At 39.7% G+C, this 144179-nt stretch overlaps 1 protein-coding gene across 2 annotated transcripts; it reads right to left on the bottom strand.

Moving 5' to 3' along the window:
- Nucleotides 1-33092: 33092 nt before the first annotated feature.
- TLE4 (TLE family member 4, transcriptional corepressor) lies at nt 33093-133146 on the bottom strand. Of its 2 annotated transcripts, none has more exons than XM_048930955.1 (20): nt 132976-133146; nt 132669-132766; nt 132035-132098; nt 130641-130685; nt 102572-102634; nt 90926-91000; nt 77286-77490; nt 76861-76877; nt 46726-46845; nt 46132-46185; nt 45287-45439; nt 43932-44064; nt 43432-43625; nt 43187-43263; nt 39734-39983; nt 38410-38657; nt 37231-37378; nt 36498-36648; nt 36088-36164; nt 33093-34492 (listed from the first exon to the last, which is right to left on the bottom strand). In XM_048930955.1, the coding sequence occupies exons 1-20, from the start codon at nt 133018-133020 to the stop codon at nt 34385-34387; spliced, it is 2325 nt and encodes a 774-aa protein (XP_048786912.1). In that variant the 5' UTR covers nt 133021-133146; the 3' UTR covers nt 33093-34384. The 2 variants fall into 2 exon arrangements, with proteins under 2 accessions (XP_048786912.1, XP_048786913.1); XM_048930956.1 differs by having other exon boundaries at nt 77286-77487.
- Nucleotides 133147-144179: the final 11033 nt, after the last annotated feature.

Raw genomic sequence — 144179 nt, 5'->3', positions numbered from 1 at the left:
GGCTGGGTGGAAGGGGGGAAGCAGTGGATGTGTATCTTGACTTTAGCAAGGCATTTGACACTGTCACCTGTAACGTCTTTATTATGAAACTTATGTAGCATAGATTTCCTAGAAGATGTCCAGTTGAGGGCCACAAAGATGATAAAGGTCCTGGAGCATCTCCCTTATGGGGAAACACTGAGTAATCTGGGTCTATTCAGCCGATGGAAGAGAAGACTGAGGGAGAATCTGATTAATGTTCATAAATACCAAAAGGGAGGTGGTAGGCAAATGCATGAGGCCAGGCTCTTAGTGCTGTGTAGTGATAGAACAAAGAATATTGGCCTAAAAGTTGAATTTAGGAAATTCCATAAGAACGTGTGGAAAAATTTCCTTACAGTAAGAGTGATGGAGCAGTGGAACAGGTTGCCCAGAGAGGTTGTGGAGTCTCCTTCTCTGGAGATATTCAGGACTTTTTTAGACTTCTACCTGTGCAACCTATTGTAGAGTACCTGATTTAGCAGAGGGATTGGACTCAATGAATTCTTGAGGTCTCTTCTAATTTTGTGAGTTTGTGGCAGTCCAGCTAAGACTGGTGATGTGCTCCATGACCTTCAAACTGGTATGGGGCCTGATGTTATTGTATTATAAGACAAAGGTTGTCTTCTTCCAACCTTGCGGTTCTGTGATTCTGTGTGATTCTGTGATTCTTTTCTGGTCTAATTCTGGAAATTTGAGGCTTCAGCTCAGTCAGCATAGCAGTGCAGGGCTCAGAGTTGAAGATTTGTCCAGATTCCAGAAAATCCATCTGATCACACTTTTCCCATCCCAAAAGACAATGCACATCACTTTATCTTCTGAGGGCTGCATCTTGAACTTTTTCTTTGATAAAGAATTCACATGTTGCCATTTCATGGAATGTTGTTTTGATTCTGGCTTATAGTGGTGGCATGAAAACTCACTACTGGTAAATATGTGATCCAGGAAACTAATACCTTCGGCTCTGTGTCGGTTCAATAGGTCCTGACAAACTTACATACAGTAAGCTTTCTGTTCCCGTCTGAACATTTTTGGGACACATCTAGCACAAACTTTGCAATATTCCAACTTTGTCAATGTCATTTCCAAAGTGCTGAGGCTGATATTCAGCTTCATATACGAGTTCATGCTATAATTCACCAATTTGCGCAGATGAGCTGATCTAGACAATCTTCATTTCATGGTGTGACAGCTGTGCACGGCCATATGGAACATGGCTTGTCTTTCACTTTCCCGTTGCCACCACTGAAATGCACTACCCATCACCTCACTGAATTCACATCCACTTTTGGATCTCCATAAATGTTTCAGCTTATGTAAATCAATGTCAGTGAGTACCATTTTTTCCACATGGGGGAATTCAGGGACACACCTTCATTTCATATGCACTTCTATGTCAGATGCCAATTTGTCAGGCTGCCTCTCTGCTGCCATCTGTCACACAATAATACAATGTAATGCCAGACCACCAACATCCACCTCTGACACTGTGGACCAACATGATAAAAATAGAAGAAATTATTCTTGAAGGAACCCTCATAATTTATCACTTACTACCTCTAAGACCCCTCCGAGTGGTGCATTCATGTATCCTATTTGTTTAGTTCTCCATTTTTATTTGACTAATGAAGAAAAATTGTCTTACGCACTCATAGTCAAGTGGTTGTCACATCCCACCTATTAAGGGAGGGAGAGGTGATCAAATACACAAATCTTCCCACAAAGATAAAGATGAAAATGACACTTGTGGTCCAAAAACAATCATCAATTTTAATGAGAATCTCTGTGCTACTATAATCTTAGAAGTATTGGTACCCTTACAATTTTATCTATCTAAGCTATGCTTAGATAGCTTAGATGAGCTATGAAACTTCATAAGAAGATGAAATAAGCCTTGCTTTGCTTTACAAAGTTATGAGAGGAAAAAAAAAAAAAAAGAAGAAGAAGAAAAGGAGATCAGACAAGAAATGAACACACAGAGCAAGACATCTGTGAGTTCCAATGTTGACCACCCCGTGGCACTGAGGGGGATCCTTAGTCTATGAGAGCGTTTATCCAGAAGTTCCAAAGTCCCTAAGGTATCAAGTCCCCCAGAACTTCTCTCAGGAATCTTTTTATGCCTGCTAGATTTGGGGAGTTCATCAGCATCCAGTAAGTTCATTGTCAATGCTTGCCATCAGCAACTTCATAGTCAATAATCTCGTAGTCAGAACACCACAGTAAACAACTTTGCTCCCATAGGAGTTTTGAACAGAGCAAAACGCTGTCCTATCTCCACAGAGCTGCCTCCTCCGACCATGTCTTCAGCCTTTATTTTGTTGTCATAGCGATAGTCTTATTTTGCAAGTGTTTGAGACAGTTCCAGGCATACCACAGAAGAAGTGCTTTTCCTTGGTCTACTACACTGATCCTCTAATTCTCTGAAGATTAATAGGAGTCCACTGTCTTTTACAAATGTTTAGATGATCCTTCTTTTGAAAAAAAAAATATATATATACATACATCAACAACAACAACATTATATAGGACATTGTATGACAATTTCCATCTTGGGAAAAGATTAAACCAGCTATCTGGACCTTTTAGAACAATGATACTACAGAAAAAAGATGAAGAAGGACTGATATATATCCACACATACGCAGAGTTACTTTGTCATTCAAAAGTGCTTTAAAGCACCATAAATTATTCAGTGATTATTTTTAGCGTCTGTTTAATTTAACAAAATAAGAAGAGACAAATTGCATTATTAGATCTTTTAATATCTGGGTATTATGATTTTTTTCACAAGTACATATACATATATATAGACATTGTGCATACATATGTTAAATGTAACTTTTGTCAAAAATAATTCAGCCTTTTATGTTTGTACAATCAAGGAATATACAGATGATATAGTGTATCCAAGAGTTTGGCTTATGTAGTTGTTATCCGAGAACAGAAAATAGGGACACTCACCCTATCCTGGACTCACATGGGAAACTCCAGTGGAGTGGATCTCCAGAAGAGATCTTTCCCCACTGGTAGTCAGCTCTTAAATGGATCTAGGAGAGGACAATTTGTCCAAACTGTCAGTATCAAAGAGATGTTACTGAAATACAGAAATATTACATCTGCTGCCTTCCTTTCATGTACCGCGCAGGTTATTTTATCATATAAGGAGATCAGATTACAAAGGCAGGATTTTCCCTTGATGAATCTCCTTTAACTATGCTCGATAATGGCTTTGTTTTCTAAGTGCCTTTCAACAGCACACAGGACAACATTCCACATAATTTTTTTCAGGGACTGAGGTTAGACAAATAGGTCTAATGGATAAAATGTTGGATATTTTCCAGTTGGCAGGGAACTGCCCAGACAGATTCAGTATCTTAAAGTATCAGGACATTTGTGCATCATATCAAAAAGTTATGTATACCAAACTTGCTTGTAACTTGCTTCTATCTAAGCTGGCTGCAGTAGCTGGCATAGTGGGAAACAGAGAAAGTTGGACCAGTTTCAGCCAACTGATTGTGAGAAATAGATCTCATCTCCTTTATGCTTCTCCTTTCACATTAAGCTCTGCTGACAGATCCCAGTAATTTGTGCTGTTGGGATAATGGCCCTCGCATTTTTTAAACCATGAAGAAATGAGTGCTCAAGGATGAAGTCTTGCATTTCCTTGTGTAATACTCCCAATTCCATAAATGAGGGTCAGAGCCCAGAGCCAAGAGTTCATCGAACAAAAATTTCATTATGCAGGGATTTCTCCCCTAGGCACTTACCACTTAGTTATTACCCCCTTCTGTCAAACAGATGAAAGGTTTGACCTACTTCTTTTCTAAACACTTTCAGAACAACAAAAAAAGGTTCCAGAGAAAGAAAAATATATTTTCAGAATATGGAAGATGTGTCCTGCTTGGTTATCTCACTTTCTCACCAGGTGTTTTTCTGACTGCAAAGAAGTACAAATAATTTGCAGTCACAGTACACAGGTAGACACAAAGCCCTAAACAGAACAATAAACAAGCTCACATCAAGGAAGAAAAACATGAAAATTACTGGGTTTATGGCTTATTACAGGCTTTTGGATTATTTCACACACAAGAGCAGCTAAGCAGGCCTGTGATTTCCCACTGACATCATACCATCCTTTCCCATGAGCAGAACAGGAAAGAAGAAGAAAGACAGCAATGGCAGATCTGACATTTAACATGCAAGATGTGAGAAAGAAAATCCATTTCTCCACAAATCAAAGAAAATGTTTGTACCAATTTTTGGGTCATGAAGCTTCTGAGTTATGCCCAGTCTCATTCAAAGTCCATTACTTCTTTCACATCAACACCACATTTTGATTCACCACTGCTGTCATAGAGAATATGTCATTCATGCACCTTCCCTTTACAGTCAGCTATATAAAGTATCATGTAAAACGTGTTCTGCAAATAGATATTACATCCTATTTCTAACAGCAATGCCGGGCTGGGTCACTTATGTTAACAAAACAAACAAAAATCCATCAACCCTGTGGTGGTAGATTTGGAAAAAAACACTTTGAAGAGATAAAGAAAAATGTGCTGCTGGGGGTGGTGAATACAAAAAGGTTGCTCTTCTGTAGCTTCAAGTTCTCCTGCTTTTTGAAGTGGGAATGGTCTCTCACATTCCTCCACCCCCTGGACATCTACTCACTGATTCTGTCACAAAATTTCTGAGGAGATATTTGTCTGCAGTAGTGCAAATTACAAGTTCACAGCGGTCTGAAAGGTAAGAGTACATCCCCGCAAATGCAACTGCAAAGTGAGGATCCATCCCCACTGCCTGTTTACTCCCTGGTGGCAGTACCTCACTGTGTGATCTGCCTCTAGAAAGCAACACTGCTCTCTTTGTTGCAGAAATGGTAGAGTGAAACCAGCCAAATATATAGCACAGGAACGATGGCTGATCCACATGCATCTGAGATGTCTCTCTTGCTGTATGTGTCAACATCTCACATATGCTTCATGTAAATATAAATGCTTAGTATTTGAGTTCAGCCAAAACATTTCACAAAATCTGCCTAAGCAGTAACTTCAGTAAACCAGATACTAAAAGTTCTATTCATGCTAAGACAGCAAGTTTACTACAATAATGGAAGTCCTTTCCAGTGGTTAATAGTATACACACAAAAATTTTCCTTATTTGGAAAGGATGTTCTGCACATCAGCTAACAGTTTGGTTTCTTATACAGCCTTGATGCAGTTCTGCCACAGATTAACTCATATTTTTTCTTATAGAAATAAAAAGCTGTATTTTTTAAAGCTCTCATGCCTAATTCTATCATTAACAAAATGCAAGTTGTTCATAACATTTTCTCAGAGGGATGTTTTGAGACAATCTTTGGGATTTTTTTAGAAGTTTAATTATCCTACAGATCAGTAGGGAAAGAGGGAGAAGAGTGTATTGATAGGTCATACCTTTATTTTATTTCTTTTTCTTTACAGCTACTAAAGAACATAAGACCTGCCAGAAACCTATTTTGAACAAAAGAATGAAAGATGAGTCAGAGGCCTTAACTTGAACTACTTCGACAGTTTTGATGTCACCTTGACCTAAAACACTGCCATAATTTTCAAGTCATTCCTCCTCTGATGCTATAGAATTGTGAATGTTTTCCTTTGGATTAGAACACATGTATGTTTCATGCCATTGTGCTGTTTCTAAGTACTAGGTTTAAAGAGCAACTTGCCCACATCATTAGGAAAACTAAGTTTTTAAGTTTTTCTAAACTATCTTTGTGGCACAAGATTTTTTTATTATTATTTTTATTTTTGCTTTGCTTAATGAGGATCTTACTTGTATAGACAATTGAGTGATTTCACTAAAGGAAAGCATAGCTAAAATGAAAAAGACAGCAATGCTCAGACTTGTTCTGAAATCTTTGTAAGGCAGTTGCACCGACATAAAATTGCCCAAGCAGGGATTTCTTTTACCAAAAAAAAAAAAAAAAAAAAAAAAAAAAAAAAAAAAAAAAAAAATAAAGCCTTACATAATATAATTTTCAGTAATACTACTTTTCAGTTTATAAAATAAAATAATGAAGAAATACAAAATTTAACAAAAAATTCTCCTGAAATTCATAAAACATGGATGGATGAGTTATTTCTTTAACATTTTCTCAGGTTACTCTTACTTCTCAGAAGTAGTGGAAAATATTTCCATTTGTAGTAACAATATCAAAACACATTTTTCAAGCTTTGTCACTCTGTTCTTGTCCCTCTCTGGTCAGTTTCTTTTTCATTTCTGAAAATCAGTGTATCTTCTGCTTTCACCTTGAATTTGCACTGTATTCTTACAATGCATTTTGGGGACAAAACTCTAAGACTAATATAACCAGAATATCTGGATGTTGTCTCCTAGTTATTCATAATTACCAAGTTCAACATTTCTACATGTTTTGATGTATTTCATGAAGATGGATCCTCAACGCTACAGTTTAAATGATAGCATTTCTATATCAATCACTTTCCTCAGTTGCTTTATCTCTTTCAGCAGTTTCACTGAGTACCTCCATTTTCTGATATTCCCCTGAACTAGTTTCAGCTATTGGATTGTAGATCATTAAGTTTGACAAAACCAAATGTATGGATTAATACATATAATAATGTCATGCACCTGTCACTCCATTCTTTAAGCTTATATATATGTTTTTTAAAGAAAAGGTAATATGCTGCCATAACATCTACTATTAAGTCACAGAATTCTTCAAGTTTGAAACTTGTTCAGTCTGTGAAAACAGATTCCACTTAGACAGGTAACCTAAAAATAACATTTGTCCCAATCCAAAACTGTGAATAACCACTTTCGTCACACAGAAAAATCATCACTGGTTATTCATTCAAGGGATTCAGAAAACTTAATTCCCAAAGGTGAGAAGTAATGGGAGATTTCCAGCAGGTTATGGTGAAGAAACAACTATAGTAAATGCCATGTCGTGCTTCTGTATGAGTGCTACCAGCACAGTTCAGAAGAGCAGGAATTCTTGTTGTATTTATTAATGATTAAATAAGAATTGCAGTGAGGAACTGTGGATCTTTTTTTACACTGAACATCACTGAGAAGAGATTTTTACATGCTCCAGAGGAGAAATCTTGTTTAAAATCATTTAATGAAGTTTGTTCACTAAAATGCTACACTTATTTGGGATTACATGAAACTCCATATTCTAATTTTATTATGGTCTTAGATCCAAAGCTGTAGCTTAAGTGTTCATTTCTCATACTTTTTACTCATCAGCATGTATTTGAAAGACGTGATAAATAAAATGGCAAGGGTGACAAAGTCTTAACTGCACTGCTACTAAAACACTGTTCTCCAATCCAGGGTTTACTGTCTGTGGCAATTAGTGTTTAACCAACAAGGTAGCAATTTCATATTTGTTAGGGTTTTTGTATTTCTTTGTTTCCGTGTTCTTTTTTTTTTTTATCCGGGTACACTGGATATAAATTAACAGTAATAGTAACTGTAAGAATACTGCAGAATTTATCAGAGAATAATTCAGCTAAGTGGTTATCTGCATGCGAACATTCCTCTTATAAGTATTTTTTGAGAAATTTGTAAGCTGCTTACAAGAATTTTGTTGCAAAAGGAACTCAGCATACCAGAATTTAGTCAAATTTTACATTGACTTTGCTACTGATAATACTTTTTCTCCTATTACAAGTAAAGAAACAGTGCAAAAATAGTCTGTATGTGCAGACTATACAGGCATAGTCTGGTATCACACACAGGTATCACACACAGAGGTCTCAGGATTGTTTATACACCGTTCTTTAATATATATTTGCTTCCTAAAAAGAAATATCTCTTTTGAGAATGTCTATTAATAACAGTGAGATTTCTTTCATAGTATTGTTACCAAGAAAGGTGGACTTCATATTTGTTTCCCCAGAAATATAGTTTTATTTTTATTTTTGAGAAGAAATTTTATACCTTAATGTTTATTATTATTGTTATTATTATTAATTTAAAACACAAATACGGTCCTTTCCCTGAGTAGCACTAGCATTTACAATCGAACTACAGAAGCCAATATTTTTCTGGATGTATGCATTTTTTTATTGTTTTACAGAGATTAATTGAAAGATTGCAAATAAAATAACTTTATCATAAAGATGTAAGGATGTCAGTGGATAGGTGTAGTGGAAGTGCTAAGTCATGGCTTGAAGCAGTGACCGAGCACCTGGTAGGAAGGTAGGGCCTACCCAGGGGAGCTCAGGTACAAGCAGCACACCTGAAGGACAGCCATTTAGCAAGTGGATGAAGTTCTGTGCATTTGGGGAGATGTAGAAACAACAGTGGAATAAGTACCCAGCAGAAAAAAAAGCAGCAGAACATGCTGTGTTCTCATTGGTGGGCAGTTGTCTTGCTATTGGCTATGTGTCTTCAGAGGCAGCTGCTATGGACACACCAGACCTCTCTCACCCATTTCCCAGCAGCCCTGGCAACTGCCTTCACCCACTGACACCAAAATTGCCCTTCCTTTCTCTCTTCTCCACAATCCCATGTGCTGGTCAGATAAAGCTTGAGAAAGAAGGGTGAGCACCAAGGAATATATGGCACATCGTGCTTATAGTTTGCCATTGATGCTACAAGATACATAACAGCAGTGCCCTCAGCCCATCCTAAGTACTCACTGTCCCTGCATTTCAAGAGACCAGGGAAGGGGCTGTGCCACATATCCCTCCAGTTGCATCTCTTTTGGGACAGCCTATAAGCATTTGTCCACAAGAATTTCAGTACAAATACTGTCTTATTGGTAATATACATATTCTTGTGGCTCATATAGCACTGATAGCCTGATACAGAATGTTTTTCATCGATGTAAACAATGTTTAAAATTGGGATTATAAAATATATAAAATCAAGATGTTTAAAATTAGGATTATTAACTCCTTGAAAAATTACTCGTTACCTTGGAGCACTATACTTACTACATTCAAACTAAAGAAAACAACCACAATAGTTGGAATTTATCTTCTATTTCAGGATCACCTTTATTTTACAACTAGCTTTGTATAATGCCAGTCTTATTTTTTGAAAATGATAAGACAATACATGGCAACAAACACTGCAAGCTCTCAACAGTTTTGCTAAAATGGAATGTTCACAATGATAAAAGTCATAGCATAAGAGACTACCCTGACTTAACCTAAGTGTTTTGAACAAGAGTAAATGCTTAAGGCTTAACTAGTTACAAAAAAAAAAAAAAAAAAAAGCATTAGAAAAGATTATTCATTAAATAAATATACATGTGTGTATCATGAACAAGATTCAAGAAATGCAACAGCACATGTTTAAATACAAGCACCAACTGCAAAGTGTCTTAGATGCATACTTATGTGCTATGCCGAAGAGATTTTGCAAGTGAAGACATTTGCCTGCTTCACTGACTCACATCTAGTTATAACTAAAAAAAAAAAATCACACAAAAAAAAAAGCCAACCAAGAATATCTAACTAATGTTTTACACTGAGATACTTTTCTCTCTGCCACCATCCCTTTACAATGGTACAATGGTGGAAATGAATAATTATGAAGAAAACACCCTTGACACTAGATAAAATATTTTACCCGTGCATCTTTTAAACATATCATGTCTTGCTGTTTGAGAAACAAGCAAATGAGGACTGTAACAACTACACCAAAGAGCTCTGCAATGACTAACAAAGCTAAAAGGATTAACATATACTATTTCTTTCATGAGGGAAACAATAGAATTCTGGAAGATCACACAGATAAAACACTTGCAAAAAAAAAAAAATCTGCTTGTTTTTTGTTCTTTTTAAATAAGTAGAGGTTTCTGTTAGTACTATTTGTAGTTTTGAAGCACATGGCTGCTGGCAACCACTGAAGAATGACATCATTTTTGACCCTAGCAATAAGAGTGATAAATATAAGAGGATTATAAACCATTTTCCATATGCTTTAATGCTACTTCCTAGCTTGTCAGAAATGATTGCCTTAGAAGCAAAGTAGTAAATATGTAAAAGTCTTCCTTGTTCGCAGATTTAGCTTGTTAACTGTGAAGGCAACATTAGCATAAGTATCTTCTAAATAGTGCCATTACTGCTTCGTTTCTGCTCATGAGGCCAGACCAGAGATAGCTGTGCTTATCACCACCTACCCTCAGGAAAGACCTTACTGTGCCCTTTGGACACCACCTCTCTTCTCTTGCCTGGCTTACTCTCACAGCCTCTTTGTTACTACAGGCCAACAGTCCCACCCCAGCATGCCCAAATTCCCATTGCTCCGATGCACTTGACACCTGATGTTATTTATTGAACACTGCTGCCTCTTCTTTCAGGTCCATGTTCTGGCTGCTGCTGGAAGCACAAAACTAGTTTGCCAACACAATGCACTTCAGCTCTGTGGGTAACAAGCATCAGGGAACAGCTGTGAACATCTATTTCTGCATAAAATCTTCAAGGGCATGGCTATTGGGTTCTTAATCCTCTCTCCAGAATGCCAAGATTTTCTTCCCCTTCCTATGGGCTGCAAATGGCAGGAACATCGGAAGACAGCTGTTGCCTGTTGTATTTTTATTTACTAATTTACAGCATTAAGGTCAACCCATGAACTGGTGTGCCAAACTATTAGATGCTTAAAAACACTAAGATAAAATGAATTTTTAAAAAGCCAACAATATTTTTTAATTTATTTTAAAAGATTTCTCACTTCTTTTTTTTGTAGACTGTTGGAATTAAAACCAAACAAGCTCACAGTACGTACATTAAGACACATTTTTTCCCAAGGAAAAGGAAAGTAATGCTAATATATTATTGCATTCTTCTGTAAATCTATTCATTTTTATATTTATTTTATTTCATGTCTAATCAAACAAGCTGGTGTCTGGGATTACATGGCATAGAGGACTTTAAGTATGCAGCATGTTGAGTTAGTAGTAGAAGGAAGTCTGTAGTTAGAAAGGAAGACAATAGAAACAAACCTCTTGAATCAAACCTACTGTATTTGCCAACTGTACGTTTTCCAGACGTACGGCTGCCCTGCATGTCAGACAACACTGAAACTAGGATATCTGTTTCACGCTGCAGTTCTGGAGTCCTGGAAGCATTTACTTTCTCAAGGAACGCTTATGCAGTTGAAGCTTAAAGAGACTCTTAAAATATTGGCACCACTCACATGACAATAACAGCAGGATCAAATCTCCTATCAGAGCAAATGTAAGCAACATACTCGAGCATGTGCTCAGCACACATACAGTGCCACTAAATTCAACAGTAACACAAGATGCATAAAGCACCTTTGCAGAAGGGGAATTGAGTGGGGCAGACTCAACAAACTAAAAATGTCTGTTCTATGTCTGTCCTTAGTTAAGGGTAATGTGCATTAGTAAGGCTATACAAGGCTATATTCTTACAAAATAAAGACAACAATTTAGGTACCTGCACTCTCTCTCCAGCAGAAGCAGAGAACCAGTAACTAACATTTGTCTTTTTATAGAGTCAGTACAAAATGGCGAAACTCAGTAGTGAATGGATGGATCTTCCTTAAAGATTAATTTTGACAGGAAATATACTGCTCTATTGAATTTCAGGTGAAAGTGACTTGAAATAATCTATCTCACATTTTGTGTTTGAAACTGATACATTATTGCAATTTTTCACATAATTATTTTAAATAACTGATGATTGTTTACCTGCATCAGCTTGCCCTTTGATGTTTGTCATGTTATTTCTCTTTTAGAGAGCACTTACAGCTGCATTGTAGGATTGTTTTATCATCAGCAAACTGACATATCGTTATTACTTACTCAGAACTCCAGTCTTAATTTCAACATATTAACAGGAAAAAAATCACATAAAATTTAATAACACCAAGATGAATGCTTTCAGTTCTTCTCAACCTTCTGGCAAAAAAGGCTTATAGGATGCCTATATCCATACACACACAGATCAGGGAAAGTCATCAAAGAATTCTGACTCAAACAATTAACAGTATATACCTATGCTTATTGAGGGGAAGAAAAATCTCACACTGATATAGCACCATCACCATGCTACTAATTATACCTGTATAAACAAAACTAGATGTTCAGATATCAAGATATTGTGAATGCAATCATTCTATCTTTTCACTTTTTCAACCAAAGGAGTACTAGAACGTCTCAATGATCATCTAAGCATCAGACATTGGATAAAATCTCAGTTCACATTAAGAGAAACATAAATTTCAAAACAAATTTTTATATGGGCCAAGAATGCTCTAAACTAAATGAAGTAAAATCTCCAACCCTCTGACATCAAAATGCAGAAACCAGAAGTACAATGAAGAGAAGTCATCATCAATTACTCAACAGTTATCACATGGTACTCCGCGACCTCACTTCCCATTTCTTGAATTTTTTGAGAATCTTGATGAAATACTTTAATCTAAAACACTCTTCAAGTCTTAAAATATTTTTGTTCTTTTTTTGAAAAGATAAGAGAAATTGTGGAAACGATAAAAGAAATAATACTGCTTTCTTCAATTTGCCTTTTCTCAGAAGAGGGATGACTAAGTTATAGTGAAGACTGAAGACCTGCGGTGGATAGAAAGGCTACTGTTCTCAGCTTCTCCTGGCTGTTTCTTATGTCCTGAAAGTCACTATCCCTTCAAATTTTCCACCCCCACATATGATTTCCAAAATTAGTAAGATTAGCACCTGTATGGGAACTACTGAATCATGGCCTGAACCTCTGATTGATCACCTGAGGTGAGCACTGAGTCAGCCCTGGGAGCACAATAGGTGAAGGCAATTCACCTATGTGTGAACAGAAGGGATGGAGCCTGGCTCCACCTCTCCTAGACCCCATTTAAGGGCTGACTGCCACTGAAGAAGGAGCCCTCTCAGGAGATCACTCCTCTTGGAGACTTTTTCAGTGAGCCCAGGACATATGTAAGCTTTCCATTAATTTCTAATTATTCCTCTCCAGCGCGATAATCTTTCCAGTCTAACTTCTCTGTATACTTACTGATTATATATCTGTATACTCATTGATTATACAGCTCCTACAGAGCTAATTCTTCTGCTGTTTCAGCCAACCCAGTTCATTTGAGCCAAATCAGTTAACCAGATGTTTATACAAGCAGATTTTCCAGCAGTACAGGACATGAGAACATCCCGGAGGTGGACAGAGACACACAGCTGCACACAAGGAAGGAAACACCTATGTTGCTCCCCCTCACAATCATTCATAAAGCTCCCCTCTTTGTCTTCTTTCACCCTTTTCCTGCTCTACGTAGAGCCTCTTGGACAGATACAAGATACTTCATTTAGAATAATCATAACTTTAAATGACAAAAAGAATAAAATATTAAAGAAAACTAAAAATACACTTTGAAGAATCTGAAAAAATATTTGAAATGAAAATAATTTCTATTAATACCTGACGAATTAATAATGAGTTAAATACATATGCATATGTGGTTCTTTAGATAATTGACTCATTAGCTTTGACTTCATACTTTGGACTGGAACAGATCTGTCTTTGGGTCTGCTTGTGATGTGCACACACAAGCTCACATACCTGAGTAGATCTTTGCAATGGTCAGCATTTCTGATTTGAAGGAAGTGCAACTGTGCAAAGAGGAATCAAGAAGATGAGTAGAAATAAGGGATATGTATGGGCTGCATCATGAAAAGATCGAATGACTTCATAAAGCACAAAAGAGGTGCAAATGTATCACACATGTTTGGAGGAAATAAAATAAAAGTTATCCTCTTAAAGCTAAGAGATGAAGTACATGTAAGTGCATAAGTGCTAACAGTAAAGAAACAAAAAAATTGTAAATGGGAATAAGCTAAAAACATGACCAACTGTCAGAAAAAATCAAAACAAAACAAAATCGCAACAGCAAAGAATGCACTGAGACAAGACAGAAAAATCTGATGCAGCTAGTCTGAACTAAAAACTAAACTGAAAACGTGTAACAGCAATGCCTTGTCAACACTAAAGAGATGAGATGGAGGGCACAGCTCTGGAAAAATGGAACAAATGAAAGAGAGAGGTAGAGAGAGAAAAAAAAAGATAGGGAGGAGAGAAAGAAAGAGAAAAAAATAAAGGAAGAAAGGGAGAGCAAGAAAAAGGAAGAAAGGAAGAAAGGAAAGAAGGAAATAAGGAAAGAAAGAAAGGAGTAATTTATCCTCCATACTTCCTAGAAATCTATAACTTAGTTCAATTAGTGATTTCAAAGGCTGGCATTGTGAAGAATGCACATGAGAGATTTGCAGGAAGAGCCAATGCTAAATTTTTACACATAGGGTGCAGACACATCAAGGAGTATTTATGGAGGCCTCCTGCACATTGCTTTTGGTTTTCATTGTTTTTCTGAATATAATCATGCAGTCTTCTGCTGTTTTTAAATATCCACTCTGTACGAAATTACATTTTTAGATGGTAAAACAGAAAGCTAGTAAGACTGAAAAGGCAATATTACTGTCTTGAAAGAGGGGTTGGCACTTTCAGCAACAAAAATAAAATTCTAGGATTTCCAACATTTTTGATTGTCTGGAAAATAACTTCTTATGGCTTTAAAATGGAAAATTATATGTACAGTTTTGGGATATAAAATATTCTGGCTACATTTTCAAAAAATGACAAATATGGAACTCTGCTGAAATCTCATATGTCCCAGACAAAAGCATACTATATCTAAAAAAATCTATATGTAAATGTAAGAAAAAATTCAAGATTTCATAAATGCAAAAAAATACATGTAGGGCTCTTTCAATTGTTTCATGGCAGACAAACCATTGGAAAATAAATTATGACAGATAGCTGAAAATGTACTGTTTGAGAATTTCTGTACAAAGAGTTGCACTGTGTTCATGTTGCCCACAAGAGAACTCTGGACCCATTAGCCATTTTTGACTGCTTATTCCAGCAGAAGATACAATACTCCCTATTTCTCACTACTGCATACTGATAAGGTGCTACTGCTGTTTCTGTACAAGGACCACACTTGATCCAAGATCAGCTATAAAAAAATAGGCTTGATAGTAGGTCTTTTGGTCATCTGGCTGAAACAGGCAAGATAACAGACACTCAAAAAGAATTCTCAGGGAAAAGTAACCACTGCTAGGGAGTCAATGTCAACAACTGATATTTTGAACCAAGTCACTGAGCAGACGTGCATTACAATGAGGATGCTTTTCTCTAACGTGTAGGAAATCCATGCCCTTGGACAATGTAAGTGGACCAGGAGAAAAAAAAAAAAAAATGGGATAGAAAAATGGTGGTATTTTCCTTCATTTTTTACATGAGAAATTGATAGTGGGACTATTCCTTCTTTTCCATGAAATACATCTTGCAGTCATTGGGACATACATCTGTTCAACTGTTTTGCCAAAAGGTGTTACACGAGTAATCTGTCTGTTACAGTAACGGCAAGAACAAACACCACTTCCTAAGAATGGCACTGCTGGGCTTTGTCATTCTTCAGAAATGCTAGCCTCCTTCAGACATGATCTTCGTTTGGAGAAAACACTAGAAGCTTGTCTATCTTTGGAAAAACTCTCAAGTAGTTACAGCAAGACAGGTCCTTTTCTCGGAAGACATTCATTTATGGAATGAAATGCCCATTTGCCATACTTTTTCTTGTGGAAATATTACTATTTTGACAAAGTAGAGATACTGAGCTTTGGTTTATTTGCATTAGAAGCAAGTCAAATATGAAGTACTCATGAGGAGTGTGTGGGGGAAGTGATTATAAATACCTATCTCTAACACTAACGAGTATTCAAAAATATGATGCAAATTTTATGTTAATATGTACACACAGAAATCATATTATTGTTGTACAGAGATAAAAATGTGAAGACATTCCTACACCTCCCTGCTTCCCACCCATCCTAATAATTAGCTACAGCTCAACTTTGGCAAATTACACTTTCTTTTCTCTACAGTGTAAATCTATACTTAAATAGGATGGAAAGTTTTATATGGATGTGTTCCACAGTACTCATGCTTGTGTAACACTCTATTTTCCTGTATATATTTATCGCATTATTTATGTATCTAAATATTTAAAAGTCTCCCCTCCCCTGCCCTCCTCTCTTTTTCCCATGAAGATCCACTCCACATCCTTTTCATTCAGAAATACAGCATTATACATGGCAACTAGAGAGGTACAATCAGTGTTAGCCAATTCTTGGTCTGGCAGGCAAGAGTAACATCTGCTTTGTACTCATATTTTTCATTCTTGTTTTAACAGTCATAAACACTTTCCTCAAACTGAAAAAGAACAGAACTGGAATTCAGATAAAATAAGGATTCTGAATTCTGAAAACTACACTTGTGTTTGTTCACCAACTTAAAATAAAATTGATCTTATTCCCAGAATGTCACATTTTGGTAGTACTGCTCATCCCTTTGATTTTCACTTCTGTTATCCCAGGAATACCATTAACAATAAACATTTAAGACTAGGTAGTTAGTCAGTCCAGCCATCTATACAAGCACTTTAAAGAGCAGCTGAAAACCATTAAGTCTTCATGCTAAGAGAGTTAATGATAATAACCTTGGGAGTAGAGAACTTCGAATGGACTAACCAAATCCTGAGTAGAACCTCTTAATACTCACACTGGAATATACAAAAGTATACCACCAAAAATTACAAAAGTAAAGTAAAATCTCTCTTTTCTATTTCAGAAGATCTGCATATCTCAAATTCTTTTGCTTTGAGAAAACGATTACATAAATATTTACATAGGAAATACAGGCATGCAGTACCTAACAAGGAATAAATACAATAGTCAGAGAAATAGGTACAAGTTCTCTCTTTTTATCTTTCTACATTAGCACAGTTATATCTAGAAGAAAAGGATCAAAACATATACTTGAGTAATTTCCTGAAGTTAAGCCTCTGCTGCTGAGGGGGAAGGGAAGGGAATCAAAACATTTTTTTCGTACGTAGGGAGATTTTTTTCTCTCCTTTGTCCAAGATAACATGAAAGTCCTGCTACTCAACAGTTCTTATTAATATCGGACTTCTGCTTTATGAACAGTTATAACTTCAGACTCACCTGAACATAAAATACTACCACATTTACAGGACTTATATATCTACAGCACAATTTTTTTCTCTGAAATATTTTACTCAATGCTTTATTTTGCAGAAGATGAAGTAGAAAAATTGAATCACTTAGCCAGGATAAACTCCTAGAAAATCCAAACATGTTCTATGCACATAAAATACGCTCACACATAAACACAGACACAGATAAATACATACTTTCAGCCAACAATATTATAAGTCCATGGTCTCCTAAAAATTTTAGCAATCAAAATAAGGATGAGTTAAAAAGGAACACTAATAATATTTGCTAAGCAAAACTGATGTAACTAGGACTGCAGTCAACAAAGAACTGTGTCCTGCAAAGGATCCTTTAAGCAACTGGAATATTCAGGTTGCAGTTATTCTGAAAACCCGTTTAAATGAGTGTCATAAACTTTCTTTCACTATCTCCTTCATACCTTTCCAACTTACCTATTGTAATAAAAGCTAACCTAAGTTTCAAGCTTCAAATACAAGTTCTTCCAAGCTAGTGCTTAAAAACTTCAACCACTGTCAGCGTTCCTTTCTCTGACTAATTTACATAAAGAGTTTAATTATCAGGATTTAAATTAAATATATATATATATAAATATATATATATATATTAAATATAAATATATATATATTTATATATATATATTTATATATATATATATCAGGCAATGAGAAGTATTCTCTGTTTATCATATACCTAAAAGAAAAGGTGGAGATGGAAGCTTCCACAGTTTGAAAAGAATGAAAGAATTTAAAGTGATGGAGAGGACAAAAACCAGTTAGTTTCATAAGCATGATCTATGATTTGCATGGTATAGTGATTTCACTATAATAAAGCTGCTCTTTTGTATAGACAGTTGAATGAACCAGGATTTTGTGATAGAAATAAATCATATCAGGAAGCTGATATCTTTGTAAAAACAAACAAACAAACAAACAAAAACAAAAACCACAATAGTAACAACAGCAGCTGAAGGGAAAAAAAAGAAAAAAACAACCAGCCATCACAATACTGGAGAGAGAAAAAAAGAAAAAAAGAAAAAAAAAAAAAAAAACAAGTTCTCCTAAAATAGAAATCTACAAATATCAAATAAAAATCAGTCAGCCAGTCAGAACAGGCTGGGTAAATCCCTTCTAAATTGCAATTAAAAGTTCAACAGTACAATACGGCATGCAGCTCTGAAAACATATTAAAATAAGCATACTCTATAAAGAAATCTGTTGTCCAGAGTAAAACCAGCATATAAGACATACTGGAGGTTTCTCCAGCCCAGGTTTTCCAGATCTCTGTGGTTGAAGAGGTTTAAAATAGTCAGATGAAGACACTTATGCTTTCACTTTCATCCTGATGCTGGAAAAGGAGAGAACGATAGTCTCAAAGCACAATTCAGTACTCTAGCTGCCAAATTTTCCATTGTAAGCTGATGGCCAGGTGTCTTCAAAAGTATTTCTTCAAATTGCTGTCTTTTAATTATATCTTGTAGAGATTAATACTTATATATCTTAAGTGATTAATACCTATTATAAAACTAATAAGAACCCAAGCACAGATAAAGGACTGTTTTATTTATTTCATCTGCAGAGTATAACAAGTACATATTTTTACACAATGTGAACAGCATAAAATAGTGCAGGACCTACAATAAGCCTACAGTGAGGACTCCCATCATCTCATACTTGAAAAAATGCAGCTTTCACACTTTGAAATGTTGCTAATGTAATCTATGCAATTGAGGAAAAAGGAAAAGGAAAAAAAGGAAAAGGAAAAAAAGGAAAAGGAAAAGGAAAAGGAAAAGGAAAAGGAAAAGGAAAAGGAAAAGGAAAAGGAAAAGGAAAAGGAAAAGGAAAAGGAAAAGGAAAAGGAAAAGGAAAAGGAAAAGGAAAAGGAAAAGGAAAAGGAAAAGGAAAAGGAAAAGGAAAAGGAAAAGATCACTGAAAGGATTCAGTGATTGCTATTAATTGGTTTTCTACAAACCAGGATATATTTCCAGAGGCAAGTGTTAGCTGTTCTTGTGGTAACAGACTGTCTTTTGTGCAAGCTTTTCCTGAGCTGCCAAAAGCACTCGCCCCTTGGCAGGCAGCCAGCACTGATTTTAGACCCATAACAGGAGCTATTCTCTAACGTGGTTGCTTTCACTGAGAGGAGCTTTCTCAGCATTGTACTGGTGGTTACTGCAACAGTCAGCATATTCTTGGAAACATGCTTTAGCTCTAAATTAGGAATGAGATGCTGTAACACATTGCTCTAAATTTTGCACACCTGTCAGCAGTAGCTTTTGAAGCCTTGAAAGTGCTGCAAGATGATCCTCATTCTCCGTTGCCTTCCTGCAATTCAAGGTCTCCTTGAAAGTGGCAGCAAACGGCGTCTGAGCCAGGTACCCACTCACCCAGCCCATCTTCTTTACAGGTGAAACTTCTCCTGATCCCTCATTTCACATCTCCTAATAGTCTCTCCCAGCCAGCACAGGTTTTGAGAATCAGAACACAGACTGGTGTTTCACCTACCATGAATTAGTATGTAATAGATGTAAGATTTTTTTTTAAGCACAGAAAAAAAAAAAAGTGAGGTGGTGGTAGGCTGAGCAGAGCAATGGAGATTCTTTCCTCGGTGGTTAAGAATAAGTTGAGATAGGAAATATCTTTTACTCTTGTTTATAGCTCTATCAATAAGCAGAAGACATCTACAACATGTGATCCATCTGGCAAGCATCTTACGTACTCAAAAGTCTTCTGATTTTGAAGTCAGGTTATCAGGATTCATGTGTAACTTCTAAAGCATATCTCTGTATTCTGGGAGGATTGGTCAGCATTTCTTCATGACGCACAACACCATCTTATCAGACATCAATCAGACAGGCAATCACTCAATAAGTCCCCGTCATTCCTGTACAAGAAAAGGACAAGAAATTTCACAAAACATCCTTTTGTTAATAATTGCAGCTGCAGTTAAATTCCACTCTTTCGAGTTCCAGCCACTTGTACCACAACAGTGGGTTTGCATGTCTCAGCACCCGATCTGTTGTTTCCACGAACTACTCAATTTGACCTAAAAGCATTTCAGGTTCAGTTCCTTGGTGAGCATACACAGCAAAACGCCATATCGTAATCATTAAGTAGATGACTGAATGCTGAGAAAACCTCAAACTCCCTTCTTCAAGACCTTTGGCAGGAATTTTCAGGGAACAAGATCTGATAAGTGGCATTTATCTGTTCTCTTTCCGGTGAAGAAGAAAACGATTCTGTGAAATCTGTTAGAGGAGAGCTATTCATGTTCTTTTTGTTCCTCTGTTCCAATCGCCACAAAAAAATACATTACAATACCCTATTAACAAGGACTGTTTACAGTGATGCAAGAGGAGCTGTCTGCTGACCCAAAGAGGCCTTCAGCTACTTAGGACTGTCTGCAGTATTTATTTAAAGAAACGAATATTGAAGAAAGAAAGTCATTCGTTTTAATCTGACTGTTTTCTTTGGACACTAGAAAAAGAAAAGCAGATAAACAGAATAATCCTATTCCAGTTTTATTTGGTTTAAATGATGAGTTCCTTCTTTGACAGTGAACATGCTTTTGTATTCTGTATTTCAAGTACTTCATGGCAAATGAAGTACTTAGATGGAACTATCTTGAAGATTGCTGCTCTCCGTTATTATAATAACAATTATTTTTAATATTTTGAATCCATCTGTGTTCTTGATTGCAATTAAACATTCACCTGTTTTCCAGAGAGTGCAAACCTAGAAGAAAAATTGCATACACATTTGTATCTCTGCACAGTTAGCTACACATTTATTTAAAATTCATATTGTGCCTTTGAACACTCCTTTCAGTAACGCATTGCTTCTGAAGGAAATAGTTATTCATCACCAGTCCCCTTCACCATGTGTAATTCACATTTGACTTGCTTCTACTGCAAATAAACCAAACTCAGTGTCAGTTTCTTACCATTTTCCAAGTCCTGTGAAGAAAAAAACAGTTTTTGGTTTTGCTTTTGGCTTTTGTTGTAGTTTGTTTGGTTTTAGATGTTTTTTTCTTGTTTGTTTGTTTGTTTTGTTTTGTTTTGTTCTTTCTTTTCCTTTTTTCTTTTAACTATTTATATTAGAATTCAAAGAAAACATTTTTCAAAAGCATTTTCTTACCCTAGGTATGAGCTATATAGAGCCATAGGAGCAAAGCTATTTAAAAGTGCAGCTACAGAGGAAAACTGTACACCCTAATATTGTCTCTAAACCCAAGTCTTTCTCCCTAAGCAGAAATGCCTGAAAGTAAAAAGCAATTTACGTGAGCAAGACTGGAAGAAAATCAAAGGCTATTCCTTTAAGAAAAATATCTCTCTATCATTCTGAATTGTTGGATTACAGCTCTGCTACTTTTGTGCTTCAGTTGAGCAAGTTACAGATATTAAACAGAATGGCACATCACAATAGGACATGAAATGAATTATAGCATAATGAGTGAACACATCTACTGTATTATTATACATAGTCACCTTTTATGTATTATGTAAAAGAACCCAACTTGAGAGATCCAACTAATTTTTCATTTCAAAAGAATTTTGTAGAGAACAGTTATGGTGTCAATTACTTCAGTATCAAATACCAGATTTTTTTTAAAGCTGAAAGGTGCGGGAGAGGCAAATGGAGGTAAGTACATCACCAATCACTTGGACAGCACTGATCTCAACACATCGCTGTGAAAACAGCAACAACAAATTTCAACCCTGTTTTGTTATCCAGCAGCATAGCTGCTCAGCTCAGGGTAAATGGCAATGTTGCCCTGGCTCTCTGAAGAGGCTGCACGGAGGTCTTAGCTGTGCCTTGGGAGAGGTGCACAGCTGCACTCTCCATCCTATTTTATAGGGAGCTGCCTACACTGATGAGGGGTTTTTATTCAGTAAAACTGATGTCCTGTGGAAAATAAGGCAGAACAAAGCGGAACAAAGCACCCTTCTCCAGGAGGAAATACCAGCACCTGCAGAAATGAGGCTGCTTGAAGCAAGAGGGGAGGCAGATCAGAACTGATTACATCTTTAAAAAGAGATGAGAGTGTGTCAAGATTCTGTAACTTCTGCTCAAACAAAATGGAGCACAAGACTCTTCAGCCGTCGGGAGCATATTCAAGCTAAGGCCTTGATCCAAAGGTGATCCTACTGAAGCCTATGTCCATCAGAACTTATGGATGCTCGAATAGAAAATGTTTTACCTTAGTTTCTAGGATTATAATGGCTAGTATGGCCTTGTGACATTTAGTCACGAAAAGAAGATCTCAGCTATAAGAACACCATCAGAAAAACAGGCTGTGGAAACTGCACAACATACATATATATAGTGTCTCCAGATGAAAACCACAGCTTTTTTTGTTTTAGGTTTATTCATGTCATTAGTTCGTAGTTCATGTACATGTAGCAGAAGGCATTTACCTACTGGAGAGGTAAAATATTTAAATAGATTAGCAATCTCTATACAGTTGATAGTGGTTTAACAAATGCAACCAAAAAAAAAAAAAAAACCAAAAAAAAAAAAACCAAACAAAAAAAAATACAACCTAGAGTAATAACTTCATAATATTTTATGTATTGAAAAACAAATTCATTTTTAAGAAAAAAAAATTTAAGAAAAAAATTTTAAATATTCTTATATTTTACCTTGGTAAAGAGATTTACTGCAAACATGAACTTACCTACTCACCATGCATAACCTGTAAAAGAGGATAAATTTGAAACTATTCTATGGAATCAATCACAGATTTTCCTATGGTTACCAAAAGGCTATTTAGAACTTTTTAATCACAGGGGATCTTATTTCTAGCAAATCTTTGAGTTCCCTTTGGCTTTTACAAAATATTAATCCTGTTTGTCTCAAATCCTCACATAAACAATGTTTACATAACATATGTCTTTACCAGTTTTAAAGGAAGTAGCTCTTGGAATAAAAAGGTAAACAAGGATACCAGTGTAAATCAGTGGAGGCATCTTCTTACCCCTGGGGCTCATAGAATCATAAAATGGCTTAGGTTGGAGGAGACAAAGATAGGGTTAGGGTGGGGAGACCTTACTGCTCTCTTCAAATACCTGAAAGGGGCTCAGAGTGAGAGCGGGGTGGGTCTCTTCTCACTGGTGAGGGGAAATGGCCTCAAGTTGCACCAGGGTAAGTAAGATTAGATATCAGGAAGAATTTATTTACATAAATGGTGGTTAAGCACTGGAATAGGCTCCCCAGGGAGGTGGTTGAGTCACCATTCCTGGATGTGTTTAAAAACCGTTTGGATGTGGTGTTCGGGGACATGACTGTTAGATTCAGGCTAGTATGGTTAGGTTGCAATTGGACTTAATGATCTTTAAGGTCTTTTCCAGCCTGAGCAATTCCATGATTCTATGACCTTAAAGATCATCCAGTTCCAACTCCCCTGCCACGAACAGGATTGCCAGCCACCAGATCAGGCTACCCACAATCCCATACTGCCTGGTCTAGAGTGCCTCCAGAGATGGACATTCACAATCCCTTTGGGTAACCTGTTCCAGTGCTACCTTCTCAATAAAATTTTCTTCTATGCATCTAACCTAAATCTTCCCTCTTTTAGTTTAAAGACATTCCCTCTTAGCCTTATCACTATCAGACCATGTAAAAAATTGTTCCACCTCGTGCTTGTGAGCTCCCTTCAAATACTACAAGGCTGCAGTGAAGTTTCCCAGGAACTATCTCTCCTTCAAGCTAAACAAGGTTCAGCCATTTCCTTCCTCAGAAAATGCTGTTTTTACCTTAACTTGTGAAACAGAAAGTATACAAGACTCCAAATATCATACAGAAAACAGACTTCCATGACTGACAATGCTTGCTATTATAAATGATGAGCAAGGATGCACTTAAAGGAAAAAAAGAGACATGGTTATTACACACTTCCTCCTCTGCCATCTGTTCACATAACAATCACTAGAGAAGGCTTTCAACTACCATACAATCTTTTGTTGACATTCACCTGTCTGGAGCCTAGGTTCAGAAAAAGAGAAATATGATTCCAGTTGTGATGATGTATTTATTAGAACACTGTTTAGGGACTGAGAGTAAGCTTAATAGTTTAAGTTTCTTAAAGGTCTGCCTGGGAAACTGCTACAAGTTTCCCTGTTACATTAAGTCCTCCTGAGCCACTGCTACATCTGAGAGTAACACCACAGTGCAAGGCAAATGCCAACTGACAGACATTATGATATCTCTCAGAGAGGTACCTCATTTTATACATGATCCTGCATAATGAGACACAATGTGCAAGCATTCTGGATTCTGGAATATCTATAGATGTGTCAGGTTTTCACATTAGCCTGTCTTTCTGGTCTCAAATTTCTTGAAGCAGTTATGTTAAAAATATGTTTCTGTTCTTTATGTAATCATCCATTGAAATAATGTTATATGGTTTATAAGTGAATACCTGAGTTAAAGATAATAGTCGCTCTTCCCACTTCTAATCCATAGATATCAAAGTGTCTTATAAAGAAGCATATTTATCAACTATATTTTAATAAAGAGTAAGAGCTAAGTTAAAGTAGCTTTGCAGAAAATTTATGTAACTTTCAATGAAGAACATTATCAGAGTATCTGATTGGGAGTCACTGTGGAATAACTGATCCATTATGGCCATTACTGAAAAAAAGAAACATGATTTACATCAGATCTCATGCTCCTGCCATAGCCTTGGCTGTAGGTCTACAAACTGTAACAACAGTTTGAAAGCAACAACAAACATGCTTTTAGGATCTCCTAGCTTATAGGTCAGTAAAGAACTAGTAGGAGTTAATGTTTCATCTCCTAATTCTTTAATATAGAAACAAATAAACCTGTAAACAAATGAAAGTTGAATATATCAAGCAGTAAAGCAGATTAAAAAGTAGTTCACGGGAAACTTTAGGCTCATAGTTCAACCTAGACCTCTAGAACCAACTATCAGAACACCACATTTGTTTCTGTTCTCATAGGGCATGAAGACCTCGACAAAAGACACTGTGCACACAGAGCAGAAGACAGTCCTCAAAGCCAAAGAAGTTGCAGCCCAGGAAACAAGATAGGAAAAAGATGGACTCAGGCACATGGCTGTGCATCTGATGGTTGAGGTCAGTGTCCTGCCCTGTTGACAATGCCACTGCTCAAGCATTTGCACTCAGTATATTAGAGCATGAGGCTGAATCTGGGGCTTCCATCTCATGCTGGTCTGCAGCAAACTTATTTCCTCACAGAAGAACACTGTCAGATGCCCAAATAAAAAATTCCCTTATTGAAAGACTTGCATTATAACTGAGAGAAAAGGGCATATCTGAGGTAGCACTGCCCAAGGCAAAAGCCCTTACAAGAACTCAGAATATTCTCATCTTACAACCTATCCAGGGCATAAGAGCTTGAGATGCTTTCAGATAAGGACAGGTTCCTTTGTCTTTTATAGTGTTACTACAGACACGGGAATTTCCCTGGTGCTGAATTCTCATGAGAAGTATTCAGGGTGAAGGTGATGCAGTATCTCCCTCTGCACTCCTATCTGTAACACCACGCTGGGACTACCAGGTGGAAAACACTGACAAGGCGCTCCTTACATATTTGGTATTTCTGTGCCACCAGTGAGGGTCAATCTTTCAATGAGATCAGCAAGAGAAACCACAGTGCTCCACAATCATTCTGTGTCCCTCCTTCTAAAGAAATCTTTCTGGCAGCATGTGAACAACGGGGCTCAGAAGCACAACAACCAAGGGGGATTATCAAAACCTGCTCACGTGAGCAACTGTATCATGGGGCACATCCCCAGCAGCAACACGAAGTAGCCTCCTGTATTTTCAGCAGGCTTCATATGGCATTACTTACTCTTTAGCACATACACTTTCTCTGCTAAGTAGCTGCTTTCTGTCAACACCGCTATGGCTGGAGTTCAGCAGTAAATAAAGCTTTCCCTGCCCTGTTCCTGCGGCTTGTCAAGTACACCGGACAAAGGTGCCACATAAATGTCACCAGTTATTTTAGGTGATTCCCTAAGGTGGAAAGCTGCTATAAAAGATGTCAAGAATAAGTGATATCTCAGAACTCACAGCAGAGACATTATCCTTTTTAGTCTCCTCTCAGAAGCCATTGCATCAGATAGATGAAAAGTTTCACAGAGGTGGCCGAGCACAAGTGTGTATTCTCCTACAGCATTCTTAACATGCTGGAGAGCAGAGAGTTCTTCTTTTATTTTTTGAATATTTGTTTGAGCATGCCAGCTGCAATCACCCTCATGACTGTTTTCTGCATTAGAAAATTCAGCCATCTACTTTTTTTTGGGGGGTATTCCCTTACCTATCTGTTGTATGTAACCACTAAAACAGTTGGGAACCCAACTTCAGCTGGGTTCAGCTGTCTTCAACCAGACCTTTTTTTTTTTCCATAACCTGAAAGTGGTGCAAGACCACACATAAACTGTGCTCACATTTTCCTACCTTGCACTTTGGTGTATTAGATTCTGAAAAGCTATGCAGGATGATGGATAGTGATTTCTCTGGTGGACTGCTGTTCAGCTTCTGAAAAAAGTGTTTGAAAATTGAAAAAAAAAATGGAATAAGAGAAGTTAGATTATATGAAACAACACTCTAGGTGATCTATCAAAACAGTTACCTCACATTTTTCCAGCTGCAGCACTGTCCAGCCAAAGTATATAAATACTTCTGGCAAGATACCAGAAATTTTTGCTAAGCATTAAGAAAGGCCTGATCTTGAAGACAAGATTGATACAATTCAGCTTGGTTGGGATAGCTGATTGTGTTTTATGTGGAATAATTTGGCTTCTAATACTATTTTCCCCAACTTTTCCTGATGTGTAAGTGAAAGAAGTGAAGGGATATTCAGCAACCCTCATTCCCAGGCCACATCTCTCCCAGAAGCAGACAGAAAGCAGCTAGTACAACTGATGACCCCCAGCTCTAATCAGCCTTCTGTGCAGCAAAAAATATCTCTCTCTCCTTGCAGTTACTCCGAGCAGCTTGCAGCTCTCAGTTTGTGCAGATGCAGTCCAGGAGACTCTGCTGATCCCACGTGCCCCAAACATGACCACTGACAGATTGGAGAAGCATGTGCTGAGCTGCCAAACTCAAAAAAATCCAAACACTTCAGCATATAGCAGAAACAGATCTCTTGTCTGAGCTGATGGAGTAGAAACCCAGCAAGTTTAAGTAGGCTGTGGCACATTGCATTAGAGCTTGAATAATGTGCAGTTTTCCTTTTAACTATTGTTTTTAGATAAGCAGTGTCATAATAAATAGACCTAGCAAGAAGCACTCATTTTTCAGCAGCAGTGAAGCACTCCAAATGAGTGTTTTCTGTTTGACAGCCCTTCTCTCCCACTCACTTCACCCACCTTCCTTCGTTCCCTCCCTCACACCAAACTTTTTTCAAAATAAACATCATTTAATTCCATTACCTTTATGTATTCAGGTCAAACGCACAGGAAGGAGTGCCAGACATCCACTGCCCTCCAGCTGTGGGCACTCCTCCTTAAATGCCTTGCATGCTACTTTGAAAGCAGTCTGATTTTCTCTGCCTCTGGATCAGAAACTGCAGGACCTCCAACGTTCACAGGAGCCTCTTCAATTCCAGGCTGTGCTGTTTTCTGCACTTGCTTTTTGTGCTGGTGTTATCCTTCAGATTTAATGCCTTTTCATTCTTGATGAATAAACATCTGAAGTATTTTCAGATGACATTACTACCTGCTCTCAGCTTGCCAGCTCACTAGATTAAAAGAACATAAACTCTCCTTGCATGACAGTCCCTATTCCCTTGATTTTCCAGTTTGCCTGGTAGGCCCTTCTCTCAATCAGGCTCATTTTCAATTAAGTTTTTAAACACAGGTGACCAGACTTGCACTCACTATTCCAAAGTCTCACCAGTGCCTTGTACAGTGGCAGCAAGACTTCCCTCTCCCTGCTGCAAATATCTCTCCCAATGCACCTTAGATTACATTTGCCATTCCAGTGGCATGCCCAGTCCAGCAGGACTCACTGCTCCTTCTCCTCCTCCTCCCCCTCCCATTTCTAGCAGATGAGCACCTGAGAAACTCAGTAAAGCAAAGGGTTGGCAAGACAGATGACCACTCCTGCTGCATCTCTTTTTTTAAGGCTGCTCAGAGGAAGAAAGAGGCCTAAATGAATCTGTAGCAGCTGTGACAGCCAGCCAAATCCTGTGAATATGTCCCACTTCCATTTGCTGAGCAGTCCCCAAGATCCAGACCAAGCCACAAACAAGAGCATCTCTTCAACTTTGGGATATTTCTCAGTTGGGAAGGAAGTGAGAAAACAGCAGCAAAGTCACACACACGCAGACACATTAGATACGACACAGAGACATTATTTTGAGTGCTATAGGTCTAAACCAACTAAGCTGATTTCCAAAGGACATGGGTATTTTTTAAATCAGGCAAAATGTGTATGAGGAAATGAGAAGATAAACATAAAATTTTGCTTTGCAAAAATATATTTTTGTTGAAATATTATCATCACTGTAAACACTTAGGAGGTTCTGCTGTAAAATAAGCAGAATTTTCTGCTGTAAAATAAGCAGAATTTTCTGTGTTCCAAAGAGAAAGCCCAGTACCCACCTTCGTTCTTTCAAACTCATTACTTTCTGTAAGAAAACCATGCCATCTTTCTATTTTAAATTGACTGTAAATTGGGCTTCACACCTGACACCTCAAAGCTGGGCTAAAACGTATGGAAATCTATTAACTTCATACCATGTATTTTAGAATTTTCTTTTCCTGCTCCGTAAGCAGCTTCCAGCGACTGGGCAGAAGACTGACAGTCTATAAAGTAACAGAGCAACTGCCTTGTTTGCACACTTGCTGTGCTCGATAAGGCCTTGAAACGCCCGATTCCCCAGAGGTCATCCTTGTTCTTTTCTCAGCAGAAAATGTCTCCTTATATTTCAATTCAGCTGTGACATATCTTTGTAAATAAAGGATACCTGGTATTTAGGTAGCGATTTCTGTGCAGAAGAATGTAGCAATGCTTTCTTCAGGGCTCACGTAAGTCATCTCACAAGCTGCCAAGAGGCAACACAGAGGTGGGGCTCCTCCCAACGCTTCCAGTTGTGGCCCCAGAGTCTGACCCCTCAGAAAGTACCACTTGCAACATCAAGCCAACACTAAGTGACAGTAAAAAACCCAAGCCAGAATTGCTGAAACCCATGATTTCCTTAAGATCTACCAGACAGATGTTCAAATGCATTCAAACATATCATAAATAATACAGGTTTCTGTTGCTCAGGAAATGAGGTAACATCTATCAGGTCACACTGCCTATCTTTATGTCAATAGCACTGTCTCAAGCCTGGTTTGTAAATGCCCTATTGTCTCTTTTCATTTATACCATTGCCGTGGATCGTGCCACAGCACATTTGTTATAAAATTCTTCAAGAACAATGATAACAAAACCAAGGCAACTACTCTCCTAAGCACTTTTTAAAAAGAGATTTCATTGAGAGGTAAAGATTGAGTTCTTCCACCCCTTTCTTTATCTGAATATGAAGATGTTATACAGATGCTTGCCTTGATATGATATTGAAAGACAATTTGAGTCCACATAATTACTGTAGAACAGTGTGTGTGTATACACACACATATAATTTTTAAATATTTGTACTTACTGATTCTACCTTTCAGATGCATTTTAGCATTCTAGGGTAATCAGCTAAGTCCTAGCCATGGATGCAAAAGTAACTACTAGACAATTCCTCACTTCATGTGTTTATTATGCATACAGTACCATAGGCTAATTCTCCCAAAACAAACAAACAAATGTATTTCTGCAACAACGTTTTAGAGCACGTCCATGTGACTCAAAGCAACCCCCAGAACTCCTTTGCACTTGATGGCAGGTTTATGGACATGTTGTATATGTCAGCCTACACCATTTTTAATAATAAAAAAAAGACACTATAATACTGTTTCCTTGTAACTGAGACAGAAAATCATTTGCTAAGAGTAAGAACATTTATTGGTTTTGACATAAAAATTCCATGCTGTGAGGTGGAAACGCTGTACTCCAAATACCGGAAGAAACGTAAAATCTCGAGGGCTATGTTCAGTAACTCTTGGTTTAAAACCAGACGCGACAGGTGCATTATTTAAGAGCTTGTCAGAGATGATCTTGTACAGCACACTACTCCAGGACTCACCTCCTCTTATCCCTGGGAAGAAGACTCTCATATAAATACATAGCTGCATGTCAAGCCCACAATGCCCAAACTATCTCACCACCACTGTGTGTGGTCACTGCAAAACACTAATAATAGAAAAAGTCTTCATTACTGAATGCAACTACTTCTCCCACAGAACCCATGTAACAGCAGGTCTTTGGCTGAGCCTCTTCTGCACACATTTGCTCTGAAAAATTCAAAAATCTTTCCTAGCAGCCATGTTTGATGTTCTTAAACATTACACCAAAACACTGCTGTACTCAGCATCATTTTGATGCCAAAAAGACATAGCAGACGCAATATAAATGTGAAATGGTTGCAGAGCAAGCTACTGCTCTGAATTTCCTGATTTCTGCACATGCAAAAATCTTTCATTCAACAGCAATTTGCTCTTCATTCTTTCAGAGCATAAATCCTCGAGTGGAAGTTAGCCATGTCAGGATTGCAGTGGGGGTGATCACAAATATGCTAGAACAGAAGAGACTCAAACGTCCTAATTGTTAAAAACAAAACAAAACACTACAAACCACTAGTAACAAAAAAAACAAAAGAACATACCAACAAAATAGTCTGATCAGGTTCTGTAACAATGAGCCAGAATTTCATCTGCATAAATTATGGGAGTACTGCTACACTTAGCACCCATTCATTTGCAAAAAGGATCTGACCTAGGTTTCAGAAGAGGATACTCCAGATACACATAGAACTGCAAAGCTGCATTCCTGTTTCCACTAACCTTTCAGGAATAAGAAACTTGAATGTCTGTAACTTGAATATGGAGAATGCAGGCCACATGTTTGTAGTACAAAAGCCATCCGTGACAAAACATTCCCGCACAAAATGACAGCCTGCAGCAGCAAGAGGAACTTAAGAATGAAAAAGGAAAGTGACCTAATGTGTGCTTAACTGAAAAACAGAAAGTACTACCTTGCACTTACACTGAACCCTGAAAGGGAGAAAAATCAGGATGATTACTTGCTTAACTGTGGTAATCCTGGATTAAAGCACTTAATTCCTACGCTGTTTACAAGCTGTTAATAAAAATATTAATAAGCAGATATATGGCAGGCTGCTTTAAAACTATATTAGTTCACTTTCAAAACTAGCTCTGGTACAAATTCAAGATATGCGGTGTTTTATTCTTTTTAAATGCAGGCTTTAAGAGTTTAAGGTAATTTCTTATGCTTGAAGAACACAACATTTTCTACAAATATTAGGTAGGTGCTTTTCCTTTTGCTAGTAAATGGAGTATAACCCTAGCCTTTAAAATATGTGAATGGTAAAATAAAAGTTGTCTCCTACATAACAACAGGCAAATTCCATCTCTTCAGACAAGAGTAATGACTAACAGAAAGCATCTGTACAGAATTCATCTTCACAAAGCATTAGCATACTAAGTAGCAGAGAATCTCCATTTGGGTGAAAACTTACAACATTTTGGGGGATATCTGGAAAACTCCTCTTCCCTGTTTACTGTAAGGAATCTGAGAGCTCTGAGGAACAAGTAACAGCATTTCCTTCCACTCTTCTCCACTGACACAGATCCCAGTCACTCACAGTGCAGATAAATGACCTGATCAGCTTAAGGTTTGTTTTAGAATTTCAGAGAAACGAAAACTGGAATTTATGAAACAGCAGATAGCATGGACTGGACCTCACAGCACGATAGCATTACACCTCCAGGAGTTTGTAACATGCACATCAGTTTTAAATACAAGCTACGGGAGAAATATTTAATTCCAATATCCACTTTCCATTTCCTTTTCTCCCACTGCGACTAGCACAACTTCCTCCCTACTGAATTGTGTACAACATTTCTTCTACTTCACTTTATTTTTCTTACCCTAATATTTCCCATTGTTCACGTTAACCTGCAGCCTAACTCTGTTGAGTTCTTAACAAAAAACCTATTGTACTCAAGAGACGTCTTTGCATGGGTAGGAGGATGTTTCATCCCTTAATGACAAAATCCAGGTGTCGTATTCCAGTACATCATCCCTCACCCATATTCTGCTGAACTCCGCAAACTTCAGCAGGCCCGGCAGCTGGAGTTGTTCTGAATTTCTTTCTCATGGAGGTATGGAATAACATAAAGCTTTGTATCAGATGAGAAACTAAACAAATGGGAAGTGGCAAATTCCTAGGTGACATGGCTGAAGTCTTGGGGCCTTCAAGAGTTGATACCTCCCAATGCTGAGAGCCACAGTAGTCAGTAAACTGAGAAATTACATATTGACTAATTTTGTTGACTGGGAAAAACGTGGTGAAACAGGACATTGTCCATGAGTGACAGCATGTATCTGCACTGGCACGCCCTCTGAACATCAGTTCACCTTACAGGTAGCATTCTGCATACTTAAGTGAGATTACTGTACACAAAAGAACACGGGAGGGAAGAAAGACTTAGAAAAATACATATTAGAAGTTACTTATGTTTAATGCTTAAAAGTCTGAATGCACAAACAATAATCTACCATTATAGAAGTACTGGTGGTCAATACAATGCATTAGAACTATGTACAATGACACAGTTTAGTATCAAAATCTTTCTACAATGTAGAATATTACGAAACTGTTAATGACATCAAACACTAAGCACTTAAGACACCATTTTTTGCTACCACATTTGGAACTTCAATGAACAGTCCATTTTAACTTGCAGCATCAATCCATTTCTAGTACGAAATTAAGTAATTTTCTACTTATACAATAAGATTTATCTACACGGGTCTTTTGATTTTGATCCATAGCAGCAAAGGCACTGTACATCAGCAGATCCACAGACTTAAAAGATTTCTTTTAAAGCATTCAAAAAAAAAAAAAAAAAAAAAAAAGTCACAGATCATAGTTTAACAGCAACAACAACAACAAAAAAAGATAACATGTCTCTGGCACAATGGCTCAGTCTACGTCCATTTTAGGGACATCCAATTGAGACTTGGATTGAACTGCTGGCAAACAAAACAAGTCCTTTTCCCAAGTGAGAATCCATTCCTTTTTATATGTCGGAATGAGTGCTCTTGTAAATCCTACCTTAGAGGTCATTGCTTTTGTAGTTTGTATATTGGTAGGCATCCATTTTTATTTCAGTGCAGTTTCCAAAGAACATATCAAATATTTTTCATAATCTCTTGTAATTGAAAAATTGCCCAAAGACACATATCCCCATTTTCAAGGAAACGTTGCAAAAGTTTCCAGAAGTTACAAAGGTGATTCTTTGAGGCAACTTATTGTACTCTCTACAATATAACAAAGAGAGGTGTTTATATTAAAAAACCTAGCTTGACACCAAAATGCTTTATGTTCATCAACAAAAAAGCATTGAGAACAAATCTGTACACAGGATGCTATATTAACATTGCAAATATATAAATTAGCACATTCTTACTTAAAGTGAATTTATTTTAGATGTGAACTGAATTTGCCATTCATCACAGGCATGTAGATTACTGGCTACAGTTTGCAATTTCCTAAGTTTCCAAGACTGTCTAAAATAGTTAAGTTACAGCATCTTCCCACCAAATAATTATACTGTAATAACACTTAGAGGTCTTATCCAAGAACAGGACTAAAAAATATAACAAAGTTTTTTTTGTTGGTTTTGTTTCTTTTTTTTTTTTTTTTTTTTTTTTTTTTTTAAATAGAAACTACAAGCCTATTTAGTGTAGCTTTCACTATCTCCTGAACATCCTTCTCCAAAATCCCCAATTTATCCACTAGCAAAAAAGCAAAGTATTCAATGCACCTTTTAAACTAAAGCCGGGCCAGACAGCTTTATTTAGTCAGTTCATTGTTAGAAAGCCTTCTTTACACAAAATAAATACATTACAGCTATCATACATAATTAAAGAGTCAGGTTCACTGTTAAGTATGCTTATTCAATCTTCTCCCAAATAGCTATCTGACAGTTTGGTATCACAAGTTCTTAATGAGCATTCACAAATCAATAGCAATTTAAGAAGGTCAAAATAAATTCCACAACTGCGATGAGCATTTAAGTTCTTAGTTTAGAAAAGGAAAAAAAGAAAAAAAAAAAAAAAAAAAAAAAAGAAATACAGCAAAGTGCTAGGAGAAGGAGTTCTGCCTGCGTTTAGATTTGTCTCTAATAAATAACTTCATAGACTGTAGCTTTCTTGTCCCCAGAGCCAGTGACAATGTACTTGTCATCCACAGAGATATCACAGCTAAGCACGGATGAGGATTCTTTGGACTACAAGAAAAAGAGAAAAAGAAAAAAGAAGAATTACATCTTTTCAGTCCTTCAAACCAAAAGAGCCTGAAAATTAATCAGAAGAGTTTATAGTCAGGGAATACACAGAAAGCTCACTTAAATACCAGCACTACAGGTTTGAATCTGAAGTGAAAAGGTGACAGCTTTTGCTACAAGACTTTCTACAAATTTGTTTCATCTAAAGCTCTATGGCAACACAAAAGGGCAGCAAAAAAGGAAGGGAATGTTTTATTTAATAGACCTAGAGATAACATATCAATCCATCAAAAACAAGCAGTCCCTTCTATACGCTCTACAAGCTATGAGCATTTATTAATAGTTTATACATTAATCTTTGGATAAAAATAAATTGAAAGAAATCTTATTCTTCCTTTTCTCATTTTAATTTTTATGGAGAAACACCACAAAACAATCCAACAGAAGTAATTATATCTCATCTCAGTATTTGCCCAACAGTGAAAAAAAGAACACCAAAACAACTGCACAAATAAACTTACATTATCAGCAAAGATGCAAATATAGAAAAGACACAGTAGTGTAATAGGAAGTAAATGGAAGATAGGATACAACAGGGTGCAATAGCTTTGTGCCTTTCCCAGCTATTCTGCCTTTTTTCAGATGATGTCTATGTACTGCCATATTTTACGTGCTGTGTTAGTGCATTTAGTGTTTCCTGTATATATATGCCAACATTTTCTTTTCTGCCTCTCTCTGCAAGAGCTATATATTACCCAAATACACTATATTTTTGCAAAGAAACATTACTGCACTACAGAAGTTTCTTTCTCTACCCCTCATTAAGAAAGCTGCAATGGGATAACAGTTTCAAGCAAGTTCCTTGAAAAGACTTTTCTGTGGGAAGTCATTCCACCACTGAATACTCTCCACTACTAAAACTCAGAGCTTAGACTTCCCAAGTCTAATGCCAAGACAAAATGTACTGCTGTTCTGGAAGACAGAATCATTACAGGTATCAGTACAGGTGAGATCTGATCATTTAAGTAGGAACACCAGCTAGCTTAATTTAAAAAGTCCCAGCATAGAAATACCAGTAAGCGAAAGTACATGACAAAAATCCTGCTTTCTCTTAATGGCACTGAAGTGCTATTAAAACCAGGCACAGAAGGATTAAAAACTGCTGAAAAGCTACAGTTTTTAATTCCATCCAACAGGATCCCTCCATAATGATGTAGTCTTCAGTTCACCAGTGTGCCTGTCCAATCCACTGAACTTATGCACCTCATCTAAGAAAAACACATGTTGAGTACGACTTTCACTAGTTCAGCTACAAACAGGACCTTCAGTGAATGCTGATCTAACATGACTTGGGTTATGCACAAGAAGGTTAAAAAGAAAGACAGTAAAAACAACTTCAGAATAAATGGTTACTTTATTGTAAGAGATAAATTACTAAAATGTTAGAAAGGACAGAAGTATGTCTCTTTAATTACCGAATATAGCAATTAGCCAGGAACTTCCATTTAAAAACTCCTTAAGCTAATGACAGACTGTGAGATGTGCATCTCTACTGCACTATAACGTAATGTGGAAAATAGCTTTTAGTAGATTATTACCTGGAATATACTGGCTCCATAAGGTGTTCTCCAGGCATTAAGAAGATTATCTTTTCCAGTGCTTACAAACCATTTGCCTGCAACAGATTGTTTAAATGTTATTGTTGCTTTTTCCTTTCAAAAAATGCACCCCAAGCAACAGATCAGTCATAAGAACAACACATTCACACGTTAATGAAAAACATATCAAAAGAATAGTCACATTTTAAACCAGTAACACTAAGAGGTTTGGTGACAACACAGGGAGTTTCTACAGAAAAAAGGAATGAATTTTTGAGTAGTTTTAATGCTTAACTTCAAAATCCAACTCTTAAATTTTCTCTAAATCTCTAATTTCATCTACAGGCATTGTTGAAAGAATTTTACAGGAAGGAAGGAAAGAAAATACTGGCATGGAAGTATTTCCTTACCACAGTGAGCAAATTTGAGTGACAACACACAGCTCTCATGAAGATGTAGCTGATACTTGTCCGGTTTAGTAACATGCAGCACTTCGACATTACTGTTCTCCATTCCTACTGCCAACCATTCACCAGTTGGACAATAGCCCAGCGAGAAGATCTGGAATTAGCACAGCACATGCTTCAGTCAGTCAGGAAGGAGCTCCAGATATTCTAAACTGACTTCTTGCTACACTGTTAACACTATGCAAAAACAGATCATAGTCTGCTACAGTGTTAAAAAACACGAAAATCCAATTACTATAGTAATCAAGATAAATTAGTTCATGTAAACAAAGCTCAATTAAAACTGTAATAGCAAAGCACTGAATCAAGCTATAAAAGTTAATGTCCTAGCTTATCTGACAGCATTTAAAAATATTTTTGTAAAATATTTTTGAACAAGGACCTACAGGAATGGGAACAGATTGCACTCAGGAACACTTTAATCTGGCAATTATTTTATAAAAAGGATTCTCCACTGCTTTCGTAGGAGAAGTACTAATCTGTCAAAGAGAAATAATCCAGAAAGATGCTTAGCCAGCACACAGAAAAAAAAAAAAAAGAGCATGACGCTAGATTATTTGGAGTGGTTTTGAGTCTGTTTTTTTCATTATTATTGTTATTATTATTTTATAGAAGCGTTTCTTTTAGAAAACAATGACACATTTTTCTGAATATGCTGAATCTCCAAAGATTGCACCTGTGATGTGAAATCATGTTGCTGTAGCTGTCTCCCTTCTCTCAGGTCCCAGGATCTGACTGTGTTGTCCAAGCCTCCTGTCCAAAGCTTGGTTCCATCATTAGAAATGTCAATGCAGCTGGCTCCATCTGTGTGACCCTGAAATTGTCTGAAAATATAAAAAGATTCACACATTCTCATACCAGAAATAATCAGTTCTGATTATTTACTCAGAATAATTCCTTTTTCTTTTGGTCTCTGAAACTCTATCTTTACAGGAAGGAAAAAGGTAAATTGCCATGGAAATCTGAAGGAAAAAGTTAAATTGCCATGGAAATCTAAGATTAATCTCAACTCTGGGATGGCCATATGAGCTTTGTGATGAATTGACAACGCAATTAATCACACCATACAGCCAAGTGTTAATTCGATTTTCAGAAGCATTCTTAATGAATTAGGTATTCTGAGGGCCTTTGCTGCTATTTAATACCTATGTTTTGACTGGAAATACCACATGCTCCTGAAAGAATGTTGCATGACTGTCAAAATTTGTTTGCATTAAGGAGAATCTGAAGGACAATGATAATTTTTCTTCTTTTAAGGGCAGTCCAAATGGAAGCATCAGAGGGTAAAAGCCTGTCTTTGTGTGCAATATTTAAACAGTATACCTTATAGCAACATGTACACAGTGCAGAGTACAAAGGTCTGTACGAGTGGCTCCTAACTATCTTAATGGTCATTATCACTGAACATCAACCCCAACTCCTAAGAAGCCCAGGTGTGCAATGAAGTGATTTACACACATTTGTATCTGAGACATATTTGCAGACAAATCTGCTGGAACACTGATTAAAGATATTGGAGTGTGAGCACAGTGTATTGCACGGAAACAAAGAAATCCATCTGTTCAAAAAACCTACAGCAATTTCAACACCAAGTGATCTTTAGCAATTACCAGTTAGGAAGCAGTTTGGCAGGCTTGAAATTATGAAACTCTCAAAACCCACAAACAATTAAATAGATTTCTGTCAAAGTACTAGTCATTGCCTAGCACAAAGTACATAGTTATTGCCTAGCAATGAAATAGCAGGAGCAACTATGCTGACACCACAAAGAAATGAGTGCATTTATGCAGAAGAGCATGTAAGGCTATGTTTAATTAATTCTTCACAACCCGGTGATCTGGTTCTGTCGACCTACCTCACCAAAGTCTGGTTATGCAGATCCCACACTGCAATATTCCCATCACTACAGCAAGAGAAGCAGACCTTGGAATCGGGGCTGATCGCTAGGGCATAGCAAGCTGGAGCAGAAGATGTCAGCTCCGCTTTAATGCGTGGAGTTGGAGCTGCCAGGTCCCAAATGGATAACGTGCTGGCTTCTCCACCAACAATCAGGGTGCGGCCGTCAGGGAGCAATCTGCAGGAACGGATGTAGTTATCTCTGTTCTGTGGAGACAGAAACCATCGAGAGATTACTCATGAGGAAAGGAAAACAGCATTAACATGAGAGCAGAAATCCATAAAAGTATTGTATTCCCTCCTGGTTTTAATGAGCCATTTATACTTATGACAATGATAAAGTATATTAATGCCAGAAAATTACATGACATTAGGGAAGTACTTAAACTTGATCTACAAAATTCAGTAGCGAGAGATATTTAATCTTAATTAGCATCAAAATGCAAAGACCTGAACCCAACTCCAAACAATTCAAGACAGCTGTATTCAACAGCTTGTGCAGAAAGTTACATTTTCATATGCAGTTTATTTCAGCACATTAACCCCTCGGCATGGAAGAGTACCAAATTCCCTGCACATCCCCCTGCTCTGCTCCAGTGAGACTTGCTGCCACCATCTAGGAGATGTCAGAGAAAAATATTTGGGCAATTTTCTTCATTTGTGTAGTGATTTGTGTAGCAATTCATTATATGTCTACACGTGCTGCACTGTTCTCATTTTATTTCCTTTGTAACAAGAAGCAACATCTTACCAAAAACTGGTAATGACATGAGAAATACTGCTAACAATGGTTTGTCTTGTTAGCACATTCAAATAATTTGTGAATAACACTCTGGGATATTTTTAATTGTCACATTAAGACAAGGCAATGCATTCACACACATGCACAAACATAAAATACGTGACTATCTTCAAATATTCTCTGAGAATACAGCTGCAAGACAGCAATTTTTAGCATGATGGGATATCAAGCTTTAACACTGCCAACAAATGTCAAAGTTTAGAAACAATATCTGCTGTACTGTCTTTGATCTTTCCCTCTTCCAATACAATTTTAGGATATTAAAGATGTTTTGATTCACTGGGGGGAAAACAACACGAGTATTACAAGGAACATACTTCAAACTGCATTCTAAAAGAAATAAGATTACAAATAAAGTATCAAGCTTTGATACCAATGACAGAACACAAATAGCCACTGTTTTTTGTACCTTAACAGTATCATTTCAATCTTAACACAACCTGCTGTCGTCTTCTACCATCGTAAGCTACCATTTACTTACCAGGCAGTCGAGCTGAGAGACAGGGCTCTTGTTGCCAGGGTGGCTGATATCCCAGACTTTGACACACCCCTTGCCACCCGTGTACACATGTCTCGTGGGGTTGCTGATGGTAACTGCACACACAACTTCCCCATGGTTCAGAGTGTTGATTTGACGGGCATGGCGAGGGATTCCTGGACCGATGAGGGCATCGGGAGGGAAAGGAACAGGCTGCATCTGGCCATCTGCACTTACATGAAATGAGTATGCCCTACAAAGGAAAAAACATAGGGAAAGAGAACAAACAATACAAAGTTTTTCTTCAAGCCTATTTCAGAAAACAGAATTTTGTATGTGTTTCCACTACGGGCATTCAGATTGTCACTTAGCTCCTTTCAAAGCTTTTTTTCTATAATATAAGAAAGAAATTATTTAGACATCTGTAACCAGGATTTCAAGTGAGATACATAACACAGCAATGCATGGGGAGACCACTGCCTGCACAGAAGGGAAGGACAGGTCAGGGTCCACTGAAAGACAGAAATAGATAGCCAGTTGCAGTAGACCTCTGGGGGCAGCTGAGTGCCAGATAACATTTGGTTGCTCTAACATGTGGACTTCAGCTGGATCACTACCTAGTTGCTTCAGACACACTGCAGGTTCCACACAGTGTTACCGAAGCAGTGAAACCACCACTAGGAAGGGATTAAGCCCCCAGGTAGGCTTGCTGACATCTGACACGACAGACCAGCAAAAATGTATTGGAATTTCCTTTCTTTCTTTTTCCTTTTTTTTTTTTTTTTTTTTGTGTGTGTGTGTGTGTGTGTGTGTGTGTGAAGCTGACACAACAACTACAAATCCCAATTTCTCTTGCCAGAATTAGGACTCTCACTGAGAAAGAATGTGTTGTGTGACTGCCAGTTATGCCACCTGTGAATAACCTATCAACAGCTTCATCTCAAAATATTTCCCAAGGAGAACAGTTACGTTGTGAAACTGTCTTGTTCTTCAATGCTTCTTGACACATCATATCTATTACAAGACTATAAACATTACAAGAGGGTTCACCTACATGCACTAAAGGTAACCTTAACAGAAAGCTTTAATTTCTTTAGACTTAAAACATCACAGAAGTATTGATAAAAACAAACAAAAAACAAAACAAAACAAAAAAGTCACTTTATGATACTACCTAGAAAGCTCATTTCTTTAATTGTTGCTTGACAGTCACTGAAGAAGGCAGGCTTCACAATTCAACTACTGAGTTTGTTATTTAAGATTCATAGTATATTAACATCAGAACAGTAATTTTCATCAAGATAAAATGCAACTGCATTTTCGCCTTCCTGCCCTATTCCCAAAGCTTTACCAACTCTTCTCATCCTGCTCTCCATTTCTTGTTCTGGCAGGCCTGAGTGACACATCATATCATCATTCCCCATTTTTTGACATTAAACACATTCAGGAAAGGTAGGACAGATTTCTGTGGCTGTCAGAAGCAGCAAACTGCCAATATGAGTAGAATCTTGGTTTCAATTATCACTACAGAAATCTGAAATAACTTTCTCATTATTTCCTTAATTCCTGTTCACTGCAGTAAAGTACTGAAAAAAAAAGAAGCTAAATTTCTAACAAAACAAGTGGAACTTCATTATCATCTTCTCTGATTTTTGTATAAAGTTTCAGTCATTCTGCACAGAGCCATGCTCGAGACTTTCTATATTATTCAGAGAGATTCGACTAGGCTTATTAAGCATACAGAGAACAAATTTGAACAATTACAGAAATAAAGCTTAATTCTGGAGAAATTAATAATTACATTATTCTCATCCCATCCATTATTCCCATCAGCATGTGTGGTTAAACTGTTGCTTTTTAATTGCTCTTAAACACTGAGAAATTCACACAATGTATTACTTAAGTAACTTAAAAATATCTGACACTACAAATAACAATAAACACTTAGTAATTATTTCTTCTTTTCAAATTACCCATTTTTTCTATCTTCTCTGTGAAATATGTCTGAACTGGAAAGACAATTATTTGTAGGTAGATCCCTGACACACCACACTTAAGGGATCTGTTTCAACTAACTGCTCCATTTCAGCTAACATTCAACAGCATAGATTTTCAGAGCTTTTGTCTTAAAGGAAAAAAAAGTGTAAATTACAAAACAACAGTCCTGATAGCTGTGAAAAATACTCTACTTAAAAATTAAGATAATCATGCTAAAGGAATCACAGATTTCAAATTCAGATTCCAAGGCTGACAAATATTTAAATGCAATTGTGAATTAAAAGAGTCATCAGTACATCAGTGACCACTCAAAAAAAACCTTCCAGATGCAACAAAAGTTGAACTCACTTGACTTCAGATTCCCTCATCACCACATGTTAAATGTGAGCAGAAGGTCTGCACAATTAAAGTTTCTCAGACCAGACAAGCATAGCTTAACATAGCTGGTTACCCTTCCTGGAGCCAGCTTCATGATGGATGAACTTGAAGAGTGCAAACACCTGAACGTTACGTCTAGAAATTTCTAAATTTCCACTGCATGTGTAAGAAGAAAATCTCCATCCTGCAGAAATTCTTAATGTAAACAGCTGATCTGGAATCTGTTGCACATCAATTTTCAAACTCAAGTTTCAAACTTCAAATTTTAAAAAAATCTATCAGGGCAGAATAACTGGCAGAATCAACTGAGGTGAACTACTGTATGCAGTCTAAGAGAGTTTGACAAGGTGTATGAATTTAGTGGTAAGTTTGTACAAAAGGGGTGTCACACAGGAAGTGGAACTGGGGACCCTCACATAAAACTCAGATCAATATTGTTTGCATCAATGCTTTATTTTTCTCCTCTCTAACTCAAGAGGGATGTGAGCACAGAGCTCTTCATATCTATGTAATTCTTTTTCTGAGACTCACAACAAGTGATGCGTGGTAGAGCAGGTCACCTTTTGCGGTCAGTTCCATCAAGGATGAATTTGAACATTATGATACAATAATTCTTTCCAGTATTTTCAATCAAAGGAAACATTTCAGTGTTCCTTTCTCTGCACACTGCTGCCTGTAACAGCTGGTAAGTTTGCAAGTAATTGCAAGGCTTTTGTGAACAAAGAAATCATTTTTTAAACTGAAAAGCAGAGTACAGTGGAGAAGGAAAGCCAAGATCCCACTCCAATTTGTATTTCTATGTAAGACCAACTAGTCAGATTCAGCATATAACACCCTGAAGCTCAGATCCTTTCTCTGTCCCCTTTTCTTTACTCTACCCAATACTTGCCAGTTGCTATTAATCCTCAAAACAAATTTGCAAATACCACTTCAAGATTAAATAGTTTCTCCTTCCTTTGCCAAACATCTATATTTATTCTAATTCACAATAATTTTCAATAGCTAAGGGCAATTCCAATCAACAAGGGAACACAACTTTAACAGATGAATAATTTGTAAAGTTGAATATTTGATACTCACGGTTTTCCTCCAGGGATGCCCGTGAGATTGGGAGGGATGCCTGGGACTCGCATGTGATGATGTGGATCAAAACCAACCTACAGTTTTCCCCAGGCAAAACAAAAAGGTATATTAAAGATGGAGACAGGCAAAAGAAGACAGTTTAATTCTCTTTCTCCATAGCAAACTTCCTGAATTACAAAGGCTAGATTTACCCCAGAATTCTTACATTCAAAATGAATTACTTAACAGCAGCAAACACTTACCACTGGAGATCTCCCATAAGCTGCAGCTGCTGCAGCCGCTGCAGCTGCTGCACTCATCTGAGGGGAAATGTTGTGTAGACCAGCATAGGCAGCTCCAGGACTGGTCAGTTCTCCATTCATACCAGCATGTGGCACAATACCAAATGGAGTTGGATAGGGACACGGCACTGCCATAGGTGTCCTTAAACCTGAAGCTATTGAAGCAAAAAAGGGAGAAGTCACTCAGCCATGCCAGACCCATCAGAAGAAATATGAGTTTCTCAAACAGTACAGTACATATACTGATATAACACAGCATATTTGTATGTATATAAATATGCATCTACATATCTATATCTCTCTATACATACATATATATATATGCTGTTTAAAGTGCTGAAGACCCAACTCGGCATCCAGTTTAAGTAGCAGTAAATTCTGATGCCAATGTACACTGGAAGGAAGCAGGTTTTGGGATGAATGGAAGCATCTTCACAACGCTGAGGCAGATCAACGCTCACCTAGTGGGTCCACACCTGGAGGTTTGCCTGGCACGGGCCTCAGTCCGGGAGTGGAGTTGCTGCCTGGAGTTGGTGCATCAGTCCGTGGAGTTGGGGTATTTGATTTAGATACAGGAGTAGTAGATTTCTCATTCTAATCATCAGAAAGAAGAAGGGAAAACAGTGCATTAGTTGTTTTACTTTTCTGACTAGTTGCTGTAAAGCAAGTGGAAGACACAAGTGCACATCTAATCAGTGAAATCTAGCTTTTGGGTTTGGGTTTCAAAAGTCACTGGCAATGAAAACTAAAGAGACACTGAAGAAGACAGAATGGTTTAGGAATTAACTACAGCTTTCACAGCTTTCATTGCCCAAGGCATCTATGTGATACTGAATGAGGTCAGTGACTGAAGATCACTGTGGCTTGGCAATTATATTGGCAGCACATGTTAAATCCGTCCAGTGGTCAAAGACCTGCTCATACTACAAGCTTATTTGAGGAACCACTGCCTTATAGATAAGAAGAGCAGAAAAAAAGCACAACTGACCAACAGCTCACACACAAACATGGTACTGGTAACATAAGGTAGAGACAGTGATGGGCATTAAGTCAGGGACTGTGCACTGCTGCTCCTGTGACAAGCTTGTTTATCAGACAGATTGCTGACTCTTGGGCCTGAACCTGTCATTCCATCACCTTTCCTGAGCACTACATTCACTTTAAACTTTCTTTTATTTATTTTATTTCTTTAAGTAATCACATACCCTGACCTGTGAAGAACACAGAAGGGAGTTACTATGCAGCTCAGAAATGTGATTAATTTTGGCCACAAACAGGAAAGGAAAGCATACCCCCGACTTGCTGGCAACTCTTTTTTTGCCTTGTGATTTACGATATAAGTCAAGGAAAGCTCTTGTAAATGACAGATTACTTTTTAGATAGAAAATAAAAATTATTGTTGTTGTATATGGCCTGGTAATTCAAACAAAGCTAACAACCAAATCACGTCCAAGCAAAACTGAATTTGCTATAAACCACAGGCACAGGCAAACAGATCAAGGAACCCCTGTGTACTCTTATTTATTCTAAGAATGACAGTTTTTCATATTGGGGAGGAGAAAAACATCTCTCAACACAGCGCATCTATCATCTACCCACACCACCAATGAAAACCTTTTCCTATCCCTCCAAAAGGCTGTGGACTTCTTCCCTTCTGTTTTATAAAAATTACTTAAAAAACAAAAACAAATTTTAAACTAATGCTTCATAATGCTTTACTGATAGTTGTACAAATTCAAATGGTATCCAGCTAGAAGTCTGGTAAGCAACTATTTCTGTGTATTAACTCAGGTCAGGTGAATTCAGATGCACTTACAAGGCTAAGTTCTTTGGATTTAGAGGAAGGAGTACTGCTGGAGGATGCAATAGACGCTGGACTAATTGGCGCATCTTTCTTCAGCAGTCGAGTCTTGTCCAAGCCATTCTCCCTTGGAGAGTGTGCTGGGCTCCCCCGTGGAGAGGAAGGATCCTAAACATCAGCAATGCGGATTACTATAAAAAGTTCATACTAGCCAACAGTGCTCGTCCTGAGCAACTCGCACTTTGGAGTGAAGCTCTTCCATAAAATGTGACATGTTCGTTTAGCCCTTCAGCAATTTATTGATTTTAAAATTTTATCAACTATGTATAACAGATTTTTAATTTTATTTTTAAGAAAGTCTTAAAAATTGACATTATTGAACATCAAAAATGATGTTTGAAGTCTGTGGATACTGAAATAGGAAATTAAGTCTCATTCTTTAAGTGTCGAGCTAGAAAGGTTTGAGGCATGTGGCAGACCTGATAAATTCACAAAAGAAGTGAAGACCAGAGTGAAAGAAAACACCATTTATGAGCTGAACTGGGCTGGATTCAGAGCACACTTTTGGGACGTACAAGTAACAAAAAATGTCTTTTGTACAAATAAGTGTTACAGATCTGTTTTTTATCCTAAAGAGAGACATGATTGGACTCCCTCAACCTGGCTCTCTTATGAAGGCAAAGACTGTAATCTTATTCATACCCAAAATACATAGATAGTATTGAAGACACCACCATCTAACCCCCACTACTGTAAGGTAAAAAAAAAAAAACACCAAAAAAAACCCGCCTAAACAATCAAACAAATGAAAAAAAAAAAACACCAAAAAACAAAAAAACAAGCAAAAACATTCTGTGTACCTCATTGGAAACATCAACTACCAAGTTGTCATCACTCTTTTCACCATCACTGTCCTGCAATAAGACACAGTGTGTAAAAAAATACATATTTAATACCCTGAGTTTCCTAAGTAAAAAGTAAGTGAAAGAAATGGAAAGCTGTTCACAACTACGTAATATAGCCTGTTTTTAAACCAAGATTTATCCAGGAATAAAACTGCATTATTTAGGTCACCTACAGTGCTTCTCCTTAAAAGATTTCTAGCTGCAGTTAAGTTTTCAGATCAGTGGATAAAACAGAGAATGAAAATCCTCATCCAAAGTTGCACTGCACCAAGAAGTGGAGACAAGCTAGACCGCAAATTTATCAAGTCCCAGCCTAATTAATGCTCTATCCTCATGCACTGCCTTCCACATGTTCTTTATTTATGTCATCAAAAACGCTATCAATCCTACACATACAAGCCTTCCAACCACTGTAAATGGTAGGTACAGACAGTAAGAACATAGTAAAATCCTGAACATCAATTTTAAAATTAGTTATGCAGTAGGAAATGGGTGAAATTATAAAGGAACATTTAAGTTTAACAGTACAGAATGTAATTTTTTACTCACATAACGAGCTGCTATTTCCTTCTCTTCTGTTTTCTGTTTTTTACTCTCTGAAGAATAATCTGTCGAATTTCTGTGCTTTTCTGCTGTTCTGAAACTGGCTGAGGGAGATACAGAAGAGCTCTGCTTTTTGAAAAGAGATGAAGAAAACACATCAGATGCTCCTTCCAAACAGGACTTTTTCTGTCAAATTACCTCAACACAACTTAACCCAGCAAGATGATTTAGAGCTGTTCTTAAGGACAGCACTTTGGGTTTTAATCAGCAATAGCAACCCAGCAAGTTTCTTGTGTTAGAAGTGCCCAGTGCACTGCAAGAGACACAAATAAAAGAGATCAGTTTACTTGGAGGAGTTGATATCTGCAGTATTAGTAAGATGACTGTAGAGCTACTTTGGACCATTTTGTGAATACTTTCTGGCTTGTTTCCTGTATAAATATGCATGGTTAAATCAATACTGACCTCCCAGAAGAAGTGTGTATGTATATGCCTGCAGAAATCACAACAAGAACAAAGACGGTTCAAGCTAAGACAGAATCACAGAATCACAGAATCACAGAATGGCCAGGGTTGAAAGTTACCTCAAGGATCATGAATCTTCAACTCCTCTGCCACACACAATGCCACCAACCTCCCCAGCTAGATCAGGCTGCCCATGGCCCCATCCAATCTGGCCTTTAACAACCTCTCCGGGCAGCCTGTTCCAGCACCTCACCATTCTCTCTCTAAAGAATTTCTCTGTACTCATTTTAGTCCAACAGCTTTTGCAGTTTCCAGTTGTGCCTGCAGGACAGGAATACAGTGCAGTGGCTCAGGGAAGTCTTTTGCTATTCTGTGGACATCACTTATTAATGATGGTTACAGAGCACATTTATGGGATGGGAAAGAATGGAAGGTAATTTGCACTTTGGGCGCTGTCATTCAGCAACTCTGCTTTACTTCTTTAAACAATCAAGATGACATTTATCAATTCCTATGATATTTCCAGAGCTTGGTGGAGCCTGTATGTTCATACACAAACAAGGAAGTAATGAAAGATGCAAAATTTCTTCTGGGATTGATTTTAGCAGCAGCAGCAGCTTTTGGCCTTAACTCAAGAAAGCATTTAACCAGACACTAAGCTTTATCTCACAATGAAGTCAATGGTTGAATGTACATAACTAAGGATGTGTTCTGGTATTTTGCAGAATTGGAACTGACAGGTATGAAGATGAAAATAATCCTCAGTTTAAACCCTGCTGGCTGTCTGCATCTCTCTATTCTCCTTACGTAAGATGTTGAGGGGAACAACTAAAGAAGTCCTTACTGCTGGATTTTAGACCCTCTTGCACATGCAGAAAACACTGGCATTGAGATTTTCTTCCATGTCTTATAATAATTTGTTGTTCTTCAATACAGCTGTATAGTACAGCACTCTGGTTTGAGGGTTAACTGCATGCCTCCGTAAGTATATTTTATCACAATCACCAGGAACACAAACCCCAGAAGTCAGCATTTATGCTCTGCAACTCCTGTTCCATTGCTGTTACTGAATGTCTTATTTCCTCAACATGCTATACCACAAACTTCTGGCAATAATTAAGAACACTTAACCACAAGTTAAGATGCAGTCATTGCTCAAGTCACATAACAGAACGTTTCTCCTTGCCTGGACACCCAGCTGCCACTTCTTTAAAATTTCCAGTTCTTGTCAACAGTAGCTCAGATTAATGAGTGGTAGAACTTGAAAAAAAATCTTCAGCTTTCTTAACTGGTGACTGTTATTTATTCTTCTGAGTAAAAGCATAAGCTTATTCCTTACCTGAGTAGAAACAACAAATTTTAGTGAAAAGCCAGTGCTGAGCACTGCCTGTGTCTTTCTCATTTCCCTCCCTCTTTCTCCTTTTGGCAGCATACATGGATTTCCTACCCTGAGAAAAGAATATCTTAAAACATGTTCAATGGTTTAGCTTTAAAGTAGATCATTAATCAACTGTTACACTGTAAATGACAAATTAAAAATGCTATTGCTTGCTCTGAAGAGAAAATGCATGTTAAGGCATTTGGAGACAGTAGTGACAATAAGCACAGAATCCTTAAAAATAGAGGCTAAGTATAAACACAGTATTAAATGAACTGATAGCTTGAAAAATGTATTTGTTTACTGCAATGATATAGCACAGTCTTTTGCAAAAGATTTTAATAGCAGACTCCTATTACATTTATATTAATTTATAATTTGGGAGGCGGTAGCTTGTAATGTGAATTCAATTCATTATTTCTCAACTTCACCCTACAGAAAGCAAATTACTTTAAAACGAAGAAAAATAATCACCAGTAAACTACAAATTAGACTGATGTCTGAAGAATTAAAGTAAATTACTGCACTTATTTAAATAGAAATACTTATTTTCATGAATTTGAAACTATATAGTTTCATTTTTCACAATCTAGTTAGCTATGTGCTACAGATACCATTTTAATCTTTGATTTCACTGCTTAATAAAGTAATAAATTAAAGCTTCCTACTAGAATGATAAAGTAGTTAATTATCTCTAGCACATAAAGGATGAGTACCACATTGGGCACTGGAGCAATGCACACTGCTTAATGGCTTTACTGCTTCAAAGATGGATCAGACTTGATTCTGATATGAAAATATGGCATCCCACCTGGCATTTGTAGAAAAAATGTTGACAACTAACCTAATGATAGCTGATGGGGAGAGTGAGCAAATCAGTGGAGTGAAAGGAAGCATTAGAATCTCAATTGCCAAACTGAAATTTGGCCAGTGAATTTGGACTAACATTATTTTATCTAAAAAGCCAATTACTACTCAACAAATTAAACATTCTTGCTTTTCAGGTTACTAGTAGATCTGTAAGGATCTACCTATATATGGGGTGTAACAAGTCTTCATGGCTTCCACTGACATCAAATTCTTACATATTAACTCTGTACCCACACACATTCTAGTTTCCATGTCTGCAAATCGATGTATTCCAATTCTTCATATTTGCAAGCTGTGAGGCAACAACCACTGAAGTGAACCACTTAGCTCACCAGATTCTGCACTGTTTCTCAATTAAAACATCAGTGCTGTCCTAATATTGCCTTTAAGAAATGGGAGGAGAATGGCTACTGGGACAAATTAAAAGATTCAGCATTATGCTTTGGCAGGCAGCAACTTAATGGGCCAGAGTCCTCATTCTAGTGACTATGGAAATTTATAGAGAAATAAGTCTTTCACACTGCTGTTCTCTTCAACAAAAAACATTAATCTACTAGAAAGAGTAGCATTTTCCTACTAACCAACACAGAGTTTGCTCACATATAATAATTAGATCAGACATAGGAAACAATATTATTTGGGGAAAGTGGGTTACATTCAGTTTCCATTTTAGCAGAATGTACCAGTTTTTCATTTTCTGCTTAGGTAGGACATTTTTATTCATGTTAAATACATCACAAAACGCTGACAAAAAACATTTGAACAGATACGTTTATAAAAAGGCTGAGCATACTGCCTTCTTCACATAATTGGCTTAAGAAGTGAAATAGTTTGTTTCTAGTGCTGGATCCACAGTATTTGTTGCACTAGACCGTAAAACACGGCACGGTATACCTTACTGTGTATTCTGGGCAGTACTGAGCACAGTGTTAAACAAAAAGATTGCCTACCACGAAGGCCATTTGGAGTTTCACAACTCCAAATGGAGAAAAGCAGTGCATCTTCTCTATAACACTCACAGGGTACTTCCCCTGGTGGAATATCAATGCCACACAGGAACAAATTAAATGATCATAAAGAGGGCAATATAAACCTCTTACTGAGCCATAAAATTATCACTGGTAACAAGGCAAACATCAGCATCCTCACTTTCTACTTGGTGTAATTAATACTTGAGACTGCCTGGAAAAAGAGAAAGCTGAGGTACTGAAGTCACCATTTTAACTCCAGCTTCCACTGAAGTTACTTACATTAACAAAGATGACTCATGCTGTAATGGCAGGGAAAAAAAGAAAAAAAAAAAAAATCAACATGGTCAGATTGTGCAGTCTTCCAACTGCTCTCAAATCCTGTAAACCCCAGCTATTCATACACTCGCTTCTGCAGATGAAGACCTGGCCTGAGCAGACTGAATTATAACTGAATAGAATCAGTGTTAAAAGTAATGACTAGAGATGACAAGATGAAAAGCCCTCCCCCACAATAAAAGCTGGTAACTCTTTAAAATATTCATGAATATGACCATTCCCCAGTGTACCCTTACTGCTAAAATGATCTATTTGGAGTGTAATAATTAAAACAATCGTTGCCAACAAAGTGGGATTATGATATAATTGACCATCCTGAAGTATTAAGCAAACTTCAGTAAAAGCCAAGGATGCTCAACCCTAAGGTCAATTACAGTATAATTACCTGAATGACATTATTGATGTTATAAAGTCTGCTGGAAGTATAAAAGAAACTATAAAAATGGATACAATATGTATTACAGTCCAGTGATGACCGGACAGCAATGCTGCTTGGTTGGACAGTTGGTGCCAACATTACACATGGACATACAACTGCCAGAGATCTGACAAAGGCATTGTCTTGTCCTGGGTGGGCACTGGCTTCTGCCCTTTCCCTCCAGCTTTCCCAGCACCCCGGGCTGCTGCAGGGAGACCACCCTGCTTGTTGCTCTCAGAATTAACTGGCAAACTGCTTGGCCTTTGGGTTTGTCTCATCCGCCCATCTGAAGCTGCTGGTAACTGTCCTGCCTCTGCTGCCTCTTAAAACAGAAAGCTTCAGAACATCTGTTCTCTGAAGAGAACTTCCTTTTTTTAGTTTTAAATTCAGTCTTCCATGCATTTCATCAAGTTTCCCCTAAATCTAGTGCTGATGGAGCGAGTGAATTCAGCCCTGCTTTAGGCATGCCTTGCCATTTTGTAAGCTTCAAATACATCCTCTCTCACCCTCCTCCTTCTCAGGCTGAAGGTCCTGCCTTCTTGGCCTTCCTCCTTTGAGCCACTCCATTCAGTTAGTTGTTCAGCTGCCATTTCAGTGCTGCCTCCACTAGGTCACTACTGAGACATGGAAGCAGGACCACACGCAGTGCCCCAGCACAGAGCCAGACGTGCAGCTATCACACACTATCCCTTTGGCTACAGCCTGCACCAGATCAAGCCACAGCAAGAATGGCGACCATGTGGACGTCATGGAAGAAAACCTCACTGGCCACTGAGTTTCCTGTAAAGTTCTGCCCCTCCTAGTTCTGAAGATGAGCGGAAGTAAAAGCCTTCAGGGAACCCTCCTCGCCTCTTATGTGAAATGGTAAAGCAGGCTGCCCAGCAGTCTGCCAAGGCCACCACCACACAGCCAGGAAAAAGAAAACAACCAAAAATGCAAGTAAACAGCTCCCACATAGTAGGCTTTCTGCATGGCTTCAACTATAAGGGAATACCCATCTGTTTAAAAAATGCATTTGTTTACATACTTCCGTATGCACATATTTTTTATTAAACTAAAGGAGGTGGTGTGAAAATGCTGTAAGCTGCTCTGTAGGTACCATATGGTGTGTTTCTACAGGGCTGCATTCCTGAGGTCACCCATACCTCCACATTTACTACACATTTCTGTTCTTATTATTACCACTACTGCATTCCAGTATCCATGCCAGCCCAAATTAATTTCCACTATTTGCTTTAATTTACTGATGTTCTTCCTTTGCTGCCCTTATTCAGTCAGCTGAACACTGATACAGCCCAGAATGAGCTCATCAAATGAGGATACTGGTAGCCAATTATTGTTCCCACAGATATCAGTGGCAGCAAACCTTTAAAATGTTTTTACTGCTCATTTCCCACTTGTTTCTCTATATAGCCAACATGAAACCCAACACCCAGTCTGCCGCATCAAGATCAAACTGACTTTCTTGTCTCATTCCCTGCCTTCTCTCTGCATTTGCATTTACAGATATTGGATAAAGTCTCAGTACTTGTTGGTGAAGAATCCTACTAACTAGCTCAGAAAGGCAGAACAAAGCTACTTTTAATATCACATGACTCTGCCTGAGCTAAGTGAACTGAACTTAGTAATCATGGGTACAATAATTATTTTTAATACAAACTATGATTGAAATGCAAACTTTGAAGTTTCATATTGCATTTTTATCCACTAATTAATGTCATTAATTGCAAAATTAAAGAAGTTAATTAGTGAATAAGAGTGTCAAAAAAACTCCTTCAAAGTCTAGATGTGCAACGCTGCTTCATGAGCAATGAATCGGCCATAAAGAAGCCCAGAGTAAAAAGACATATAGGCTGAGCAGTTTGTCTCCAAAAGGCAAGTGTTCTCAAAAGTTTCACATGAATCAAAATACAGCTATGTGTATACATTATGTATATGCGCTTGTAATTTCTTTTAAAATATCCACATGGGTGGATATTTTACATGGGTGATGTGGTTGCCCTGGTGGCACCAATGTGGTATTTCATCTATCAAAATCACTGAAGTCCAGATAAAACGAGTGTTACAAAGAACAATAAGCCAGTACCATTTGCATGTTAATTCCAGTCATGCATTTTAACATGATACACTTATCAACTTACTATAAGCTGCACAGTCCACACAGCAGAAGCTGGAGATACCTAGCAATTTTGACATATAATCCTACCAGCATGTGCTGCTGTTTCTTTGGTCCCTCCTGGTGTCCAGGTGCACAGTGGTGGCAAGAGAAGGAGGTGTTTAAAGCAACAGAAAGGCCAGCCTTTCACAGACAGATTTTTGCAATAAATCCTTTAAAATACAGCTTCTTCAGTAATCACTGGCTGAGGGCGTAACACGTGTAAGGCCTAATCACTGCTGACACTATGAGGGTCAACGCATAGCAAGAAGAACCAATGTGGCTTAAGTACAAGCAGTGAAACAGCAGAAGAGCATAGCTATGAGGCAGAAAAGGAAACATAGATTTAGCTTGAAGTGTATCTTAGCACAAGCATGTGAAGGTAGTGAAATCAAGGAGTGCAGCAAGAATAACAAGCATCCTTTGGTAAGCAGGACAGTTTGAACTAACGTCCTGGTTTAAGCAGGGAACAAAAGTAAAAGTAACAGATGGGTAGCAAAAGGAGTTAAACACTTCTGCTATGTTTGCAGAAGCTTCAAAGTTCACAGATTACATTTACCATCAAGCCAGCTCTTGTCCTCATCTGCCAACTCGTAAATATTGAATTTAATTGATGATATAAACAACACAGGCATTGTCAAACATCCTCCCCCTTAATCCGCAAAGCAATTCACCACTTCCCACTCACTGTCCCTCACTTCAGCCTCCTTCCCTTTGAACAGATCCCAAAGACCACAATCTTCAGCACACAGAAAAGCAGGTGAGTAGGCCAGAGTGAAAAGATACACAAGACGTTAAAACAGAGTTACAGCTGGAAGAGGGAATACAGAAGGTGGGAGCCCCAGGGCACATACAGGCTGCAAAGGAGTTCTGTACCTAATCACGTCAGAACAGGTAAATGCTCCTGAACAACCAATGCACACAAGTGCAAAAATGATACCAGACAGGGTAAATTCCGCTGCTAGCATTTTGGAAAATAAATGCCAAAATCTGAGACAAGTCTTCTTATTAGTCATCACATAATACAAAATCTTAAATATTATTTCAACCAAAATCAGACACTGAAACAGAGGTGTCAAAGGCCAGTGAGTTAGAGATTGAGAAGGATTGTGGGTAAATACAGTCAGCTTTGGAAATCATAGGAAGAGAGCTGTGCCAAGGAAACACAGAACTACAGCTCCGCTCTCCTCAAATATTTATTAGGGGTTCCAATTACTGATCTCTCATGCTATTTCCTTCAACGGAGACCTGAAACAGTTTGAGGAGCTGTAGCAAAACAGAAGCAGAAAAAGAGAGGAGAGTACTGGGAGTTAACTAGTGAGAATGAGCAGGGGAGAGCATGCAATCTCAGGATAAGAGAAAAAGCTCAACCAGCCAGAGCATTCAATGCAGCAATTTAATTGTGGGCTCACCACCATGAAAGAGAGACAGATAACCACCAGCCTGCATTACAGGCTTTGATTCAGCGGCATGCCACAACACGAGGAAAAGCAGTGGCACTCCCTGAGCTTTCTTCAAAAGCTAGTGATGGATGCACAAAGAAAATTCCCGACATCCAGTATATCTCGAGAATATTAACACTAATTATATTTCCACAGCAGCTGAATTTGAACTGAGCACACAAGGTAATTTGGTTAGTTTCAGAACAGTAAGAAAACGCTAAAGAGGGAATGTTTTATGATACCCATTAAAGGCCTGTGTCAGTATGTTTTATAATTCGTTAAAAAATATAGGTAAGAATCAAGAAATTCCCCTGAAGAACAGTCAGCTATTGCTTTGAGCCCTTTCTCAGACTGAGCACCACAGTAAAACTGTTATCCTTTCACTTTGCACAGTGATTAAAATGGACTGTGCGGCACTGAGCCAAGCTGAACATGAACACTTCCCTGCAGTGGCTGAAGCCACAGGGGCTATAAAAAATATCATCAGTACTAGCAACCAAGGTTAGGAGGTAAAAATACACACACCTACCCCCCCCCCCCCCCCCCCTTAATTTTCCATGGTAAAGTAATAACGATAAGGTTTTAAGCTTCACCTTCTCTGGGGATAGCTAAGTGGATTCACTTTCCATGTGACGGGTCCTAACTACTTTCTCCTGGGATTTACATTCTCTATCTAACTCTTCACTTTGACCAAAAGGATATAACCTGGCACTAATTAGCCCTTTTTGTTAGTGAAAATCCACAGAGATCATGTCTGAAGTCAGCCTCATGGGACATTCCATTTAGTTGCTTTCAGCTGCCGTCCAGATCAGGTACTTTGCCCCAGTTCCTCACATTCTTAGTTTTGGTTCCATTTAATACAGGTTATATCCCTGGCAAAGGCATCCGTTTGAGTTTTCACATTTCTGGTTTTTTTCCACTGTATCTGTATGTGTGAATTTATTCTTTTCATTCTGCCTGTTTGTCTCAGAAGTATTTTAAAGATGCTTTGCTGCATATGTGACCTAGGAGACAATATGGAAAAGCAAATGGTGGTTTTTATGCAATGCTTCAGTGATACCACTAGTGATCTTTCTCCACACTTTCTTATTTCCTTCATTTCTTCCCCTGATTTTCAGTCCTCCCAAAAAGCTCCCTAAATGGCAACAGAAATATTACTTCTACTCCAACACTGCTTTGATCAGCAGAAAAACGTTCATGTTTATCTCAGGTACTAACTCAGAGGCTGCCAATTTGCTCATTTCTTCTTGTGCTGGATCTTGTGCTATGTCTGAAAATCCTAAATATGCTTCAGCCTTTTCTAGTACTCTGTATGATTAAGGAAGCCAGACCTACTGCTAAGTACCCAATGAAAACAATATTCATGATTCAACCAGACTTTTAATTGTGCAGGTGGATAAAACATGGCTGGGTGCTATTAAATATTTGAAAATTCCAGTTCATGCTGATTCTGAAGCAAAACATTTTCTCAACGATCTATAAAAATATCTTCCAGAATGACATCTTTGAACACTACTGTTCGCCTCTCTGCCCAAATAACATCCAAGCCCATTATTTTTGCCTCACTTCATCCACACTTACTTACTTGTGTTCCCAAGACTCTTGTTCAGGAAATTATCCCATTTCCTATTCAGGAAAGCACTCGAGCAGATGCCAGATTTGAGGCACACACTTTGATCTCAGAAAAGTCACAAGATAAAGAAATCAGAAGAACGTATTTATGTGCTGAACTCTGGATGCCTACTGCATGCTACCTTGAATCAGGACCTCAGCTGGTTGCAAAAATAACTGTCCCCAAACTCATTTTTCAAATCAAGGATTTTGGTAAATGGAATGGATAGAGCAAGGCACGCTTCCTGCAGTCAGCCTCAAAGCAGTTACATCGGTATATAATAACACATTATATGCACAGCACCTACTTAGAAGACAGAAAATAAAACACACTGTTCTTCTGCCAGATTTTTAGATGCATTACAATTTCAGAACATCGTAGAGTTCTGCCAAGACAAGCAGTAGCTTATATTTTTCTGGGCATTTCATTATTTATATTAGACAGGTCACGCTGTTAATTTTTTAAACGTTAAAAGCACAATCAAATACAAACGCCAGGCTAGCTGGAAATGGTTTGATGTCAGCAACGAGCAGCCAATACATTTTTAATTCAGGCTAGAGGATAAAAAAAGAAAAAATCTCTCTCCAGTACACCCCCATACACTCTGCCAAGAAGTTAAGTGTGATAACTGGCATGCACACACATGATCTTCTGTTCAATTCAAGTGAGTTATCTTAGAAAATTTGTGAAGACTGTTCTCCCTCATTTAAATACCTCATAGTACAATCCACCTTCCCCTTTGCTTTGGTTAAGGGAAGACTACAGTAATCCCCCTCAAATAGCATTCTGGCAAACACTCCTAAATTATGTAATTCACTAGGTTCAACTCTACTGTTACAATCATTTTCAAGGAAGATAAGTATAATATATTATCATTATAGCTATACAACCTTGAGCTGAATTTTTCTTGGCTGAATTCCTAACATTTTAATGCCGAAACTGATCTGTTTTTAAAACATCACATGAAAGGTTTTTTTAAATACCATACATGCTCAAGCTCTTTATTTTAAAAGGTTTAGAAACGAGCTAGCAGAAACAAGGAAAAAAAAAGTTTTGTGTTTTCTAATCTAGTATTAAATACATTTTAAAGAACAACAGACATGTTTCGAAACAAACTATTGCAGTGTACAAATTACCCAGAAGGGATGGAGACAACAATACCTACAGTGTGGGTTCTGATCTGCGAAGAAGTTGGCGTTTCATCAAGGTTGTCTAGGAAACCATTTTTTAAATTTACTTAGAATACAAAACGAAAGATGTTTATTTCCGTTTGGGATGCCTCTGGAGAAGCTGGCAAATAACAAGTTTATTAAAATGACAAGTTCAAGGTACTTTCCTTGTTGACTGTAAATAACCACCCCGTGAGCCAATTAAGAACAGAGATCAAAGGCCAAAGGAGTGCTATAAAGCCAGAAATGACAGAGTTAAAAGAAAGCCTCCTCAAGTTACTGCAGCATGGGAAATTCCTGTACCCAACATCCACTCCTGTAATGCCTTTTTATTCTGGCTTTGGACCAGGCTAAAAACTAACACCCACGCGTTACTGGACACCTACACAAGTGGCTTGCTTCTATTCACAGCCAGGAACTGTTTTAGTTGTAAAAAGTGATCCTGATAGGACCCGAAGCAGCTAGACAGTGAGGAGGCAAGAAGTGTTGGAGAGGTATATAAGAATGCCTGGCTCCAACATGTAAAATAGGTTTCTCAGTTGGGAAATTTTATTAGATCCTACACTGCAGTAGCTTGTCAGTGAATCCGTCCTCCTTAGTAGGTGCCAAGACTGTGACTTTACAAGTCAGAAGACATCATACTACTAACCTGACCCCTACTGCATAACTTGACTATTACTATGATTTCTGCACATAACAGCTTCAACTTTGGTATCAAAACAGGGCATGACTGAGTGGGGTCCTTTCACCAGGTACACAGAGCGCTGCCATCAATTCTCTTGCTAGTATTTAAGAAGCTGAACTGCAAGTCATGTCACAGTTCACCAATCAATACCTGGGCTGCTTGAGCAAGAGTACACTCTGCTCCTCTGCAATACCACCTTCCTCAACCTCAGTTAAGTCCTGCTCAAAGAAAATCTCAAATCTTTAAACAAAGCTTCAGTACTACTTCTTGAAATTAGAGGATAAATATGAATATATCAAGTCCATTTTCCTTGATTCCACTATCTGTCCTTGCCCCGTACATCAGCAGGTGGAGGGGAGGGAGGCACTTTTAGCATTTGTTGTGACTGGTAAGATCATCAGACTGAATACTGCGTGTAGACTTCAGTTTTGACAGTAAATGTAAATTTCCATTTAAAGACACCTAGAGCACCAGATGGAGCTCTTACAGTGAGAAAATGTAACAAGCTCTTTCACAGCAGGCGCAATTGTATTCCGAGCTCCAGCCTGCAGATGGAAATACTTCTTCTCTGACTACATGAATTCCCACAGGGAGCTTTCACTACCAACGAAAATCACATTCACCTGTGGGGCTGCTCCCTCTGCAACTGCACCAGAGGAAATGAGGGAGAATCCTGAAGCTGTGCAGCATCCTATGTTGGCAGCAGCACGCCATGCCAACCCTGATGCACAGCTGGGGAATCTTGCCCTGCACACACTAAGCAGCACAGCCCAGTGAACACAGCACGAGGCTGGAAGAACAGGGAAGAACAGCAGGCACAGGGGTGAGCTGCTTGAGTCATGCTGGCAGCGATGCACTACCAAGTCGGGTCAGTGCAAGCCATGGGTCTCAGTGCTAGTGCACCTCACACCACAGTCTATACATGCTGCGCCTCAGTAATGTGATTGCAGTGTTGCAACTCTCCCAACATTGAACTAGGTTTCTGCCCATCCTGCTACATCTACAGCCCCAAGCAGTCCTGAAGGATCTGTACAATGCAAAAAACCTCAAGGAAGGATGAGTTAAGCCAAAGCTTCTGAAAAAAGCTTTCTGAAAAAAATGGACAGAGCCTAGATCGTCAACAAAAATGGGAACAAGCTCCAAAGGACTGAACTGGCAAACTAAGCCACAAGAGCTATGACCAGAAGGAAGCATGCATATTTTTGCCCACAATGGCACTCAATGCAAAGATGATTTTAAACAGAAAAATTATATAAAAATGGATCACACGGTAATGCTGATGCCTGAGCAAGAAACTAAAACTGGGGAAGATAGAAAGCTGTGCTTTACATTTGAGAAATCTAGGCTCAGTACTCCGTTCTTTTATCTGATTGGTTGAAGTCAATTACGCTTTTTCATGCCTCAGTTCATTATCTGTAAGATAGAAATTATTTGTGAAATCTACAGAGCCTTTCCTTCCCTTATAGAGATTGTTGAGAGCAATGGTGTGTTGAAGATTTGGAGGTTCTCCAGTATTAACAGGGATGGGTTCATTAATATCTCACACTGAAATGGACAAATGAGGGAGGGGACAAAAAAAATCACTTTTCTTTGTATCAATACCAACATTACTACAGCAATCGAAATACTTTAACAGCTTGTCTATATCAAACTCCAGCAACTAGCTGGTCTACAATAATTTTAGCCCATCTTAGTTTATATAAATCTGTATCGTGAAGACACAGGAAACTGAAAAGAGGAAACATTTCTGTATTGTACATAAAGCTAACCATCTAAACTACAAACAAAAATCTGATATGTAAATAAATAAATAACCCCACAATTTCAGGAAGAATATACTGCTGTTTACTGTTGGTTTGTTTTATTTTTTTGTGTGTACATGTTTTTAAATTACCCATGGTTAATAAAATTAACCAGTAAATCTGCTATCTGCAGACTTGTCTTTGAAATTATTTTCCTCAAATTAAACTTATGCATTTGAAAGGTGAATAAAGTCAAACCTGCAGCTGCTTACAAAACTCAGATCTATACTTTAGAACACATAAGGCCACCCACCTCCAAGACAGCTAAATGTCAGATAAACCTCTAATTTCACAGAGCCATTCTCATCATCATTCCTTCCTATACCCTACCAAATACAGTCTTTCATTGCTTTGTGCTATGCTGTGTCTGCACTTACAGCGCAAACAGTGCGCATTTATCTGATTAAAATCTAATGTACATGATATGCAAAATAGGTGCAGTCCAGTGGCTCACGGCAAACTGCCAGTGAAGACCTTCTGTGCTGAAGGTTGTGCATAGCCAACATACGGCACTGTATCTCTGTCAATCTTCTACAACCATCTCTCTGTTTTACAGTTTTGTCCTGTTTTCATCTAGGACAAGTCGATTTTTAGTTCATAGTGTCTGGTATGATGCTATATCTTTGCTTTAGGAGAAAATCCAGTTGATAACACATCAGTGTTTTAGTTGTTGCTGAGCAATGCTGTATGGAGCCAAAGACATTTCAGCTTTATGTACGGTCCTGCCAGCAAGGGTGTTTGGGGAGCCCCCTGGTTCAGAACTAGGTCAGCTGACACAAACCGGTCAAAGACATATTCCACACCGTATGCACACATACATGAAGAAAACTTCAAACTGTGGGAAGTTGGCTGCGGCTGGGGGCAGCCTGGGGACAGGCTAGCTATTGGTCTGTGTATGGTGAGCCATTGGCTGAGCTGGCTGCTGAGTTAAACCACAACATTATTTAATGGTCTTTTCCACCTCCGCTTATTTCTATCTGGACACCTTAGCACTTCACTTTCTTACCATTTGATGCCAGTTTATATAAAACAAATCTTGCAGCATAATGCACAATCACTTTGTGAACTGGATAAGTTCTAATTCAATCTCAATTTAGGCAATATGCCACTTCTCTCCCTTCTTGCTCCTCTAATCACTATTAATAACTATTGTTACTCCAACCCAAATTCCTTCCAGAAGCACTTTCCTGCTCCCAGGTCTCAGCTTCCAAAAACTTTTGCTGCCTTCTCCTGTTAAAGAACAGCTTGGGGCCATTCTTAGGGGGCCGTTCTTACAAGTCCATAAGCAAAGAAGATTAGCCTGAACAGCTAACTTTCTTTGATAAAGTAGAGAGAAAAATGCATTCCACATGAAATCAGAAAACTATCCAAAGTTTCTTTAAAAACCATCCAGGCAATGCCACTGAACACTCATGAGTTATTTTTCTGAGTTTCTGCATAATTTAGATGATTCAAAACTGGATTTTCCAAATGCTGTGCAGAGATGATTATGGGACATACTTGTTTTGACTGGGCTTTAAATCTCTACTTCTCAGAGATTTCTCATTTTTCCTTTTTTCAGGGTTGAAATTTGCTATGAGAATTTCTTCAGCCCCCTGCAGAATTCTTAAAGAGTATTCCCTAAAGAGAGAGACAAAAAGAATTGGGGATTCATCATGCACAAGCTGATATTTACAGTAACACCACTCCCAGTACATGTCTGCTTGAAATAGCTTGATATTTCTTCACTTTCTTTTAATATTTGTAGGATTAATAACAAATTCAGGCCCTGATCCGATAATATTTAACATCTGGGCAAAATGTTCCTTGCTGACGTCCACAGGGCCCTAGTTTGGCACAACAAACACACTGCATGTTACAGAAAACTCAGCAATGGCAGCACTAAAAGGCAATTTCTTCTTATCCCTTTTTGCGCTTCTCTTCTTTTGTTAATGTGAAGAGACTAGGAACAATATGGCAACCAGAACAAAGGAGAATCAAGAAAACACTCATGGATGATTGCTCAAAGTCTGTCCATAAACACCGCGATTACCTTGCTACTATAGCATTTGGTTTTAGGACAACTTGAAGCTCCATGAAAACAGGGAACAAAAGATATTTGCATATGACAACTTCAGTGCCCCGAGCCCTCTGGGTGCTTCAGATACCACCAGGCACACAGGCCGCGGCAGAGGCAAGGAATGCTTCAGAAAACTGCATTGTCTCCTTTCACCGTAGTGGCATCTTCACCCCTGTGAACTCTTTTTCCACTTTCTAGTTGACCTGCACAACGCCCGAAGTTTGATTGGTAGAAGAAAGCTGTAGCTGCAGTAACAAATATGAAGCATCTCTCTTGCTAAGTGCTAACACCTTCCAGACCATACACCAACCTCCTCCATGACCAGACAGACACAGTAACCGTATTTCACAACATATTAAATGCATTAAGGGTCCCACACAAACAATGCTGAGGCACAGAACTCAGAGCCAAGATGGCTAGAACAAGCTTGAACATCTTCCAGGACCAGAGCTGCCTTTTTAGCAAAGATATCCTAAAGTAATTCTATTCTTCTCTCTCTATTCTTTGCCATCTCTCATGACAGCCTTGAAAAGAAAGACAGCTGGCAAAAAAGCAGCAGTGACAAAACTGTGAGTCAGACAGAGGTAGAAAGGTTAGACTCTGGGAGCCAGAAAGCACAAGGATAGGCCTCTCAGACACCTATTTTTAAATGCTTCCTTTCTCTCTCCTTCCTCTCTTCTTGAAAGACTAAATGCAAAATGAAATCATCTTACAGAAGGACAGCCGCTTCCCCCCTGTGCTCAGTCATTCCAGTCACACTGTGTTGTCCAGTAACCTGCATTGATAATTCCTCATGAATAAAATGCCAACATTATCATCCTCAGCTATGTTGTTGACATGCTTTTGCTATTTCACTAAAAATACCATTAATTTTCTGGCTTCACAACAGCTGAGCTACTCCCCATTTGAATATACAAAAGAGTATTTTGTTTAAACCAAATTAAAAGCGTTCCAGTAAATGACTTCAATTTTGCTGGCTATACTACTTCAGTGTATACCGTTCTATTTAATCCTCTCTTTTCCCAACTCTACCCCCTTCTACCTCCCCCTCCTTTTCTCTTTTTTTTTTTTTCTTCCTTCCTTTTTCATACTTAATCCTTTCATGCTAGAAGCTGGATTTGCCCAGCAAGACATCCACATTCAGAAAGAGCTTCAAAAATGTGGTTCCAAAGAGTTAAGGCAATGGTGAAATTGCCTCTGCTCTGTTTTTATTCACCTGTGTTTGCCAAAACATATTTAGCAGTTAGGAAAGGAAGAAAAAGGGGAGGGGGAGCACACAAACTGAGAACATACCTTCAATTTCCCATCCTGTTAAGTGTCGACATTCCCCATCTAAGTAAAAAAAAAAAACAAAAAAAAAACAAAAAAACAAAAAACAAAACAAAAAACAAAAAACCACTACCATTGCCAACCCCTCCTGGCATCTCAACACTTTATTTGTTCCCATTTGTATCTAATGCTTTTGTCAACAGTTCAACAAAAGTCAAAGCAAACAAACCCACTACAAACACTGGGGGTAACAGCAACAAGCATGAATCCTTCACAATTATCCACCCCAGCTGCTCAGTGCCCGTCCAGGCTGCTTTCATTTACAACAGTGTCAACAAAAGGCTGAAACCCAATAACTGGGCGGGTCAATACTACCACTGTAAACCCTCCAGAGAAGGAAATGCTGTTCTCTTGCTTTACTGCTTCAGCAAACATGCAGAATAATTCAGTTAGATAGACAAGTGCTTGCCTAATCACTTGTTGTTTGAATTATTCAAGGCTTTCCCCGTTAACTACTAAATGATGGCTCTTCAAATATTTCCCAGAAACTACCAGATGTCCAACAGGAGAAAAGGAAACATTAGGCAAATTCGGACATAACAGAGGAAAATGGAAACCTATCGAAAAGTGTAATGTTCAGAGGGTTAATGCCTTCCTACTCATTTTTTAGGTTGTTACTATACAGAAAGCAAAGAAGTTTAAAAAATAAAAGTATGAGGCACACATTCATCTATTAGTTGCTTGATTTTTATACAGCATAATCAGGGCTGCTGCCTAGAGAACATGTAAGTTGCAGATACAAATAAGCACAGCAGTCAGCAAGGTGGACGCAGGCGTCATGCGTTTATTCCCACATCTCTCTTTTTACACTACTCATTTCATCTCTTAACTAATCATCCACTTTAGTATTTTCTTCTCTTCAGCTCTAAGATGAATGCTCATGTGCTTTACTTCAGAGGTTTCACGGGGTTCATGTTTACACTTCCAGAGAGCAACTAAACACAATGCATTGTAATACTAGTTTAAGTGTTAAGTACAACATTCCATTTACTTCTCTTCGGGGTAGGAAACAGCCACATTTAGAATTTCCATTTCCTTGGTTTGTAGGATTTAGTCATAACCACACAATTGCTAACATACTATTTATAAGCTTTAAGAAAACAGATAAATTAGTTAACAAGTGGTACTTGTGTAAATTTTAGAAATTATTCACGAAAAAGCCTGGATATGGACAACTGGTTCATCTAAGACCAGTTTACATATACATCACAGTGCAGAGTTGGACAGATATACATTTTGAACCAGAACATAGTATCAAATACACTTATAAATATTTTATTTTTGACATCTACCATTGCAGTTGTGCATGCTGAATAGCATTCCAAAGAGAATCCCTGGCAGTTTTAAGATTTAGCAAAACAGTAAAAGAAATTCTGTCTGGATGTCAAATTAAAGCACATAGTCTTGTTTTTTGTAATTAAGATCTGTAACATATTTTGTTTGTAAAACAGTTTTAGAGTGACTGCACTGTAACAATCTCTGGAGTCCTGTGTCGCCAACACAGAAACCTCTTCTCAAACAAAAGAATTTTCTTCCCGTTCCTGTCCAAAATAATTGTGAAACACTTGCCTACTAAGCAGATGTGGCTATGTCACTTTGTGATCAGCGGTGATGTTTGAAGGCATTTCAGCCCCACACTGCTTGGTGGGCAGCTTCAGTTACATTTACTAATATAAATCCAGCCATTGCTTTACTATAAATCAAGCTAGCGCTATTTGCAACACTGACATTGCTTATCACTATTTCTAAGAGCAGTACCTTCATTGCTTCAGTCGATTAATTATGTCTAAGAAATGGTTTAGGGTTCATGGGGACCAAAGGCACAACAGGGAGGTACCGGCATATAGAAAACACTTGGTATCAAAAGGATTACATCTTGCACAGACGAACCGGAGAAAAAACTACGGTCTGGCGCTAGATACTCTAAGATCAGGGGTGAGAGATAGTATCACACAGTAACTTCTCCCTTTCCATACCCAGAGAAGGAAGAGCCCCAAAATGGCATATCCAACCTCTGCCATCGCTGGAGACAATGCAGTTAACAGAAAACTTTCATGTGGCACACAAGAGTCCTACAGAAGGCCTGCTAAATACTTAATTGCTTTCAAATACCCGGCGGTGCGACATAAAGCTTCCCAGCTACCTAGGTGGCGACTATACAGTGCTTTTTACAAAGGCACCAAATGGACCCTGGACAGGCTGTCTTTATACTGAAAGCAAGCTGCCTTTCCTGCTCTGACGCCAATTACTGACAGAGCATACTGACAGAGCACTGGAAAGACACTTTACTTCAAGGGAATAGCAGAAAATGGGTTTCTCTCACCCCACAAGGCTTACTGCTAACTGATTTTAAAGGGCTTATTTCTAAATTATTCATTCAACATTATTCAGAATTCCTCTCATATTTTGCAGTATGGAACAACAGAGCTCACTACAAAATAGTATCTGCAGGTCGTTGAAATAAACTCCTCGAAGCAGGGAAGAAAAAACATTTGTTTCCTACGGAGTCAAAGTAAATCGTAGGTCTGTATTTTTAAAAGAAGTCCGGAAATAGAGGTGTGACAGACGTAGAGCATAATATAAATTCAGCAAACAAAAAGGAGAGACAAGACACTTGAAAACACAGTTGTAACTACTTCAAGCCAATTAGAAGGATTTGCTAGTATGCCCACGACTGCAAAATCATGTGGTAAAGGTTCATGTTAACTAGCTCTCAGCACTGGCTTTTTAACACAATGCAAGCAATGACTTATATACATGGTCTGTCCACTTGTTATTGAAATACAGTGAGCAAAGGACTCAGAAAAAAGTTGCAACGGCTGCCAAGCCAGCTGTGTGGCCAGAGCCAAGCTCACAGCACACATCCCGCACACAGCCCAGCCTCTGGGGCTGCCCGGCTGGTAGGTACCTCCTGGCTGCATACAGCTGTGCCACACCATTAGCAGGACAACCTCAGCAAAATCATGACTGCTCATTACTTTGGCCTAACAAGGATCATACAGCACAGAAAATGCTTTGTGCCCTCACAAAAACTAGCTTGAAATATGCCAGTTTTGCTGCACAGAAAAGCTGCAGCAGATCACTTATCCTGAGAGCAAAAGAAGGAACAAACCGTGTTGATATCCTTCCCTTCTCCCGCCCCTCCGACCCACTCACTCATAAGCACGCATTAGGGAAACTCCCACAGCTGCATTTGCTGCCTCTCGAGAGGCAGAAAAACAGTGGTACAGCTGTGCCTGCTCATATTCGTATGCAAACAAGCAGCGTCCGGCCGGCTGCAGTACCTCACTTAAAAGCACCTCGGTACTCTTTGATAAGCTTGCAGCTTAGAAAGGAGTGATTCAGAGCAATCTGCCGTCCCCGTAATGCAATTAGCAGATTAGAGCAGCATTTCACTCTCAGTGCTTCATTAAAATCCTGGCTGCATCCAGCATTAGCTGCCGATACGACATACGCAGTGTTCCCCCTACAGTCTTCCCGGAGACTCAATGTTGGACATGTGGGGAGAGAAGCTGCCAGCCCAGCCTGCAGCCTACCGAGCCGGGACGAGGGACACCCACTACTTTGCACAGCTGGGAACGAGCTCCGTGCCTCGGAATGGTGCTGCAGGACCAAGTTGCACAGAGGCGAGCAGGCTGCCCGTTGGAGGGTGTACCTCCATGCCGCAGAGCAGCCAGCCCTGTGTCTCTTTCCTTGCTGCCATCCCATGAGAGACATAAGGGTGAACTCCAGTAAATTGCAGTGTGGACAGAAGCAATCACTTCAGTCTTTCACATGGCAGGCCAATGAACCCATGGCCACCCAGACTGGCTTGATGTTTTTCTGCTCATTTCCCTAAGTGCCACGAGCAGAGATGGCAGCAGGGTGGCCCTAGCAGCCTGGGCACAGGTACTGGCCAGCACAGCCCCACCAGCACCCACAGAAGGGCAAATTGAAAAAAAAAAAAAAGAAAAAAAAAAAGAAAAAAAAAGAAAAAACCAAAAACCACAACAAAAAAACCCGATTAATTCACAGATGTTCATGCATTTCACACACAGGGTGCCCTGTGGTCCGTTGCCAGGGCAACGTGAGACCACCGGTGCGAGCTTTATTGGCTTTATGAAGTACGTCTCGGGGGCTATCGTCCGAGAAACACAGCATGGTAATTGCCAGGCTTTTCAGAAGCCTCGTTTTGTGTTTATCCACATTTAACCCTCTGAGTGTGATTAAGAGCATTGCTATGCATGCCTTGTGCACAGAGGAATGGGAAAGGAGGGATTGATCTCTGTTTCCAGCCTGAAAACCCCAGAAAGCGTGTCCCTGTGCTCACTCCTGACTACACTGCCTTGGGGGCTTCACCTGCAGGCTGCAGAGAGGCTGCCCCGTATCAGTGTGGGCAGAGCCTGGCATGGGGAGGTGCCAGCATGAGCATGGCACCAATATGATAGGTTACCAGCTTTGGGCACAATGTGTTTTACCATCAACTTTGACAGGGGTAAAAAAAAAAAAAGAAAAAAAAGCAGCACTGACTTCCTACACACGTTATAAGGCATCCGGAAACCTCATTTTGGACTCTGCCTCTTATGACCTCACCAAGATGAAGCTGCCACTGCAGCCATTCTAAAGGAAGGCAGTACATCCTATGTCTCAATGACATGTGGAACTGCAGTGCTGGAGTGAGCTGGAGCTTGCCCACGAAGGATGGGGTCACCATCACAAATGTCACAACTCTTGTGGCACCAGCATCATCGTTGTCAGCAGCAGCACACATCAAGCATTAATCTGGCCGGAATGGAGAGCAAAAAGGCGAGGGCAGCAGAGGGAATCAATAGAAGAAACGGCTTACATTCAGATTCGCAGGAGAAAGAGCACCCAGAGACAATCATTTCCTGGGAAAAGCTAAAGCCTAATGAGAATTTACTCTGCCGCCTTTATTCACACAACCAGCCCTTTTGTGGCAAGGGCTTCCTGAGTGACAGGAACCCAGGGCCCCTTAATAGGATTTCCATATTATTTCCAACACCTGCCTAGAAGTTATTTGTTTACATTGAAGGAGGCAAGATTCTCAAATCAGACATCTGCTTCTAGTTCAGGCATATCTTAGGAAACCATCTAGAAAGAAGCTTTGTTGCTATGGAAACATTTTTATTTTCTTCCCTTAGTTGGCTGAAAAACATTAGCATTTCCAATTTTTTGTTCTTCAAAAGGCCAAATGTCGTTCACGCAAAAACACAGAACTTTTCAAATTGTTACGCAGAATGGGTTAATCGAGCTTCAGATAATTAATTATTCAACGCAATTAGAAGTGTACTGGAGAGAGGCGAGAGGCATGGTGCAACTTTCCTACAAATTCTCCTCAATGGCTGGTTCTCACCGGCCAGCATAATTGATTCTTTCCTCAAAAACTTATCTGAACCTAGGCAATGTGTGATGCACTCAACAATCGTTAACAACTTAGGAATCAGTCAGATCACTCATTTCCTCCAACTTCTAACAAAATCAGCCTAAGAAACTGGAAACATTCTGACTGGGAATGTACTTATTTCCCAGTGCAAGGGAAGAGACAGTAAGAACAATGAAATGCAAACATTAACTAACTATTAGCAGTCAATGACTTTAGCCAAAGGACAGAAAGTTTCAGTGCCTTTCACTCATGTCGCTGATTCTACGAAGTAATCAGTTCTTCTCCTCTCCCTCTAATACATTTGGAGTGCCCAATGGATCCACTGATTTGCATTAAAATAAGAGATGTTTCAAACTGCTTCAGCTATAAAGGTCTTAACAACTCAAAATACGAATTGCTAGATACAGAGAAAAAGAACTGATCACATTGCCAACACAGATCTATAAAGCAGAAAAGCAGCGATCTAGTTTGTTTCCACTTAGGTAGTGTTCATCAACTTTTATCAATTTTCTCCCACCACTTTGAGTAATACCTGTTTAACCTGATCTACAGATGCATGCTTTACTCCAGACACATTCTCCCTTTATAAACTGGTGTAAGCCACAAATACCAGCATACAGGGTATGATTTTAATTGCACACTTAAATTATAATGAGAACGTTAAAATACATATATATAATAAATAAATACACTCCTTCCCTTTAGTTCCTTCCAACTATTACATTGTAAAAGACTTTATGCTGGAGAAGACCTTTCCACCCACCTCTCCGCTCCAGCAAACTTCCTCTTCACACTCTACAATATGAAGTCATAATCCTGTATTATCAACATCATAGTCTGTTGCCATGGAAATAATTAGACATGACTGCTCAGGTTAGAAATTACAGCCCATGTAAGAGTTTGCCCCCTAGGTGAAGAAAGCATCTGGAGAGAGAACATTTGAGTTACCCTAAATCACCAAGTGGCGAAATAAAGTTTAATAGTGAGAAGCACTGTAGGAGTTCATCCAAATGTTGGCACACTGCTGAATAACAGTCACCCTGCTGTAACAGGCACAAGGATGCAGTGAAAGCGGCCAGAGTACATTTATATACAGAAGACATTAAAAAGCCATTGGGTAGAGGAGGAGAAACCATCAGACAAGGCAGAAGCAACTAATTCTTTGATAACAGAGTACATGCTGTTACTTTCATAGGAAGTAAATTAAAATTCCCAAATGACCCCATTACAAAGGCAAATGATGTGACACTGAATGACAGAAAGGTAACTTTAAAAAAAGAGAGATACACCTGATGTTCAGTTTTGTGTTTTAGAAATCCATTAAAACCAAAGACTTGAATGAAGGCTAGCCACGAAAAGGTTATTACAATTAAAAAAAAAGTAATGCCAAAAACATCAGCTCCGTAAGATAGACCAAGACAACAAACAGGACTCTGCTAATTAATATTTGTTCTGCTTCAGCAGACAGTTACTGGACGAGACTGCAACAAACAAGATGTCTCACCCAATCACATCATTAATCCATTCACGTTCACCACCTGAGGACCAGCTATGCCCCACAGATATTTATTCATCTGTTCTACAAACAAACAATTACAACACATTTTCTGGAATTAGGGCACCTGTTACATTCAGCACAGCTTACATGCCTAGAGGCAGATATCAATTAATACTGAACAAATCAAGTCAACAGAAGTTATTCATTACATTTTGATAATGCTACCCTCAAAACACCCATGAAGATCAAAAAGCACAACTATCGTGGAACAAAGTTTAGTTAAAATGTGTTCAGTTCCAAATTACCACTTCATCCTTATAGAAAGCAAAATATACGCAACGCCTTTTTTCTGTACAGAGAAAGGCACACACAGAAGCTGTGACATGAATACAAAAAATGTTTTGATTTTTACAAGCCTATGAAGTGCTTTTCAGCTGAGTGGTATTAAAGAGGCAAAATAAAATGATCGGGAAATAAATTCTGTAACTTTCTTTAGACATGCAACAGATAAGTATGTTTCTTTGGCTCGTTGAATACAAACTGAATGTAACGACATTTGGCAAGAGACTCACATCACTGGAGGAAATCTCACTTAAATTTGACAATTAAGCTGAAGTCTACTACAGTACCACACATCAGTTTGTGGTGTTCCTCTACCAGGGAAAGAATAAAGTCTGAGCAACTCAGTCACACTTGGAAATATCCAGACTGCTGATTTTATTTATTTATTTATTTAAACTACTTTCATCTTTATAGAAGCATTACATTCATACAGCTTTTTTTTTTTTTTTTTCTTCCTTAAATATCACATAACAGCTGCAAGAGCAAGCAGCTTACTCTTACTTACATACTACATGAACAGAGGTCTAAACACTTAATAGTGGCTAACAGCTCAAGAAGCTAAATTGAGACAGGCTCAGGTTTTAGCAAGCACTGGAGCACCTGCCACAAGAAATGTAAATGGAATGTGAGACTCACACCAGTCCCCTTTCTCTGAATTTGCTGCATGTATAATTATTAGCTTTCCCAAAGATTAAGGCAAAAGTAATCTTACTGCTAAAACCACTTGAATATGCCCTGACAGCCTACTTCTTATTCACTAACATGTTGGACAGAAATTCATCTCAAATCTGCATTTGATTTGTTAATTCAGGAACTAAAATAATCCTTTCATGTAAACCTTTATTTCCAGAGGGATCTCAAACAGGCTGTTTTATTCCTGCCACAAGACTTCAGCTTTTAATTATGGACTCTTATGCTGCTTAAACAGTAAAATCTGACACAGAAATGAAAAGTTTTCACAATATTTGCATATTTTACTACAGGTATGGTTTCAGTCCCAAATAACTTACAATTCAAATGAAAAAAACAACAACACAAAAAAAAACCCTAAATCCACAAGTAGATAATGTATTCATGTGTATAAAGATGGATTAATAACAGATATGGAAAAAGCTGCAAGAGCTAAATCCTGTACACAAGATTCAGAAGGCTTTAAGGTTCTTGAATAACTTGGTAAGAGATACTGGGGACAGTGATGGATCCCCATCAGCCAGCATCTAGGGCTGCTTTACTCCAGGTGCCTCATACGGACCCACAGGAGGAGTCTGCCAGTACTTGGTAACTGTTTGCCAGGTGACACCTTCACACACAAACTGCTTCCTAAGGTACTTCAGAGAGTCACTTCTACAGAAGAGACTTTTTGAAGAACGAGAGAAACTTTTGTCAAATTTGCCCCCAGAGAAGGTAGGTGAGGAGCGAGGCCAGGAGGAATGACCTGCCTCATGCATCAGCAGTCCTTACAGGAGGCAGAAAAGCCCCTTATGGGAGCAATTAGAAAGTAAGAGCACACAATATCTTTCACTTATTTATTAGTTTAAAAAAAAAAAAAGAAAAAAAAGCCAAATACATTTAGTACCTTACAAATGTGACATATCAATACTTCTCAGAAAAGGCATACAGCTAACTGCTGAGCAGTTTGTTTGTCCTTGTACCTGAACGCATTATATTCCCTCAGAGCCATTAGGCCAGCTCTGCACTCTCAGCACAGCCTCTGTGCTTGCTGCCCTTCCCTCACCTGCCTGCATGGAGAGCAGACCCATGACCTACTTTACTGCATCTATCGTTCTTCCACACTTCAAACTTCGTGAGGGATTCAAGGGAACTAAAACCAACATGAAATCAAATAGCTCCCAAAGCCACCCTCCTCCACAAAGCTTGCTGTGTAGATGATGATCTATTATTTAGGAATAGCTTCTGGACAATCTCATATTATCCAGAAGGTCCCTACGTGGTTTCAGCAGAAAACTGCTCACTCCAGGGAGATGATAGGAATGATGTAAGCCTGGGCTGTATTATCAGGCAGAAAACATCGTGTTTAGAAGACTGATACAAAGTGGAATGGAATTGTGCCTGAAAAGAAACAGCCTTCTTATGCCAGCATGCCTTACTCCCCAGTTCCAGCCACAATGTCTTGGTCTCAGTGCTTACCAATGATAGGAACAACTCACTTGCCACAGTTCCAAAGATCTGTAAGACCTCGTACACAAATGGCATCATCAGCCCAGTCCTATCCTTCCTGTTCCGCTCATTGAAAGAGATAGATCTCACACACTAAGTACCTCTGTGCAAAGGAAGTCTGGATTTCCCAGCACAGCATATACACTAGGCAGTGCCAAGGAGAGCATCTCAGTGAGTGTAACTGGAGAAAACAAGTTTCCTGATCAGAACTGCCCAACTAATCAAAGGCACTGGAAGCAGCAGCAAGAAACGGAGGGGGGGAATGCTACACCTACACCATGCTCCTCCGTACCAACGGGTAGGGTACCGTCATTATGTGAAGTGTACACTAAAGCGTAAATTTACACTTTATGAGCTATTCTAAAATCTGCCCTGCTTAATAATCTGTATCAGCAAGAAAACATTTAAAGTGTCTCTCACAATTAAATCCAGGCACAACCTTGTATAAATCAAAATTTTGCTACCATATCAAAACGTTACACTGGGGCTGTATAATGTTGCCCATATCCTCATTACATGCTACACTAATTACTACCAGCAGATTCAGAATTTTCTGCACATTAGAGGCTTTTAGAGGAGCTATAAAAAATTTCAGGCACCATTAATTTAAATTTGTATTGAAATTTCCTTTTGACAGATGGCCAAAAATTACTTATTATTTAGAGTACCAGAGCTGCCTGTTTGCACATTAGAAGAGGAAAGGGAAAAATTAAAAGCAAGAAAGAAATTTATGTCACGTTCATTACCTGTTAAATGTTAAGGAGTATTATCCTGTATGAATAAATTATTTCATACAAGCACACAGACTCCAGCTGCTGGCAACTGGCACATTCTGGCTGACAAAAAACATCTCAAGTCACATAGCAGATGATCATAAAAAGCCTCTCTTAACCAGGAGCCACTTAAGGGAGGACAGATCGATAGAACAAGCAACTAACTGCCACTCTGGGCATCACTGAAAACATTTAAGGAAATTAGCAAACTATTTCACCTTGCAGAGCTGGAAGCAAGCCCTGACACACAAGGCAACTCACAACCTGAACACAGTATGAGACAAACATTTACTTGTCGTTTCGAAATAAATTAGTACAAAGTGGTGACACCCTCTTCTCAGTCTCAGAAGCTGTATGGATAACAGTGTGTTTGAATTATTCTAAGTAACTTCAGAACAACCAAAATTGGCCTTTTCACATAAACACCACCACAATATTCATACCAGTATAAAAACTCCACATCCCACAGATATTAAAGGAACAGGACTAATACATTTAATATAATCATATATTTAAATAATATACTTAGTTATATTTGATACACTAGTAGTTCTATTCATTCACCCTCCTGAGTGAAAGGTCTGTGATTTCAAGTATCCAGGTAAGCAAATCTACTTTAAGAAATAAAGTGTTTTTTATATTCACAAGTTTAGATTTCTGCCTTACCTGTACTTTTTTGTCTACGTGCAGGGACAAAAGGAAAAAGAAAATCTACTAAAATTATTTGCTCAGCGAGAACAAGGGATGTTCTGCCAAAATCATCATTAATCTGTGCCTGCTTTCACTGCACAAAGCAATAATTCCAGTTTCTAGCTCTCATGACAAAGAAGACGAAGTGAAATCCGACATGTTGTTTTCCTATGTTTGCAGATAGACAGCTTCAATGCCTTTGCTGCTCACAGTAAAAACTGACAGTTCCTGTCAGCTCCCAGTTCTTATGCAGAACCATGTGGCTAACAGTAAAACTGACAACAATCGGCTCCATTTCATTCTGTGGGGACGCAGCAAAGTTGCCAGTGGCAGAATTAGATATGTGGGGATGTGCGCAGGGCATGTGCCCACCCACAGGTGCTGTAAAAACAAGGGTATGTCTCCATGCACAGCAACCCCCAGGGGACAGGACTCTGGCAGCAAATCCTAGCACTGTGCTTCTCCTGATTCTGTCCTCAGCTCATGATTAATACAGAATCACACAATATCCTCAGTTGGAAAGGTCCCACAAGGATTACTAAGTCCTACTTCTGGCACTCCACAGGACCTCCCAAAAATCAAACCATAGTTCTGGGAGCACTGTGCAAACACTCCTTGAACTCTGGCAGCTTGAGGCCATGCCCACTGCACTGAGCAGGCTGTTCCATGCACACTGCCCTCTGGTGCACAACCCATCCCCAACCCCTAGCTGCCCTCCCCTCACACAGCTCCATGCCGTTCCCTCGGCCCTGCCGCTGTCACACAGAGCAGAGCTCAGCGCTGCCCCTCCGCTCCCTGTGAGGAGCTGCAGCCGCCATCAGGCCTCCCCTCAGCCTGCCCTGCTATGGGCTGAATGCACCCAGGGCCCTCGGCTGATCCTCACACACCTTTTCTCCAGACCCTGCATTATCTTTGTAGCACTCCTTTAATGCTCTCTAATTGTTTTATGTTCTTCTTACATCGTGAAGCCCGGTGCTGCACCCAGTGCTGTAGGTGAGGCTGCACAGCACAGAGCAGAGCAGACAGCCCCTCCCCTCGCCCGCTGGCAGTGCAGGGCCTGCTGCACCCCAGGTACGGTTGCCCTTTGGGCTGCCAAGGCACACTGCCGGCTCATGTTCCTCTTGCTGTCAACCACAGTCCCCAAGCCCCTTTCTGCAGGGATGCTTTCCAGTCTGTCATCCTGCACTCTCTACAGATATCCAAGGCCGCACCATTCCAAGTGCAAAATTCAGCACCTGCTCTTGTCAAACTTCATGGGATTAGCAACTGCCCAGTCCCCTAATTTGTCAGCATCCCCCCAAGGAGCCCTTTCTACTCTCAAGGGAGTCAACAACTACTCCTATTTTAACATCGGCTACAAATTGGCTCAGTATGCATCCAAATCACTTACAAAACATGGAAGAGAACTGTCTCTGTAACGGAGCCCTAAGGGACATCCTGCTGACCATTCCTGGTAGTCTCATCAAAATACACCTAACACCTGTGCTGTGAACACTTCTTCTGCTGTTTGGACAATCCTAAGAATAAATCACATATTTCTAAGAAAAACACCGCTGAAAACTTGATGAATCAGTTGCAAGGGCTCACTAAGGTGGGTGTACATCTTGCCCTTTGTAATACAAGCACCTCTTCCATTTCGTACTCACAACCATCTAAAAATGCTTAATCTTATGCTCCTTAAGATTGTGAAAGCTGCTCAAGCTCTAAGCTGTAACTGCATCCAGCTTCCCAGGTCTGTGCAGGTAAGTGTGCAACTGGCAACAACTGCTTCTGCTGTAAGCTAGTAAATGGCCAGGAGCAGACAGGAGACTAGATGGATCCAGGAGAGGGCAGAGCCCTGATATACCTCCCCACTCATGGCATTTAAACTCCAGGAGCCTCTCTGAGACTCTGATGACAATGAAGCATGGACAGGAATCCAGGCACATATGTTGAATCACTGCAGTACACACTGCTGAATGCTCAAAATTACATGAGCTTCAAGATATGTGTTACATCTGCTTATAAACACTACCATTCACAGGATAGTACATGTATGTGTGCTACAGAGTCATTCACAACCTGAAAACTGACTTCTGGAAGGGGAAAATAGGAATCTTATGTGCCTGCAGAACAGGAAATGGTAGGCTCTTTCTCTCCAGTCAGCAAACTGCTGCTGAAACAACAGCAATATGAGACCCCCACGTTTTCTTTGCAAGTGACTCAGCCTTTCTATCCATAACTGTCTTGAGATGGCATCACGTAGATCTATCAGAATTTTGGTTTTACAGCTGCCAGGGACTTCTGACTGTTTCCATTTCATAAGCTTATACAGAGACTCATGGTTGCCCTCTTTACCATATCCAGAAACAGCCTTAATGCTGAGAAGCCAGTCAAAGAAGCAGGAGTGCTGTTGCCAGCCTCACTGCATACACGACCTGCAATTCTAGCTCTACCATCTAATGGGTGATAGACAGCCTATCCAGGACTCCGTTAATGAGCATGAGAGTCATGGCCCAGTTTCGCCTGGTGACCACCACTATAGGCCATGTGTGCACTGGGCAGCTCTTTTGAACCACTCCTCCCACCTACAAAATGGAGTCCTACCTTGATGGAGTCTCTGTCTGCATGTGGAGAAGCCATCATGTGCACGGAGGACAGAAGACAGCAGCAGGAGATGAGGAGGAGAAGAGGAAAAAGAAAAATACCAGTTAGTTTACATAAAATTACACATTTATCATACTCGGAAAAAAAGAATTCTAATATCTGTTAAATAATAAATTGCACAGATGTTAGCTTTTTGCAGTTAATTATTAATATTTCACAGCCAAATTTATGAAACTGGAACTCCACCATTTGAACACACCTTCTAGCTACCAGTAGGCAATAAATACTAAAGCAATTAGCAAGTAATTCTTGCAAATGTTTTTAATTGTTTTTTTTTTTTTTCCCTAGAATAGAAGCAGGAGAATTAGAAGAAAAAGAAGAAAACAGAAATGAATGAAGCCGTCCACTCATCTGGCAGCACTCACCTCTTTGGTGATCATTATCATGGTGCTTTTTTTCATCCTTGATTGGGAGGTGTGACTGCCCTCCCAGAGCACTAGACAGTGCCAGAAGGCCAGCACTGCTGCCAATGGGCGGGATGGCTGGAGGCTGCAAGCCCGAAGGGTGCGGAGTCAGAGGTACAGGGAGACCATGTCCATGTGACAAATGCTGGGCCTGGAGTTGTTGCTGCTGTGAAAAATGAAACACAGATATTGAATTTGTTCAGGGAGCATAGGGCTGTTTGCCTGATCCCGTACATCAAACACAACCAGTCAGATCAGCCAATACAACTGACTGACTCAGGTATCAACACTCAACAACACCCTGGCATTTTATAAATGTCTGTATGTTTGGATGCAACACAGTCTGTAAACTTCGGGCTGAAATAACAAAAATGAAAAAAAAAAAAAAGGAATTTTCCAGCTTTAGTAAAAATGGTGTTTTATTCCTCTGACAGAGCTATTATATTTTATTCTTGCTAGCAGAAACACACCATGTACATGTCTAATCAAAGCATATGTAACTATAACAGCAGTTATATAATGCAAAAAAAAAAAAAAGCTGAAAATTGAGAAAATTAGCGTTAAACAGTTCTCCCAGCGCTACTGCACAGCATGCAGTGAGAGTTAATTTGAAAGAGAAAACCTGAATTAACAATCCAGAAAAGGAAACTGGTTGCAGCCACCGTTTTAAGCCCTTTAAGTGTCCTCAGCGGTACTTGAGCAAATTACTAAAGAAAATCTAATGTAGCAAGGCTTGGGTCCTCCTGTAGGCTTGTTCAATAATGCTGAAATAATTGGGCACTCTGTGCACGTTTAGTGATGCTCGAATGGAAAGCTAGAGGCCTGCCCTTGTACTGTTCTCTAGCTGCTGACTCTGTGTTGTGACAGGTTTATTTGAGTGGGACTGTGATGCATGCACCAGTAACTGCGCTGACAAGAGTTTAAAGTCATTTTTACCAGTACACTGGCAACACATAGAGAAAGCCCTTGAGAGGGGCGAATTGGGAGTGCTTGACCTCAACCAGGGCTGCAGCAAGCTCTGTGCTATACTAACCACTGTGGGTAGATAGTTTGTTGCTACTGAACGGGAAGGCCAGAAAAAAAGTTAGCTTAAATGCCTCTCAAGAAAGATATCTAGGTTCAAGGTTTACCCACCGATTGTCCAACTAATTCCAGCTCATTTAGTAACTAGATTAGCTCTGAAATTTTCTTTTAGCTTTCCAGCAGTCACTTCTTATAGCTCATAGTAAATCAAATCAGAAACCCTCTAAGATCGTTCTCTTCCCTGCACGTCTTCAAAAAGGACTTAGGAAGATGAAGAAATAAAAACTTGTTTTGCATAAAAACATTCCGTCTGCAATTTCTTACTACACAGCTAAGCTCATACTTCTGTTTTTCATCTGAATATGAATTCATTTCCCACCTCACATTCTAGCTCTCTAATCAATCAAGAGATAATGTGCAGCCCACCTGATTGTTCCCTCCCCTCTTTAGCATGAATCTTTACATATGGGTGAGCTGAAAGTGAAAGAAAGCGAGTCACACGCAACATGTCACCTAACTCATGCAGTATACTGCATAGGTACATCCCTCAACACCTTCTTGTGAAGGTACGGATCCTTGTCTTACTTTTATAAATACAGCCCCGGCTCTGGAACCTGAAAGGCGATGGCAAATACATGACACCTGATTTAGAGCAGTGCCAGGAACAGAAGATGAATGACCCAAAAAGAAGTGTGGAAAAAAAACCACAGAGAAACACAAAAAGTAAGAAAAAAAAAAAAAAAAAAAAAAAAAAAAAAAAAAAAAAAAGATTCTTCCAGGAGAAAAAAAAGATCAGACCTCTCACTGCCTGCAATCCTATGTCATTCAAGTAAGTATCCATTCTCATAGATGTATCAAACACATTTTGTTTCTCCGGTGCTCTGATGCAAGGATGCTTCATTGCTCAGAATTTAAAATCAACTATAACAAAATGAAACAAGAGCAAACTGTGTGTTGTTTAGCTTCAGGGTTTGACTGGGGCTTCCTTACAGCAAGGGAACAAGCTGGCAAATTGGATTTGTGGTGGACTGGAGGGATGTCAGAGAAAGAAAGAAAAAAAAGAAGATAAGCAGAGAAACAAAAGGAGTGGACAAAATAACCTGTGATACAGAATATCAGCTTTCATTTTAAATGCAGAATTTCCCAGTCCTTTTAAAAACATACTATAAACCAGTGCAAGAAGATGTCTGCCTTAATCTGCCAGGGGCTTGAAGCAATGAAAAGTGCCTAAGAATATCAGCAGTGATAGAGCTTCTGGCCTCGTTAACTATTTCAAAGTTGATCAAAAAATTCAAGGAAAATTGAACTCACTGCACATTTCTGTACAATCTACAGAGAACCAACTCAATTTGCATTATATGACCTCCTCCACGGATATGGGATGATTTCCAAAGAGCTTGAAGTGAACTGCAATGCAAATGTAATCTTTTGCTGTTCTTTGTTGGGAGTTTCTCTACATAACTCAGCAACAAAGTAGAAGAGATTCTGCATCTTCAATGTGCCAAACATTCTTAACATCTCCCAGACATTATAAGTGCACTGAGAGTAGTATGTGTAACTGCACATCAGTGCAGTGGCTTGACACTGCCCAGAACTGCATAGTTGACCAGGAACTGATGATTTCTCCACAGCTTGACTTGCAGAGATCTTTGAAACTAACTGAAGAGAGTGGGGAGGAAAGAAGAAAGCAAGCAAATAAAAACAACTGAAAAACAATGTTGCACTGACAAGGAAGACTCTAGTTTAAAAAAAAAAAAGAAAAAAAAAAAGTGAAAATGCTGGGTGTATTTATCAGAATACAATGCGAGGACAAAGTTGGCAGTAAACATGTCAAATAAAAAAAAAAGGAAAAAAAACCAACCATAAATGATAATCTAATTAAGCTCCGTTTTCCAATAAGCGTACTCAGGAAGGCAAAGACAGAAAATGGTAGAACCTTCTCAGCTGCCATTTCCAGACCTTTGACATCTATTACTATGTTCAAAAGCCCACAGCATTCACAGTTTAGTTTTGCTTTTTCACTCCCCATCAGTGTCACCAGTGAACATTAACTTCCAGGATGGCCTGTCTATAGCTGCTTGGTTACAGAGAAAGCTACAGAAACACAGGCAATTCCTTATCCACTGGGCATCACATTAGCACCACAACACGATAAGAAAAAGACATGGGCTGCTCTCTCTCCCTCAAAAAGCCAAAGATACAAAGGAGAAAAACAAGTGACAGATATGCTCCCCACACAGAAACATTCCAACAGAGATAGTTGTTTACATTCATTTCTCCAATACAATGAATTTAGATCACTGCAACACAGAATAATAGAATAACAGAATGGCCTGTGTTGAAAAGGGCCCCAAAGATCATGTAGTTTCAACCCCCCTGCTATGTGCAGGGTCGCCAACCAGCAGACCAGGCTGCCCAGAGCCACGTCCACAGCCTGGCCTTGAATGCCTCCAGGGATGGGGCATCCACAACCTCCTTGGGCAACCTGTTCCAATGCGTCACCACCCTCTGTGTGAAAAACTTCCTCCTAATATCTAACCTAAACCTCCCCTGTCCCAATTTAAGACCATTCCCCCTTTTTCTATCACTATCCGCCCTTGTAAACAGCCACTCCCCCTCCTGTTTACATGTTCAAGTACTGGAAGGCTGCAATGAGGTCTCCCTGCAGCCTTCTCTTCTCCAAGCTAAACAAGCCCAGTTCCCTCAACCTTTCCTCATAGGGGAGTTTCATAAAAATTTAAAATTTAAAAACCTGCAAGGAAAGCCTGAAAATGAGCCAATTGAGCAATCACGTAATTTTTTGATGTTGCTGTAATGCTTTCACTTCCCACTTCTCCATCTCCTCTTTAATTTGCTATTCTTAGTCATGTCATTTGTGAACCCTTACAATGCTGTTAGCTTTCCACAGTCCTAGCATATCTGAATGCACTATGCATGAAATCAAGTATGCATTTTCATAATGGGTGAAAATTTGCAAAGGCAGTACACCAGGCTATATTTTGCTGTAAGTTTTCGAGAACTATTTAAAGAAAACAGCTACTACAAACACCCCATATTCCTTCAGTTACCAAGAAATACACAATGCTGTTAAGGTTTCAAAGTTTTTAAGAACTATCCGAAGAATAAAAATATAAGAGCAAGGGTAAAACCAGTAGTCAGAAAGAAGTCAAAAAAGAAAACTATTTTTGGTAATAAATTTAAGAAGATAGTTTGTTATTAAAATCTGTATTAAAATTTTGAGACTTATTAATATATATCAAATAGAGTATAGTTGTGACTTATCTGTTCTTGTTTTTTAAACTCTGAATATTCTCCTACATAGTCTACAGTAAAAAGGAAAAAAAATAATTCCCAAAGCCATGTCTAAGAAGTGAATAAAAAGGCTTTGCAAAAGATACTTAACTGAGTATCACTGATTTTTACAACTGGAATTATAAATATTGATGCTTTATTTAATTCTTATCCCCATACATCTTAAGAGATCAAATTTAAAGCAAAATATGAAAATAAACGCAATAAGAAATTAGTTTCTAATGCTCTCTTGTTATAGCCAGCACATCAAAAGCTTATTCTCCTGGAAAAGGTTCAAGTTTTTACTGGATACTTTCCAAGAGTCAAGTAATCTACCATCTTCCCCTCACAGACCCTGAAAGCACACAGCCACTATCCAAACAATCTGAACATACACCTCTAACCTGAAGGCATTTCTAAAGTTAACAAATGAATGCCTCAAAAAGATGTGTCTATACACATGCACACACTACCCATACCTGCTGGGGAGGATCACCAAAATATCAGAATAAGATAGCTTTATGAAATTCATCAGGTAAAGTGATTTCTTGTTTAAACAAGAGATTTGTTATTATGACAGCATAAATACAAAATGATAATTGAGATAAAGATTATTGAGATAAAAACAGTGGCTCAAGAATATAAAATATCAGTGTTTCAAAGACCAGTAAGAAATGGAAGCATTTTGGCATGGACAGCTATAGGTTTTATCTTGTTTTTATCTTTCATGCTAGTTCGCACCTCCTGATATTATCTGCACTGTATTTCTTCCCTTTTCTGGCATACCATTCCAATACAGTTTTTTTGTTTTGTTTTGTTTTTTGTTTTTCTTTTTATGTTAAGATACGATATGGCAGAACAGCATAGAGGGAGAGTCATGCAATAGCATGGAATGATCCGGGACATACATGCACACCATAAAGACACTGTGGTACAGAAATAGGACCTTGAGACCAGTCTTGTAATAGAAAAGAGATCATTTTGCAAATAAGTGCATCCAGTGAGAAAGGACAGTATCGGAGATTGGTAGGAAGTCTATATGCCAAATACAACTTCCCTGCAGCAAAATTAAGTGCTTCACAAGGACAATGAAAATATGGGATATAGAAAATCCAAGAAAAAGAATTTAAAAACTACAGAATTGAGGGGAAAAAAAGATAAATTAAAATAACAACAATAAAACAAACAAACAAACTCTAGGCAAATGCCAAAGTTCTTACTCCCTGAGAACCAGTAATTCTAATTAAGGAAAGCAAACTCCACTCAGAAAACTATGAGTAGAAGGGAAAAATCAATAGTCATTAATAATTAGGGAAGCATTTATAGCTCCTACATAAGTAACCAAGAAACTATCAGAATCATATATTTGCAAATTGTCTCAAATATCTTTAAAGTGAAATAAGAAGTCAATTCCAGAACTATACTGTTGGGATGAAAGGTAATACAGGCACAGAACATTTCCACTTCTAATGATATATACAGGAACATCTGCTCCTGTTACACATTTCACCAGGTGTCCTTCTTCAGATTTTTTTTTTCTTCTTTTCACTCAGTGAAACAGCGTAGAGGGCAAAAGTAACAACAACAGGAGATCCACTAAGAAGTCAAAGACCTGTGATTAAAGAGGCTAGCGTTTCAGTAAAGAAAACAACTAACTCACTGCAAAGGGACAGGTGCATTTTTCCCCAGAATCTTAGAGTTCAGTAGTTCACTCTTCTGCCTGCAGGACTCCTCTCTCATTTTCAACAGAGAGAAGGCTCTTCAAAATCACTTTCTATTATCATCTCATATAGGGCAAAAATTCTTGTATAAATCATGCCACTTTAGCAATCTTCTTCCTTTTTTTTTCACCACCCTCTTGCTAGCTTAGGAAAAGAAAATTTACATTAAGAGAAGGCAGAAAGCACCAAGTACAGCTGTGCTCAAGGTCTTATCAGAAGAAATGCTAGTGGCTTCTCATGTGCCACACATAAGACAAGTAAGTCAAATTTCAGGACAGTGAGTAGTGATTAATAGACTCCTTAGTTCTTTCAGTGCTACTCTATGTTTTGTCATGGTCACAACACAGGAGTCCACACTGTGTTGAATTCTAGCAAGCTGCCTGTGTTTGGGATAAACACCTGGGTTGCTGGAATTGATCCATTCCTTCCAACCCATTCTATACTTAGAAGATTGCCATTTCTGCTGAAGCCACACTCCTGTGCAGACCACTGCAATGCCTGCTCTTCCCAGTGGTGAGCAGTCTCTTCCCACAGAACAATGTTAGCTGTTAAGACACAAGGATACCATTCTCTCTCTCTCTCTCTAAGACTTGAATGAGTGTACTAAAGTTATCTCTTTCTAATCTAGTGCCCAGCAGTCAACTAACCAAGACTTAAAGTGATTTCTTTTGCTCTAGTACAACTTACCTGTTACAATAGCTTTGATAAAAGGTCTTGACAAGGATCAAACAATCTACATTTAAGTCACAACTCTGAAACTGTAAAAGGACCACTTGCTCTATTTGCCTCAGCTTCTCCCAGGTATAAAACAGCTGAAGCAGTACTGCCTCATATCAGAAACATTACTAGAGGGGATTGATTCAATGCCTGTGATGCATTCACATATTGAAGAAGTTGTTGTGAAAAGTCCAAACATGATGTGGAGAATTGTTTCACTAACAGAAGTAAAACATTTTGAAATATCAGAAACTTAAAAACCTCCTAAATTCCATCTTTCAAGACTAATTTTACATCTGGAAATGAAGTATTTTAGTCTGCATCCTGATAACTAAAGTTCTTGCTCTAGATAGTATGATTGAAGACATGTAAGAAACTACTCACATCTGGAGGAAAGCAAATGTTTAACTGATCCACTGTCTGGACACCTAATCCTCATTCATTGTGTAGGTAGTATCTGAAAACTTTAGAAGAAGTTTAAATGATAAACACATAGGCCTGCTTGTAGATGACTGCAGAACACCGTGGCTTGAAAACATGACACGGTAACATCAGCCTTCAGGCTACGCAGTACAGTAGGGATGTATGGGCTGCATTTCCACTGAGTATGTAAGCATTGTTAATTTCTCATTTGAGCATTTTTTTGGAAATCCTTGCCTTCACATTATGCACTATGTTCTCACTTTATATACTATTTATCTTCCAAAGCAGAATTATTATGCCACCACTGAAGTATTACATAGTAAACAATGGACCAAAAGTCTGACAGAGTGTGCCAAATTCATATTAGGTTGGAGATGGAGGCAGCTTCCATGCACTGCTGTACAGACCAGTATGGCAACACTGTTTCCTCCTCTTTATTTCCTATCCATGAAGGAAGTAATAAATAAAAAAAAAAATACTGCACATATTCGTGCTGTAAAGTATGAAGAAAATTCTTCATAGGACTCCTCATAGCCATACTGATTAATCTTAATTAAAAAAAAAAAAGATACAGTGGTCAATTAGCATTGGTGCCAGTGTTTGGAAAAACACAAGGCAGAAGTCAGCTGCCCTGCCAGATCAGATACAGTATGTGAGCTGTAGTACTTTTGTCATATGCACTTACTTTAGCATAACAAGAAGGGCCTCTGGCATCAGCATATTGGCAGTGGGATGTAATAAATGGTCTGCACTTCGCCCTGCAACATGTTACTGACTGCTCCTACAGTGATAGACCAATATAAATTCAGTAGCTACAACAGCTTGTGTAAAGAAGAAAACAGTGGCAGCCCATTCCAAATGTAGCAACAGCATTTAAAATCCACCCTTGGAGAGGTTTTTCAATAAATATGAAAGCTGGAACTACATGCATTCTAATTATTTCTCTCAAAATTCCCTAAAAAGACCTTTTGTACTTCATTTTCACCCTTTTAAAATTACGATAATGCTGCATACGGTAGAGATTAATTGAAATCAGTCCTCACCTGCAATACTTTCTCTGAAGATAGCACTTGGTAATGGGTGGAGAAAAAGTAAAAAAACACTACAAAAAAACCACCTCTTCCCTCCTGATCCTCAAAAAAAGCAGCACCTTTGACCTAGCTGTACTTCAAACAAATCATTCAAAACAAAAAATATTCACCTAAAAGCATTCTACATCTACAATTTCCTCTTCTACAGTTCTATTTCAGAGATTAGGCAGTGCCAAAAAAATTACACACCACACTTCACACGTTCTTAGTTTACAAAAAGCAAACAAGAGTCATTAAATAGGGAGGAATGAATTTCAGTATTCCTTTAGATAGGCAAATGAAGCACATATCCATTAAGTCAATCTTGTCTGCCACCTTCCCACTATAACAATCTGTGTACAATATGCAGCAGGTGGCCACTTTGTTTTACAGTATGTAAGCTTCAACCACTGCTTAATGCCAGCACAGCCCTTGAACAAACAATACAGAAAGGACCTGAAGAACCTTAGAGGGGTGACTTGTGCCAGTGCTACAACACGTACATTTCCCCACCCTTTGCCAAGCAGGAACAATTCTACCGTACAAACTGGACCATTAAACATTTTTAGTTTACAGGAGAAAAGCTTCTGCTGTACCACCCTGTGGTAAAAAGTCTGCCTGCAACTGGGCATTGTGTAGGAGAGCATCCCTGCTCCTGTTAAGCTTCAAGGCAAGGCATTGGCCCTCCTCCATCATCTCACAGTTAGCAATGTCAGCCTAGGCTTGCTCCCCTCAATCAAAAGAACCCCAGAAGTCCCTCTGCTCTCTACTTCACTGCACAAGCACATGCGAAAGGCAGAAATAACCTACCATACAGGAGTTGAAAATGCTTCTGCAATGCTACAAGCACCTTGATACCTAACAGCAGACCTCTGTACCACTGGTGCCCTGGGAGCAACAGCACGCAATCACACTAGGTTTGTATTACAACTTGTATGCACTTATCTGCACCACAACACTTTCAAAACTTTGCATGCCTGGAGAATAGCATACGGTGTATTTAAACAGATATTGTTCTCCACATCTGCAGAAACACAATTTGCTCAAAAAAAACCCAAAAAAACCTACAAACAACCAAACAAATTACACACCTTCTGAGATGGGGCAAACTAGCACTTCAACTTCAAACACAAGACAGAGCTTTTGATTGGTGGGGTATTAAAAAAGGAGCTTGATAGCTTCACAGTTATATGCCACAATATAGAAGCATCCTTTCTTCCAAGAACTGCCATTTGCTTACATTTAAAATAGATAGTAAAAGTGACATAATAAAACAAAATGCTTAAGAATTAAACCAAAGCCTTTTTCTTCCCCTTTTTCTCAGATGTATAGAATGGTAAAGACAAAATCATTTAAATCATTTCCTTAGTAATACAAGTAATATTTAAATAGATTTAATAGTGCTGCTCCAAACCAATGAATTATGAGTTTAAAACCTATTAAAATGTAATGTTTTTTTCCTGAGCTGAGGGGAGAGAGATTTAAATCCACTGAATTTTAATATTTCAGCTTGAGCTGCAGGAGGTAGAGAAAGTCCAAATGAACTATTCCATCAGCACCATTCAAGCATGAACATTTTAATCAGTTTTACTTCCTTGGAGTTCTCTAACACAGTTTACGCTGTCATTCTGAAAGCACTTAACACAGAGAGTGTGAAAAACCACCAAGGCTTGTTATTGCCTTTACAATTGATGGCAAATAATTTCGCAGACTTCCTATCATTAAAATGTCACTACTAAAAATTGAGGTTCAGCATTTCTTGTGCTAAACTGCATTTTCTTTGAACACCATCACATACCTGTTCTTAAGTTTTTGGTGCATTTCATTTATCTCTCCTGTGATAAACATACACATAAGCAGCCTCCATTTCTTTCTTAGTACCCAAACACAGTTGAAAACCAACTATTTTAAAACCAACTATTTTAAAACAGAGAAACATACTCTGGTAAAATTCTTATACAGGTTAATTCCATGGTTCCCTTCAACCGCATTCACACAGCAAGTTCCTATTATATAGTATAGTGGATTAAAAAAAAAAAACAAAAATATTTTAAGACAGTTAGATGACTCAGAATAATAATACAGGAAATGAAAACATCATTCCTAATTAGATCATACTGCTGATTTAAGGCTACAATTTGTGCACTGTTCAAAGAGTGTGATCTTGCAGTTTCCAGTTTAAAAGCACGGTAGCTATGACACTTGAGAAGACCAACTGGGTGCACCGTGTTGCTCACACCTTTGCACCCAACCTGGAAAGGAACAGCTGAGTGTGCGCTACAACTCCTCCAAGCAAAAATTCTATTCCACGCTGCCCATGGCAAATATCAGATGCAGATTTACAATCCTCTTGCAGCATGCTTATGACACATAGTTTTGGGTTAGTTTTTCTCATTGTATCTCTCAAAAAGAAGATGGATTATATTTAACTTGTTTCAGTCCGTCAACAGCTTTAAACTGAACATGACCTGTGAAAGAAGTCATTATAACTGTGTTTCATTCCATTAAACACAACGAGTTTATTGTCAGGAGAACAAGCAATCTCTCCGGGTTCCAGGCTCACTTCAGTATTTTGCATTTAAACTGCACGGATCAGTGATTTGGTTCATTTACCAATGAAGATAGAATAATATTGCAAAGTTAAAAAGGTGCTTCATCAGATTCCATTAAATCAGAGAACATTCATATAAAAATATGTATGTGAAATACAAAGAGAGACATGATTTGTGTACATTCAATTCTGTTCTTGTGCCAAACTCTATTCCAGCAAAATCCATTTTAAACTCCAGCTGTTGCTCCTCCACTCAAACCAGAGTAGTTCTGAGTCAAGGGAACACCGAGGCCCCGAACACAAAGGATTTTTTACAACATTTATATTTCAAAAACTCATGATATTGCTCATGTTTTCTTCCACTATACATCTCAATGGGAAATTAAAAGAAGTTTATTTAGAGAGGTTTTAAAGAGCAAGCAAACATTAGAAGCTTTTAAAATATCACAGTGTTAAAAGAACATGAACTCTGTCAGACTTATCCAAGAACAAAAGAATATAATTCAACATAATTAGAGCCACGATTTCTAATTATGTTTTTTTTTTTCTTTTATCAGTATTCACAAAATATGACAAGACTCTTTTAGTCCCACGCTACATTTTCAGACTCTAAATCTATCTAAGTTCAGATGTAAAATTATTACAGGTGTTCACAGAACTAGAACTTAAGATCTTCCGATAACCTATTCTATTTATTCAGCTTTATTTTTTTAAATGAATTTCCTTAAAACTGAATTCGATTACTTCCCCTTAACTGTGCAGAACATGGCACTTTCAGTCAGCACTGCTCCCATTTCTCTAAAAATGAAGAGAGATGCTACGCAGCATTTCCTAAATCAACATAAAACAAGAGTGGAAAAAGGAAGTACTGAAAGCTAAAATCACCCTTCTGAGGGAGATGAAAGCTACCCTATTTTAATGCACAGAAACAAACTTCAGACATTATAAAAATTTCCAGCGATGGAATCTCAATTGTCTTGAAAAGATAAATTCAGACAGCAAAATACAAAATTTTCTTCTGTCTGGTGGGAGCAAACCAAGAGAAGTAACTGCGAGGCTCCCAGACAAGCATCCAATCTTTTTATATCTATTCTGAGTAGTTTAGCGATTCATGAAAACAGGATAAACTTAAATAACAAGTGCAATAGGCTCTACATCAATAAACTTTTCTCATCCCTAGGATGCAAATTACTTTTCCCAGTCTCCCTAATGCAAAACTGAATGACAAAAATGTACACAAATAGACTGCGAAGTATTCATATGCATGCGTATGTGTACACACACGCACACAGACAAAATGGCATGTGCACACACAGCAACACTATACACACGCACAGCAGACACACAAAAACTTCTACAACAAAGAAACCAACCCTTAGCTGCTTACTTTATGCAAAGAATGTTAATAGAAGGCAATATTTTTGGTTAGGTAATGAAAACTAATTGGCAAATTATTCATCTCCCAGTTTCCCCACTGGAGCGTAAAAGACGTACAACAAATGTTATTCATGATTCTACACGACTCGCTCTGATTCACCTCTTTCTTTCTAACGGGCACTTCAGAGGAAATAAAGGTTACTCTTTTCCATTTATATCTTCTAATTGACTACCAGTGTTTTCTCGTGGTCAGATGGATACAAAACAGAGTTAGAAACAGACTATTAAAAACAAGCTACAATCAGACCACTGCTCTACACTACTGTCAGCAATGATCAGAGAGTCCTGATTTCCTTGTTAAAAGACAGAGGCATAATTGAAGCAATATCTTCACTTCAGATTGATTATTCTGCGACCCTTATCCACATCTTCACTCAGCAATTTGAATTTTAATGAAAGTAAATGGAATAATTAGCATTTCAAAGTGTGTTTGATACACTGAATAAAAAAAAAAAAAAAAAAAAAAAAGGAAAAGACTTTTATGTATAATCTATACACAAAAGAAAAAGCATTTGGGAGGGGGCAGAATATGGGAAGTACAGTTGTAGCGTCTTCATTAGAATAACTTAAACAACTGCTTGCACCAGCTGCATAATTATACACATGAATAATGTGCTATTAAGCTATGACTCCTCACCTTTATTTTATGTAGTGGGAACAGCCATAGCTTTTGTTACTATGCCTTTCCTACCAGTCATAAAATGTAAACACTGTGGCTGCCCACACCCATAAAGCTTGCAGGGGTTCCACACTGAGCCCATACCACCAGTAGTAAAGCTTTTACAAGAGAGGCTGCACACACATGTATGTTCGGACCAGGGAAGGGATATTTTGCTGTATGTTGTTTCCAAGATTTTTTTGTTATAAAAGTAACCAAATTATTTTGCAAAGTAAATATGAATGTGTGGTGAATATTCTCATGTGCTTTTCTGCACAGTAGTCTGAGAAGCAGCAAAGGGAACAATTCCTCGTTGAGGCTTAGTGTGCCGTACAAAAGCTGTTAGCATGGTGCAGAAGCAGACTAGCAGGCAGTATACAAAGGAAGCAACGTGACTTAAAAGAAAACAATCCGTCTTGAAAGAAAATAATCTGACTTAAAAGAAAAATATCCATCCAACTTCAGGGAATGGATACAACACAGGCATTAACCTGTTTGTTTTCTCTACACACTACAAACAACATTTTCAGGCAGTAGCCAGCTTTTATCAAGATCAAGCTACTGACCTTCTCCACTGCCCCCAACTTTAGCCCCTTTGATGGGAATGGAAGGAAAAGGAAGGGAAGGAGAGAGGAAGGGAGGGAAGGGAAGGAAAGGGAAAAGAAGCTTTTTATAAATGCTATTAGAGCTGAAATGGAAAGACCACATACCCCAATGATTGCGTTCAGTTCTGCCATGGTCACTTGCTTGGCACGCTCCACAGCCTGCACCACTTGTTGCTGGTGCTACAAATGAAGATCAGAAACAGAATAAAATTATTTGTTTTCTAAATTATTATGCGTTTTTTTGTTGCTGTTGTTGTTGATTTTTCCTTTTTCCTTTTTTACTTTTCAGTCACACATTTGAAATGATAGTTCTCTAACAGTCAAACTCTGTGTATAAAATGCCATTACTTTCCTGGAATACCCTTGCACCAAAAAGACCAATTTTACAACCCATTTGAGGACCCTGCCTTCCTTCTGTTCATCAATGCACTCCCAAACTTACACGTCACCTTTAAAAGCAAATCACTTTCCTTACAGTCAGAGAAACTTCTTGATTAAAAAAAAAAAAAGAAAAGCATACTGAAAATGAAAGGTATGTATTTTCAACAACCACACAGCGCCCACATCACTGAAGGATATACAGATTCTCCTCCTTGGTATATTTCAAAGCAACTCAACCATAAGAATGAAATTTAAAATGCCATTCACAATTCTGTCAAACATGTGAAAGAGAACTAATTATTTCAATCCCCAACACGTAAATTTTAATAGGTTTAAAAAGTCCATCAAAAACACATGGTCTAATTAACAACACAGTTTACAAGCTTCAGTGGTTATATTATCTCAGTTTGAGTGATCCTGTATTCCTGAAGTAAATTCAAAATTGCTGTACACTGAAAAGTGATTGGTATTTATGTGAAAACACTGGCTACAAATAAAGTCAAATCCTAATCCTGCAGCCAGACCTGTACCAGTTTGAAGCTCCACCATTGGCAAATTCTTTTGCACATGCAGTCCTGTAGGGTTGAAATTACAATAAGAAACTGGTGCAAGGGGTGGGGAGGGTCCAGGTAGAGATGCAAGCAATTGCATGCTCAGTACTGGGAATGAATCACCCTTGATTTACAGCCACAGATTGAGTATAGCAACCTCCACTCAGAGGAGGAAGGGCGCTGTTGCGCCTAGGTTTGACATCCTCAGATGTGCCAGCTCCTGCTGCTCCCCACCCAGCTATCTTCTTTACAAAATGGGGACAGAGTCTGCCATGCAGAAACGAAAATGGCCTTGTCACTTACAAATTCCCTGTCCTAAAAGTTCCTGGGATGAGGAAAAGCAAGCCTAAAAATCCTCACATAACCATGAGAAATGCTAACCTGAAGCACAGAAAATAACGAAGGAGGTAATTTAGAAACATTCCTGGGAAGGAAGAAAATGGTTTTAAGGTTTGTTTGTTTTTACGCAAAGAACAATTAAATGAAGGAAATGCCAGGAGAACAAATAACATACTATGGCAAACATAACCACAGCAGTCCAATTTAGGGTTTTCTAAAGGTACAGTACTAACATAAACCAAACCTGTCAGTTAAGAGCAGCAAACGTAAAGAACAAAAAACAGGGCTGAATATGAGCAAATGTGTTCTTGGCATTGGGAAAAAAGACTGCAATGAGTGGTGTATCGCCATCACGGATAACCATTAAAAAGAAAACTGCAATTCTCAAGCCTCAAGTTCCTGACAATGCATTATCATCTCCAGATCATCACGTGGTAAGGACATATAAAGTAGCTGAACGATCAGTGATATGTGGTTTTGTAAGACAAGAAGTGACCAAAAAAATTACCCCACCATATTCAAGTGGAGGTCAAAAGGATCACAGAATTTTTGATCACATTACAGTCATCATTGGTTTCCTGTCATTTCCTAGGTAATACCTTTTTTTCAATGAAAATAAAGACAGGAATCCAGCCCTATGTATGAGCATTCTTCTTTACAATCGTAATACCCATCTAATTAAATTCCATCCCCAGGGCCACAGAGAGAAAAAGAAATATCTTCCAAGGAACTTGCAAAATTCTGGCCCGAAAATCTCAACAGTGTTACAGAAAAGCTTGAAATTTTTGTCTAGGCTTTGGAAAAATAAGTTGATTCTACAATAGTTCAAATGGCTCTGTTCCATTTGCAGCACACATACATGCAATGGATCTGAAGAGTATTTGGGAAAACACTGTTTCACTCCCAGGTAAGAAGAAGTGAATGTGGAAGGGTCAAGCACCAAAATCGCTCTTTAAGATTTCCGCTGAAAAACACTGCAAGACAGAAATGCCCTAACCAATAACACAGAGCATCTTTCATTGATTCTAATAGGCTTGGGATCAAGCCTTCATAAAGAGAAAACCCGTCGGCCTTGTAAAGCTGCACCTAAATTAGGTATGGTAGAAACAATTAAAACTCTCTGTTGCCAGCTGTTTTAACACTGATTTAATCTTCAGTGCCATGGTATGCACAACACAGAAAATAGATGGTCTGTAATTAGCTTTTCCATCACTTTTACCTCAGCAGAGCAATCTAGCCACTTCCAACTCCCTTCCATATCCCTGAGACCCTGCTGGAGGTACTGCCCCATGTGACCCATAAGCTACTTTGAATCACAGATCCAAACAACACACATCAATGCATCACAGCAAGAAAAATCAGAGTGGCCTCCACATCAACTCATACCTTCTTGGCATGGGGATTCCTTACTCATCAAATCCTTTGTGTGTAAGGGAATTACGCGTTTCACATCACTGATCACAGACTGGATGCCTCTTAATTTGGCAGAGCATACAAGGAGGCACACGATAGTGGTCCATGTATGCAACGTGGACCAAATGCAACATGATGGGCAGGCAGCACCACAGAGGGCAGGGCAGCTGCCAGACCAGACCACTGCTGGAGTCCAGCACTGTGCTTGGGTGCAAACCCTGCTCATGCTCCAGCAACCAGTGGCATCACATTAGCACCAAGCACTAGACTACCCATCAGATGGTCATGAAAGACTTACAACTAAATTTAAAAAATACCCCCAAATAAAATACTTTTACTTTTTTGTCAGCTACATGAAGAGAGAGTGTTGCAGCTTTCACAAATTCTAATGCTAGCCTACCTTCTTGCATGCAATTAAATGACAAGACCACTACTTTCAGGTATGACAAAGCAGGATTTTGCATACCAGACCAGAGCAATGAACTTGGTGCCCTGCCTCGCCTGTCATGCAGACTAGTATCATTTCTCCTTTTTAACTTCTTCTCTGTCTCCACTCTTCATCCCTTTCTGTTTTCTGCAGGGAATGGTGTCTGCAGTTGTCGTATGCTGGAAAATCTTCTCCTTTTGGTTTCATGGTGGGTAGCAACAACAGAGACCACAAGAAGGATGTAGGCGTTTTTGCAATCACATTGTCTTACCACACTGTCACCTAGCCCTGATTCCTGTGCATGCATTGCAGCATGGTGGAAAATATCTGTGTTTCTTTTTGTTGTTGTTTGGTTGTTGTGTTTGTTTGTTTGTTTTTTTAACATACTGGAGCACCATGCTGCTTCCAACAACAGGGGAGCCATGCTGATGGCAGTCAAGCGGTGAAATTTCCCAACATACATGCACAGAAGTTGGTGTTAGAAATGTCTAATTCCAGCCTTCCTCCAGCACCATTTATAAAACTCAATGCAAAAATCACAGATAATTTACTTTGCAGAAGCAGGTAAATTTTGCTATGTTTTATTTATAATATTTTGTTGTTGTATTATCTGTCTAGAGGGAGAACAGACCAGGTCTTCCTCAGGAAATAAAGCAGTGTTATTCTGAAAAGCCTGATCTAGAGACAGCATAATGAGATGAGGCAGTACTGAAAACACCAGTGAGCAAAAACACATTTACAGTGGAGTATAGCACATGCTTAGAAAACTAAGAAGGATCGGCAGGGTCACTGAATCCAGGCACTGCAACTCAGACGAGATCTAATAACCACTTCATAAGATTCTAAGAAAACTACTAGCAATATATGCATAAATTGCTAATAAGATGTATTCCACGGTAGAAGGATTACAGATATGTGATAGCTTCCTTATACTTTCTATTTCAGCTCGTCTTGGGCAAGTCTAAGATGGAGGAAAATGCTTTTTTCTTCTCAGTCTCTCAAATCTCAGACCAATGGTTATTACCTTTTGAATAACATTCAGAGACCCTTGCTCTGCTTCTATATAATGCACTTAATGTTCTTCATCCAAACTTAGTAAGCTTTAGAAGCTCCTTTATAAGATATCAATATAGAGAAGAGTGAGCATATTATGGCCCGTGTCTATCCTGCAAAAGGAAAACCATCCGCTAATAGTAAAGTGCTTGAGAGGAAAGGACCGCATTCGGGAACACATGCAGTATTTTCTAATGATTGTTTCTTTGCACATATGGATGAGTGGCATCCCACTGCTCTCCTAAGTCAATGTGACCACCTTGTTTTGCATGGAAACTGAAAGCTACTAAAGAGCAGGCCTTCTATCTTGTTATCAGCCTGTTCACTGGAACGGACCCTAAATCTTCAGAAACTTTTCTGATAGCTTCCTCCAGCCTAAACAATGCTTGAAGTGCAAATCAGACAACTTATGTGTGTATGTGTGTATAAACACGAAAACAGTTGATATTTACCCAAAATTAGGTAACCATGATCCAAGAGCAACTCAGTCACACCAAAAAAAAAAAAAAAAAAAGCCACAATCCAGCACACGTCCTTTGGCATTCAGGATACACAGGCCAGGTAGACAGCAACAGCCACAGGCTGCACTGAGACACACATACACACCATGTTGACAAGACAGGAACCAGATTCAACCTGAAACCAACATGTCTGAAGAAATGTCACACTGTGCTGCAGCTGGTATGCCCAATTGAGAAGCAGCATAAATTAGCAGAGGAGCAATCTACAGCTTTATACCCAAAATGAATAGACTCTCACCAGTTAGATCATAAGAGGATGCGAACATCAAACTATCTACACCAGCTGCACACTATCAAAACTACATTAACTGAGTGCTAACAAGCTCCAAGCATTTACCTATAGCCTGTGGGCACCTCTTTCCCCATATTTAATAGAAGGTACCTTGGGCACACCAGTATCTCACAACATCACACAGAGGTGGAAAATGACTACTGCAACACAGGAAGTCTGCAACAGCAGCACAAATTGAACACTGATCACCCCTGAGGTTCATCTCAAGCTTTGACCACAAAGTCACTCTTTTTTATTGAAAAGGGGAAGTTTGTATTTCTTAATGCTGTTTTTTAGTTTTCTCAAGCTGAAGGCAACATAAAAACAAGACAGTATTTGACTGCATATATAGGAATTTTAAAAACTTTATTTTTGATGCATAGTTAGGTAATCTAAAGCACTGTAAATCTGACTGAACTCTTGCATCTGAAAAAATTCTTGAATATTTTACTGGTATGCTCCTTGAAACAAAGCAGGCAGTAGTACACAGAAGGGTGACATATTGTAATTGCATTCATTTCAAGAGATCTCTAGTGATTTTGGACACAATTTCTTGCTTCTAAGTGAGTTATCGCAACTCATTGATTCCTTACAAAGTTAACAAGCAGTAAGACAAGTTAACCTGGTGCCATTATGAGGCAATAATGTTGCCATCAGTGCATGTAACCACTGCATTTTGTTCATTTTTCCCTCAGGCACAATAGGAAGGAGTCTGATCACATTTTTCAGGCACTGTTCCACAATTATACTGTATGCAAACTGCAAAAACAGCAAAAGCATACTGCAATTCAGTTCTCTATTAATCTAGATGATGAAATAAAGAGGGTTCCATTAAGACACTTAGTTTTTAAATACACAAATTAGATGGAAACTAAGACTAGCAGAATGCTTGAAACTAAAGACCAGTTCTCTTTTGCCTCATTAGCACATGCCAATACAACCTGATTGTAAAATGTTACTGTATAATAGACATCAAAGAATCATTAAGATTTTCTTAACTCTAATATGAAAAGTATCACCTTCAGCAGCACTATCAAGATATATGAAAAGTCTTTTTGTGCTTCTGTATTCAATTCTTCTAGTCCCTTTTCCATCTTACTAGATAAACTAGAAAATACACTTGCCCCCAAGTAATACAAATGTGTACAGCGGCTTTTTAGAAGTGATCCCTTTTGTCTATGTCACCACATACAAAAATGCCTTATTTGTGAACTTATTTTGACCTTTCAATTTCCTGTATAGCCGAAAGAGCTTCAATATCACAGAGTATACACAGAGAAGAAGCTGTAAGACTTGGTAAACAAGACTCATGCAAATAGCTGAAGGAAAGTTTGTGGGCCATGGTTTTGAAAAGCAGCAGCTCGATAGGGCAGAAACCACAGGCAGGTCTGCTTTCAGACCTATAACTTCTTAAAGCTCTGACCTAAAACCTAAAAAAGTAAACAGCAGTCACAAAGCACAATGACACTGCTGTGTTTAAGCCCTCATGAGGTCATACTGTACCCATGACAGAAGTGGAATGGAACAATGTAATTTTTTAAGTTTACAATCTCAGCCATCTCTGTCTTCTATCTACGTAGTTCCTACAGCAAGCATGTCAATGAGAAGATGTTGGAATATAGTTAATAGTTAAGTTCAAAGTTGTTTTGAAGTGATATCCTCCATGCTTAGCTTGAAGTCCAGAATGCTGTCAAACACTGATCAAGCCCCTTGGCTCATAGTTCAAAAGTTACTGCAAGTGAGCATCACAAGGGAGATCAGCCTTGACTGAAGAGATGTAAGAAATTAGATGCAGAGCGATCACAGTGCCTCCTCTCTTTCTAATACATGCACTTAAATTGTGCTAATTCCAGCTTTCAGGAGAAGGACTCCTGGTTGATGCAGCTGCAGGCACTGGAGAGCAAATGAAAAACAGGGCAGAGTCTGAGCTCACCTAAGCAGGATGCCACTAATACTAAATCTCAAAAACTTAAGTGTATTTTCTTCTTTTAAATCCATGTGAGCATACAGCGGCAATGCAGGCTAGCACTTCCAAAATCAAAGCTGAGGGCCAAAATCCATCAGTCACTGTGAATCAAACATGTCTCTCTTCAGATGTACTTTAAGCTCTCTTTCTTCATGGCAAGAACCATGCTTGTTCCAGGAAGAACAGCCTGGGATCTGGAAGCAGAGCAAGCAGAGCGGCACGACCTGCTATTACATACTGTAATAACGTTCTGCTCAAGAATTCTTCTGAAAATAGCAGTTCCAGTAGGAGTATTCTGGTACAAAGTTTCTAAACACTGTACTGCATACTCTGGAAAAGATGTCTCTGTCATAGAAATGCTGATCCTGTGCCTTTGCCAAGATCACAGCTTTGCCTGCCAAGAACTCAATCCTGCCTTTGTTTCAAAATCGTGACATTTCTGTGCTCACTTTAGCATGAGTATGAATCAGCTTTACACCTCATTTTTATATGCTGTGTTATTCCTGTCTGCCTGCCTACCTCGCTTCCCCAGCTTTCTCTAAGAAACAGGTTTCATACGCTGGAGGTTGAAGGGGAGATGAGTGGTGAGGCAATGGAGGATCTGCCTAGGAGGGAGCCTATGGTGAGGTGGTAACCACACCTTGAGACTGCCTCTGTCAGGAAAGAAAGAAAGGTGACCGTGGAGGGTGGCTCCCTTCTCAGAGGAACAGAGGGTCCCATATGCAGACCAGACCCAAGCCATCAGTAAGTGTGCTGCCTTCCTGGGGCCTGGGTCAGGGACATAATCAGGAAACTCCTAAAGCTGGTTAGGTCCACTGATAACTTTCCATTACTCATAGTTCAGGTGGGCAGTTATAAAATTGCTCAGAGAAGCCTATGAACTATGAAAAAAGATTTCAGGGGTTTAGGACGTTTAGTCCAAGGAGCGGGAGCGCAAGTGATCTTTTGTTCTATACCTTCAAGGGCAATGAGGGACATGGAACAGGCTTGGAAAGTGCAAGCAATGAATAATTGGCTCAGAGGCTGGTGTCAAGGCAGAAACTTTGAGTTCTTTGATCACGGGGCAGTATACCCGGATCCTGGCTTATTGTCTGTGCATGGAACGCACCTGTCTCAAAGGGGAAAACAAATCCTAGTGCAGGAACTAGCGGGGCTTATCAAAAGAGATTTAAACTAGCAATGACAGGGAAACGGGACAAAACAAGGCTCACAAGAGATGAGCCTAGGGGAACAATGCTTGAGCGGGGGTGAGGCAGATGATTGAGCTGAAGTGCATTTACACCAATGCACACAGCACAGCCAACAAGCAGGAGGGCTCAGAAGCAATTGTGTGGCAGGCTATCTACGACCTAGTTGCTATTACCGAAATGTGGTGCGACCACTTCCATGACTGGAGTGCTGTGATGGATGGCTACAAGCTCTGTGGAAGGGACAGACGAGGAAGGAAGGGTGGTGGTGTGGCCCTTTATATTAAAGACAGTTTTGATGTTGAAGACCTCAGGGTTGAGAATGACGAAGTTGAGTGTCTATGGATAATGATCAGGAGAAAGGTCCACAGGGGCAACATCTTGATGGGGGTCTGCTACAGACCACCTAATCAGGATGAAGAGAAGGACAAGGCATTCTATGAGCAGACTGCAGAAGTTGCATGATTGCCAGCACTTGTTCTCCTGGGAGACTTTGACTTTCCTGATACATGTTGGAAGTATAACACGGGACAGAGGATGCAGTCCAGGAGGTTTCTAGAGTGCATGGAAGTCAGCTTCCTTACACAGCTGGTATGAGAGCCTACCAGGGTTGATGCCCTGCTAGACCTGCTCTTCACTGACAGAGAAGGACTGGTGAGAGATGTGAAGGATGGGGATTGTCTTGGGCAGAGTGACCATGAAATCATAGAATTCTCTATTTTTGGAGATGCCAGAAGGGCGACTAGCAGAATTGCTATCTTGAACTTCAAGAGGGCAGACTTTGACCTGTGCAGGATGCTTGTAGCATGGGTCCCTGGGGAGTTTCGCCTTAAGAATAAAGGGGTCCAGGAAGCATGGACACTGCTCAAGATGCAAATCATAAGGGCACAAGAACAGCTGTCCCTGAATGCTGTAAGGCAAGCTGCAGGGGAAGACCAGTGTGCATGAACTGGGAACTACTGTTGAAACTCTGCAAGAAAAAGAGAGTCTATGTCCTCTGGAAGAAGGGACAGGCTACTTGGGGAGATTACAGGGAAGCTGCTAAGGTATACAGAGAAGAAGTTAGGAAGGCAAAAGCCCAATTTGAATTCAGACTGGCCACTGCAGTCAAAGAGAATAAGAAGTCCTTTTACAAAGGTACCAATGGTAAGAGAAGAACCAAGGAGAATTTCCATCCTTTACTTGATGCAGTGGGGAATGTGACCACTAAGGAGAAGGAGAAGGCTGAGGTCCTCAATGCCTTCTTTACATCTGCCTTTAATAGGCAGATCAGTTACCCTCAGGGCACTTTACGCCCTGCTCTGGAAGTCTGGGATGCTTCAGAATACACGCATGGTGATTCAGGTGGAGACAGTTAGAGAGCCCCTCCTCCATCTGGACTGTCACAAGTCCATGGCACCGGACAGGCTCCATCCTAGAGTGAGGAGGGAACTGGCGGGGGTGATTGCTGAGCCGCTGTCAGCCATCTACCAGTGCTCCTGGATATCTGGAGAGCTCACAGAGGATTGGAGGCTTGCCGATGTGACTCTCATCTACAAGAAGAGCTGTAAGGAGGATACGGGGAACTACAGGTCTGTCAGCCTGACCTCAGTACCAGGGAAGGTTATGGAGCAAATCATCTTGGGTGAGATCACATGGCACGTGCCCACGTGGCTCAGCCAGCCCAGGCTCATGAAAGGCAGGTCGTGCTTGACCAACATCATCTCCTCCTAAGACTGGGTGACCAGACTGGTAGACAAGGGAAAGGCTGTTGATGCAGTCTACTGAGACTTCAGCGAAGTCTTTAACACCGTCTCTCACAGCATTCTCCTGGGGAAACTGGCTATCTGTGGCATGGACAGGTATACCATTGTTTGGGTACCCTTGTTTGCCTGGAGGGCCCCTCACTACAAATAAGACATTGAGGTCCTGGAAGAGAAGGGCAGCAAAACTGGTGAGGGGTCTGGTGCACAGATCTTATGAGGAGCAGCTGACGGACCTGGGATTGTTTAGTCTAGAGAAGAGGAGGCTCAGAGGAAACCTCATCATGCTCTACAGCTTCTTGAAGGGAGGCTGTGATGAGGAGAGGTTTGGCCTCTTCTCCCAGGCAACAAACAGGACCCGAGGAAATGGCCACAAGTTGTACCAGAGGAGGTTTATGTTGGACACAAGGAAAATCTTTTTCTCTCAGAGTGGTCAGGCACTGGAATGGCTGCCCAGGGAGGTGGTGGAGTCACCGTCCCTGGCAGTGTTCAAGTGTCCTCGCCCCCAAATGGATGAGGAGCTACGAGATATGGTTTAGTAGCCTGTGGTAGCAATGGTAATGGGAGGATGATTGGACTAGATGATCTTGTAGGTCCTTCCCAACCTTGTGATTCTATGATTCTGTGCAGCAAATGAAAACCCATAACTAAAAGTACAGTGATTCTGTAGCAAAATACAACACCAGTAGTTACTTGTTTTAGATCCAAACAATACTTGAATTCTGGTCCCCCAGCAATATAATTAGATAATTACACATCATTTAGTTACCACAAACCTATCTTTAAAGGCAAAGAGCACCGACACACTCATGAACATTGCCAAGTTCTAGTTCTGATAGCATCATTTTCTTCTCAAACACAGGCAGATGCATGAACACACATACACACACAGAGCATCAGCAGAATGCTGATGTTGAGCACACGGCCTTTAGAACACAGCATGACTAACAGCTCCCCTGAAAAGCAACAGTACTTTATGAGACAGCTGAGAAGGCAGAAAAGAGAGTCCTAGCACATTGTCAGGTACAAATACGTTTTATGGATTACACTACAAAGAAATACAGCTTCCAGCTCTAACTTCTATGCTACAGCAGTGAAACCTCAAATTAAACAGAAGCACACACAGCTCCTCATCTGTTGTCCTGGAGGGGTGGGCAAGGGAAGCCATCACATACCCAATGACTCCTTTCACGAATCACACAGACTATTCCGTTCACCCATGCCTGCAACTTCAAGGCTCCATGCAAGATCCAACCAACTCCCCCAAATTCCAGTGCCCTTCAAACCATCTACTGAGCATTCAAGATAATACCAGCAAATCGTAATTTCAAGAAAATTAGTGCTTACAGAAATCAGCTTACAGTAAGTTTCGATGTTCTGTCTATATTGCAAAAATACACAGAAATAATAAAAGGATTTAAAGGTAATAACCAGTCCGGGATGAGAAAACAGGCAGAAAAAAAGTTGCATTTGTGAGTCTGTGGAACACCACCACTCAGTACACCAAAACAGAAGTTTCTACTAAACTTCAAAGCCTTCCGCCAAGAATGTAGCATAAATCATGCCTTCCTACCTTTTTGGCAAGCTATCCTCTGATTTCAGATTGACAAAGTCAGAATTGGGAGCAAAACTACATTTGTACATGACAGCAAAATATTTGAACAACTAAAATTTTGTTTAACACATCACAACACTCTTCATTTCAAGTAAGTACATATAAATTACATTATAATGGAATTGGAGAAGATAATTAAGTTACAATGAGAATAACACACTGGAAAGTCAAATGAAGCACTGTAACATTCTTAAGTGAAGTATCTCAACACGAAGTCCCACTTCAACAAGAGGGACTATAACAACGCAACTATTTAGACTGGTATGAGTAAAAACCACTACCTACCTCTTGGGACAGGAAGGGAATGACTTGTGCACATATAGCGTTCAGCCTCTTCACAATTTCTGCCTGCAAATGACAAGTAGAAAAAAGTTTAATTATATAAATTCTCAGACTCAACTGTCAACCATGAATGCAGAATACATGTTTTTTGTTTGCTTCCATCTCCAGCCCTCCTCTGGCTAGCAGAACTTAACAAAAATCTGGATGCCAGCTCAACAATTCCTAGAAGCCTATCACTTCTGACTAAAAAGTTTTCCTTTAAAAAACAAAGCAAAACAAAACACAGTTTAGAAATTCCATATGATACACAGAAATGTTCACTTTCACTATGTAATCAAATACATTAACTTATAATGAAAAAGTCTTCAGTGGATGTAACAAGAAGATAAACAGAAAAATGTGGATTGCTCTAAATTCTCTCCCAGGAAGCAAAAGAAGCATCACTTCAAATTACAGCAATGTAACTGTAAGTGAACAAATAAGCCAGTTACTTCTATATGTACACTGTTCTTCATGTGAACATTAGCAACACAATATAAAACTCCACTGGGAATCATTTTACCACTTATCTTCTAAGGTTAGATGTTTTGCACTATTGTGTCATAATTTTGCTATGACCAAACCATGGATTAACAGCAGTTACTTTTATTAAGCAATTGTGATCAGAAATGGGTAATAAACGGTGTTTTATTTCTATACTGCAGATCAATTCTTATTCTCTGTATCTATTCTGCAAATCTCGGTGGAGATACAAGAATTACAGCTTAGGCAGCAGAATATTTAAAGTAATGTTGACTTTCTTGCAATAAATTTTAACTTTCTTGTAATAAATCATAACCAGGGTCAGTTTCTCACAATACAGTAGGACAGAATATTTTTCCTGCAAAATTACTAACCATGTGACAAGTATGTACAAACTTGTGCAATCTGGACTTCCTTCCTTTACCAGCAACCCTCCAGTCTTTTCGCTATTCACTCCTCAAAAATGCTTATCTTTAGAAATAATCCCGGAACTGAATGGTTTAGAAACAGCAGTAAAATGAGAGAACTGTATGTAAAATAAAACTGTGCTCAAGGAATACTGCAGTTATACAGCCAGGTAACCAGAATACGCGGTATGCTGGAGGTAAGGTACATGTGAAACTAACTCTGCCCCCTTGTGCACACTGTGAATACACTTTTGAATTCACACACACTACTTCTCAATACAATTTCAATTGATTTGACCAATAGAAAATCCATTCAAACTCCTACAGATTATATCAATATCTACACTGTACCATCCCAGCAACTTCTCACTGATTTTCACGGTTAATGCAAGCCCCCATCTCATTAAATTTATGCATTCTAATACTTATTTGACATTCATATACTGTTTTATTAGCAGCATAGGCACCTTGAATAACACTTGAGAATATGTCCATCACAAAGCTAAATCATCATCTGGTTGCAAAGGTCAATACATGTCTGTAACATTCTACAGTCTAAAGCTTAAAAAATCCCTTTAATAGACAGTGTTTACTGTACTATTTTACTCTATGCTATTTCACTTGTTTTACTCTTATGAAGTACTTGTTACATAAAGCAATGCAGGGGGCACAAGGTTTATGCCTAACTCCAGACACAAAGACTATATGAACTAGCACTGCACTATTTGAGATCCATTGTTTGATTAAGGCATTGTAGAACGTAAGACAACTCACAGTTCCAAAGTACCTGTGCTGCAGTGGTTCAAGCACCATTAATTCAGTCATTTCCAAATTTTGGGTCCAAGCCACACCGTTGTATTTTCTAAAGGAATCTCCTGAGTGCCTTTAAGCAGAGAAAACTACATATCCTGCTCTCAGAGGCTTTTCCACGTGAGGGAAATGCCCCAAAACACCACAGTCTCTAACTCATATTGGAGCCTCCCTCAGATACTCTGGTAACTCAGAAAGGTTCAGGGATTTACAGACTTCAAGGCCAGAAGGAGCTATTAAAACTGTCTTATCTGACCTCCCAAGTAACACAAGTTATAAAATTTCACCTACTTCTCCATCAAACTCATAAATTCTAGTTTAGCCAGAATATAGCTTAGTCAACCAAAATAATTTCATTCAACGTACTTCAGGGCATATCTCCTAAATTAAGGTATTAGGCTACAGTGTTTTTATTTTAATAATTCCCCCATCCACATAGAATTATATGTCTCTTTAACTGTTCTTATGGCCAAAAAATACATGAAAAGTGTTTTCTCAGTATTCACACAGAAATTTACCTCAGGCTAACTCTGAGCCTGGGCAGCACCAATCCAAAACGTTACCTGCAAAATGTTGTAAGCAGCTGGTATAGGTGAGCAGCAGGTTCCGCAGCTTTAACAAACCTCTTGGTAGTAGTCCTAGAATCACCAAATGGCCTGGGTTGAAAAGGACCACGAAGATCATCAAGTTTCAACCCCCCTGCTGTGTGCAGGGTCGCCAACCACCAGACCAGGCTGCTCAGAGCCTCCAGGAATGGGGATCCACAACCTCCTTAGGCAATCTGTTCCAGTGTGTCACCACCCTCTGTGTGAAAAACTTCCTCCTAATATCTAACCTTAACATTCCCTGTCTCAGTTTAAGACCATTCCCCCTTGTCCTATCACGATGCACCCTTGTAAATAGCTGCTTCCCCTCCTGTTTGTAAGTTCTTTTCAAGAGTCCTGCTGGATGCAGAACAGTGAGAGTCCACCCAGGCAAGAAAGTGAAGCTAAGCAATGCGGCACCCAGCCCCACATATACAAGAACCTCAAGGGCTTCAGGGGACACCAAGACACCCATCAGTATTTCCCAGCTGGCCAAAGAGGCTTGCTAGGCCAGTCACAACAATCAGAAAGCTTTCCTAGGCATAGCCACGTGTAAAGACTCCATCCTCATTAAACTGGTCTTCACTTCCTTAGCAATGAGCTTTCTTAGTCGTGTGGTTGTATATATAGTTATGTTTTAACATCTGCAACACTACATTTGGATAAAAATCATAGCAACTTCCATAAATCCAGTTGCTTTGAAGCACACGAATAACTACTAAAAAGTCTTGGGAAGGGTAACAAAAGCAGAAAGTATTCAGGAGTAAGTGCTCCATACCACCTAATGGTGAAAGGGAATGATGGAGTCATCTGAAGAGCAAGCTGATACATCAGCCCAGGGAGCAAGGCACTTCAGGTAGCACTCAGCAGCAACAGAGCAACTCAACCAAGCAGCAGGACTTCACCACAGGACTACAGAAGTACAGCTGCCTGCCCTTGGGTCGACATGCTGGAGAAATGGAGTGCTGGGTGCCTGCACAAATCCTAGGAAGGTTATAATGCTCTGAAGCCCAAAACCTCAAAGTTTCTTATCTACACTGTCTGCCAGAGCCAAGGAGACTTCATGAAAAGTGAACAATCTGCTTTATCACTCCACAGTGCTTAGGCCTGGCTCCAAAGTAATCGCACTTGAACATTCTCAGAATATTACTGTCTTTGGGTGCCCCTTGCTATTTCCAAAAAAGACTTCAAGAACCATAACACAGACACTGAGCTATTATCAAATACTCAAGGATGAAGCGTCTTCTAACCCCAATCTTACAAATATTTTGGAAATGACTAGCGCTTTATCAGTAACCGTCCAGTAGCTGCTGTTTTTGCTGCTAAAACTGTAATTCTGCTTATTTTGAGAAAGAAAAATCAGTTCTTTTTACACACTAGTTAAGAGAATGGTCTGCAGATGAAAGTTCATGTTCTTCCAAGCATCAGGAACACACCACAGCCAACCCTCCTTCCAGATGGCAGCCACACTGATACTCTGCAGAAGTGTGGGACACACACAGCAAAGACACGGCAGAGTTTAGCCTCAGTGTTTGAGAGTGACACATGATGCCTGAAGCAGAAAACAAAATTTTAAAGGGGATTTCCCTCGTTCCCAAATTTTCATAGAAACAATCCATCTATATCATAATTTAACTGTCAGCAAATATCTACAGCAAAAAGTATGGACAAGCACACACACATGCTAACTTACAGCAATAAGCAAATTACCCGAGGAGGAAGTAAACTATGTGATCTGAGAATTTAAAGCGCTTTTATACACACCTGGATAAAATGGCATGAAATACATTCAATGTTTTATCACCAAGCTCTCCTGATGCACCCTATGTACTCAAATAGCCAAATGCAAAAGGTACAAGGCACTTTCAGCAAATGCTTACTTCCAGTGTAAGGATGGCAAGACTGTCAGAGGACACTATTCATGTTGCCTTAGAAATGGTGTCTGCATTACACATTTCCAGTGGTCCAGAATTGAAGATTTAACAACATTCAATGATGTCAGAATATTTTCTCATTACTGTGTTCCTTATTAGGTATTAAATTAATGATCCTAAACCATAACAACTCAAGAAACAAAACACGCCATTTATGCATTTTTTTGCTTAACATGAAAAAGAGCAGATGATGTACAAAAAAATCCCTGAACAATCTGGATCACACATTTTCATGTAAGTGAATACAAAGTATCCCGTCTTGACACTGCAACTATTTCTTCAATTAACTGTACAGAATAATACTACAGTAACACACTCGATTGTTTACTGTAACATAATAAAAAGGAGCTAATTGACTGACCTAGGTTTCTGTAAGGCCACCCTACAATCCAAAGATGAAGCAATGTAACTAATGCTAGCACCTTCGTAGGCTCATTCCATCAGACCAGGCCTGATAACTCCCGCTTCACATAATATGAAAAGTAAGAGATGAAACAAAAACACGAGTCTGCTTTACATTTCCATACTGACAAAGATTTTTGAAAAAATCACGCTTAAAAAATCAGCATAAGGACTTCTCTTTTCTCTTAGATACCACGCCTATTGGCTTTTCCCAGTCAGCCTATTTGGCAGGAGAAGGAAAAAGTATGATTTCATAAAATTGGGCAGCCAGTTCCTCACATTGAAAGCTAAAGTTGCCTCGGAAACACTGCTGCTTCCACGGCCATGTAATTTTGCCTCCTTTTTCCCATGGGACCAAGCCTTAGAGAGGCATCATTTATTTACAGGCCTTCCCACTGGGCTCCAGTTATCGGCCAATAATGCTGAGGACACACACTTCTAATGGCCTATGTTTTGAAACCAAGTCTAATCTAATGGCGTAGCGCCCAAACTCCTTTTCCAGCACAGCCATTAAAGGATGTAGGTTATTGCTGTTGTCACCATTGATATTTGTCATTGTAATGTAATTAGGGCCCTAAAATGATGCATTACAGCCCTTGGCACAGCTTCTATTAAAATCTTTTCTTCTGCTCACTGAACTGCGACCTGCTTTCTGATGAATAACAGACAGACAGCTTTAGGGTGAGGAGCAGATTCATCAAAGAAGTATTTTTCAGCATTGGAAATAAAATAAATAAATAAATAAATAAATAAATAGAGGAAGGGAACTCAAGAAGAAAAGCGCAAGGAAAAAGAAAGAAAAAGCACACAGCACATTTGAATTTCATCTGACCACTTGAAATTCTGATTGCATCTGATGAATCTTTCTTAGGACAATATATTCTCAGCCTGTGAATCACATGGTTAATCAGGGCTCTAATCTGCTATCCATCAGCCTATGCCAGCACTGTAACTTCCAATCAAATTTATAGGTTATGTGGGTCACGCATCCCTGAACATCTACATTCACAGATATCCCATTTAAACCGGCACAGATTCTGAAATGCTGTTGTTAGGGTTACTGAATGTTATAATACTATTCAAAGCTTTATGAAAGCTCCTGATAAACAGCTGCTAAATTATTGCCTGTGGATACAGTGCGATGCTCTGAAATAGCATTAATGGACCAATAAAAGGACGATTGTTCATGCCAAAATATAAAAAGGATAGCTTTTGCTGCCACAGTTTGTCAAATATGTTAACAAACACCGACACTTCTATTACTCCTTTCCCTAAACACAAAAGATGTTTGGTTTTACATAGGAACACACCGGCATGGAACCATAAATGATGAGGGAGAAAGGCAGCAAAGGTTCAAGTCAGAATCATCTTTTCAGTTATCTAACGCAGGCATGTACTGTTTGCTGTCTCTGAGAGCCACCCACAAAAGACACTATTTTAACAGTTCTTTTCATAACCATTCACACAGCTCTTTTTTGTTTTGTTTTAAATAATGAATAAGTATCTATTAATTAAAATGTTGACATTAATAAATACTAACATTTATAAACTATGATGTGAATAGGTATTTTGTTTCGTGTATAAACACACAGCAAAATCACTGTGCTGGAATGCAGTCCAAGCAAAGGAATTAAGACCTGTATCAGTCAACACGCCCCTTTACAGTATGAAAACAAAGATCTAACGGAAGGGCAGCTGCTCAACTCCTTAACTCTCTGAACGTTTTTTGACTAAAGCAGCAAAAGAGCGATGTTAAAATGATAATTGCCTATATATGCAGACAAGCACTGTAAAAAAATCTGACCTCTCAGCACACAAGATCCTTCAAAAGCCTGAGTATTTTTGAAAAATGTTCACTACATAAACCTGAGGGCAAGGCTGAACTAAGCTCTCAGGAGGCAGCCCAGCCCACAACAGGAGGTTGTGGTCCAACATCTAACAGCAGCATGCAGGAAGAAGTGAGTGACAGACCACTATGCTCCTGAGCCTCTTTCACAGTAACAACTATGAGTTTGGTTTGATTCACCCTTGCTGCACACCACTAAAATTGGACCTAAGCATACAGTAAAATATGGGAATATGTTCTAAGTGCCTCACTAAGTATTTTAGCATATATCCCAATTCTTAGCACAATTGGAGCCTAAGAGAGAAGCAAGAGTCATATAAACTTCGGATACTGAAATACTCAGAAATGTTCTAATACACAGGGAGTTCAGAATCCATTTGTTGCTTTAAAAAATTTCCATATACATTCTTTTTTAGCAGAGCAAAAAGGAAATTGGGATTTTATTTATAGTATATAAACTTCAAAAAAAATATTTCCACTATATTTCATGAAGTTCCGTAGTTATTACAATTATAAAAAATTGCTGGTAAAAAATTACCACTGGAGGCTGTAGGTCTGTCAGTGGAATGGAAACAAAACTGCTATATATGTATTGTTGAAATAAAACAGAATAATAAAACACTATTGGGAAACCCATTTCAGCAGCCAGGAGGAAAAAGAATATATGCAATTACACTTTCAGAAAAATAATCTGAAACAACTGTTATTTCAAGTTTAATTTGTTTTACACAATGCAGCCTTTGCCAAAAAGATCAATCTCGTTTATTAAGTGCTTACCAAGAACACGTACACACACCCATAGTATCTAAACAAGCATTTCACAAATTAGTGAGGAAAAAAAAACATTATTACACTGTATGAGACATATCATGATCCTGAATAAAGTGAACAAAAAAGCTAATCTTAGTATTTCACAGAAAATTAACTCTTCTTTCATAAAGAAGAATGTGTTTTGTTTTAATCACAGACCGTTGTCTGGAAGCACTTATTCTAATTCTACAGAACTGGAGAAAATATTGCAAGCCTTGAATATAAAACTCGTCTTCAGCCATAAAGGAACGCTGTTTGGAGACTAAGCTATAATCTAGCCCTGTAGTTAGGAAGAACAGAAGGCAAAGATCTCTAGGCAAAGAGGGACATTAAACAGAAAATTTCTTCTTCATTGTATCCAATGAGCAACGCAACTAAGAATGCAACAATCAGACTCCACTAAGTAAACACTAGTATATTCTCCTCCTTGCTTTCCTAATCAACCTTCTATGACAAACATCGTAACTAAAAGCCCAGGAAGTATTGTAAACTCAGTTCTTACAATTCATAAATTAATTTAGGTGTTTATTTTGCAAAAAGTACCAAAGACAGCAACATACACAATAAATTGTAGAAGTAGAATTTTCAAAATAAATTTACTAACATACATCCCGATCCATGGACTGCTGATGTGAACTGATAAGACATGGCTTTTATTTAATGTCTCAAGAAACACATGGAGTTGAACTGAGCAAGAAAAGATACATACTGAATCATTCATGATTAAGACAATAAAAAGCAAATCAAGTAAGGTAACAAAGACGCTCAAAGCCTGTCACTTGAGGAAGTCATGTTTTTTATCAATATTGACTTCTGCATGCAAGTACCAGCACAGAAATGCATAGCTTGGAGTCCCCATAGACCTTCAATCCTTCCAGCCTCTACTAGGAAGCAAGCTGCATTCTGTCTGATGTGCCAGAAGTAGGAAAGCACCCAGAAGAAAGACTGCAAATGGAATTTAAAATAGCAGAAACTGGCTTCAACTTCTCCTCTCACAAAGACAGAGGGAAGCAACTTGCTCAAAAAGCTGACTGAAACAAGTAAGAAGAAGACAGTGCAAAGTAGTAGGAGATGCTGTTTCAGGAATGCCACCAGTAGAGCTCTGTAGTACCCTAAACAGTACTGTCCCACTACATTGTACCAATCCTCGGGGCATTTCACAAGAACTCATATTTTGTGAGTTACAGCATCATGTTATAAGAAGGAGAAGTTTTCAGCTTTCTCCACCAACTAAACGAATCTGATTTCACAGTTAAGTTTTATGGAGGTTATTTTAAATTTAGTAAAGTTTTTTTCTTTTTAAGCTTAGAAACCTATGGCATTCCACTAAGGCACTTACAGCCTTGAGCTCAATCTTTTGCATCCCCCACTAATTATAATTAGGTTTTATTATCCCACCCTAATTATAATTAGGTCAGAGTTTCCCATGCTAATGTCTCCCCCAACCACTGCAATACAGGTGCATATGCACAATCACCACTCTTACCACTTGACCCTTTCCCTCACAAGCCCTCCAAACAGCCTGACCACAGTTCTTCCGCACCTGCTGGAAATGACACCAACCAACCTCTGCTTATCCTTACAACTATATGTATATAACACTTTTAAAGCCTACTTTTAATTTATTCAGATGCAGTGCATCCCCTATCTATTTAGAACACAAGATCATATTCTGCTTCTCAGGAGTAGAAGTAATCAAAGAGAAATACTGCTGATCAGTATTAGTTTCAATCTGTACGTTGTAAAGAACCAACAAAAGGAAAGAGTGAAAACCTATTCTCAGGAGGCTTATGCTTACCTTGAGGTGTCCTTACCTGCCTTGGAAAAATATTAACGAGACAGCATTTCAGCTAAACCAGATTGCTCTACCAGAGCAATCCAAAAAGAACCATGCTTTTAAAATTTATGCACAGCATGATCAGGATTTAAAACATTACCAGAAAATACTAAAATCTCTATGAAAGAGAATTGCTTCAAGCATCCAGCTCTCACTCTTGATCTCCACCAGCAAACACTCTTCCTTGGCAAGCACACACAAAGGAAGATTCAGAAGAAGTTATGGGCTATCATTATCCTACAGATTTTCTCTGGTTTCAGAGCCCACTTTGGAACAGAGTTGTGCTTCCAGAGTTATCACTGGGAAACTGATAAACTATGAAGACTCAGAACTATGAAATTGTACCAGACTTCCAGTTATATGTCTAAAGTCGCACTGTTTTCACCTTAAAACTTGCAGAAAACACTGCAGCCAGTGTTTTCTAGCTAGGAACTAGCTAGTACTGCAGCTAGTTCCTCATAAAAACAGGAAAATCACCACGGCTATCAAACTCAGTTTATTCCTTCCAAACTCACCTGCACACCAGGAATAAGGCTTTTTGCATCAAAAATACAGTTACTTCTTTTCTACTTCTCGTTGCTTTTGCTTACCCATCTCACCCTTACCGTATTGCCATGAAAGTTGAAGCACATGGTCAGTTTGAGTCACTGAGAACTGCATTTGTTTATGGTTGCTTCTATAAATGATTATACTAGAGATCAGCACACTTGCATGAAGTGTGGTTGTTAGGTCTAATTACAAGAATTCTGCTAGAAAGCAGTCAGATTCCTTTTCCAATCCTTCATCTCCTCTTCCTCTTCACATAGTAGAGGGTACAGTCACAAATTAGTTAAGAAATCTAGCAAAAATTCTTATTTATTTAAGGGGAGATAGTCTATGCAAAGGAAACATTTAAACTCCTTTTCCTCTGCACCTTCCTCTTTTATTATGATAATGAGCAATACTCAGACACAATTTCCATACATTAAGGAAACAGATTTTTGCATTTAATTTACTAGATACAAATCTTTTTAAGCCAATACACAGAAACATATCATTTTAATAATACCCCCAAAGAGATGAAAGAACAGTGCAATGGATTTTACAGTAAAGCTATAACGAAGCATCAACTTTAGTATCTTGGTAATCACAATCCAAATAAAGCATGTTAACATCTCAATTTTTAAACCAAGTAGAAGTTGATTCCTTCTGAAAATAACTAAATGGTTCATACTCCTTGATGGTATTTTAGCAAGTCTCAGCTACTGGAATCAAGTGATTGTCTAAGAATCAGACTACATTTAAGACACCTCTCTCCTTTTCCCACATACAAATAAGTTTTTTTTTTTTAAGCAACACTGAACAGAAAAATGAAAAATACGTAACACTAAGGACATGCAGCAGAGCCCATGTCCTTTCACTCTCAACTTAATCGCAGGTTTCAACTTTGGGCACTGATTCTTGATTTCTTCTTGCTTTGAGATGACAGCACCACACTCCCACAGTAGTACCCATCATGGATTTCCACACCACAGTATCCAGAGGGTGAGCCAGCTAGGCCACGCTGTCACCAGTCTTGTCACTCAGGCCTTACTCCACAGCACACATAGTGACAACAGCAAGCCAGGACTCCAGTTCACTTTTGTTAGGGCTACCTGCAGACTGGGTGGGGTGTATTACGGAGCTGGAAAGATGAGAGGTTCACCCAGAAACAAATCCTGAACGTTCCAGTTCATCTCCACCGCATAGACTACATTGCTCCATATTCACGTTAAGCAAAATATGCACTGCCACTATTAATTTAACAAGAAGGCATTCTTGCTGCAGCAAAAAGCTGCTTGCTTTTCTATGAGCAACCACAGAGTAACAGTCTGCAGCTCTGACTCCCATTGTGTAGAAAATATTGATATGAATTGTCAGGGCTTATAATTTCAATCACTGTGGATCATAACTGCCTTTGCTCACAATAACTCTTTTTCCATTTCAGCATTTCTGCAACTGGAGTTTCCTGCAGCACTTACTATTTTTCTCTTAAGTGGAGGAGGACTAGGAAAGAACAGGTAATTTTACCCTTCAAAATGTGAATATCTAACAAGTGGTAGTTTCACTAGAGAAGTACATCTAAAATAATCAGGCAGTTTACAATACTCCTTTTAACCTTCTAAGAGGATACATTTGCAAAGCAAATGTTAAGACACTTGTAAGACATGAATGCATAATACATCCAGGAAATTCACTTGTCCAAGACAGCTGGATACACTAAGTACATCCTGATATTCAATTCATTTGAATGGCATTCCCCCAGTAAAACTCGTGCCAGGACAGACACTGAGTCAAGCAACACTAAATGACATTCACCTTGAAACGGTGTGCAGTATTATTGAAGTTTTCAAATACCTTTCATCCATGAAGGATTCCAACTTAACATGAACTTTTTAAAGAAACATGAAATTTGTGAAAATGCTATAAAAAGCAGAATAGGAGGTTTGGAGCAATGGAGAATTATCTGGTGGGGAAATGTGGATTTCATGAAATCTATTCCAGTGCTGTAACTCCCTGTGAGATCACACTTTGTGTGGAAAGCTACTATGAACTGCATTAATTTCAGACAAATGCTCAAGGTGCACCATATGTTAAGAATGCTCTTCATCATTCTGCATACACAGACTTTAATAAAAATATCTAGAACACAGAAAGTAGGTCAAATGCAAGCAATTGAGAAGGGTAAGCGATCGATTCTATAAACAGTTTAAATTTATGATAACAATATCAACATATTTCTCCTTCAACTCGTTATCACTCAAACAGAATTTCTTCACAGTCCATCTCAGCACCACAACTCCTCTGCAAGCAACTGGGTTTGAAACACAGGCAGCACTCTCAACAGTGGTGCTCTACCTGCGTGGGAGATGAGCTAGAGGAAGGCTTTAGCTGTAGCTTCCCCATGCACTTGTATATAACAGGCTCTGAAGGTACACCACTTCTGCCTAATCCAGCTGCTCTTGTTCACCACCTCTGTGCTGCCAGAGCTGCAAAGGCATTGGGTGAACCAAACAAGGAACACATCCAAATTAAAATGAACCCCAACATTTTTTTTTAAATACAAATATCATTCCCACATCCAATTTACTGTGACTAAACCCAAAGAAAATGACATAAATGCCACCTCTTGCCAGCCTGAGGCACACAGAGAACTGCAGTCTCAGACACCAAAAACCTCTGTGCCAAGACTCCTTGTGAGCACTCAACACCCTTCTCCTTTAAGTCAGAAACAAGAACACAGTTAGAAGAGCAAACCGCAGTGCAGTGCTCTTGGCAAGCTGCACTTGCCTTGTGACAGATACCGAGACATCTCCCAGCGTGGGAAGACTTCGTTTCACTTCCTCCACCATGCTGCAACCCCAATGTGCTCCCATCAACCACAGAACAACCTCTCCACCTCCTGGGTTAGTATAGCAATCTGCTCCAGCTGCAAGTTTTGACTGGTCCTAGCAGCCACCTATGAGATCATATGGTAAACCAAGTCACCCATGCACAATTGCATGGTGAGCTCAAAATAATGAATAAAAACTGGTGAAAATAAGCAGCGAGCGTCCTAGTCTGATAGCGGTCAGATGAAGTAACTGAACATTGTGGTCAAAACTGTGAAAAAGAAACACACTCATAAAATATTGTATGCTTTTTCGGTTACAGCAGACAGCATGACAGACAGCAAAACCACATTTCCATGCCTTTTTTTTTTTTTTTTTTTTTTTTTTTTAATGGATCTGTGGCTTTTTGCCACGGAGTAATTCTATGGTTTACCAAAATGCAGTCTTTGGGCTTGTTAATTTCATATTTACTTGGCTGGCCTGTAATCTCTCCACTTTTTTAATTAAAAAGGTTTCACTTCAGGCAAGTGTTCATATGAAAAATAGTCATTCGAATCCTAATATTTTTACCCACAAAAACTCACATAGGTTCTATCTATTTTGGTTTACAAGAGCCTGTTTTGCACAAAGTATTATAATTATTCCCTTTCATAACAGTAGTTTCCCATGACAATTAGAGACTTAGTTGTGCTATTCTGTTTGGATTAGAAATTTGCCAGAATACAAGAAAGGAAACCTTGAAATCACTGAACTATCCACAGTTTGTTTGCAAACCTGTTCATGAATAATCCCTGGCTGTTTTTCACAAAGACAATGGAAAAAGCCAGGGGGAGGAGGAAGGGAAATATGTTTGATGACTAGTGGATAGCTCAGACTGTGCTTTCTTTGTGTGAGCTTCAGTGAAGATAAAAGAATTAAGTTGGAAAATATTAACCTTTAATATAAAGGGAAGGCAGTTTAAAATGACTGATTTCTTTATTGAAAAAGTCACTTTTCACTACTGCAACATACCATGTTATGAAGGCAAACAAAAGAGAAGTGAGAAAAACGTTTGTTTTTTCTTTTTAACAGTTGCGAACAAGGGCTGCATCGACTTTGCCACCGCAGGTATAACCTCAGCTCATGACCACTAAACTCAAGTTGACTGAAACTAGCTGCAGAACTACCCTTGCTGACCTCTGGATTCTCAGGCTGTTAGAAGGATCTGAGCATATCTGTCAGAGGCGGTTATAGAGCACCTGTAAGTACTTCAGTTGTACTTTTGGATAAGAACTCCATGTACCTTAAAGCACTTTACCTCAGCTCAGGACTTTTAAGCAATGTTTTAAAAAAGGATGCCATTTTCATCCAGTGCAACTCACAGCCGTACATCCACTACAAAACCTCTCCAGATTTCATTTCATCTGGCTGTAAATTAGACTTCTTCCACCTCTGCAGATTAAACTAGGCTAGTAAGGGAGAGACCAGGTCCTGAACAGCTGTTCTACATCCAAAATTAGCATCTTTCTCACTAAGAATAAACAGGAAAAGTAGTGGTAGTGGGATGCTCACGTAGAGACACTGATCTGCTTTAATGCTCTAAGTCCATTTGCTTCAGCAAGGTGGAAAAGCACAGCAATGTTTCAGAGGAAAACACCAAACACTTACCCTGTGCTGTAAACAGTCTTCTAACTAGTATTTCTTTTCCGAAGTCCAACTTCCTTTTAGCCTCAGAACAACATTTATAGCTTCTCACACATGTGGGGTTATTCATAAGCTGAGAAGGGAAGACTTCAGCAATGCTGTGATCCTCACTGTTTAGTACTAACTGGGTTTGCCTAATCTTTGACAATTCATGCTGCCATTAACTTCTTTCAACCTCTGCAACAAATAAATTTTAAAAAAGTCTTTTACAGATTCATAGTCTGTAAAACAGCAGGTAGAAATTCCAATGAAGTTAAAAAGAGACTATTTCAGACTACTAGTTCTGCCTGGAATGAGGAGGTGTAGAAGACTTCAACAAAACCTGTATTTTCCTCATCTTTACAATAGTATTGCTTATACCAGAGAAACAAGATCCCACTGTGCTGCAGCCACTGGCTATATAGCCATCAAGTCCCAGCTCTGGCATTTGCTAAGGTCTGGGCAGGCTCCTGGTCTCAGGGGGCAGGAGGCACACAGAAATAAGTTGGTGCAAGCTATAAGAAAGTTAAATTTTTTTGTGTATTGTTCTGTTTTTTTCCCCCCCAGAAACCTACCAAGTTGAAGTCGTAGTATTATCCCATTTTCCAGGTGTAGAACAAAGGCTGAAAAGAGATTACCAAGGAACAAACCTCCTTAATACAAATTAAAGTACAGACTGCAATACTGCCAAAAGGCACGTCAGTGGAGCTTGCTAATTGCAGCTGTGATGAAAAAGACAGCAGAACTCACACGGGAGACAAAATGAGGACAAAACTGTCTTGGGAAATAGCAGCCTGCCCCAAGCACCTTACAGTCTACAGAGATAAACACAGGCACTTGTAAGTGACTCCTGTGTAATAATATCTCACCTCCTGTTTCTTAACATATATTGGTCTCCAAAAACTCCTCTGTGGTAAGTTACGCTCCAGGAAAAAGTATTATTTTCACTTCCCAGACAGAGAATTGAAGCAGTGGAGGTCACAGGTGAAGTCTCAAGAAAGTATGTAATGAGATTTTTAATAATGCCTAAACAGACAAGTTTCCTAATTCAAGCAGAATATCAACAGATAAATGCTCAAGATTTCCAAGAATTCCTAAGAGCAAGAAGACATGTAACCACACCTGTAGATACATAAACGTACATACGTAACTTAAAAGTCATCCAACATAAAGAGACTGGATTTAGACACTACAGTCCAACACTATGATCTTCCCCCACTCTCTTCCCCTCTCAGGGATCACACCATACTGAAGTCACCAAAAACACACCAGAGTGTCAGCTTCCAGCACTGAAGCTCCCTATTAAGTATTTCTCAGTCCCCTTCCCAGACATGTTCAGAAGTATCTTTGGCATCTAGCTCACAACCAAGCCTGGGCAAACACTTCCCCTCAGCACTCCTCCACCCATGTCCCCAAGGGAGCTGAGAACCCCTGCCAGAATGGTTCTCACACAAAGCACAGCAGCAGTCACGTTTGTAAAAAGTAAAAAAGGGTGGAGAAGCGAGAAACTTCTATGTAACAGCTTAGTGGTTAAAGAATTTAATCACAGTATTACATATATTAATTCTTTCTTTACTCCTCGTTCCCACCTCCTAGGAGCACACCCTACCCATTAGGCTTCTGTGAACTCTGGGAAGGAAATAATCCCTGTTCTTCCACTGCAGTTGAAAAGTCCCATTACCAGATTCTGTTTCCAACCATTGTACATGGTAAGAACATCGGGGCTAAAACACATGGAAGGGCTTGGGACCAGGATTGGAACTCAGAACAATATCTTCCACACCACCACAGACAGTCCTTCCAGGGCCACAGCACAGCTTCTCTCCTCTTCCATATCCACTGAACCATTAAGCAGCTCATGCAAACCAAACAGCTTTCTGCTGCACCCCCTAGTCTCTACATCCCCTCCTGAGACACCAGTCTCCTTAGCAGACAATAAAGCAACTGAAATAAGATGAACTAAGGATGTTGCCTTGCCCAACTTTTTTGTGCTTTTTATTGGTTGTTGTTATTATTATTGTAGTCTCTTTTGTTTGCTTAAGAAAATTATGCTGTGTTCAGGCTTTTACAGAACGTTTAGGTCCCATTCTCCTAAAGGTGATTCTGAACTGACACTACCTAGCGAGAGCAGCATACTGTGACAGCGCTATTCGAGCTGTCCCAAGCAGCGCAAGATTTAACACAACAACCATCTCAACATTCCTCTGTAAACTGCACTCAGTATGTGCTGTATCTCTTTAACTCCACAATAAATTGCTCAGCTCATCCCAAACACCACAAGCACCCTACCGCCCTTTATCCTGCTGGCCCTACAGAGGGACCCACAGCAATACTCCACTGCCTTAGCTAACAGTTGGTCAAAAAGGATGGGCCAAGGTCCCACAGGCAGCCTCTGACAGTGCAAACCAGAAACTTTCACTTAGAACTTCACAGGCCCCAGACTCTGGCAGCTGAATCACAGCTACCTGGGAGCTTTGTGCTTTGCATCTTATTAAGAGGCATTTCTTCTGACTACAGACTTGCAATCTCTCCAGGTTCCGCTGCAGGCTTAAAGATATCTCATGACCCTTAATACAGCACATACTTATAGCACCATTTTTCCTTGAAAGTACCTGAATTAAGATTATTCCAGGATTCTCACCCACAGAAAAAAACCTGGCAAAAATTAACTCTTTAGAAGAAAACCACTACTTCTAGGTAGAAAACAGAGCTAAGTAGATTGCATCCAAATAAAAGATAAAATGTCATAGTTTCACACCGTGATGCCAATTCGCACAGCATCTTGTATACATGTTTCTAAACTCCTCTTCAGCGGAAACCCACAACCTCAGAAAAAAAAACAACAAAACAACACCCCACATGTACAGCCATGGGGACTCTGCTCTCTCACAGTTCTCTCTATGTGGTGCTCTCTATCTATCTCTATCTGCAATTGTTACTCTCAGTTAAATGTGGTTTTAGAAAGAATCTCAAACAGGAACACTTCCCCAGAAACTTCCAGAATGCTGTAGGTATAGAACTGTAAGACTTTTCTTATGCTGCCAACAAGGGACATATAGTGAGTATTTTGATGTCACCAGCCTGCAGAGATAAACCAATGAAAGTTGTAGGAGGGGGAGGGATAAATGCCTTCTACAGATGCATGGAAAAATGATTTTATCCTGTTACCCCTGTCAAAGACACCACATTAGTTTTGCTTCATTTAACACCCATCTTCATTGACTGACTCAAACAAAGAATCTATATATGGCTTACTTTTAAAGAGTAACATCTCCACATTTATGCATGGACAAATATATAGCAAATTACTCCAACATAAAAGTTCTCTGATGTTCAGAGAAGTCAGTGCTTCTTCCACAATTACTGTGCTAGAGCAAAAAATGCAAAAGACCCTCATCAATTCCTGGATTTATTAATTTTGTTCAGAGGGACACTAAGCGAAAAAGCACACAGTTCATTCCCAGAAGCTAAGAACTAATGAAAGAAACTGTAAATAAACAACCTGTTCACAACACAACAGCTTTCTGCAATTAGGACAGAAAGCCAACTGGTTAAACCCAGTCTAAGAACACATTATCTTCTCTTTGGCAATATACCGATATAAACATGGAGTCTGTTTTATGTACAAAGTCTTTCCATCTTTATTGTGCTATTCACATAATGGGCTGATATTTTCAGAGGTGTCTACTTAGTACCAAGTCACATGCTATATGAAATTACAAAGAGTAGACAGTAGTGTGTTGTAGTTGACTCTTTTGCACATCAGCACAGTGCCATCTTTCAAAGGGTTTACTGTGAAGCTGGATGGATGTCATACAGAATGAATGGTACTGCAGGGAAGTATAGGACGTGAGAAGAAAGCTTATTAACTGGTTTCCTCCAATCCCTGTTCTTTGCCTCCTCATTCAAATGAAAGAGGTTTGGTCAGCTTTGTCCACGCTGTTTTTAGATTTTCTTCTCCGGACACTATCACAGGACCAGTTCACCATTTCCAAATATCTCCAAATACAGTTAACACAGAAGCAGGCAGGAGAATGACTCTCTCTAGTGTTTTCTTCTGGTGGCCCCTAGGGCATAAGGACAAAGGAAAACCCACCACAGCTAAGGCACTGCTGGACCTCATTACAAAGCTGACATAGGTTTGGAAGAAGTTCTCCTCTCTCAACAGCAAATATATATTTATTCAATATTCTGTGATTCTCTAGGGCCTCTCATCTAATAATGGAAGTTAGCAAATTAAATCTTACATCACTCCTGTCATGTAAATATCACCACCATTTCAGAGAGGGAAAAACGTTCAGAGATTTTCACAAAGGGATGCAGAACTGCAGAACTGAACTGTGAGTTCAGTGAAACCACCGCTGCTAATTTGTCACACACTTTCCACTAAACGGCCTCTTTCCTAGATCCAAGAGAGTCAGGCCCACAGGTAAGCATTTAAAAGTACCCACTATAGGAAACAGAACACATATCAACACTGGCTTTCCACTCTAGGCACAAAGTACCTTGTAGAGCTTGAGCAATGAACTCACATCTCCTCACTCTGCAGCTGCCATGAAAAGCCAGCAGATCCTCACGCCCCTCCTGATGCCAAAACCACAGCACAGCCAGTTCATCTCTTGGAGTTAAATGGCCTCACAAAGCCCAATCTGGGTTCTTGGCTGCCTGGCAACTGCCTGATAGTCCTCCAACTCCAAGCAAAATCTCACAGGTTAGACAGAAAGCCAGTCAGAGACACCACAGGGGCCTCTTACAGAAACCCAGCCATGCATGGCCCTTGGCATGGCACCTTCCATAAAAACACGGACAAACACCGCAAAGTCCACACCTGACCCTTTCCTGGGCCATGATAAGCTTCACAGCAGCTATTTTGGTGCACAGTGAACCAATGTGTTTTCAAAATTAATCAATGAAATGTTTTAGCCACGAAATACAGCTGCAATTTCCTTATTCATCCCTAAGAAAGGAGAGAAATGGCAAAAAGCGGTTGCCCAAGATAAATATTAACATCATTCCCAAAAGCCAAAATTTTAATTAAGTGCCAACTCATGTGTTTGCTGGATATCTGAATTACATCCTCCTGGAAGTCCTGTAAGCTACCTGCATCATAAGGTATAAGCACCAATAAGTTCCACCTTTGCTGCTGAGAAACAAATGGTCTCAAGAAAGAAAATGAGTAACTAAAATGCCTCCACTGTTTCTAACAACTCATTTTAAACAATGCCACCAAGTTAACAGGCATCACCCACCGAGCAGCTATGAAGAAGCATACCCAAGACATCCCAAAACTCTATACACTACCCTGCAAGCTCCTTCCTGCTACGAAGGGTGGGCTGAGGCCAGGCATCAAAAAGCATGGAAACCTCCTGCTGCCTGCTTCCCTTTACGCCATACCAGCACCTCACCCGAGCTTAGGCCACATGTGCTTGCCCTACTGTATCTTAATTCTGTTGTATGGGGTCTGAACTCTGAAAATACATGAGGAAATAGGTTCTTTTGCTTTCAGATCCACCACTTAAAAATATGAATGTGTCCCTGTACACGCAACTGACTGAAGCCCCTTTGATGCACCAGCATCAGCTTTATCAAGCTCTCTGTGCAGATGAGTGCCCATCTATCATAGGCAGCTCAGCCCCAAAGCCATCAGTGCACTCCTTCTGAAGAACACCAGGAAAAGGGACGCAAGATTTCTGCCTCTGCAAACTCCTCAAGCCATCAAGAGAAGCCCGGCACGTAAGCAGACAGGAACGAATACATGAGAAGCTTACTTCATTTGGGATAGAGGAAAGAACAGCGTTTTTAAAAATTAAATGCTTTCAGTGATCATCTACAACGTGCACCAAGCATTCAACACGAGCCAAACAAAATTGACTGGCAGGACTTATTAGTATGCAGACTCTTCATAGCATGAAAGGGACAGATTTTGATTTTTTCTCAACTGTGAGATGCTCTGCTGAGGATTTACAGCAAACACAAGAAAAAAGAAAAGCACACATTCTCATTGCCAATGTTCCACATCCCAAACATAATAGTGAGAGGTTTTTCCTCCTTTGAAGAAGTTGAATCTCATCCAGCAAATGACAGAAACCTCTGGCAATACAAGATCGTGTGGAGAAATCATTTAAGCAGACCGAAAGAAAGAGGCCAAGTCAGAAGACCTCCACTCAAAACAACATCGTGTCCTGCGCTCCCTCTCCTTCTAACATCGATGGGGAAATCACCACAAGTATGTTTGTGGCATTGTGGCATAAAATACTCAAAAAAAATTAAAAAGCAATTCTAAATTATGTACGTATCTTTTTTACTTTGTATTATTTTTCCTTAGTAGAGTACAGCTCATATACTTTCAAGAATAAAAATACGACAATAATTGCAAGCTGCATCAGATGTCCAGCTTCCTGAACTTTACTGTGAACCTTAAGAGGCTTTACTCTTTACTAGCAAGAAACTATTACAGAAGAACACTGGAGAAAAAACTAAAAAACATGAGCCAAGTGCAGTCTGGCAGCTTAAAATTAGAAGAGAAATAAAAAGAACCTCAAATTTATTATTTATCTCATGATTAATTTTCATCCAATCTTGTGATTTTCTGGGGATTGGCATGATTTAACATTTAGAGTTGGCAATAGAGCATACCATACAAATACATAACAATAAAGAGACCAATTCAAGTTTACTGTGGGGACTATAACTTTGACTGGCCTGACATCTGCACATTTAAACATCTCAGCCATAACATCACAGTGTTCAATGCCAGAACATTACGTACCTGTCATAGGCTAGTAAAAATGATTCTGTAAGTCTAAATCCTGTTTACACAGGCAAGAAAGAACTATGTACAGTTCTAGTCCCCATTTGTGATATATTTTCATTATATTTAAAAAATACTAAAAAAGAAAGTTACACACATCTTCTCTTGACACAGTGCCAGTATGTCCCCCACTACACTTAACTACCACATTTGTGTCACCACTACAATAAAGAATAATAAGGAAAAAATTCGTCGTAAATATTACTTCGAGGTAACAGTAGAACATGAAATTATCAAGACAAAACCTGTAAAAATACACCTATGAACAGAGACACTGACTCTTAGAAACACCTAATATTTTTACATTTTAAAATAAAGATTACTTTCTCATTTAAACCTTCAATTTATTTTATAGAATTGCATTTCTGGAGTATGGATAGGTACAGCTTCAAGTATACTGTCACCTGTTACTTAGTGCAAGCATCAGTTTATACTTCCCAAGTTTCACATTATCATCTTTGCTCTGTTCCCTTTGTGCCTTGTGGGTAAATAGGTTTTCTGAAAATCAGTGGCAACAGACGTGCTCAATCTGCAGACAGCAGCAGAAGTGACTTCTGCAACAATTATAACTCCTCTGTTCAATAGCCGGCACACATCCGTGACAGACTTGGTGCTCTGTTCTATTCTCACAAATTTCTACAAACGACAGGCTGCCTCTTATTAAAAAAAATCAAAATACCAATAAGGCCAAATTGCTAACTCTCAATATAGGTAGTATTATGTGTAAAAATAAAAAAAAATCTGTTTCTCTACATATGCTGTGACAGACTGGAGGGTATCACCCTTACTGTACCCTGAAGAGAAAAAACAGAATCTCTGCCCTGAGAAGCCTCCAGTCACTATTATTTCACATCCTTGAACCTTCATGCTAAAAGTTATTTATTTCAGTTGCAGAACCTAGCAGCCAAAGATTTTCAAGCTAGATTTACAGTCGCCTCTGCAGCCTTAATTCTACTTTCCTAATGTCTACTTTGTGCAGTGAAAGAGGTCCTCTAGGAAAAGCGATAATGAGATCAGTGAGTGTATAAGCAAGACCTGCAGCACGCTGCAGACACACAATGGGGCAGGATCAAACTAACATACACGCTGTAAAGCCTGAGCATCCTAGCACCCACGCTTTGAAACCTCTCCGCTAATTAATGGTTTTTTGTCTCTCTTTTTTAATGACCTCGGCACTTATTTTTTTACCCCTGAAAGGAAGGCAAATCTCATTGTACAGTATGCTGCAACCGCAATTACACATGAAACGGTGACATCGCTCCTCACTCCTCTAGCTCTGACTGCTCAGCACGAGCCTCACAGTGTAGCTGTGCCTGAAGCTGTGCTAGCTGTCCAGGAGCAAGATCCCCCTCACCATCCTCCACCTCCACAGCACCTAGGGGCTACCCGTCACAACAAAATCCCTGACTGCAAACAGTAAAGGTGACATTTTCTTGCAAGGGGAAAAAAAAAACAAACACACACACACACACACACACACAAAACACAAAAACAAACAAACAAAAAAGCCACAAATTTCTGTGAGAATTTTTGATACCACATAAGTGTTAGGCAACCCTAGCCATAGGGTCACCTTTGGCTTCCCCAGTAACTACAATTGTGCCCATAAACTAACACAGACAGTGAGGCAGTATTGCAGCAGCTAGGATCTTTCAAAGGCAGAGAAACACTTTTATGTGTAAGCAAATGCGAGGACAGCCTTCTGCAAGGAAAAACAGAATGTATGACTTAATTTTAAAGTTTGCTCAGCATGTTTTGTGCTACTTCCTATGTCTTAAGCATCTGTCTGAATTGGCAAAACAAGTGGGTGAATATGACATTTTCGTTTCCTTGTGTATGGCAAAATAAGGATGAAATGCAGACTCTCATCCTAATATACATTATTCTGAAATTGAAGGGGGTAAGCTTACTTCAACAGTAACAACACAGAGAAGCGTAAACAACAAACTGAGTAAATTAACATGTCCTCCCCACAGAAAGCTTGTCCAACATCTGTGTCAGGGAAAAAAACATCTTGCTTAAGAATTGAGTCATTAATACAAAGCAAGAGGTTTCTGGTTTAACTGCAGAACAGCATGTTTCTTAAGTTTTCATAAGCTTGTAAGCTGTTCCACTGGCTTCAGAGGTTAAATAACCTAAAACTCGGACAAAAAAGCCTCAGTAGTCAAACCGATTTGACAATCTCTTTTTTGCATTTTGTGACTTCGATGGAAAAGTCATTTGTTTTTCTCTTCCTTCTTAACAGTCCTGGGTGAGCTGCAGTCTTCAAAATTTCACTTCTAATTTTTCTCATCCTAAAGTTTTCCAGTTCTGACTACCCACTGCCTGTATCTCTGTTAAATCTTTCCTACTGTTTATAACAGAGAACAAATTCAGCCAGTAAAATGTTAGCTGGCTTTCCAGCTATTCTTCACACAGAATATACCTTCAGCTGCTGCCTGTTAGAAAAACAAGGTTTGCACACACGTGCACACAGATCCACGCCAAGCCTAGCCCACTGCTAATGAAACAAAGAGTGCTTTTCTGTTACATACACAGCGTACACACAAACCAATTCCCTGTGATGTATGTGTTTTATGGCTGCGAAGATGAAAAATGGCCAAAACTCAGCCCTAAATTAAACAAATTGATTCCCATCTTTACCCTTTTACCAAAATAATTTACTAAGGCTTAAGAAGCAAGCAGACTCAAGGCTGGGATGTCGTACAACCCATATATTAACTCAGTCGGCAATAAATCTCCCCTTACTCTCCAAGCTCTATACTATTTTCTTAAATAGCTCACTATAAAGCCCCAACCTAATTAAAAACAGCTTTCTCGGCAACAGTGGCCTTGATTTCACTTATTTACACATTAACTGCAGCATCCGTTTGGCCAATCCAGTCTATTCCCCGTACCACGCAGGGCCTTTTATCTGCCCTGGACAGCGTTTTCTCCAGCAGATGAAGTAGATGCCGATTGATTTGCTGTCGAGCATGGTAAATTAATAGCAACAAATTGCTGAGGGCCCCATCTCACTGCTCCACCATGCTTCGGCAGTTTTGCTTTATTTGCTCCATGATGGGCAGCAGTCAGGCCTCTTCAAGTCAATTTCTTCTTAACAACCTGCAATACTTTTCAATGGTGAAAATAGAGCCGTTCCTTGTAAGTCAGAAATCAATATCCTATTGCCCTTAGAAAATGCTAAACAAGCAGTATTGGCAATCCACTTGGTACTAGAGGGTATCAGATATAATGCAAATCCATACCGCTTCCCTCCTCATAGTTATTACAGTTTGCTAAAAGGTTCCTAATGCCATTTATCATCATTTACCATCGACTACTGCAGCTATGATTATGATATCCTATCAGCTAGTAGAGCCCTTTCATTTCTATCCAATTAATATTTTAGCAGCACTCAAATGGTTGTTGCCCAAGTCTTCTAATAAAATTTACATGGATTGAACTGAAATGGTTTGGGTTTTTTTTCCGTTACTGTGATCTTAAGAAGTAATTTCATTTATTTTTCAACACACAGCTTCTTAAGAGATCTGAATTTTCCTTCAAAAATGCTGAAATCCAGCATTCCAATGTGTGAATTAGTTCAAAGATGTAGGCCTGACCAAAAAGAGAAAAAAAAGCATTTACATACTTCCACCTCTAAAAAGAGAATGGAAATTAGAAGAGAATGCTCTATCCTGCTTATGTCTTCCATCAGTCTCATTCACAAATATCTGCTGTCTGGAGCCAAATACAGACACTTATTTTAAGTGATAATTACAATTCTCAATTAAAACCTTCAGAAAGCGTGTTTGATTACAGCAATTTAAATAAACTGTTTACCATAACATTAAAACAGCCTAATTTCAGAAATTAAACCAAATGACCATCAACAAGTAGCAACACTGTATTAGAAACATAGCGCAGCATGTCAAGTATTCATTCATAAATCATTCACTGAGCCTCAAAAAAAAAAAAAAAAAAAGCAACTTTGTAGGAAATGAACTTCTTTAGATCACACTCACACATTCTCCTTTATTCTAACACTAAGATTTACAATCGCAGGGAAGTATCTGTTCATACTGCAATCCAAAATCCCCAACCTACTGTCTTTTTTATTTTTTTTTTTTGAATGTGTCTATTTTGAAGCTCTATTGATCCCAGTAGAGAATATCAAAAATTAGCTTAATGTCTTAGGCTATAACACCACATGTCACAACACACCCCACACTTGTCTTAAAAAAAAAAACCAAAAACAAAAAAACTACAAATGACTAATTCTACCAGTCTAATGCTATTTACTCAGTTACCAAAATTTAAATTAATTATGTTCTCAAACATAATTGTTAAAAATTGGCAACATTATGCAGGCTTAATTAAGATTAAATCCAATTTACTAAATGTACTTTAATTGGTACTAATTACATTAGCTTTCCTTTCAGAATGACAAATTCCCCATAGGTTTCACTTTAATAGTCTTCTATCAAAATCAACACAGGATGACTGATGATGAGCATCACACAAGGGGTGGGAAAGCAACGCTCTCCCCCTCCTCCCCTGCCCGGCATGCACACACACTATTGCCGCGCTCCACGTTTATCCTTTTATCAATTTGCTAAGTCACAGAGTCATGACTCCATCACAGCCATCATTTTCTGTTCCAGTGAAAAATTTCTCTAAAAATAAATACTCTGTGGCTGGGAGCAGCCAAGAAGAACAGAAGCTTTAACAGAAAAATACACAAAGGTTTCAAATACCAGGGCCACCAATTACTAGGGTACTTCCAAGGACTCCAGGGAGTCCTGTTCTTGAACCCTTTGAGACGCAAATCTAGTAAGTGAATAAGCCTAACCTGATCTCAAGAACTCGGCCCAATTACGCCGAAGGGCAACTTCACCGCATTATTGCCTGCTTTCCATTACAAGGGCATCCAGCAGTACATCTGGAAAGAACCTAAGAGGAACCAAAGCTGTCTGCCCACAAAAACAAATAAAGACAGATATGCCTCTGTGCTAAAGTGAAAAAAAAAAAAGAAAAAAAAAAGGAAGAAAATATAATAAGTAGGTGGTTTGCAGGGCTGTCTGTATTTCATAATGTGATAAACTGCCCTCAGGATTTTTGATATGATTGAATTTAGAAAGCTGGGGGGGGAAAGAGGAATAGAAGAAGAAAAAAAGAAGAGTGAATCGCTCAATTTCAGGCGAGGAAAATTCAAAGATCTGAGAGGAAGAAAAGGGAATTTAAAGTGGAATTTAAAAAAGATTCACGCACATCAAATGAAACAATCAACTCCCTATATATACAAAATTGGGCCCCCACGCTGCCATCACAAAGCAAAATGGGAAATATGTTGCATTTGCAGTAGCAAGAGCAGAAAGGGAAAAAAGCACTGTGGGAAGAGCAGAGGAGACACTAAGATACAAACGAATATCAGATTTAGGAATGATAGCAAATGAGTTTCATAGCCGCAGCTGATTTGAATCAACATCTGACAAAATATTTAAGTGTTTTGCATGAGAGTAGACTACTTGAACTACTAATTCGAACAGACTGAGCAGTACTGGAAAAGGGTGTTTAATTAAAACTTGGGTTCTTTGTCATCCTCATATTTAGCTGAAGCTAGGGACTTAATTTTTTTTCAGAATATCATTGACATCTCCATTGCCGTAATCATACACAATTTCTGAAGCATTTAGAAATTAAAAATTAAAATCAGTTTTAAGTGAGTTTCCCCTACGTCAAACAAACTAATTACACATTTTACTTGCAAGCCAATACTGTCCCACATCATTTTGCATGGTTAGTTTAAGTCTACATACAACTAATTGCTGTACGTACAAAGCACCCAGAAATATAAACAAGTCTAACTGCAATAGCCGCTCTCAAACGCAAGTAAGAATACACCACGTAGGTGGCCTGCAGAGACTCTGGACTGGGTGAATTGCTCTTGTGCATGACACCAACTCTGCTTTTCAGACAGGACCTAGACAGCCCAGCTGTTCCGCCACCCTACATCTTCCACCCCACAGCATTACAGGGCCTGGCTGCAAGCCAGGCATTGCACTCACGCTCCACAGGTCTATGCAGGGCTTCCAGAGCTCTGCAGCGTCACAGGCAAACCACTCCAAGGACAGAAAACCCTCTGCCTTTGTACTAGCCTACCATCTAACATCAATGGCCTTCATCAGCACTGGAAGTACTGGAGTGCTAACGGGACACAAAATATAACAAACATGAAAAAAAAAAATCTGAATTCAGTTTGTTCTCACTGAGATAAAGGAATTCTATTTCCACAACCCAGAGAAGTTCCACATCCACTACTCAGATTAGGAACACATACAAGCCAATTGTCAGACGGTGTTTCTTCTCCCATTCAACCATTTATTTCTGTCATTCACCCTTTCCAGCAACATGGGTGAACTGCTCAACCGTTTGCTAAAATGAGTTGTCAGTATTAAACTCCACCATATTAAAAGTTCTCTCGCTGGAAAAGAGGTCAGATGTTTAATTCATTCTCCTCCAGAGAAGGTTAAAAACACACATTACTGAATAAGAAATTCTGATTTACACTGCCATGCTCCATACCAGTAATCTCCTGCTAATCTCAGCCTAAGTGCTAGACTTCAAGGCATAGAACCAAGCGAAACATCACCCTTCTGGAAAGCTCCTTTACCCTTTCGTGTTTGACGTGCTGAGACACTTGCTTTTTGAGAAGGGTGCTGGTAGGCAACCTGAGGGAGACAGCAACATGGCTGCACACTGATTGCCGCTGTAGCTCCAGCTTAAAACAGCCCCAGTTAACTGAGAATGAGCCCTTTCCACACCCAAACACATGTCCCTTGACACCCGATATGCATTCACAATACAGCTATCACTCCAAAAAGGCGGCCCCAGCAGCACAAGGCCAAGGTGACTCAGGGTTGCGCCCGTCTTACCCCTGTACACAATGTGCTCCATATAGCCAAACACAGGGGGTGTCTGGGCCAGCAAGGAGCACACAAAATTTCCTGCACACTTCAGCATGCAATTAAGGCAACTTGCACATAACAGACATCTGGTTAAGGCTGATGGGAGAAATTACAGTGAGCGTTCTTACACAAAGCAAAATATTTACCTACCTGTTTATGCATTTCTATATTCAGCCCATAGGACATCTCATAATACTAAGAAAGAAGAAAACGACTGTTAGACCTTACAATTTATAACAGCCATTCCAAAATTTGCTCTGACTCAGACATCATCCGTACAAAGACAGAGACCCAGAAATGTTTACTAGCCAGGAGAGCTCCTGGAATTTGACAGCATGTCGCAGTTGCCCATTTTTCTTGCTTTTTATTTTATCTGTGTCACTTCTTGGCAAATCTACAAAGGATGGCTATAGAACAAGCAAAAAAAAACAGATAACAAAAAAATCACGAAAAGTAATCACAGCCAGAGTTACAGATTAGAAGCAGAAAAGCACATAGAAAACGCTCAAGATTTTATTCCCTAGCACACATGAAAGATGCCAAAAAAAAAAAAAGCCCGAAGTGCCTGAAGCCAGACAGACGTATAAATCAGCAGACAACTCACCGAACAGTTATTCGATATTTTAAATTAAAAACACAAAAAAGCTGTGACTGGATGGCAGGGATGAAAAGAAGGCAGAAGCACATCGGCCAGAGAGTCAGGCAGACATGCCACTCCGACATCCCCCATCACAGGGAGTAGGGTCAGCGTGCAGCTCAGTGGCACACCATACTCAGGACTTAAGCAAATCAAGCATGAAAAAGACAAATGCAAGCCTTAACATATGCCTGTGGTCCTGGTTAAGAATTTTTCAAGGTTATTTACTCTTTTTTTGTGGATACTGGGGTGTTATTTGTCAGGCACATATAGAAAGCAGCTAATCCTTTGTAGATGTACAAGGTAGCGGGCAGCACAGGCTCCTCAGAGTCAACACAATCCATCATGCAATTATGTGCAGGGAGACATTTTCCTGCGCGCCTCACTTGGCCACACAGTCCATAGCCCTCTAAGAAACTCCTCACACTCAAAGCCCCACCATTCCCAGTTCAGTAGAGCAATGCACAGCAGCACAGGAACAACAGCTCTTCTAAGGTAGGAGGCTTTGGGCCACAGATATACCTACACAACTCTGAACACAGTAGGGGGGGGGGGGGGGGATAGAAATAAAAGCATTACCCCAGAGCACTTTATGACAGCAGAGGGAAACCAGCAGGAATAACCACATTAATCCCCAGAAGCACTGCTGGAGTTGCAAGGGATGTGCCAGCATGGTGAGGACACGTCCTCCGTTGCTCGGGACATTAAGCGGCAGATTTTGCACAGAGTATGGCTGCTGCAAAGAAGTTACAAGCCCTGAACCAAGAACTAGCGATGGGAGCACTGATGCAGCCTCACAGCAGCAGCACTCGCTGTCATCTCTCTGCTCGCCTCCAGCAACCTGAGTGCATCTCGGTCTCAGCACACCGCGCTCACAGATGCTCTAACTGCTCTGCAGCTCACTTACCATGACATAATGCCGCTGCATCTCTGTCTTCTCGCTGGCCAGCTTCTCACATTCTAGCTTTAAACTGTGCAAGACACAAGAAAAGCATGGGTGCTTCATCACGCCAACCAATACCCCCCCACACTCGGGGTCTCCCCTTCCCAGCGCTTCCCCACGTGCAGACAGACAGAGGTAAGTCCCGGCTCCTGCCCAGGGCTCCGAGGGGAGATCCGCGGTCCCTCCCGAAAGAGAAAAAACCCTCCTCACTCCCGTGCAGCTGTTCCCGGACGAAAAGAGACAGGGAAAGCACCGCACACAGTCTCGCACCTATGGCGGTAAGCCTGAGGAGTCAGAGAACAAACCCGCGGTTTGGTTTGGGAAGTTTTTGTTTCCACGAGTTTTATGAACACCTTCCGCTTCGTTCGGAGCAAAAGTACATCCACGCGCCGAGGACACAAAAGTTACCGCGCTTTCGTCGGGGGGTTTACATTGCCGGGTGGCAGAAGGGCAGCGAGCTGCTGCGGGGCAGCGCGGGGCACGGACAGCTTCGGTGCGGCGCGAGAGGGGCAGGGCCCGGCCGCTCCCTGCGCCCACCCGAGAAGGCACAGACGAAGGACAGCACGGCCACCCCACGGCAGGCGCCGGGCAGCGTTACCTGTGGTACTGCGCCTGCAGAAACTGGAACTCCTCCTTAATCCGATCGCAGGACTCGGAGATGGTGAATTTAAAGGGCTGCGCTGGCTGGTGCGGAGCCTGCAAGCAAGCGACACAGTCGTTCCGCCGCCCCTCGGTCGCTCCGCGCCCCCCGGCCCCGTGCTCTCCGACATGGCCTCGGGGGTTTCGGGGAGCGGGGGTGCCGCCCGCCGGGACCCGGGAGGGCCGCGCGGGGCAGCAACTCGGGGCGGCGGCGGCGGACAACAATAAGAAAATGGCTCCAACTCGGCGGGCCGCGCCGCACTCACCGGGTGCCGGGTCTGCGGGTACATCTTGCTCAGGTCGCGGATCATCCACGCCGCTTCGGGGGGCGCTGGCGGCCGCGCTCAGGGCTCAGCGCTCAGCGCTAGGGCGCTGCGACAACAAGGGGCGCCCCGGCCCCGCCGCCCCGGGGCTGGCGGGGCACCCCGGGCGGCAGCGGCAGCGGTAGCGAGGCGCGGCGGCGGCGGCGTCCCCGGGGCCCGGGGGCCGCTGCCACATCCCCTGGGGGCGGGCGGCGCCGAGCGGCTCTCCCCGAGCACCGCCGCTTCGAGCGCTCCGGAGGGAGAGGAGGAGCACGAAGAGGAGGAGGAGGCAAGCAGGGAGAGCCCCTGGGCCGGGGGCGCTGCGCCGAAGGTCCCCGTTCGCAGTTCTCAGCCTCCCGCAAACTTTTAGTGCCGGCGGCGGGGCAGCGGCGCCGGGCGGGGCGGAGCGGGGCGGCGCTGCCGCGGGGCCGAGGCGCGGGGGCCGCTCCTGCCGCTACCGCATCGCGGGGCTCCGCTCGGGAGGATCGGTTAAAAACAAGATTTAAAAAAAAAAAAAAAAAAAAAAAAAAAAAAAAAAAAAAAAGAGAAAAATTAAAAAATTAAAAAGAGAGAGAGAGAGGACGAAGACGGTACGGTCCGCGCTGTTTTATTTGTATTTTGATTTCTGGTTCTCCTCCGCCTGTCCAAACTCCGGGAAGCGGCAGCAGCGCGTACAGAGCGCCGTGCCCGGCCCGGCCCGGCCCGGCCCGGCCCGGCCCGGCCCACACTGCCCTGCCCAGCCCTGCCCTGCGCCCGGCGCCACCGCTCCTCGCCGCTCCCACCGCACGCTCTGCCGAGGTGACTCCTTTGACCAAATTTAGCAGCGCCTCGTCATTAACATTCTGATACATATTCACAGCGGCCGGAAGGCCACCGCCCGCGGGGCACCCTGGGAGCCGTAGTCCTCTCGGGAGGCGGCCTCCCCGCCCCTCGCGCGCGCGCCTCCGCCCGCCGGACTTCCCCTCCCGTCGGGCACCGCGGCGCTTCCCGCCCCCCTCGCTCGCCCCCCTCTTCGCTCTGCCCACGAAGGGCGTCGCCGGCGACCAATCAGCGGCGCCCTCGCGTTAATCGCTGTTCTGTATTAATGCCCATCATTTCGCCGCTGACAAATGAGCACAGGGGCCCTGAGATAGAGGGCGGGGGGGGGGGTGGTCCCCACGTGGGAACCTGACGCCTCGCGGGCCCGCGACCAATCAGGCGGCAGCCCGGGCTTCTCCTCTTCTGTTTCCCCGCCGCCTGAGGCGGAGCTTTGAGATCGCCGCCGTTCCATAGCGCCGGCGTTCGAACAGGGGAAACATTTGTTCAGCTGTCAATCAAAGTAACGTGGGCTGGTGTCGGCTGCCGCGCTGCTGCTCCCGCCGCGTCCTGCGCGCGGGGTGGCGGCGCGGCGGGAGTGGGGACCGGGGAGTTGTGGGGTGGAGGTGGGGGTGCGGGAGGGGCGGCCCTGCCCCCGCCCAACTCGGCGGCGGCCGCCTGACCGTGCCCGCCGAGAGGGCCGCGCGCTAACGGGGGACGGCGGCGCCTGAGGGCGGTGAGGGCGACCCCCGCCGGGCGGGCGGCGCGCACCGATCGCGGAATTGCCGGGGCCGCGGAGCTCCGCGCCGGGCTGAGGCGGGTGGTGCTGCCCTCCCGCGGGGCTGGTGCGGCAGCCTCAAGTGGTGCGGGACTGGCGAAGGCCTCTGTCCCGCGTTCGGCGGGTTACCGCGCGGACAGAGTGCTGTCAGATACCGTGGTCTCGCGTCACGCGCTGCTCGCCGCCGTCTTGTTTTTCTCCTCTACCCCGCAACGTGGCCGCGGCAGGCGGAGATGCGTCATGTTTGTAGTTGCCGAACGTGACATAATTTAAGTCTTCTTCCTGCCGGCTATACTTAAGGGACAAAAGCTGCTCTTGGAAGTGGCTCCGGTGAAAGGATGTTATTCTCAGCTTCTCTCAAGAGTGAGGCTTAAAGATCTGACCTTTACACGATACATTCTGAAGATATGTTGGCATTCAGAGAGGGCATTTTCTGTCAGTATCCAATGGGCAAAGGATTGCTGGATCCAAGGGCCAGGGTTTTGCAGGTACAATAAGAGTGTCTATAAAATACCTGTGAGAAGGACTGCATCTGGATCTGAGGAACAGCTTGGCCGTGGTCTCATCACCTTCTGTGGGCTGCAGGCCTCAGGAAATGTGCCCCTGGCGCCGTCCATCACATCTCAGCACTCAGACACTGCAACAGGGGAGCCTCATTTCCCAGAGAACAACGATGCTGTGCCGAGTGGTGCTGTGTCCTAAAAGGACCCCTTGGCAGCTTTCTGCCAAGCCCCATTGCAGACAATGCCATGCACTAATGCACATGCGAGCGATAGGCTCGGAATTTTTCCCTGTCTGCACCTGTCATGCTTGAATTTGCCTTCAAGCAGTTTGTATTCCTGATGAGCAGGAGTTTAAACCTGCATACAAAATAGATGCGGTTTAGTCACGTCATTCTCAATGCCTGTATTCCAAATCTGTAGTCTCAAAACTTTCAGTCGGCAATTAATGCTCTAATAATGGTAGCTAAATTACACATAGCTATCTTTTCTGTAGCAGAATCTCTTTACCATTCCTGGTGCCCTGGATGAGGCCTGCAGCTGTGGAGCAGCCCAAGGTCTTGACGGAACATTCCATGATGGTTCTACTTTGCTCACCCAACCTCTGAAGGCTGGTCCAGTGCTCAGGGCCGCTGGGTGCTGGAGCAGAGTGAGAGTGGTGACAGCATCTGTCTACCTGTTGGAGGTGGTGATGGCATCTGTCTTCCACCAGGGTTCAGGAGATGCAGGACAGAGACTCGTCTTTCTGTTTTGAACTAGAGTGTGTAACCAGGCTCTGCTTCCAATATGGTGCTTGCTAACTGACCACTATGTGTTTTGTGGTGGGTGATTCTGAAGCCATTTTTGTCTATAATAAATCATTGAGGAAATGGACCAAAATATATCCTTTCCACATTTTGTTTTTCTATGACCAAAAATACATCATTAAGCATTTAAATACTCCCTTCTTCTTTGTCACAGAATTCATTTCCACTGGAATGTTCACATTTGCAGGGATTATAATCGGTGCTCCAGTGGGTATTAGGTCTCTAAATATCTTCTGAAGATACAGAGGTAAAACACCTGCTTAATTGTGAAAAGAACGCTTTGCTTATATCTAAAGCTCCCTGCACCAAAAAATACTTTTAAAAGCTTGGTTGTGAGTGTTGTTCACTAGTCACTGCTGCTCTTTCATCTCCTCTGAAATGGAGGATGTTCATGTGCGCCAAGCAGGTCTTGACTTTCAGAAGTATGACTGCACAGTCTATAAATGCCTGTCACCCGGGTGCTCAAAAGCTTCTCGAGAGTAGAACTGTTATGGGGCTCTGCAGGGCTGTATGCATCTCTGGAAATACGATGAGCAGATTCAGCATGTAATTTTAGGATCAGATCCTCAAGATGGAGAAGGACTAGTCCAGTTATAAAATAAATACTCTGTCTGAAGAAACTGAATTCTGAAAATAACAGCAGGGTTTTTTGTTCTCTTAGCCCTGTCTTAGATTTGCTGGTCTGAAAGAAAAGGTATTCAACACCTTAGCAGACAAACGTATGCAGCTTTTCTGACAAAGCAGTCCCTTTTCTTTTGGAGGGCGCTTTGCCAGTGATGTTCAGATAAGCTTCAGCACTGTTCACTCTCGTTTGCCCATTAGTCTTCAGTGAATTTATGTCACTCAAGGAAGGGCAGAACTAGGTTTGCTCAGCTCTAGCAAAATATGTATGTGCATACTTAACACTTTATGGAACAGATCAGTGGGGTTTTGCACAGTTCTGCAACGTTCTGCAAGAGCCACAAAACTCAGAACTTTAAGAGAAAGTGCTTGCCAATTTTAAGTGATGTGAATTAAGATTGGAATGTCAATGTCATTCTATTTTCCTGTCTTCTGTCACTTCTGACACAGCCTTGATGGATCTTTAAATATAGGTGGTTTTGTATTTAAAGTTACTTGTTTTTTCCTTCTTTTATTAAAAAAAAAATCTTTTATGGTAGGTTATATAACCCTGTACTATTATTTAGCAAGTAGAGAAAGTAGTTTTTCAATGTTTTACACATCTTGCTAAAGATTTCTCATAAGTGAATCAACTGCAAGAAATATTTAGGCAGCTTTATAGGCACAGTAAGTGTGTTGAGTTTTAACCGGTGTAAAAAACCCTCATGAAATATCACATACTAATTTGGGGTTGCAAAATATCTCATCCATTGTTTTCTGCTATGAACTAGTTATTTCAGTCCTATTAATTCAGAGCTGATCTGCTTTTATTTACATACAAAGTCAAAGATCGAAACTGAGTAGAACAGAGTCTATGTATGTTTATGTGTATTTCACAGGATAGGTAAGAAAGACGTTCTATTTTCCAGCTTAAATTTTCTAACCTACTCTCTGGTGATCTTTGTGCTGTTGAGCCATGGCTTTAATACTAAGACTTAACAGTGCCAGAGAACCTTTAATAACAACTGCAATTCTGAGGCCATTTTTATGTAATACTACAGATTTCCTCTTTGGAATGACTGTAGCTGACTGTAGTTGTGCCTAGTACTGCAACTTATTACAGTTTATTTTGGAACTGTGCTACTAGGTCACCGTGCTTTATCAGCTGCGTTCTCACAAGTACACATGCACATACACACACATTCACAAAAATAAAGGCGTTAAACTCTTTGATGAATCAGTCAGTTCAGAATGCCTTGTACTAATTCCTACGTTAGTATACTTAACTTCACTCTGTAACAAACATTCAAAAAGATAAATGCAGGGAGATTTTCTGTTGAATTGGCACTAAGTTCTCTCTGCTTAAAACTTTTAATTATGGTGTTAAGCCAGGTTGTACAGGTAGAAGAATGTGACAGCATGACACCTGTTTTGCATTCTTCTGTTTTACAAGCGCTACCAAGTGACCTTGTCTCAGTATGGTTTTAAAATGATCACTGTAGACAACTTTCTAAATTAGTCGTTACTGACCTTAGGGGTATGTTGTAGTTAATAAGCACATTAGGAGAATTTATGATACTGTATGTACTATCATGATTTTTTGGATTCATGGTCTTACTTTGTTGAGGGTTTTTTTTTTCTGCAGGCTTGCTTGTTCCATTTCATTCAGACTCAGTGCAATGACGCTATTCAGCTCACAAGAAACTCACTTGGGATCAGGAAAATCTCTGTTAAAGTTCACAGAAGTTTTATCTTCAGGAAAGATAGTGTTTTAGAGCCCGTCATATACTGGATTTGCAGACTTAGGCAGTGCAGAATGTTTAAGGCAGATACTTGAAATTAGAGTACTTTTTCCTGGGTGATGTTCCCTTTCTCATTGAAATATGTGAATAAGCGGTAAGGATTTTATTTTTTTCCTGTGGCAAACCCTGGCAAATTCTTTGGGAAATAAACTCACTTCACTCATAGAACTCTTGCAAAATGCTGTGCATCGTTAAGCTTCACTTGCACCTTATTAGCAAGGTAAAAGTACTGCCTATTCACCCCTTGCTTTCTGTAAGGCACTGGCTTAGACTTAAGACTCACCTGCAGTATTTGAGCATCCACAAGGCTGTGTTCTCCTAACTTGTATCGACATTCTTATAATATGCTTATAATAAACACAAAACAATTATGATATGACATCATCTGAGAAAGGTGGCCCTAAACAAAGTATTTTGACGCTGTTACCGCACAATCACATCTCAGCTAAGTAAAAATTACAACCCTGACAAGAATGCAACAATATTTCTTAGTGTATTTTATTCCCAGAACCCTTGTTAATCTCAGTAAAGTCCATCGGTTCCTTTTCAGCATTTGATCCAGTTTTTTCTTGGTTTCCAAATAATCAGTCACGTTGTTTCACTGGTAAATATATGAGCTGAGCTAAGTGACAAAATCACAGTTACAGTGAGGAAGAAGTCACCCACTCAAATGACAGAACCCCGCATGCATTCACCCCCAAGATAAGAACAAAATTATCCATCCCACAAGTGATGACTTCCTAATAAAAATGTGGCTTGCCATCTTCTCTAACCATGTTTCAGTGCTTAATACAACATTAAGAATCTGCTAACAGTATTTCAAGATAGGGAGAATGAACTTAGCATGCTTTCTTGCAACTGAAGATGTGCTCCATGGTCCCGCAGGTGAAGTTCCCCCAACCCTCGCAACACCATTAATGAAAGTCACTTTTCAGCCTCTGACACCAATTAAGTACTGAATAAATATAATTCTTTAAGTCCTTAACTCAAGATTTCTCAGGTGCAATGAATACTCTTCTGCATTTTTTCAAAACATTAGCTTTTAAAAAGTACATACTATATTGAAAAGGATTTTTTTTCCCCCACACAATGTTGATAAAAGAGACAGTACCACTGTTTGGAAATAAACATTCTGAAATTATTTCAAACCACATATCTTTTAATGCAAGAAAACTACATAAACCAGTTCAGTTTTACAACTGAAAGATGCATTAAGTAATATACAGAGAGCTGTACTGAAAGACATCAAAATAAAGAACAGTAATCAAAAATGACCGTAATATTCATCTAGAATATCATGTAGGTTGCTCTGAAAGTGTTGACTCCTATTTCTTTCCATGGAAACTGCAACAGTTATAAAGAGCATAACAACAATATTTGATAGAGCAATTTCTTGGCCACAAAACACTACTTCTAAACACTGTCACCACTGTTAGCTATGCATTTTTGCCAGCCATGAACAAAACCCTGCACACCACTCTTGTAAAAATCTGCACTGGTGAGTTGACCCACTGTTGTTGTCGCCACTGCTGAAATACACCATCCACCATCTCACTGTTTGATCTCTGAAAACGTTCAGCAGGTGTCCATGAATGTCAGTGGGTGCGATTTTTTCTGCATTTCTTATATAGACAATACTAGAATATTAGTTCATTGCTTTTGTATGACTATATTAACATTTACTTAGCTTTGTAAATATGGATAAACTGAGCAGCACATAAATATTTTCTGGGGTAGAATTTAATGAAAACATTTTGAACCAAGTTTCAGAATATAAATAAGATTCTGAACTTCTCTTTTTCACATTATATAATGCAGATTTCCTTGTTGCTCTGAAAGGACAAGGACGCCGTTTCTCTTTTAATTTGCAGTCATAATACTGATGTTGACTTCCGTGCTGTTACTGTTCTGCAGACTCAGCAAGCAATGTGAATTAGAAGTTTAGATACTGTGTGTTGTGAAACAGTTTTATTGTCTTTGGAACTTCCTTAGGAGCAGCGTACATGACTAAGATATACACACCTCTTTTAATAGCCATATCTAGTAGCAGATTAATGTGTTTAGCAGAGAATGATTAAAAAAAAAAAAAAAAAAAAAAAAAAGCTTCTGTGTGTATTTATTCTTCTGAAACAATGGAAAGCTGTAATTCAGCAGCAGTGCATTTTCATCTGATGAACAACTGAGGTTTTACTCAAAATACACATTTCATTCCTGTGGAACAGGAGGAATAATTCCTTTCTAGTTTTTATTCAGAATTAAAATAATAGAAATAAAGTGTTTCAAATACATTTGTGAGTCACAGTGTAAACGTCCTGCTATCTTACTAGAGTGCAGACAGTTTTGAACTTTTAGTGTATTTCAGCGCTGAAAATTTTAAATAGTGAATGGATTTCGAGAACCTCTGAATGCATTCTGCTGCTGTTTCTGTGTAATGGATTGACATACAGCGACCCTAAATAAGACATGTAAATTTGCGTGGTGTCAGCAGTCATTTCATCCAAAAAAATGGTCAGCATTAGGCTTTTATGAATTATACACATATTTCAGGGTGATGTGAAAAAACTGTCAAGTCATCCAATGGTGTCAAAGCAGCATGTGAGAATGAGGTTGACTTTCTGTTCTCCCTGTTCCTCTGAGTCCAGAGATCTGAAGGCTAACTTCTCCTGGCATCATAATATCCCCACATTTCAGTCTTGTCTTTCTTGTCTGCTGTATACTTTTCTACCCTTGTAGCAGAGAAAATCATAGAAAAGTCCAGAGTGTTTTCAGAGATGGAGAGCAGCTATAAATCTCCTGGAGTGGGACAAAAGGGGTTCTGGAAGAGGTGAATATCTGTCCTCTGTTCTAGATGTGTACATTTGTAGGAAGGGTTACAGGCCTGCTCTTGTTGAAATTTGAGTGCAGATGTGAAATTCTCTTTGCTGGAGGCTGGTGAGCAGACCTTTAAAATCCACAGTTACAGGAAGTAAAGGTAAAATGATTGTTGTTTGGAGGACTGTTTTTGTTGGTGTAACTGGTATAGTGTAGTCATCCTCACACCAAGTACTCAGGTATCAGCAGTTCTTTAACCCACACCTGTCTCAAAGGCAAACAGTGAAGTTTTGCTTCTGATAACTAATCCCTGTTGATAAAGCAATCTCACAAAGGCAGAAAGTTTACTTAAGGTAACAGTGAATGGGGATTTACTCTCTGATTGCTTGTAGCTCAAGTGAAGTGAGCTTTATTTCAGGTTTAATGACGCTGCTTTAGATGAATACTGGTATAAAAGACAGAACACCAATGAGAAAGTTGATTTGGGAAATAAACTTGAGCAATCAAATCTCCTGTTTCCTAAACAACATGCAAGTTACACTAGGTTGAACTGGATGGGAGGTGGCTGAAAACAAAACAGGGAGTAGACTACTAAACAAACTTTTTTTTTTCTTCCCGTAAGAATTGAAACAGTGCATGCCGTAGCAGAGTCCTTATTAGAAAAAGGAGGGGTTGAGTAAACCTGAATATAGTCAATGAAACAGCACCCCCCTTTAACAACAGTCAGTCACTTCCTGCAATCAAACCCATGCTAGCATGTGGCCTGTTCAAATAAAAATTACTGGACCAGAGCCAAACAAGAACGAGTAATTGATAATGTGTTTTTTCAGAACCCACCCATCCATCAAATGTGTCACTCCTCCATAACACTTTATTGCCCCTTGTGAAGAAAGGACTTTAAAATTCATCGTGTGCACTTAAAAACAAAGTGTCCTTGTCCTGGTTTATAATGATTCTCTTTTAGATTGGGTTTGTTTTGTTATTTAATTACATTCTCTTCTATCTTGCATTTTTGTACAGATAGTCGCTGGAAATTTCTGCTGCCCTTAAACAAAGAATCTTTTGTGCTGTATCAGCCTGCATTTTCCTTGGATTGTGTTGTGCTGGTGTCTTTTCACTGACTTCAGCACTGGAGTATTGTAGTCATAGCTTCACTAAGTAGACTGTAACAAACAGATTCATCGGCCCTTTTTCTGTGCTGCATCTTATTAACTGATCTGTGGGAAATGCTCTTTACATTGTTAGGGCATATGCGCTATTACAAACAATAAATTAACCTTAGCTGGAGGGGGCTTTGAGACTCTTATGAGTAACTCAGCAGAAAACAGTTCATAAAAGCTTTCTACCTACAAATATCAATATTATTGTAGTATGCTGTACCTGTTTTCTGCACTGACCTCTTACTATTGTATTTATTGAACAGGTATTATGTATGAAGCTGTATAATTTCTCATTGCAAGAAAACAACAGAAAGATAATACTAGATCGAATTCAGAATTTTCTCTTTTCCTCAAAATTAAAGGACAACAGCGCACAATTTTAGGAAGAATACTATTCTGAATTAGAGGGCATTGTTCACAGATCCATGGTATCGATTTTGTAGGAGTGCCAATGATACCTTTTGAATTACAGACTATAGTTTTGCTTAGAGGTCAAATGTCATGATGCTAATTAACTCATAAATAAATGCTTTGGATTGTGATGTTTAGACTGCTTTTGAATATTATAAAATTTTTGTGCTTGCAATCTTCATGCAAATGTCAGCACCTGTGACAATTCAGGAGTAGCAGCTCCTGGAACAGGCAGAGATTAGAATTGGCATGCAGTTCTTGTAATGGAGAAGAACAGGGGCATACTTACACCAAGGGATGTCCTCCCCACCCTCCTCAAACAAGATATTCCTGTTCTCTGATCTGGGAGGGTAGGAAATTGAGTTTATGTGCTGTCTCTAGCTCATCCTTGCACCTTTAAGGAATTCTTTAGCTATAGGTTTATACCATGTTTTTAAATTCATCAGAATTTTGTCACCTGCCCCTCTCCTTGGAAGGAAAAACCCAATAAGAATGAAAAGGAATTTTGCAGCTCCTCTGTTCAGGACTAATTAGCTAAAATATAATATCCTCAGCCCAAATTCTTTGAGACACATATAAAATCAAAGTAGGAAAAAAAGCGCATATTAGGACTGTGTTAACAGTTTTGCCGCTCGCTGCTTCAGAGAATTTAGTTTCAGTTTTGCTGTAGGAAAGTGTGATAAGACCTGCTGTAATTAATATTTGTGCTGGGCTGTGGAATCTGTAAATTATTAAATGTGTTTTGTTAAGAAGCTTTAAGGTTAGTACATGTAAATCCTGGAACCTCCACAAAGACATGAAATTCACATTCCCCTTGGCTTTTGTGGAATTGCTGGGGTTTTTTCAACACCAGTTCCAGTTCTGGTTTCACAGTAACGACAAATTTGTTGTGTCTGAGAAGAATCCCTGTGAAGCTCTGTTCTAATTGTTGCCACTGAGTCAATAAAATGCTTTAAGCATTTGTTTCACTTCAAGCTATCAATTCAGTTGAGCTAGGCACAAGGTTGAAATTAAGTTTATACGTAAATGACTTGCTGGACTTTTACCAGACTGATAGGTTTATGATTTAGGTATCTTTCTTAAACTTGCTGAGATCATCTCCTTATTTAAGACTATATAGTCAAGCTGGAAGTGGTGGTGGACCTAGATTTCCATCTGGGGCAAAAGATCCCTCAATACTCACATGTACTTTACTTATCTAAACATTGACTAATATCTGTTTAGTTATCTAAACATTGCAAATGCTAGTGTGTGTGACTCATACTCTTGTTACTTCTATCACCCAATAATGCAAGGCTAAATCCTACAGTGTTATAAACCATTGTGTCTCAGTCAGCTGCAATAAGGCTACTGTGATTTACATGTCTGAAGATACGTCTCCTGTTCTACACTACTTTTTAATGCCTGTGTTACCATTTGTAGTACAGTATATAATTAATGGAAGTAGAAATATGCATTGCCTCTTACACTTACAGAGCAGTCTCAACTAACTGTAAGAAGCCTGT

This window comes from Lagopus muta, chromosome Z, assembly GCF_023343835.1.
Source record: "Lagopus muta isolate bLagMut1 chromosome Z, bLagMut1 primary, whole genome shotgun sequence".
In the NCBI taxonomy this organism is placed as follows: Eukaryota; Metazoa; Chordata; class Aves; order Galliformes; family Phasianidae; genus Lagopus; species Lagopus muta.
Note: the sequence above shows the minus strand (reverse complement) of the source record. Positions and strands in the feature narration are given on the sequence as shown.

What these genes read in the sequence shown, in the direction of transcription:
- TLE4 (XM_048930955.1), bottom strand. Translation starts at nt 133,020, where the DNA reads ATGATCCGCGACCTGAGCAAGATGTACCCGCAGACCCGGCACCCG. An exon ending in TCTCTCAGCTCGACTGCCTG is followed by an intron (nt 38,658 to 39,733) that starts GTAAGTAAATGG and finishes CTGTCTCCACAG; the next exon opens with AACAGAGATAACTACATCCG. An exon ending in CATAACCAGACTTTGGTGAG is followed by an intron (nt 37,379 to 38,409) that starts GTAGGTCGACAG and finishes TTATATTTTCAG; the next exon opens with ACAATTTCAGGGTCACACAG.